Below are 144,179 nucleotides of genomic sequence, written 5' to 3'. Positions count from 1 at the left end.
TGCTTCCAACACCTGCAACCATAGGCAGAATGTTTGTAGGTTTTTTAAATTGGTGCCTAGAACAGTGCCAGGGACATAAGATGCACTCAATAAGCCTGTTTGATGAATGAATATGTGGATAAATTACAAATACATTCATCGTATAAAATCGGAAAATTCAGAAAATTTGTATTAGTGCAAAAATAATTGTGGTTTTTGCAATTATTTTTAACCTTTTAAACCACTGTTACTTTTTCAGCAACCTAATAGAAGAAGATTTAATTTATCTATAATCTCATGATCTGGAGATAACTGCTGTGTTTTTCTGTTTTTTCTTCCAGCCTTTTTTTGTGAAAATAGATAGTATTTAAAGGGAAGCAGTATGTATATAATTGAATTTATGATGTACATAGAGTGTTCTATACAGCTTCTTTCACTTAAAAATTTATCATGAGTATTTTTCTGTCATTTAAAATTCTTCAAAAGCACTGTTTTAATGATTACATGATATTTCACTGCATTGTTATATTACAGTTTATTTAACCATTGCACTATGGTTGGATATTTGAGTTGGTTCCAAATAACTGCAATAAACATTTTTGTGCATATAAACCTGTGTCCCAGTTTCTATTTCCTTGGCAGACATTTCTAGAAAAGGAATTACAGGTCAAGAATCAGGAACAGTTTTAAGTCTCTGGATACATAAAACAAAATTGTTTTCCAGAAAGGTAAAGCCAGTTTGCATTCCCAAAATAATGTGTAGCCAACTAATTTCATTCTCTTCCAAATTGAGAATTAATTTTTAAAAACATTTTTGCCAATTTGATAGGTAAAAATTAAGATCTTCTCATTTCTATATACATATTTAATATTCACAAATGAACCATGTTTTTGGGTTCATTCCTCATTTATAGTTCTTCCTCCAAGATGTGTTTCTGTCAGTTCATTTTCCTATTGTAGATTACTGTTTTCCTATTGACTTCTAAGTGCTTTTCATATATGAAAGTTATCCATCCTTTGTCAGAGACGTTTCACTGACATTTGCTTTTGATTGGCAGAATCTCCTGTCTTTACTTCTTAACTCTTTTCTCTGATTGTCCATGAGACAGTTGTCACTACACTTAAACCTTGTCACTTTACACATTCTGTCAGAGTATAAGCCATCAACAAGGACACCGTGTCAGGAGACAGCCTCATGCATCACTCATAACTTAGACAGTGGGGTGCCCCAATCATCATGCTGGACCCCGTTTCTACCACCATCATGGTGTCAGCTGCCTGCCTGCTCCCCTGCCCTGGGGCCAGGCCAAGCAGCCCATGTTGACTGCTCTGACAAGTGTGCACTTGAAGTGGCATTTTACCAATTGCCAGCCTCAGATCACAGAACTCTGGGCTCAGCTGCAGGTGTCAGCAGCCAAGATGAAACCATGACAATGATTAGTGACACAGAGGCACCAACAGATGTTTCTGTCCCTTGCAGTCACTGATCTAACAAGTCATCTCACAGCTGGTACAGCTCTCTTGGGCCCACGGTTGCAGAGCTGAGGGGAAGGAGCTAGGGAACCAAGCTTTTTGGTTTTCTGAGACCTCACAGTGAGGGTGAGGGTCCGGAAAGGATAACTTCAGAGGGCTTGCACCAAGAAAGTAAAGATTATCTCGAGCCTGTATGTGGCAGTGTACATGATTGGCTAAAAAGACAAATTTTCAGAGGCCCGTATGTCACACATTGATTCATTCCTTCATTTAGTCAAAACATATCTACCAGATTGAGAGGGGTCAAAAATAGCCTTCCCAAAGAACATTTCGCAGGAGCAGAATTGTAGAGCATAATTGGAAGCTTAGCGGGAAGGGCATTCCAGAGCCAGAGAACAACATGTAAAAGGCCCAGAGGACAAGATAGAACTGGAAGTTTTATTGTCTCAACAGGATAAATCTCTCTGATGCCGCTGAAGGCTTCCTGTAGACGAGCATGGAGCATTGCACCTCTCTAAGCGACGCACTCCTCACCTATCACCATGGACCTGAGAGCCAGCAAGAAACATGCTACAGCCGTCTGACAAAGTCCTCCCCTTTCCTTGAGATTCAGACCAGGGCCCCCTCTTTTGGCACGCCTGCCTTGTCCCCCCTACCTCTATCCTGGGGGCCTACATTCCCGCAGACTTCTCCCTTCTGGCCCTTCACGCTGTAAGTGCTGTAACTTTCTGTGCATTTGATTGACTGGGCTGCAAGCCTAGGAGTCCCTTGAGGAGAAGACCTATGTTTTGTTTATCATAAATCCACAGGGCTGACAGAGGCCTGGATTTTAAAAAAGGCCTTAGAAATCTTGCTGTTCCATCCCCTAGGTTTGCTAGTGGAGAAACCGAGGCTCCGTGAAGCTGTAGAATGTGCTCATGACAAGAGGCAGCGCTGGGATTCAAAGGCGTGTTGATAAGTCCACCACCTGGGAGGCCCGTCCTTATCTTCTGTAGGGAGGCGAGTGGGACAAAGTTAGTACCGAAACAGAATGGCCCCAAAAGCTGGGAGTTGGTGGACTTTGGGGTGAACACAGTCCTACACTGCTGGGGAGTGACACCTTCAGAACAGTCTGTACTGCTCTCCACAGGGTTCCCACAGCTCCATGGGTGAAGCAGCTGGGACAACAGCAGCTGCAGGCATCCATGTGCCGTCTCTGGGGGGGGGGGGGGCGGGGCATGCAGGCAGCTGCTGGGAATGTGTCCACTGTCACCAGGGAGAGCCCAGCTTGTCAGGGCAAGGCCGAGCCACCCCTTCTCATGCTGATGGGGCACTGCAAGGCACAGAGCCAGAGAGCCAATCATAAACCCTCCTCAGAGAAAAGATATTTTACCTCCAAACTTCGTCATGAGGAAGTGGTGACTATGTTTGCAGGTGAGGGCTGGGACAGTACTGGAGCCTCAAACGCCAGACTCTGATTTGCCTCATCTGGTGACACACTGAAGACACTGAACGACTTGTAGGGGCTCCTTGTAGCATCTTCACTCTGAGCAGGGTTTCAAAGAGAGTCCATTAAAAAGTATTTATAATTAGCCAGTTTTCTTTTCATTGAAAAATCTGTAGGTCACATCCTTTCTCATTCAGGAGGGCTGGAATCTCCAGGAGGCCACACCTTGACAAACAATCACAGGGTTTTTTGCCCCGTGACTGGCTGTCTGCGTCCTGTTTTTAATTTGTTCTCCTACACTGGAAAATTTTAGGATCCCATCTTGATGTTCAGTGTTGTGATAATTCATGTCTTGGTTTGAGTGTGTGTGTGATGTGGTATACGTGTGTGCATGATATCTGCTGTGTTCTGTGTGGTGTGTGCGCTGTGTGTGTGCTGTGTTTGTGAATGTGGTATGTGTGGTGTGTGGTGTTATGCAGTATGTTGTATTGAGTCTGGTGGGGGGGTCTGTATGTGTTGTGGGGTGTGTGTGTGTTTAGTATGTGTGTGTGGTATATATGTGTGGGGGGGTGTTTGTGTTATGTTTGTAAGTGTCTGGTATGGGGTATTTGTGTGTAGTGAGTGTGTGTGTGTGTGTGTGTGTGTGTGTGTGTGTGTGTGTAGTATGATGTGTGATGTAGGGTCTGCGTGTGTCTGTGCTGGGCACTCCATGGATGCTCACAGCCAGGAAACTCATCTCTTTCACCTCTAAGAAAACTGATTTTCTGAAAATTTCCCCCCTATCTTATATTTTCTCTGTTCCTTACTTTCGGAAGCATATTAATAAAATGTTGGACATCCTGATTGATCCTCTAATTTTCTTATAGTTTTTTTTCCTAATTTCCATCTCTTTGTGTTTTTCTTCTCCTCTCATAGCTAGTTCATCGATGTATATTTGAAACTTTCGATTAAACTTTTTAATATTATTCTCCTATTTTTAATTTCCAAGAGCTCCTTGTCATTCCCCGAATGTGCTTTTCTTACGAGTGTAGCCTCCTGTACTTGTTCCACGACTACAAACTATTTTATACTCTGCTTATATTAATTTGTTGTGGCTTTCCTCTGTTTCTGCGTCTCCTTTTGTCCAGCCTTCAGAATAGAAGCTTTCCTAAAACGTCTGGGGGTCCTTTCTGCTCATCATATGTATGTCACTGGTAATGGGAGCCAGTTGGAACATGGATGAGACATGTTGACAAAAGACCTTGCTATCGGTAAAGAAATGGCGGATCAGCTTTTATATTAGCATCCCCCAAATGTCATTCTCTTTAATTCTTTCTTTAACAGGTCAGTTTCCCTAGGTAGCAATCCCAAACTCCTGCTGAGGCAGCACAGAACCTGGGGGGTCCAAGTGGCAGCAGGGGAAGCGTGAGACTGGTGTCTCACTGCTCAGCATGTAGACTTGCCCTCCGTCCGGTGTTCTTAATAAGGACGCTGTGCTGGTGTCCTTGAGGTTAGAGGTTCTTTAAGTCTTTTTTCCAGAGCTGACCTCCATCAGACTGCTGCAGGAGGGCCCGGCCGTTGTCCGCTGCTTGGAACAGAAGAACAAATCTTGGGGTCTACCTGCTCTTTATAGACTTCTGAACTGTCTTGCCGCGCAAGGCTCCTAACCTTGACTGTCAGGGGTACTCAATGCCTCCAATTCCTGAGCATTTCTGGAGTCCTGCTGTGGGATAAGCTGCTCCTTGATGGCTTTTCCCCACTCTCCCCCCATCCTGGCAGGGTAGGTTTCAGCTTTCTCTGTTCTGCTAAGTAACTCCCATTTATCTGTCCACTTGCCATCTTCAAAAAATTTGTTGACATCTCTCAACTGCTGTCATTGCCTCTCTCTTTGTCCTTAGGAGTTTGCTGCTTTCTAAGTCCTTTATTGTACTTTTTTAGGGTGTTGGAAGGGAAAATATTTAAATAAGTAAATACTTAAATATATGTTAAATTATGCCTTAGTTACCTCTCAGTACTTGATTTAAGTCTTCAAATCCCTATGCTTCAGGTTACCACTCACACTATAAAAGCCAAAGAAGCCATGGAATTCAAAACTAATCCTCTGCCCAGAGATGAAGAACTTCTGGTCTCACACCATTATTAAACACTAATTGCACGCCAAGCACAGGGCTAGGTGCAGGATGCAGACATCCTTGCTCTCGGCCAGTTGATGGTTCAGTTGGGGAGGCAGACATGCAAAAGATCCACGTGATAATGGACGTGCACAGGGGATGGAAAGATGAAGTAACAGCAGAGAGAGTGAATAAATCTGTTGGGGGGCTGGGAGGCCAGTGGCATGGCGAGCCCTTCTTCCTACAAAGCTTCAAGATCTTACTCTGCTCTCCTCCCTGCTCACACATTGAAACATGAACAAATGCCAACACCAACAGACAGGCTCCTGCAAGAGGCGTGTAAGGTTCCTGGGTCCGAGTATGTGTTAAATAATTTCTATGGAATAAGTCAAAGTTCTGGATCTAACTGGCCCCTCCACAACACACTAGCTGTGTGAACACAGAGATGTATATTTCAAAAGGACAGTAGAGGGAGTGATTGATTCTACGTATCCTGGGTTAGGGGACTCAGGTGACAGAGGCTCCTTCTCTCTATAAGACGCTGAGATATTACTTATATGTATTCGCACACTTGTACATAAATTCTATCTATTTATCCTCCATCTGTTTTTATAGATATACACACATGCACACACAGACACACACACATCACACAGCTCCTGAGTCATGTGAATTTACAGTACAGAGGTGTGTTAGCTACATTGGGAGAAACCCCGCTCTCTGTCTGGAGTTGACAACAAAGGAGAAGTCAGTAGAAGGAAAGAGAATGCCAAGAAAGACAAGGTGTTTTTGGGCACACACCAGCCAGGGCCCAGCCCCAGCAGTAGAGAATGAAATTCCCACCTGGGGAATTCTTACCACACAGAAGCCTGCAAAGGAGAGGGGGAACCTGAGGGGTGGGGGAGGCGTTAGGGCATCAGAAGCAATGTTCTGCCGTCTTGGAAAAACCAACAGGTTGCTCCCAACAAAGCAAAAGGTGCCAGTGGGGAAATCGATTTGCAGGGGCACATGTGCTGGAAAGGGATAACTCAGAGCTTTTGAGCAGGAATTGGAGTGACAAAGAGAGATGAGTGTGGAGGCTTCTGATAGAGGAAGAGGCAACAGGGGACTCCCAGGCCACCAAGTGCCAAGAATGGAGAGTGCATTAAATCCTGCTGTGACAAAGGGGCAGCTTAATATCAAGCTGCTATCAATGGCAGCAGAGAGCACGTCCCCTGTGCCACCAGGACAGGAGTGAGGCCCAGGACAGCCAAGAAAAAAGCAAGGGGATTCAGTTTCTGTGGCCTGTTTCCTCCCTCTGCCCACCCTCAGCCTGTTATGATGACAGACTCGGTTAATCCAAAAAAAGGGGGGGAGGGAAAAAGGAGGTCTCGTGCCCGACACTGTTGCAGAGATGAGATCCAGAGAGGCTGAGCTCCCTGCCAAAGGTTGCACAGCAGATAGGCAGCAAAGTTAAGACCAGAATCCAGGTCTCTTGACTCTGAGTCCAGCATTTGTTCTGCTAGAATACCAGGTCCTCCTTTTGTCTAGCAATAGTGCCCAGCTTCAGTAGATCTTACAGTTCCTATAACACCAAGGTGCCCTGTCAAATCCCATACCCAGGTTGTAACTCAATACACATAATGCAGATGTAGCCCAGCCTTCAGAGTAGGCAGGGCACAGGTTTTAATGGTGGACTCATCTTTTGTCCACCTCTCCCACCCCCAATCACTCTTTTTTACGTCATTTCCAGTTATCACCCTCACAGGGCTTATCTAAATCAGGAAATACTCTGCTGATTTGTTGACATGTCTCTCTCCCACTTCTAAGGGCAAGGACTTTATCTGCCTTATTTACTGGTTATTCCCAGTGCTACATCAGTGCCTCAAACCTGCACACTAAGGACTCAGTAAATAGTGGTTGGATGAATGAATGAACAAAAACTTAGCTGGGAATGCCAGCCTCACCACTTATTAGCTGTGTGACCTTAGCTAAGTGACTTAACTTCTCTGAGTCTCAGTTTCCTTCGCTGTAAAATGGGACTAGTGAGAGTCACTCCTGCAGGTAAGTCAAATGAATTTGTTGTCATGGGCACAGAACATATGGCACACAATATGCATAAATACAGTACCTGGTAGCTATTATCATGGTTGGTATCTGCTCAGTTGCCCAACTTGGCCTTAAAAATGAAGGCCCTGTACTGTCAGGTATTAGAGAGATATCAGTGAGCTGGGATGTGGGCTTTCCTCCGCAGTCTGCTAGGATCCCACCTCAGAAACTGCTCTAAAACCATGCTCCCCGATCCCATGACATAAAGAACTGTCCCCTGCCAAGGGCACATGGTGCTCTCTACTGCCCCTGCCTCACGTGCAGCCTGCTCTATCTGTCCCTGCTCCCTCTGCCAGGTCAGAAGTGGTCTGATTCCCCGTTTCCCATTCCGAGGGAGGGCAGTGTGAGAGGCTGTGAAAAGGGCTCCCCCCTGGGTCACCAGAGAGGGCGATCCTGGGGTGGGGCCGCTGCAGCCTCCCACTGTAGCAGTGGGCCTCTGTTCCAGAACCACCAGGGCTGCAAAGAGAGACGATGGAGAGAAGGGACTGTCTCTCTAATATGATGTATTATAAATGGCCTGGGGGAATTCCTGTACCCCAAAATAAGACCCAGAAGGGAAGTGTTTTGTTAGGAAAGTTCGGTATTTAAATAATATCATTAATTTAAGACGGTCTCTATGAAATGCTACTAAGTTTAAAAACGCTTTCCATTCATTGATTCATTTATTCCCAAATATTTATTGAGTACCCCCTAAGTGCCAGGCACTCTTCCACCCTTAACTCAGTGAAGTGGGTATGTTGCCCTCTCATCAGTGAAAGGCCTTGTATGAGAAGCAAAGCAGGGAATAATCCAAAGGCATTTCCACCCTCCAGAAACTTATTCTGAGATTCACCTGGGAAAGCTCACAGGTTCGCTCATTTAAATTGAGATCCAGATAACCTAAAACTCAAATCATGTCTGTAGCCTGAAACTAAAGGACTGAAATCATGCCTACAATATACATGTTGGAAAGAACAAACTGTGAAATGAAAAGTAAATAATGCAGAGATAATATTTGGAACTTTCTAGATAATTTTTGGCAGATAGCGGCACTACTGTGGCAGCTTACCTCGGGGGCTTAGCTTAAAGAGAACTGAGTCCTCAGTATTGTTTTCCAAAAGTGACAAAATATTTTGGAGCCCAGATAGCCCTGGGTTTGAATCGCAGTCTTGGCATACTGCGTACCAAGTCCTGTGTGACCTTGCTTTAGCCACTTGACCTCTCTGAGCTTCAGCTTCCTCATATGTAAAATGAGGAGCATAAGTTCTCCCTTACAGTTTTGTTAATAGTATCAAATGAAATAATGTATATAAACTGCTTAATACAATGCCTGGCACATGGTAAGTGCAAAATAAATGTACTCTATTGTTTTGGTTACTATTGCTGAATAAAAAAATGACCCCTAAAATAGGTAGTCTAAAACAAGAACCATTGTCATTTGCTCATGATTTTATGAATCACAAACTCGGGAAAGGTGTGGCCTCTCGGCATTGCGGTCTCAGTTTCATCAGTCTTGCTGCATTGCTGTATGGTGTCTGGCTTCCCCCCTCTCACTCCCACATGCAAACGTCTCAAGAGGACAAGGGACTCTTGCAAGGCATTTTCTTACCGTCCCTGAAGTCAATCACATCACTTCTGCCCAACTGTATTGGTCAAAGCTGTCACAAACCAGCCCAGAATTGAGAGGACGCACATCGACTCTACTTTTCAATGAAGAGTGTCCAAGAATTTGGGGGCCACAATTCTGATTATTTTCATATGCAAGAGCCAATAAATGACACCCTCCCCGGGGTTATACCTGTAAGTAGATATGAGGCTCAACGGAGAACCTTGAGTGAACCATTTTTATTTGTTATGAAACCCTTGTTTCCCCCTTTTCCTGGAATGAAGGGGCTGTCCCCGTCAGTCTGGTACCTGGGTGTGGGGCGTGAGTGTTGGGGCACAGTGGCCAGAGCATGAGAGCCGATGAAGGATGTGGTTGGGAGGTGGTTGGGACCCTGGATGGGTGTGTTTGTATTTTAAAAGTGCGCCCCCATTATCTTTAGGAATTGGCTAACCCTGCAGAGGCTGTTCCTCCAACGTCAGCAAAGCCCCAGATGTCAAAGCAGCAGAATACAGAAGAGCCATGATTAATACACCCAGGAAGGTTCATACACCACCCTGGTCTGGAGAACACTGCTGAAGCCAGGAATGCCCCCCACCACACCCCTCTAGAGAGGCACTGCTCCCCACCGCTTCTCATATGTGGAGCCCCTGCCTGTCCCTGTCCAGCCCTGCTCAGACTGGCGCTTGAGTACCCACCACCAGAGCATTAAGTTTCCACGAACATAGCCTGTTAGGGCCCTGCCACCCCCCTGCTGCCACTGCAGTCATAACAAAGATAAGAATAGGAGGGAAGCCTTTCTCTTAAGCAGTTCAATGACATTTGACAAGAAGTTTTCTAAACATCATCTCATGTGGCCAACACTTCAAAACCCCTACCTCACCCAAATTGCTCTGGCCCTTGATCCAGTTTTAAATGAGCCTTTTGGTGCCAGGGGCTTATTAGACATCTGGTTCCACTTGACTTTGCAGGGGGCTTGTTATGGGTGGGAGTGCAGCTACCTCAACTCAAACCAACCCTCCAATTCAGAAATACACATTAAATCAGATACCAGGGAACTGCACTTCAAAACAGTAAGGAGAGACCAGGCCATGGAGATGGAGAGAGATAACCCCCAAGAGAAACCCACTTCCACATACCCTGGCCTGGCCCTCCAGCCTGGCAGTGGTGGGCTCTGCAGCTCTGTCCTCAAGCTTGGCCAAGCCACCCACTGTACCAAGAGGTGTCCAAGCAGAAACCATGGAGTCAGCCAGGGCCCCGCCCCCCTCTCATGCTCCTCCTCTTCCCCCAGCCAACAATCATCAAGTCCTCTCAGTTTTCCCAGCTGCAGGTCCATCCCACTGGCATTGTTGACACCACTTCCAGCCTGGTCCACGCTACTATCGTCTTTCCCAGACCTGCAGAGCCATCCTGACTGGCCTCCCTGCACCTACCATTGCCGCTTTTAATATGTTTCTGACACAACAGCTAGAGAAAACTTTTCTGAAAAATGGATATGGCCTGATATTTCTAAAAACAGAAACTTTTCTTCAAAACATGGACCTACTAAAGACTATCCAGTGGCCTTAAGATGAAGACGAAAATCTTCAACGGCATCTGCAGGACCCAGAGGTCCTGTCCCTGTCTGCCATTCCAGCTCCATCATGCATAACCCTCCCTCTTCAGCTCTGAGTGCCAACCACCAGGGCCATTGCGCATGCTGTGTTGTCCTCCGCCTGCCCTCACTCCTCGTTGTCATTCATCCTCCAGGTCTTGACTCAGTTCCTACAGCTTCATCCTTCTCAACTCAGCTCAAGCCTCATTCCTGGCATGGCATGCTCCCCCTCCTCACCCCACTCACCCACAAAACAGAGTCCTTTGTTCCAAGCTCTGGCCAAGCTGTGGCCCTTCCTCCTAGCACTTAACCACCATATGTTTTTATTCCCGGTGATAACATCTTAAATGCTCACTTTCCCTACCAGACTGAAGAGTAAAGGGTGTTTCTGTCTTTTTTACTCCCTAATATAGTTTCTGACACACAATAAGTTTTTAACTTGTTAAATAAAAATGCTAATGAAGAGTGAGTATTTCTTACAGGTGATCATAAGGGTGAACTGTGGCTGCCCACTGGCAACCACTGGGTCCCCATCAGTGAGAGATACTCATATATATAGTCACAGAATGTTCATTTTATCTAATAGGCAGCCTCTGGTGGACATTAATATGGCTCCTATGTCTTTGGTAGGGTCAGGATTCTGCCTTTTGTGTTTTCTGTGATATCCTCAGAGCTTTGGCCTGGGGGGAAAACACCATAATAATGTGAAAGTAAAGAGAGGAAAGAAAAAAATAAAGGAAGAAACGAAAAAGAAAGAAACTAAAAGCTACAATTACACAGTGTTTAGAAAATGATGAAAATGAAAGGATAATATATAATCAAACAGATGGGATGCAAACAAAGCTGTTCTCAAAGGTCAATGCATAGCATTTGAAAAACAAAGAACAGAGTGGTCACTTCAAGAAGTTGGAAAAAGAACAAAATGTAACCTTAAGGATAGCAAGAGGGAAGTAATACTATAAGAGGATAAGGGGGGATTTAATGGATTAAGAAACAGAAATCTGTCTGCCACCATGAACAACAGCCAGTAGTGAAAATCACTAGATAGTTAGGTGTCCTATTCCCCTCTTCCTCCATCTTCCTTCCACTTCCAGTTTTCCAGTGTTTTCTGGGTCTCCCATCTCTTCAGATCTTCTCCCAAGATAGGACCTAATAACCAATCATTGTAAAGGATAAGAACCTGGTGACATTCTACAATGTTACTTGGGAGAAAGGAACATTTTCATGGAAGGCAAACTAGAGATATATCTTAAGATAAAAAGATAAAATCTGGTGCTAAAATGTTGGACTGCAATCAGGAGACAGAGAGATCTTGTTTGGAAAGGACAGATAAGCCCAGATAAGTGAGATCACAAGCCGTATGTTGTAAGTTGTTGGACTTTCATCCCAATGAACAAAGGAAACAAAAATTGGATTAGCTGAGTTGGTTTTGTTAAGGAAAAAGGAAAAGGAAGCTAGTATTTATTAAGCTACTGTTATGTCAAGCACTGTGCTAGGAAAGTTATATATATTTAATCTGCAGACTAACCCCAGAAAGAAGGTACAATTATTACCATTTTGCAAATGAGGAAAATGAGCCTCAGCAAGGCCAGGCAATGTGTCTAAAGTCACATAGCTCTAAGTGGAGAAGCTGGGATTTGAGCCTTCGGGGAGAAATTGCAGACACCAAGGATCCAGCTGAAACCAGGAACTGGGGTTGAGTCACTTGGAAAAGAATTGCAAGACATCCTATGGAGACAGTCAAAGCAGGAAAAGACAGAAAGGGTGTCAGGGATTGGGCCCAGCACCCAGTGTTTCTGAGTAGATTTCATCCTTAGAATTGACTCCAAATTTAAACAAACAAACAAAAAAACAAAAAAACACACACACACATTTTGTTGATTCTATGACATATTTTTTCCACAGTGTAACATCTCTAAAATCGGAAGTCAGTGTCAACCAGGCAACTGTCATAGCACTGTTGTCACTGCCTGAATGTGCATGAACATGGTCATAGATGTTCAAGTTGCCTCACTTCAAGTTGTGTTGTGAGCACTATTGGTACTCTACACGTGGAGTTTAATTGTTGTTTATAATGTCCTCCTCAATTTCATGATGATTCAACATTGAAACAAAAAAATTATGGGCACACAGAAAGGCATGGAAACAATGCCAGGATAAAATTTTGATATTGGTGAAGTAAACATTAGTACTTGAGCAAAGACAACACTTCCACGTTCTCCTGCAAAACAAAGGAGCTTAGGTGCTTGGTAAACCAATTCAGGAGACCACCATGTCAGCCCTGGACTACCATCCATCCCCTGGGCATTTTGTATGTGAGAAATCAAACTCTAATTTGTTTAAGCCCTTGTAAATGGGTCCCTCTTGTTACCAACACCAAATGCTCTTGCTGGCTAATAAGCTACTCAGAATCACGCTGTAAAGCAGTTCGTGGCCTAAGGGCTGGGTGCAGCCCAGAATGCTGGAGGTGGCCTGGAATTTTGGACAGCAGAGTGTTGATGATGATGATGAAATCCATTGCCAATATTTTAAAATTGAGAGACTTGAAATAAAAATATGACTCTCCAGGAGTTTCTAGTCAAGATGGCAGATTAGGTAAACACTGTGCTTCCCTTCTCTCACAACCACATCAAAATTACAACTAAACTATGAAACAAAGAGAGGTCCCAATAACTTCTGGCTGTGAAAACTATCAGAGATTGTGGCTGAGATGGACGGCAGGTGGAATCCAAGGCATTCCTCTTAAATGGCCCACATATGGACTTACTCACTGAAGGATTCACTCACTCTGAGTTTCAGTAGTCGGACAGCAGTTCAAAAGGCGCCAGGGACATACAGTGAAGAACTGAATTATCTGGCTGCAGGGCAGAAGCTGGAGGGGCAGCTTTCTCTCAGATAGAAGTGCTAGAAGGAACCATTGTTCCTTTTTTGAGTCCTCCCCCATCCAGGGTGCAGATGCAGGCCACTCTATATCTGAGTCTCCATCAACCTGCCTAACACCATTCTCCCCACCCTGGTGATTCCCTGAGACCCTACCCCATCCAAATTGCAGGCCCACCCAAGGCACTTCCAGTGACTTTTTGGTACAAATAGCCTATCTTGGCTCATGCTACAGACTTTCCTAAAATCTCTCAAAGGTTTGCAAGCCCCAAGCAAGCAGCATCTGGCCTCAGCATGCCCCATACCTCTTGCTATGCTGCCCAGAGCCCGGCATTAACAGCAGCCAGCTTTGGCCTCTCCCAGGCACCTCCAAGCCCAACACATGTGGCAGCCATCTGCTGATCACTTTGTAGCTCATACCAAGTAGCCCCAGGTAAGGCACAGGCAGCAGCTGACTTTGGCCTGCAACAGAGCCACTCCCAAGAGGCCCCAGATCCAAGATACCCAGTCTCCAGCTTCAGACCACAAAGAGAACCACCCAACCACCTCCACAAAAGACACACCCAGTGGGCACACTGGGCAGTTACAAGAGCTCTGCTAAAGCAAATCATACCCCTGCACAACAGTACCTCCACTGTAGTTAGGGTCAGTCCTCACAACCAATCAGCCTAACGGTCACCCCTTCCCATGGATGTTCCAGGAGCAACCAAAGCTCAACTACAACAGGAAGGCAAACACAACCCACACACCTGGAGCACTCTGCTCAGGTGACCAGGGAGACTGCACCACTAAGACCTACAGCACACCTACCACATAAGGCCACTCTACTAAGACCAGGAGACATAGCAGTTCTACCTAATACATAGAAACAAACACAGGGAGGCAGCCAAAATGGGGAGACAAAGAAACATATCCCTAGTGAAACAGCAAAACAAAGCTCCAGGAAAAGAACTAAACAAAATGGAGACAAGCAGTCTACCAAATTCAGAGTTCATAGCTCAGTGATCTCAGCAAGAACTTCAATAAAGAAACAGGAAACATTAAAATGGAGATAGAAAACATAAAAATGACTACTTCATCTTGTAGTCAAAAATGAAGACTACAATAATTGAAATGAAGAATACATTGTAGGAAATCAACAGTAGATTAGATGAAGCAGAGGATCAAACCAGCAATTTGGAAGATAAGGTAGCAAAAAACATCCACCAGAACAGCAAAAAGAAAAGAGAACCCAAAAAAATGAGGATTGTTTACGCGGCCTCTGGGACATCAAATGTACCAACATTTGCATCATTGGGTTATCAGAAGGAGAAGAGAGAGAGAAAGGAATTGAAAACCTATTTGAAGAAATAATGACAGAAACTACCTAACCTGATGAAGGAAATAAATATATAAGCCCAGGGAGTTCAGAGAGTACCAAACAAGATGAGCCCAAAGAGGCCCACACTAAGACACATCATAATTAAAATGTCAAAGGTTAAAGACAAAGACAAAACCTTAAAAGCAGCAAGAGAAAAGCAGTTAAGGGAAGCATCCTTGTTATCTGCAGTTCCCCCAAAGGCACAAATCCCAACTTTGCCACAGAACTCCATATGTTCATTGCAGCATTATTTACAATAGCCAAGATATGGAGGCAACCAGGGTAACCATCAATGGATGGATAAAGAAAAGGTGGTACACACAAGATGGTCATGGGGGTTTGAAAATTAATTTGGGGAACGTACAGAGGGATAGTGGATGGGGGGAGGGGGGTTCACACAGTGTGAGGGATATAAATGATAAACGTCTAAGTTTTGCTTTGTCTTGTGCACCTGAAACTAATAAAAAAAAAAAGTGGTACAGTGGAATATATACAGTGGAATATTACTCGGCCATAAGAAGGAATGAAATTTTGCCAATTGTAACAACATAGATGGACCTAGAGAGTACTGTGCTCAGTGGAGTAAGTCAGGCAGAAAAAGACAAATGTCATGATTTCACTTATATGTGGAATCTAGAGAACAGGATAAACAAGCAAACAGAAACAAGCTCATAGTTACAGAGAGGATTTTGATGGTTGCTGAATTGGAAGGCAAGGTTGGGAGGATGGGTGAAAGGGGAAGGGGGTTAAGAGGTACAAATTGGTAGTTACAAAATAGTCATGGGGATATAGAGCATAGCACGGGGAATACAGTTATTAGTATTATAATAATTAAGTATGGTGTCAGATGGGTACTGGATTTATTGGGGTGATCACTTTACAAGTTATGTAAATGTCTAATCACTGTATTGTATATCTGAAACTAATATAATGTTGCATGTCAACTATAATTTAAAAATTTTTTTAATATGACTCTCCAGCTTCATTTGAAAAATCAGACCTGTCAATCCTGGGCTTTCGTTCTTACAGTCTGATGGAGTGAAGAGAAGGTGCGCTCCCCAGGCCGGGGGCGCTTTCCAGACGGCCACAGCTCAGATTAGGTTCCTCCCTCCTTTACTCCATCTGCCTAACGACTGTAGGCATTCAAGTTTGCAGCCTCCACCCTAGATAACCTTTGACATCCCTTCTAACTCCAAAAGTCTAGTAAGGGCTATGTAGAAAAGAGTCTTAAGCAAACTGCAAGCTCGTTAATGTGTCCATTTTAATGGAATAAGGTGCTTTTATTTTCTTCTTTGTGCTAAGATAGCTAATTTTCTATCTTCCCTCTGCATCAAGCCCTCAAGTCTTAAATCCCACATACGCCGAGTGACTCCAGGTTTTAGAATTTCTGATTTTCTTGCATTTACCCTGATCCTTCCTGTTCCATATCTGATGAATAAAGATCCTGTATCACAAACCATGGGTGGAGCTATTCGTGTTCATTCACTTTACCCGTCTCTCAAAGGCATTATTTCATTTCCTGTGGCTGCACTGGCCCTCGACCCCAAGCCCCTCCCCCATACCAACATCTCAGCTCCATTCCTTTATACCCTAGGCCAGGGTCTCTCAGCCTCAGCACTAGTGGCATTTTGAGCTGAATGATTTGTTGCTGGGTAAGGGCAGGTTGAAGCTGTCCTGTGTGTTGTAGGGTTTTTAGCAGCATTCCTTGCCTCTACCCACTAGAATGTCAATAGGACCTACATCCCAGTTGTGATAACCAAAAATGTCTCCTGACATTGCCCAATGTCCCCCAGGACCAAAACCAGCCTGGTTGAGAACCTCTGCCCTAGGCCAACTCCTCTCCTCTTCTCATGAGTGTACTCTCCTAAGAGGCAAACACTATTCTATGCCAAATCAATCATCCTAAGGAAAGGGTAGACAGAATTCTAGGACAGTCCCCCAGATTCCAGCCCACTAGTGCATATGCCTTGTAGAATGCCCTTCCCTTGCGTGGGACTTGTGAATATAATGAGATCTCACTCTTATGATTACGTTACATTGTATGGCCGAAGAGATTTTGCCAATATAAGTAAGTTCCTAGGAGCACACTGCTTTGTTGTGGAGGGGACCACATGGCAGGCGATGGCAGGCAGCCTCTAGGAGGTAACAACAGCCCCTGGTTGGCAGCCAGGAAGAAGCAGGGGTCTTGGTCCTACAACCACACGGAACACAATTACAAGTGGAAGAAAATGCCAAGCCTCAGATTAGACCACAGCTTCAAGTGACGTATCGAATTCAGCCCTAAGTAAGAACCCAGGAGAAACTGTGAGATAATAAATTTGTGTTGGTTTAAGCCACTGAGTTTGTGGTTATTTGTTACAGCAACAGGTAATTAATCCAGGAGGGAAAGTATCCAGGGTTTGGAGTGTTCAAGACATTTTTGGATGGAAGGAAGGAAGGGAGGGACTTTAAAGTGTCAGAACCCAGGTAGCCATTTCTCCAGCATGAAGATAACCCTGCTGGGCTACCCCCATTGGCTCTTCTGGGGGAGTTGGTTTTCCTGCAGTGGAGATGAGTTTGTGGGGGCATCCTTTTCAGCCCTGCTGGCAAGGAGCAAATAGATCACTAGCTGGTAACGCCTCCTGCTCAGACCCAAGCTCAGGAGTCATCTTCTAGGAAGACTTCACCTCCTTCAACCAACCATTTCTGTCCAGGAATGCCCTAAGGTTACGGCTTTCAGACTTAGCTGTCAGTCAAATCGGTATCTACTCTGTTCATTCACTGAACACATTTTTATAGAGCACAGTAGAGTGCCAAGCGAAGTGCACAATCCTGGATATACACTGGTGAACAGGAGAAACATCAGCATACCTGCCTTGATAGAGCTTACGTTCTAGTGGGGAAGATGAAGAGGAAAAATCAATAAACAGAATACATCTGAATTGTGTCAAATACTAAAAGGAAGTAAGCAGGTGGTTGTGTATGACCAGACTGTTAGAACTTCTCTGGTGCACACCCCATCACACAGCACGAGCCCCACCATAGGTTTGCTAAGGCCACTCTTCTCACCCACTCCCACCAAGAAAGATTAATTCAAGTGTCTCAGCTCCCAAGACCTGTCAAGGGGGACATCAAGGGAGGGCAGTCCAGTCTGAACTGACAGTGGTCTCCAAGCTTAGAGATATGGACTTATATTTCTTTCTTTATTTAAAATCTATACCCCCAGTTTATTCCACACATGATTGGAGGCAGCATAAGCAATGCATACAATACAGCAATGCAGAAAAAGATTTTAAATAATGGTTAAGGATGACATAAGTAGAATAGGAAGCCAAAGCCAGTGGTTAGGTAGAATATATACATATACATATAAAAGAATCTCTAGTGATGAATTTTGAACTATAACTTCAGCCCTGAGCTTCTAAGCAGCCAGAAAGAAATGAGAAATAAGATCATCTACAAAATTTTCATTATGTAAAGGAAAATAAATTCACTTTAAGAGAAACAAATATTTCAATGAGACTTAAATCACTGGCATGGTTTTTCATGTATGGGACACTGAGGGCACATGCACTTGTTATATTTTGTCCTCTCAGTGTGATTAAATCTTTGAAAATAGGGACCATGACTTATGAATAAGAAGAAAGAGAAGAGCAACAGTCCTACCTTCTTGCCTCAAGTGAAATTTATTTTTATTAGTTTCATGTGTACAAAGCAATGTAATAGCTAGACATTTCACCCCTCACAAAGTAATAACCCTCTCCCCCTATCTATCGCCCCTCTGACATCGTATATCTCTATTACAAGTCCATTGACTCTATTCCCTATACTGTACTCCATATCCCATGATTATATATACATATATAAAATTATAGTTGACATCCATTATTATTCAGCTTCAGCATCAGGTGTACAGCGCAGTGGTCAGGCACCTACACCGTCCATGACGTGGTCTCCCTAGTAAGACAAGTGTCCGTCTGCAAGTGAAATTTTGAAGCAGCTACTCCATCTCATGATCTCTATGTTCTGCTCATGAACATAAGGCTCAGGTCTTTGTTTAGGGTCTTTTTACTTATCACTCCCTTTCTCCTCTTAACATGCATCTTGTTGTATCCGTGTACTCAAAAACAGAAGCTCCATACTGTCAAAGTAAACTCAAAAAGAGTTGGGAGGCTTTGACTAGAAATAAATGGTAAAGATTTACTTAAGGGCTTTAGGGTTTGCAAACTGGAAACACTAACTAGGAAATACCCAGAGTGTTCTGAAGAAGAAAGGAAAGCTGAGGGTTCTTATGTAAAAAGCACGTTCTTGTGAAGCATCAGTCCCACATTCTTAGTCTCTGGATTGGTCTGAGATGGTAGCAGTCCTCTAGACGACTAGTGGTCTGGATAATGGATGTCAGGTGGTTTGAATACATGCACATTCTTTCCTTAGTTCTTCAGGGGGTAATAAGAGGTCTAATGTATATCCAGGCACTGATTCAGGACTGTAAAGTTCAAAAGTTTAAGTTCCCAGGCTACTTAAAACAAGAATAGAATTGTTTCTCATGTTTCAACCTACTTGATTTTAGTAACTTTACAGCTTGACTATAGTAACTCCATTTTATTTCTTCATTCTATTTATCAATGAGGATGAGGACTTTGTCTGTTTTTATTTACTGTTATTACCCCAGCTCTTGGGATAGCATGCAACAAATAGTAGGTGCTCAACAAATATTTGTTGAATGAATAAATGAATGAATGACTACATAAACCTGTCTACTGCTTATAGGATTTAAGGAGTAGTATCCCCATTAATGAGGACAGATTATGTCTCATTCATTTTTACTCACATACCTTTAGCGCTTTGCACATAGCAATTGTTCTGCAAATTTGAGATCCCTTCGACGATGGTACATATAGTCTAAACAGCCACACTTCTCATCGCACTTCCACATGCATTGTTTTGTTACACCTCTACATGATGTCAGAAAGTCCTGGACTATAATGCACATATTTTGGTGGCTAAATTGAATGATAGAGATGTTAAATGACTTCTTTAAAGTTGCCCTTACTAACAAGGCCATGCTTGGCCTCTAGGCCTTTGATATCTAGTCCAATGCTTTTCATTTTCTCCATAACTATGTTCCAATACCTCTTGAACGCTTCACATCGTATAAGCATATTTAAACACCTAGCACTAAAAATAAAACTTGAAACCACTTGAATTACTAGCCAATCTTAATGTTCTACTTACACCTCTATGTATGAGTCTTAATTCTTGACCAAGTCAAAATCCTTCTTACCCCTAATGGTCACTGAATGGAAAATGATCAATTTAGCAGAAAAGCTGGAACCTTGTGTCTCTCAGCTGTCAATGGTTAGATTACCTCTAGCTGACACAAGGTGTGAATGTCCACAACCTCTCTTCCTTTCATCTGTTCCTTTAGAAAACCCTATTAGATGAAGTAATTCTACAAAGAGCCATTCAGAAGAGTTTCATTGGATGACTCAACCCAACCATTCTTGGGCCGTAGCATGGTTCTCTGACCCCAGGACGATGTGAAAGATAGCAAAGAAAAGGGGAAGCAATAAGGAACCCTACCAGTGTCCAGCAGCCTCCAGAAAATATGCTGTTCCTACAATGCAACAAAATGATAACCAGAAAAGCAACAGCTTGGTTCCTCATCCATTCAACTAACAAATATTAACATCTAAGTGCCAGACTGTTCTAGGCACTGGGACAATTACAATATAATATGGTAAGTACAAACATAGACTTATTAACATGGCATTATTGGATAACTGAGGAAGGTAACCTCCACCAGCTTGATGTGGGCGTGAAGGGTCAGAAAAATCTTCCTGAGGAATTGATACTTTGCATATGGATTATGTAGTTCAAATGACGTCTGCTGATTCTCTTTTTCATTGCCTCTCTCCCCCTTCTCCTGAAGCTGTGCTCTCCAGCAAATGGGCTTCATTCTCAAACATGGTAGAAAAATATCATCATCAATCCAAACTTAAATGGCCCTTAGAAAATGAACTCTCTCCTTGTATCCATGTAAATTCCCAAAAAGGATTCTCTTAGCTAACCTGAGTTATTAGATAAGGTCATACCATAGAAAGCCTTCACCCAGGTCAGAGAGAAAATAGTTCCAAAGGCAAAAGAAGGATTCTGTTATTAGAAGAACAGGAAAGGGAAGAAGGCTAACTCACCCCCCACCAGCCCTGTTCTGGACCCCTTGGGACCCAGTCTAGAGTGTTGCCTGTCTAGTTTTAAAATAAACATCTCACACTGACCTATGATTCCTCTCCTTTTATTTGAGCCACTGTAGAGTCACCCTCCCCAGCCCCTCCGCCACCCACAGCTGTGGTATTCAGTTCTCCACTCTTGCCTATGCCCCTCTTGCTCTCCCCCATGAGGACTTTCTCTGGCACCATGGAGTTTGCTTAGCTGACTCAGGTACAACCCTCAAGAGTAGGGGGCTACTGTCCCCCAAGAATGGATGGGATAGAGTAGATAAACTCCCAGCATCTCCATGTCCCCTGGGTGAACTCTGAGACATGTTCCTCATGGTTCTGCAGAGGTTACCTCGTGCACGTGAGGCCCCCCTCACTAACACACACTTCACTGGAGTTTATCCCTTCCTTGCTCACTTCTCCTACTTCTTCATTTAAGCTTTCTAAATAACCACATGCAACCAAGACTTTACCCCCGGGTCTGCTTTCGGGGAATTCCAAACCAAGAAAGCTGGGTAGACTAAGAACCCCGACAAATATGAAAATGCAATAGGAATGTACTGCTCTGACCACATCTGTCTTGTAAGTGAAAGAGAGAATTCCTTGAGGCATCAACTATGTGTCCCATTTATCTTTGGTTGTCCTCGGTGCCTAGCAAAGTGAACATTCAGCAAATATGTATTAAAGGGAATCAAATTACCCAATGTGTATGTCCGGGAGATGTGGTCTTTTGTCTGTACAGCCATGCTTTAGCTGAGAGGTCGGTGCTCCCATCGGCAGGAAAAATAATACAGTATTTTTAACCAGGGATCTAAAAGCAGAGAGCAGAGCTACAGATGCTTCTCACAGCTAGAAGAAAGATAAAAAGAGTGTTGGTTAATAAGTGATTAAGAGAAAGTGGATGGTGGTGTGCCCCCACCTGCACCCCTCACCACTGTTACATTTTCCTGACAAAGTAGTATGGTTAATCAAAGTCACCCTCACCACCAGGGGGAAAGATCCCTATGTCTGGGAGCCTCAAAATTAAAGTGAGCACGGGTTTGCAAATCTCATCTTTCGTAACTCATCACTGATCCTGAGAGACATGGGTAGTCAATAGCATCATTGACAACTGTGAGACCATCACGTCCTTTCGGGTAAGACCTTGTGAAGCTTAAAGAATTATCCCAAGAAATCCCAGCCTTTTAAAACTGAAGTTTAGGTATCATCTTTTGACAGAGAAAAGTGGAATCATGTTGTCTCTATAAATTTCTCCATTTCCATCAAGTACAGACCCCCGAGTCCCAGCCAGCAGGACAGGAATGGCTGCCCCCAGACTCATCATAGAGCAGAATGGTTATTGGAGAGATTGGACTCTGGTGAATTCCAGACCCAGAACATTCATGAATCGCCACCCCCCTCTTGAAGGGGTTGTCTTTTCCTCTGAATTCAGAAGTAGACGACTCCTGTAAGATAAATAGATGTACGCCTCTGCACAATATTTTACACAGGTACATGATTTGGAAAATTAGGTCAGAGGAGGTAGGGAAATGGTGATTCATTACAAGGGCTTGAGAGAGGCGGGATTACCTCATCACAAATTCAAAGGTAATCAGTTTTTCCCAATTGTCATGATAATGAATCACCATTGTTAATAAATTGGGAAGTCAGTTACACCTTTGAGTAGCTGGATAAACCAGAGTTGCCTGGCATCTGTCTTCATTAGAAAAGAACCAATGAAATTGTAGGTAGAGAGGGGGCACTTCATGATCCCCACACCTTCGTCACCTGAGGACCAAGAAACTAGACTTTTTACTTAACATTCTCTTCATGGCCAAGTCACCCAAAGCCAAAGGATCCCAAATAAGTCTTTAAACCTGAAGTCACCCATCCAAGATCTGTCAAAGGCTCCTGATGAAAAATCAAAGACAGGAGCAATCTATTTGTTTAATGGAGGAACAGCAGCAGGATATCATTTCTGAACATCGCTCAGCACAGACAGAGGTCTTTATTAGAACAGCTTTTTTTCCCCATGCAAATGAAAACCAGGAATGGAAAATGAGTCCACCCTCCTCCCCGCCTCCCCCATCTCTCTGAATCTTGAGGGTTTAACCTCAGAGCTGGTCACTTCAGAAAATCCAAGCCCAGTGGTTCAAACAAAGTGGTCAGCATCAGAACTCCCTGTGGCATTTGATGGCTCAGTGAGGGATCAGGCCTCCAGCTCCAGCAGATAAATCAGCTCAAACTCCATCAGCCTTCAGGACAGACAAATCTTTGGTCGCGGAGTCGTCAATAATCCAAACAGAACTCGGAATGTGGTTATAACTCTTTATTGCTTTTAGGCCCACAAAAAACCTGAGACGAATTCTGAGCTATATGATTTGATAATGGCATTTGACAAGTTCCCATTTATTCGAGGGGTGGGGGATAAAAATCTTTTTTGTCTGATCATTCTGTCAAAATCCTGCAAGTCATTTTCATTTCTCTCTCGGGCAAGATTAAAAAGCAAAGCCCCATGCATTCTGTCATATGATCCTGATGCTGAGAGTTCGAAACATTTCAACAGTAATTTAATATAGGGGATTTGAGGAGAGAAAGAAAGAGAAAAGAGAGAGAGAAAAAAAGAGAGAAAGAGAGAGAGAGGGAGGACTTAGCCCCCAGAGGACAGGGAGGGCTACCTGATAGGAGACAAGATGAATATCAAACCTGTTACTGTATCTCGTTTCCCCACTGTGTTTGCTATCTTCCACAGCCCCACAGAGAAGCCCTGAAGGAATTGGAGCAGGCGGCCAGTTGCACTATCAGAACCAGGAAGAAGGGCCTGCGTTCCCCTTCCTGCCCCGGCTGTTTCTATCAAAGCAGGCTGCACTGATTGGCACTGATGATGCTCTTCTACAGTGAGAGGTTCAAGACAAATTCATCATTCCTTCAAGCACCAGCCCCCAATTGAAGATGAGGATGGGGATGAGCGACTTCAGGTCTTCATGGCAACTTTAACTCCACCCCTCTCCCTTAACCTTTCCCCCAGTACACATGCCCTCAATTCACCCTTGTTTTTGTCTCTTGTGAAAAAACCATGACTATGCATTATGCAAAAATAATTTACATAATGGGTGGCTCCTGTTGAGATATGGAATCAGAGCATAGGAAATATCAATCCCCACTCCTGGATATGGAGGCACAGGACAAGCTGAGCCACTCTGTCCTTTGGAGCCACTGTAAAAAAACCTCTGCTAGCTTCCTTGTGAAGGCCTCCATGTATATGAAAATGGTCATCTTCTCCTCCCTGGATGTTCCCTTCTGCAGGAGTGTCTCAGAGACACTCAACAATCCTTAACAAATATTTATTTGTTAGTTTAGGGCATTGTTTTTTACCTCCCAGGACCCACTCTTCCCCCACATACTTAGGATTTCTCCTTTTTTCAATGGCAGTTAGAGATGGGTGGACCCACCCATTTCTAGGAAAGGAACACATAGCCTGGACTTCAGCCCATGGACATATCCTACTCCCTGTGAGGGTGACTGATTCTGTGAAGAGGCTAGGGACAGCTGGGAGAATGGCACATGCCCTTGTGCTGGGCTAGAAGCTGAGATGATGTCAAGTCTGGAGCCCCTGCAATTGTCTCTGAGGCTAAGGGAGAGCCTTCCTCAGTAGACATGGAGCCAACATGGTGACTGACAGATAGAATGTGAAGGCCGTGTCCCAAGTATGTTATTGGGCCCCCAAAGGCATCAACTATAAGAGTTCTTGAACTTACCTTTTGTTTTACACCACTCTAAGTTAGCTTTTTTCTCCCTGCCACAAATCTCTCAACTCACCCACGGAACATACGTACAAACAAGTCACTACATGATAGATAGCACCATAGCAGAAACACAACTTCCTTTCAAAATTCCCATCTCCTCCAAGTATCTTTATGAGGACCCAAATAAAAATTGCAATGTTCTCGTGTTCCTGTTTTAATCTAGTACACTGCCCGACCCCACCTCTGCCATCAATCCCTCCAGGATATCAATTTCACTGCACCCGTGGGCCTCATGCTCTTGGTTGCTCTATAGAGGTTCCCTTAGCTGATCTGCTCAAGCGTTGCCACCTCGCCCAGGGCTCTCTGTTGATCTGGACTCCTGGACTCACTTCTGTCCCGAATGTAGACAAATTCCTCCCCTTCTTTGTGGCCCACATTTCTGGAACATTTCCTCAACAGAGTTGGGTGAGCCCCTAGTGCTCAGCACTTGTACCCATCACCTGTCCCTTCCTCCTGCAGCTTGGCACAATCTCCTGAATGGCTGGATCACATTAAAACTGTGGATTCAGGTCAGAGCTCCATCCTAGACCCACAGTGCATCCCAACTGTGGGGAGCTAGCAAAGGTCCCTGGAAGTCATAGGGTTCTTGGTGTGACCTTATGAAATGCTGGCACATAAACTGAAGATAAGTATAATTTGTAGTATTCTAGAAATGCCCATATGGTCAAAGAACCAACATTTTAATACAAAGTCATGGTAGGAAAATCAAAATGGTGGAAATTATTCTTATTTATTCAATTTTCTACAAATTAAACTGAGAATGGTTACTAGGTTTTAATAGTTCAGCACCTTAGTTGAACTTGGGGAAACCCACTGTTCTGCAGAAGCATGACTGGTAACTGCTGTTCTAGAACAAAGTAAAGGAGCTGCAGTCCACCAAAATATCAGCTATACACAGCAAGAAAAAGTAAGTGAAAGAAGCAAGTTGCAGAGTGATACAGAGTATAATCCTAGACTTTTTTTAAAAATCGTATTTGTGTGTGTATGCGTATGAGCATAGCGGAAAGACAGGAAAAGGGATATACCAATGGTAACATCATTTGCCTCAAGTTGATCAAATTTTGCTATTTTTTATTTACTGGTTTTTAAAAGGTACTCAACTTTGTTTTGTTTGACCTAATTCCAAAACAATGTATTAGTTTTTTAAATGTTTGAGAGGACCTCTTATTTGAGGTGACCAAGTTTAGAGATACCAGGGTGAAAAAGAGCCAAGTATCCACAATCCACAATCAAGCCAGGGTAAGCAAGTTTAGTGCGTAAGGTCAGAGGTCCAGGGTCAGGCACAGTTGGCATCAAACAGAAGCAGGGCCATCAAGATGGAAAGGGATGGAGCAGAGGGAGTGTCTGCACTTGCCTCTATTGGCCACCAGGCAAGTGGTGTGTCGGGGGTCTGAGTACCTTAAAGGTATAATGTCGGGGAAGCAGCAGTGAGAAAAATGCAAGGGAATGAGGACATGTGTTTCCCTTAGAGACAGGTGCAGGGACCCTCACACACATGGGACTTGCTTCCTTTTCACATGCCTCCAGGTATGTGGTTGAGCCTGGGACACACTCTCAGTGAGATAAGACAGGAGTCGGGGACGTGGGTTCAAATCCTGGTTTTGCTGTCTATTCGCAGTGCTACTTTAGGCAAGTCACAGCCTCTCTGAGCCTGTGTTACCATCTGTGAAAACGGATATAACAGCAACTGTGCAGAACTGCTGTAAAAATGAAATTAAGCACTGTACGGGGAACTGCCTAGCAGACTGTTCCGTCAGTAGGCAGTAGTTTCCCATCTCTCCCCCTGCCATTATCATGGTCTAACCAAGAGACCAGTTAGCCAGGGTCATCCTCTGGCTTCAGCCAGATCGCCAGGTTCTTCTCATAACCAAAATTTCATACTGGAAAACCCAGAAGCAGAGTCCTGCCATTATATCAGATTTTACCAGAACGAATCCCAGAGGCAGGATGGTAAGTCAAAACACAGGATGCGTCAGGCTCCAGGAACTAGGAGCCAGGCTGAGGAGGACCACCCTGACACCTGTCTCTTCATCAAGCCTTCCTGGACCAGCCCTGAGAGAAGGACTGAGTCCAGGCAGAAAGCCGTTGTATCAGCACCAGTGGCCCAGCCTTTCCAATGGCTCCTTTGGAGACCTCAGGCCCGGGAGAGCAGGAAACCCAGAGCAGAAACCTGGATTCAGCCCATCTCCCCAGGACCCCATGCACAAGCAGGCATCTCAGCCCCATCTGCAATGTGTTGCCCCATCAGTGCCTTGTTTCCCATGTGTAATCCCAAAAAGCTCTGAATGGCTTCCAGTGGCTGGACCAAACCAGCCCACACGTTCAATAAGTATCTAATAAAATTAATCATCTTCCCAAAATAACAAATTGGATTTTCATGGATGGAGACTCCACCCATGAACTTCTCTAGATCTTGCAACTATAAGTGAGCTTTCGTTTTCTTTTTTAGATTAGTCTGTGCTTTCCAAGTTGTTGTAGTATTTTTAATGGCAAATGCTTTTTTTCAGATCGGTGGAGGGTGGTAGTTAAAAAAAAAAAAATTAGAATTATCCTTGAAATTCTCTTGAATAGAAGTCTTCATTCTCAAGCTCACCTTCCTTTGCTTGAATATTTCTCAGAACTCTAGGTCCTTGAGGCTAGGAACTATGCCTTTCCATTCAAATACGTAAGAAGTATCAACCAGGTGCCAGAAGTGGCAAGTTCAGCTGAAAATGTGCAGTGGCACCAGGCATCCAAATAGCCCACGATGGCTCCCTATGACCAAGGCCTGTGAGCTCCTAGAGGGCATGGCCAGAATGTAAGTCATCTCGGAGCCCTCCATGCCAGGCACTCTGCGCCTGGCTCCGAGTTAACTATCCGTCAACATCACTGAATGAATGGGTGAGTGAGTGAATAAAGGACTAAATGACAAATGCACTAGAATCCCCATAATACTGAGGATACTTCTGTGGGGGAAAAATGAAACAAGAACTTAAATGTTTGTAGAAGCAGCATCATTTTTTTTTTTCTGGACAGCTTTTGGGAGGTGTTTGGCAACTCATACCTCTCCTTTCTTACTTTCACCTCCTTCCTGGTGAAATCAAATGATAGGTCTTGTTCCAGCCACCGGTAGCGCCAATTCTGAAAACGCCCTGGAATTCCAGGACAGCAGATGGGGTGAGTATCCTTACGGTACAAGGGCTGACAACGCTGTGCTAACACTGATTTCCTTTATGTGACAGTGGGGATGGTCCACATTGACTGCATGCAGGTTCTTGGGAAAGCTGGTGTTTTGCTTATGTTGGTGAGTATGTGAGGCCCTGAGGATTTTGCCTGTACAGTATGTGCAAGAGAATTGTCATATAACCTGGATCAACTGCTTGTTTTCACACTCCAACCTCTCTTCTGCCCCCACAGAGGTTTAAAAATATATATAGTTTGATTACTGAGATAGTGACAGGTGTCACTTCCATCTCCTGTAGGGCTGTGGATAAGGTCAGCAGGAGAAGCAAAAATGTCAATAATTACACATATCTTTTCTCTAGAAACCATGGAGAAAATAATGTTATCAACTGATACAACACAACAGCTGAACACCCAAATAATGGGGCATTACTATGTTTAACCTCCTGACAAAACTTCTAGGAAAATGCAGGAAGGATCTTTACGCTTGGTAGAGAGATCCCAGCTCTCAGGTGGTCTGTGGTGTCAGGTAAGGGGAATGCAATTTGGAAAGTAACAATATAGGACACAATAAAGGAAAAAAGAATTCCACATATCTTAGGAATCAAGACATCTGGATCTAGGTCTTGGCCCCGGCACAAGTTATGAGGTCTTAGGTAATTATGAAATCTCTCAGCGTCTCAGTGTTATCATCTATAAAATACAGTTGAAGTGGTCCACTCTTCCTCTGTCTCTTTCCCTTATATTTTCCCTTCTCTCCTTGAATAATTCACTCCCAAAATCATTAAGTGGGACTGAACAAGACCTGTGCTGGGCTGAGTAATAACCTTCCCCCAAAGAGGTCTACATCTTATTCTCGAAAACCTATGAATGTTATTTTACTACATAGTAAGAGGAACTTCGAAGCTGTGGTTAAGTTAAGGATCATGAAATGGGGAGATTATCATGGATTATCCAGGTGGGTCTGATGTAATCTTAAAGGTCCTTATAAGAGGAGACAGGTGATCAGATATACAAGATCAGACAAGTTCACAAACTCATCCTAGAAAAAGTGCTCCATACCTCATTGCTGAATATCACTGCAGTCACCTTTGAAGTACTCCCCTTGGGAAGCTATGCACCGGTGCCAGCGTCTAGTCCACCCTTCAAAGCAATTTTGGAACTTTTTTTCTGGAATGGCCGTCAGAGCTGTCATCACATTACCCTTGAGGTCCTGAATGTAATCAAAATGTCTTCCTTTCAATATGTCCTTTATCTTCGGGTAAAGAAAGAAGTCATTGGGGGCCAGCTCAGGTGAGTAGGGAGGGGTTTCCAATACAGTTATTTGTTTACTGGCTAAAAACTCCCTCACAGACAGTGCCGTGTGAGCTGGTGCATGTCATGATGCAAGAGCCGTGAATTGTTGGCGAAAAGTTCACGTCATGTAACTTTTTCACAGAGACTTTTCAGCCCTTCCAAATAGTAAACTTGGTTAATGGTTTGTCCAGTTGGCACAAATACATAGTGACTAATCCCTCTGATATCAATAAATGTTAGCAACATTGTTGTAACAAGTTCACAAACTTAATTGTCAGACCTCGTATAGAGAGAGGATGTGATGACAGAAGCAGAGGTCAAAGAGGAAAGAAAAAGCTGCCTTCAAAACTGGGGAAAGGGATCATAAACCCAGGAATGTGTGCAGCCTCTAGAAGCTGGAAAAGAAATTGATTCTCCCCTAGAACGCTCCAGAAGGAACTTTTCAAATTTCTGATATCCAGAACGCTAAGATAATAAATTTGTGTTGTTTTAAGTCACTAAGACAAAACTAATACAATGTCCATGAGGGAGGGGCTGAGCAGTATAAAAAGAACATTCTCATGGAGGACAGGTAGCTTTGGTGGCCCCACAACAGGTGCTGGAGCCTGAGAGGTTGAGATAGACATCTGTGCAGGAAGCTGCCCAGTGCAGGTGACCGAGCCCAAGTGGGAATATGAAAGTGTCAATGCCAGGGGGTGAGAGAAGCAGTAACAGGAGATTGGCTACATAGAGAGAGATTTGTCAAATACATAAATATTTTAAGAATAATGCAAGTGAGATTTGTCACTGTTAGAGAAGATTCTAGATTGAAATCAGAGGGGAACTCATCATTTGCAATATATATAGAAAGACACAAAAATAAATGTACATCTATTCTCAAGTTCTATTCACTGAGACTAGGAAAGCAGCAATAGCCCAATAAGAATGAGCACACATAGAGACCCAATCTTGGCTTCTAAATACCTTCTCAGTTAAAGGAAGCCATACTCCTTAAAGAAGTGGCTGATTTCCGGAATGGGGCAGGAAAGAATAAAATGAGCCTGGAAAGTTTTTTGTGCCAAAAAGTATAGAATTGCTCAAAGATTGATGGAGTTGTATCTAAATGACACAGAAGGCAGCTTGAAGGTGTGTGTTCCCAATGACCAAATTTAGGATAATTTGAGCATCAAGATAGATGATAGGTAATAGATAAATAGATAGATAGATAGATAGATAGATAGATAGATAGATAGATAGATAGATAGATAGATACTGTGTTTCCCCCAAAATAAGACCTACCCCAAAAATAAGCCCCAGTTAAGATCATCAGCCAGACGGACGCATTTAGTACGTTATGATGATGTTCCAGAAGAAGATGACATGACTGTATTTGAATAAATATAGATTGTTGTACATAAAAAAATAAGGCACTCCTTGAAAATATGCCCTAATGCATCTTTTGGAGCAAAAATCAATATAAGACCTGGTCTTATTTTCGGGGAAACATGATAGACAGACAGATAGATAGATAGATAGATAGATAGATAGATAGATAGATAGATAGATAGATGATAGATAGATACCTATATTATATTACATATTGAATGTATGCATATAATGGTAACATATTCAATAAAATAGGGATCTATGACTTTATACTTTATAACAATGAATAAATACATTAAACTTTTTATGAGAAATGAAATATTTATATACACTCAAAGTACCTGTCCACAAAATACTTGTTAACCACAAAAAGAAAAAAATGTAAATTACAGAAGTCTGGCAGACACTATCTGGATCAAGTGATCAAAGTTAACATCATCAGTGATAGAAAAAAATAAAATTGTGCATTCTCTGACAGGATGTAATGAAAATTACACAGCATCACCTCTGTGAGATTACTGCTAAAGTTGTATAATTTCAGAGACACAAGCAAACCCAAATTATAGGTCATTCCACAACACAAAATGGTCTGTACACTTCAAAAGTATCAAGACAAAGTCAAGAAGAGACTGAGGAACAGTTTAAAACTGAGGAAGTCTGAAAAGACAAGTAAATGCAACAGTGGTTCTGTGCTGAGTCGTTTCACCATAAAGGACAGTATTGAGACAATTGGCAAACTCGAGTGGGTCTAGAGATTAGACAGCAGTATGTAAAAATGTGAATTTCATCATTTGGATGGTTGTCTCACTGGAATGGAGCTCTTAGTGGCCATAAAATGCATAGTCATTGGCTGGGAGCAGCATGGTCTCTACACAAATGCAAAGGAAGAATCCAAAAGGCAGCATGTAGAGCCTGTCATCGATTATGCTCTTGGCAGCAGGAGATCTGAATGGTGCATTTTCATAGCCTTCACCTACCACCCCGAAAGAACTTCTCCTTCCTCCCCAAAAATTACTGGAAGTTTAAATGTTTATTTTAATCATTATAAAATTTATTTTAAAGTCCCAAGTCAAAACTACTTTTTAAGAAGTAATATATATATATATATATACTATATGCAAAAGTTCTACAGATGTCATCTGATTGACACAATAATGAATAAAAGAAACATTTCTCCCAGAATTTGAAGCCATGAATATTGCCTCTCATTGGGAAAAATCCGACCCAAATCTTAAATTAACTTAATCCTTTCTTGATCTCTTTTGCCTTTTCATCCTGCCTATTTGGGAACCTCCAGCTCTTACTGGTCCCACTGGAGACTTTTTATGTCCTTCCAAACTTGTCCATTGACTAATTTCTCCCTCCATCTCAAAGGGATCCACTCTGCAACCAAGACCATGCCTATTGCTGTGGCTTCTTTTCCCGGGAGGCCTCTGTATGTTCTGAGGTCTCTACCATCCCTCACTTTGTTGCATCAAACTTCTAATCAGGCTCCCTATTTCCAGTCTTACTTTCATTGGCCCAATCTGTTCTCCATTGTACAGGCAAAATGTTATCCTGAAATGCAAGTCTAATCATGTCACTCTCCTGCTTAACATTTGTCAGTGATTGTTGCCTAAGAAAGAGTTCTTAGACTGGGCTTCACAATAGAGGCAAGTCCCGCCAGATTGCAGTCACAACTTTGGGTACATGAGGAGAGGGCCCGTAGATTTCATCAGATTTCCAAAGGGTCCATTGAGAAATGGTTGCAAACCCTAGACTGGGATTCAATCCAAGCAGATAACAACCTTAGCCATCTGACTGTTGCCCTCCCACCACTTTTCAATTCGTATGTTTTTGCTCCAATAATTCCAAACTCTTAGAATTCTCCACTTCCAGCGTGCTCTTTCTACACCCCCATGGCTTCATTCCTGCTATGCTTTCTATCTGGATGCCCTCCCTCCTTTCTTCCCCTGGCTGCCCCTTGCTGGTCCCTAAAGGCTCAGTGCCAATAGCTCCTCCCTACTCAGAAAACCTTCCAGAACTCCCAGAGTGGACTCCCCTGTGTTCCTCTAGGATGCCCTTTGCACATCTTAATGACCATATGACCTTAATCTGTTCTTCTTATTAATTCATGTGCCTGTCTCCCCACTGGACTCTGGGAGCCAAGACCAGTTCTGCCCATGTCGGCATTTCCTGGATTTCACACAAGGCCAAGGACGGGGGTGAGTGCTCAAGATACAGTGATGGAGCTCAGCAGAACAGCACACAGACCGCTGCTGTGGTTGTTTTACTCTCTAGCATTTTATTTGCCTGGGCTGGCCATTTGGGGAGGGGCTAACCTCCACCTGGCAGAGGTGAAGGACCAGGGCTGGTTTCTCTGGGTCCAGGAGGGAGACAGCCTGGCTCCACTAGTGACCTTGGGCGAATCGCCTCACCTCTCCATTATCCTCTCTTTCTCCTGCATAAAAGAAAGCTAGTAGTCCTGGCCTGCCCTGCCCCACCCTGACATCACAGACAGAGGAGATGATGAGTCTGGGAAACTTTGGGGAAGGAGACCTATGCGTGTGTGAAATGTGCTCACCGCTCCACTGAGTGAGGAGAGGACAGAATGTGTCTCAGTCCAAGATGAGGCATCGCAGGGATGGTGGGTCTTGTGCTCGCTTCGGCAGCACATATACTAAAAAAGGGATGGTGGGTCTTGGTTCTGGTATTCACAGGGAACAAAGAAAGTCAGATAAAATCTGAAGCCCAAAGCCTCGGCCCTTTAGACCCCACCCTAACTTCCCCAGGTTCTCTTGACAAAGGCAGTGGAGGGTGCCTGGACCTTAATCTTGTCTCCTTGATCGGGTTTGGGGCAGAGGGCTGAGAAAGGAAGGCGGGGGCGAGCACGCTGATAATCAACCGGGAATAACTGAGAGTGAAGCTGAATGTGACTGACTTTCTGCTGGCAGATGGCAATAATACCATCCTTTGGAATGTCCTTGGAGCCTCCAATTGCTGTCTTTTGGTTTAGATTAAACCTTGAGATAGCTTGCCAAGTTTGAAACCCACCCAACCCTCACGCAGTGTATGTTTTGAGCTCAACTTGAACTTTATGAGGTGCAAGTTAATTTGCATTTGGCAAAATGCAATTTCCTGTTTCTAAGAAAAAGGGACTTTAAAGATTTATTTAAGAGACACAAATGGCTTCCTGGACATCAAATAGCTCTTACAAAGCAATATTTTAATAAGTTAAGTGTAAATGAATTGAAAACACATGAATCTGATTTCCCTTGAACTGCAGATGGGTTTAACAAATAGAGGGGGAAAATAGCTTGGCAGAGGGGCTTGGGGGTTTTCTCGATCCAAAAAGTTTAGGAAAGTAGATCAAGATGTGAGACAAACCCCTCCACACACCAGGGTTCCCTCACTCAGATTGTGTGTCTCCAGGATTCTTGCTCCATAAACAAAGGGAAGATTACAAATCGACTGTACTGGGCACATCCCTCTTACCCACTGCTTTCGGCCTCTTCCTTGCCAAGTCTTCTTCCCTTCTGCCTCCTTCTCCTCCCTCACTCAGAATTGCTGAGGTTGTGGTTTCCTCCCGCCCTCCCCAAAGCCTCCTGCGCAGGTTCCCTTGCTGAGACAATACAGGCACTTGTGCTGGTGCAGGCCCCATGGTACCTACTCCTTCTCTGCTCTAGGGAACCATGGAACTGCCCCCACTCACCTGCCCTGCGCATCACCTGACTCCTCTCCTCCAACTCCATCACTGTAAAAAGCCTGCCACTGGACTTAAGGCTGACTGCAAGGATACAACCTCTCCCTTTCTACTGGATGCCATCCTTATTGTGGGAAATGTGGGCTGTACGAGAACAAGGTTATGTTACGCAGGCTGGGAAGGCAGCTGCACACCAGTGTGTGGGAGGTGGAGCTATCCCACCGGGGGGTGAGGAAGCATTCCTGGGGTCACAGGAAAAGACTGTGGTCCTCAGACAGAAAATCAGCCGATAAGAACAGGCTCTAAGTCAGCAGGACTCGGGACTTAGGAGTCAGTCTCGCTTTCTTGTTCTGGATACCAAGGCATCACAGGTCCTTGTGGGACGGCAGGCAGAAATGTCTAGAATTGGTCACAAGTTGCAAAGGAGGAGCATATCCTGGGAACCAGATTAACTAGGCGGATGGTTCTGTCTGTGGTTATTTCCCTTTGCGATCCCCCATCACTTAGGGCAGAAAGAGCAAACCAAGAGCAAATCAGCCAGTCTTCCCTTCACATCCCCAAGCCTAGATGAGACAAGCTAGGACACACAAACAAGTCTGCTGTAAGTAATGTGGGATGGCAAAGAAAAACCTATCACAGACGGGCCCGTGCCCCTAGTAACAGCGCTCCCTGGGGCCTTCAGCTCCCAAAACAAAGGCAGAGCTTCCGGTTAGAGTTAGGGTGCCCACATTGAAAGTGGTCAGGTTTGTTTTTATTTAGGAAGGTGGTAATTCCTTATGTGGGAGAGTGAAAGGACAGTTCTTAAGTACTCTAGAAGGAGCCATAGCCCTTTTATTTCTTCAACAAAATTTCACTCTGTCAGTCAGCATATGCTCATGCTAGGCCCTGCTGGTGAGATGCTGGCTGCTATGGTTTCAAAAAGAGTAAGACTCAGCCTCTGCCTAGAGGAGCTTACAGGCGGCTCAGGCATGTGCAGAAACAGTGTGCTCACAGAGCAGGAGTGCGGACGCTTCAGCCATGTGGGTAGGATCCACAGCAAAGGAATAAATAGAGAGTCACAGGAGGCTGAGATCAGAGGGCCTGGTGCTCCCCAGAGGAGGAGGGACTCAATGTGGGCCTTGAGTGAGATTAGTGTTTAGACCCCTTATTTCTCCCTCCTTTCTTAACTTGCAGCCCTCCCCTCTGGCCTCATTGGGTTTATAAGTAAAGTCCATTACTCAAATTGTCATCGAGCAGTAAAGTTGTTCAAAATTGCTGATAGCTGTGTGGTACAGAAGAAAGGGGAGACTGCTGACACAGGAAGTCTGACAATTACATTTGTGAGCTTTGTTGCAACGATGTTGCTAACCTTTCTGGATATCAGAGGGATTATTCATTATGCATTTGTACCAACTGAACAAACAGTTAGCCAAGTTTACTGTTTGGAAGTGCTGAAAAGACTGCGTGAAAAAGTTAGACGACCTGAATTTTTTGCAAACAATTCATGGCTTTCGCATCACGACAATGCACCAGCTCACACGGCACTGTCTGTGAGGGAGTTTTTAGCCAGTAAACAAATAACTGTATTGGAACACCCTCCCTACTCACCTGATCTGGCCCCCAATAACTTCTTTCTTTACCGGAAGATAAAGGAAATATTGAAAGGAAGACATTTTGATGACATTCAGGACATGAAGGGTAATATGACGACAGCTCTGATGGCCATTCCAGAAAAAGAGTTCCAAAACTGCTTTGAAAGGTGGACTAGGCACTGTCATCAGTGCATAGCTTCCCAAGGGGAGTACTTTGAAGGTGACCACAGTGGTATTCAGCAGTGAGGCATGTAGCACTTTTTCTAGGATGAGTTTGTGAACTTAATTGTCAGACTTTTGTACACAGGTCTGGGTTCCAATAGTATCTGCCACACTTACTAGCTGTGTTACCATGCGAAAGTCATTTAACCTCTGTACACCTCAGTTTCCTCATCTGTAAAATTGAACTAATCATATACTTAACAGAGGCATTAAACAAGCAAATATATATAAAGAGTTTGGCAGAGAGATAACTGACCCATAAAACCATAGTAGACCACGTAAAATCTAAACCTCAAAGAACTAGCTCTCTCTCTCTCTCTCTCTCTCTCTCTCTCTCTCTCTCTCTCTCTCTCTCTCTCACACACACACACACACACACACACACAGCTTCACACCTTACAAATACAAATACATCCCTGTATGAGTTTTCCATTGTGCATAACAAGTTAACACAAATATGTTGACTTAAAACATCCCCTGTTTATTAGCTGGCGGTTCCGTGGGTCAGACAGCTAACACAACTTGGCCAGACTTTCTGCTGGGCTATCATAGGGTGAAATCAAAGTGTCAGTGGATTGAGTTCCCATCTGAGGATCTGCAAGCTCATTCAGGTCATTGGCAGAGTTCAGTTTCCTGCACTTGTGAGGCCACAGTCCACATTTCCTTGCTGGCTGTCACCTGGAGGTTGTTCTTAGCTCCAGAAGCCACATGTCCCCTTCACCTTCAAATCAGTAATGGAATATTTCTCTGTCAAATACTCTTTGTGCTCTGAAACTCAGACTCCCAACTTTCTGACATGTAGTCCCAGATTTAAAGGGTCATGTGATTGGGTCAGGTCCAACTGAATAATATCCCTATTTTAAGATCAATGGATCTGGAACCTTAATTACATTTGCAAAAAAATCTCTTTACAGCAGAATCTAGATGAGTGGTTGAATAACTAGGAATTAGGAATCTTGGGGCTAATCTAGAATTCTGCCTGTCATCATCCCCAAAAAAGAGTAGAAAAAAGAAGAGAAGAGCATGGAATGAAGGAAGGAAGTAAAGGGGGAAGGGGAGGGAGGAATAAAGGGGTGCACTTTACTAATTTGACTTAAGGACTTTAAAAATATTCACACCCTCTGACTCAGTAATTTCATGCTGTGGAAGCTAAACTAAGGAATTAATCTGAAACGAAGGTGAGAAAGTCTTTTAAATGAAGATGTTCATTGTAGAGTTATTTATAATAGTGAAAAAATAGAAATAACATAAATATCAAACAATAGATTATAGATAAAACATAATAAAATCATATGATGGAATGGAATGGAACAATTTTAAATGATGCTTTAAAATATTTTTCATTTAAGGGTAAATGTTTAATGTGATAACTTTTATTACATATGTAAAATCCTATGTTTAGTATGAATTTGACTGTCATATTTATATATATATATATATATATATATATATATATATATATATATATGCACATCTACATATATAAATAGCTGGTTGGATATGCACATAGATAGATACAGATAGGATGAGAAGAGACTATATCACAGTGTTAATAGAGATTACATTTGGGTATGAGGAAGACAGATTTTTATTGGCATTAATGCTTTTATTTGTGGTAAAATATACAAAACACAAAATTTACCATTTTAAGCTTTTTAAGTGTACAGTTCAGTGGCATTAAACACAATTCATATTATTGTGCAACAATTTCCTTCATCCACCTCCAGGATTTTTCATCTTCTCAAACTGAAACTCTGCACCCATTAAACACGAACTCTGCATTGCACCCTCTTCCAGCCCCTGGCAACCACCATTCCACTTTCTGTCTCTATGAATATGACTACCCTAGGAACCTCATATAAGTGGAATCATACAATATTTGTCCTTTTGTGTCTAGCTTATTTCACTCAGCATAATGTCTTCAAGGTCAATCCATGTTGTAATATGTGTCATTGTAAAGACTCTCTCCATAACCAAACTTCAGTCAGGCTCTTCTGATCTCACTTCTCAACTAAGCCTCAACATTGGGCCCCATACCTGCTGGGCTTGCATCACCCAGTTTTAGGTAGAATTCTGTTAAGTCAGTTTAGCAAGAAGCTCACTACCCTTAATGTCTTCTCTTAGTAATTTTCCATCCACTAGCCCCCAACTCTGTTTGTTGGCTGTAAATCCCCAGCTTTTTTTGTTGTTTTTGGAGTTGAGCCCACTTTCTCTTCCCTATTGCCATAGTCTTGACACCAATTGGAATAGTTCTTAAAAAGTCTTCCTTACCAAGGAGAAATCCAAGATGATGGGGTAGATAAACACTGTGCTTGCCTTTTTCCATGAACACATTAAAATTACAATTAAATTATACAATAATCAACCTGGAGAACCATCCGAATTCTAGCCAAACAGAAGTCCTATAACTAAAAATATAAAGAAGAAGCCATGTCGATAATGGTAGGAGGGGCAGAGATGTGGAATGGGCCCCACACCTGTGTGTGGAGTTTGAGAATCAGAAGGGATAGCTCAGCTACTTTGGTTCCCCCAGAGAAGCAAGGAACCCCAGCTCCCACTCCCGGCTCCCCAGCCCAGAGTACTGGTGTTTAGAAGAGGAGCCCCTACAACATCTAGCTGTGAAAAACAGTGGGGATTCTGACCATTCGGGTGGGGTTGAAGGTGGCGGGAAACCCAGACATCCTCTTAAATGGCTCTGTGCACAGACTCATTCACAGACTCACAGGCACTCACCTTCGGCTCCAGCAGAGGGACAGTGTCTTGGAGGCCCTTGGAGACATATAGGGGTGGAGAGCAGACTGAGGTGTGTGGCTTCAGGGGGAGGACTGGAGGACAGTTAAGATTTTCCCAGTGAGGGGGTCCATCTTCTGTGCAGCCATCAGGTGGGAGCCATCCCCCTGTGTTGAGCTCACCTCTTCTGGCCAAATCTGAATCTGATTGGCCTGGTGAGCTCCACTGTGCCACCCTGCTGACTCAGCTGGGACTCCACCCCACCCCACTAGAGCACCACCAGAGGCACTTTTTCTGCATGTAGCCAGCCCACCCACATTGCAGTATTCCTTGAAAAATTATCGGAGTCCAGCTGGCCCCAAGTAGGCAGCAACTGGCCTTCGTGTGCTCTGAGACTTTTGCTGAGTCACTCCAGGCTCATCACTATCACTAAACTAGAATTTACATTAACCCAGTGACAATTCTTCCCACTCAAGTGACTCCCTGAGACCCTGCCTCACCCAACTCATATACCTCACCAGGCATTATCAGTGTCTGAACCTTAAGAAAGACAGTAGGTGGCAACAAGTCTCAGGTGTTCTGGCATGTTGCAAAGCAACCCTAGACCCAGTACTAGTGGCAGCCATCCTCAGTTTGCAATGTGGCCTCTCTCATGTGCTTCCAGGTCCAGCACAGGCAGTGAACAAGTAAGGATTGCTTTGTAGCTCCTACCAGGTAGCCTCCAGCAGGTCACAGGCAATGAGTGACTTGGGCCTGCACTGGAACCCCTCACAAGAGGTTCTAGAACCTATTTGGAGGTTGGCTTCAGACCATAGCAGAGTACACTCAAATAGCTCCACAAATGGCACACATAAAGGGTGGTCTCAACAGGCACCAGAGCCTGCTGGAGCAAATCCCACTCAGTGCGGTAAGCCTCCTGCACAATATCTCATAAACTGTGGATATGGCCAAACCCCACAGTCAGTAAGCCTGAGGGTCAATCCTACCCAATGACATGCCAAGAACAATCAAGGGTCAACTATAACAGGAGGGCACACACAACCCACACAATGGACACTCCTGTAGCACCTGGAGCAGTTGATCAGGGAAAATATGCCACTAGGCCCCACAGGACAACTTCTACATGAGGCCACCCAGCCAAGACTGGGAGATGTAATAAATCTACCTAATACATAGAAACAAACACAGAGAGGCAGCCAAAATGAAGAAACAAAGAAATGTGTCCCAAAGGATAGAACGGGAGAAGACTCCAGAAAAGGAACTAAATGAAGTGGAAGAAAGCAACCTACCAGAGACAGAGTTCAAGACAATGGTTATAAGAATGCTTAAGGTACTTAGTGAGAACTTCAACAAAGAGATAGCAAGCATAAAAAGGGACATAGAAACCATGAAAAGAACCAGTCAAAAGTGAAAAATACAATAACCTAAGTGAAGAGTGCACTAGAAGGAATCACCAGCAGACCAGATGAAGCAGAGGATCGAATCAGCAATTTGGAAGACCAGGCAGCAGAAAACACCCAAGCAGAAGAGCAAAAAGAGAAAAGAATCCAAAAAATGAGGACAGTTTAAGAGACCTCTAGGACAACATCAAACATAACAACATTGCATCATAAGGGCACCAGAAGCAGAAAAGAGAAAACAAGGGATTGAGAATCTAGTTGAAGAAATAATGACCGAAAACTTTCCTAATCTGGCAAAGGAAATCAATATACAAGCCCAGGAAGTGCAGAGAGTCCCAAACAAGATGAACCCAAACAGGCCCAAGCCAAGACACATTACAATTAAAACGGCAAAGATTAGGGGTGGCTGGTTAGCTCATTTGGTTAAAGCATGGTGCTGGTAACACCAAGGTTGCCGGTTTGATCCACGCATGGGCCACTGTGAGCTGTGCCCTCCTTAAAATAAACAAACAAACAAACAAACAAACAAATAAATAATAAAATGGCAAAGAGAGAATCCTAAAAGCAGCAAGAGAAAAGCAGTCAGTTACCTACGAAGGAGCTCCCATGAGACTGTCAGCTGATTTCTCAACAGAAACTTTGCAGGCCAGAAGGGATTGGCATGAAATATTCAACATGACGAAAAGCAAGGACCTACAACCAAGATTATGCTAACCAGCAAAGCGATCATTTAAAATCAAAGGACAGATAAAGCGTTTACCAGACAAGAAAAAGCTAAAGGAGTTCATCACCACCAAACCAGTATTACAAGGAACCCTTAGATGGACTTCTTTATGATGGAAAAAAAATCAAACTTATGAATAATAAAATGTCAATAGCTACATGTTTATCAATAATTACTTTCAACATAAATGGATTAAATGCCCCAATCAAAAGACATAGGAGGGCTGAATGGATAAAAACTAAAACCCTTACATTTGCTGCCTATAAGAGACTCACTTGAGATAGAAAGACACACAGACAGAAAGTAAAGGGATAGAAAAAGATATTTCATGAAAATGGAAATCAAAAGTAAAGCTGGGATAGCAAAGCTTATACCAAACAAAACAGACTTTAAAATGAAGGCTATAAGAAGAGACAAAGAAGGATCCAGTAATTCCACTTCTGGTTACTTATCTGAAGAAACCGAAAGCACTACTTCAAGGGGACATGTACATCCATATGTTCATTGCAGCATTGTTTACAATGGTCAAGATGTGGAGGCAGCCAGAGAGTCTGTCAATGGATGAATGGATAAAGAGGAGGTGGTACATATATGTGATGGAATATTGCTTGACCATGGAAGAGAATGGGTTCTTGCCATCTGCAGCTACAAGGATTCACATGAAGGGTGCTGTGCTGAGTAGAGAGTATGTCAGACAAAGAAAGACAAATGCAATGTGATTTCAACAAATAGAAACAAACTCATAGATACAAAAAACATTGTGGTGGTTGCCAGATGGGAGGGGTTTGAGGGTGTGGGTGAAAAAAGGGGAAGGGATTAAGAGGTACAAATTGGTTGTTGCATAATATTTATGGGGATTATAGCATAAGGAATATAGTCAATAATGTTGTAATAAGTATATATGGTGTCAGGCGTGTGCTAGATTTGTTGGGGTGATAGATGGGAAGGGGTCCTCAGGCCGGGTGAAAAAGGTGAAGGGATTAAAAAGTACAAGTTGGTAGTTACAAAATAGTCATTGTAATGTAAAGTAAAGCATAGGGAATATAGTCAGTGATATGGGAATAGCACTATGTGTAGTGCCAGGTGAGTACTAGACTAGTCAGGGGGATCACTTCTTAAATTATATAAATGTCTGACCACTATGCTGCACACCTGAAATTAATATAAAATGATATTGAATGTCAACTGTAATTGATAAATGTAAAAGGGGGGAAAGGTGAAGGAAAATAAGATATCCAAATTTCCAAGTATAAAACAAGTCATGGGGATGTAATGTACAGCATTGCGAATACAGTCAATAATACTGAGAATGCATAGTACACAGTATTATTGATGGTTGCTGGACTCATCATGGTGATCACTTCTTTAGGCATATAAATGTTGAATAACTATGGTGTATACCTGAAACTAATATAATATTGTATGTTATCTATATTTTTAATAAAAATATTTTTTAAAGTCTTCCTTACCATTTTAACAATAAGGGATTGATATCCAGAATATATCAGAGAACTCCTACAACTCAGCAACAACCACAATCAAAAACAAACAACCCAATTTAAAAAATGAGCAAAGGACTTGAATAAACATTTCTTCAATGGATGAATGGATAACAGAATAATTTTTTTAAACAGTCAAAACTTTATTCCCTTTTAAGACTGAAAAATATTCCATTGTATGTATATACCATATTTTGTTTATCCATTCATCCATTGATAGAAATCTGGGTTCCTTCCACCTTTTGGCTATTGTAAATAACGCTGCTATGAGCATAAGTGTACATATATCTATTCAAGTCCCTGCTTTCAATTCTTTTGGGTATATACCCAGAAATGGAATTGCTGTATCATACGATAATTCTATGTTTAATTTTTTGAGACATCGTCATACTGTTTTCCACAGCAACTACAATATTACATTCCAACCAGCAATATACAAGGGTTCCAATCTGTCCACATCCTCTCCAGCACATTATTTTCTCCTTTTTTTTTTTTTTATAATAGCCATCTTAATGGCTGTGAAGTGGTATCTCATTGTAGTTTTGATTTGCATTTTCCTAATAATTAGTGTGATTAGATTCCAGGGCTAAGGTCATCCACAACCTCGTGTTCCCAATTACTATGTACAGATGTGAAAGTTGGACAGTGAAGAAGGCTGATAGGAAAAACATTGATTCGTTTGAAATACCGTGCTCTGTGGATAACCTGGGCAACCAGAAAGATGGACAAGTGGGTCCTGGAGCAAAATAAGCTTGAAACATCACTGGAGGCAAAAATGACCCAACAGAAGCTGTCTTACTTCAGGCACCTCATGAAAAGGCGGGTTCTTTGCAAAAGACAATAATGTTGTGGGGAAAAAGCAGGCAGCAGGAAAAGAGGAAGACCACATATGAGATGGATTGACTCCATAAAAGAAGACAGAGGCATGAGTACAGGAGCTGAGCAGGACTGTTGAAGACAGGACAGTGTGGACGTCACTCATTCACAGAGTCGCCAGGAGTCGGCATCAACTCAACTGCACCTCACACACACACACACACACACACACACACACACACATACACACACACACACACACACACTAGTGCTGTTCAGCATCTTTTCATGTACTTACTGGCCATCTGTATATCTTCTTTGAAGAAATGTTTATTCAAGTCCTTTGCTCATTTTTTAAATTGGGTTGTTTGTTTTTGATTGTGGTTGTTGCTGAGTTGTAGGAGTTCTCTGATATATTCTGGATATCAATCCCTTATCAGATAGATGATTTGCAAATACTGACGGTTGCCTTTTCATTCTATTAATTGTGTCCTTTGGCACTCCAAATAAAATTTTTTGTGGGTATTCCAAAGTTTCCACAATAAGCATGTAGTATTTTCAAAATAGAGGGGAAAGCTTTAAAAATTCTATATGATGTTTATGAAGTTTTTTAATGATATGAAGAAATAAATATGTAATATAGTATTGCTAATTAAAACACAAGAAACTCAGTTATAAATATAATCAGATCTCAATAACGAAAACAATATACGCCCAGTACAAAAAGATGAGAAAACAACGAAATTGTTGTTTTTCTCTCAATGGTGAAATTATGGGTGAAATGTTTACTCTTTCTACTTTTCTGTGTTTTCTAACGTCTGATAATAAACACGCATCACTTTCAAACATAGAAGAAAACACGTCACTTAAGTGCAGGGAGGGGTAAAGAAGGGGGCGTGACCTCTGGGCTCTCAAGTATCAATAAACTTTCAAAAGCGCAAAGAGAAGTGAAAATGCTTTTTGGCCTTCCCGTGTCCTTAGGTTCTCTCGGTATTTTTTTTTTTTTTTTTTTTTTTTTTTTTTAAGCATCTGCGTTCCCTTACTCAGGCACTGGGAGGGGCGGGCGGCTGGGGAATGTCTAAATGCCCTTTTTCCTCTTAGCCACGTCTTCGTTGCAAATTTCCAGCTCACGTGCTAGCAAGGCAGAAAAAGGAGCAAATTCTTGCGAGAAACAACGTTTCCATTTCACTGAGTTTTGCGTTAGTTCACCTCCAGGTATGAAACTCAGCAAACACTTTCATATGCTAATCTGCAGAAGAAAAGAGCACGAATAAACCTCATCTTAAGAAAAGAACTGTAAATGAGCAGGGTCTTCATGATTTCATTTCCTCTCCTTCCTCTGCTTTGGGCAGTAGCCAAGCCTGTGTTATCTGCCCATCTAAGGTGTGTGTACACGTGCACTTTGAGGCAGGATTCATCGCGTGCTCTTTCTGGAGTAATAGCCAATTCAGGGCTGTATTTGACGACTGAACTACAGGCTTCCTTGAAGGCAGGGGCAATACTTTAAAACTAGGTGGTACAAGTTACAATCTTGAGACCAGAGCAGTGCCCCAGCTCAGCAAGCGTCCGGTTGTGTGATCCTGGGCAAATCATTTTTCTGGTGGTTCAGTCTCCAGAGGTAAATGCAGCAACACTGTTCCTCCCCCAGGGACGTGCCCAGCTGATTTTCTCACTCTGTTCATGTCTCTCTGCTCAAAGCCACCTCCTGTCTGCCAATACTGTGCATCCACCATGTCCAGCCCGACTGTAGCGTTCTTCATAGTGCCATCAACTCCTGACATTGTAATACATGCTTATGTGCTTACTTATTTATGTTCCATCTCTCCTGTAGAAGGCAAGTTCATGTCAGCAGGTCTTTACTTTGGTTACTATCCACTCCCAGCATTTAGCACAGTGCCTGGCACATGGTAGTGCTCAGTAAAGATTTACTGCATGATTTAATGAACCAATTAGTCATTCAACAAACCAATCATTAAAATAAGTTCACTTCTATCCCTCCTCATATTCTGAAAATAACATGAGATTTTTTTTTTGTGAACCATAAAATTCTATACATTTTCAGATGTTGTTCAACTTTGTATACCCTCAGCACCCAACTTAGTACCTTGCCTATAGTTAGTGATTAATTAATCTGCTGGATGGATAAATAAAATAATACTTAATGTATTATATAGTCACTCAACTTCCAATCATCTGCATTAATAAATGGGAAGAGGGCAATGGATAATGTGAAACAGAAGCTAATCTGAAAATAGCTTCTATTGGCTGGAACGCACCATACTAATCATAGCTCGATCCCCCAACAGAGCCCATCAGGCTGTGAGCCAGGCTGCTCACTAGCTCAGTGCACCTGATGACTCACCCTTCAAACATTTCAAGTCCCCTTTGCCATGTGTTCCAACAAATGTATTCATTTCCTGCTGCCTTTTGAATCCTGGCCTGGCCTGAGTTTCTCCATCCCATCCCTTCAGATCTGATTTACAGGACCTTTTCTCAAAGCCAGAGGTGTCTGCAGGCGGCCAGAGCTGGGGTTGGCTCTGAGCACAAAGTTCTCCTGGAGCACAAGGCTGTCAGGGCACATGGGGGAGAGGCTGGGAGGCTCATTCCAGCACAGTATGTCCCCTTTGTCCCCTTTGGCAAGACTGTGGCTCTTCCCCAAGACCTCAAAGGTCTCCTGAAGAGCAGAAAACTTCCTGGAACCCTTTGCCTTCTTCTTCTTTGATTTACTGCAAGGGCAGCCAGCAGCTATCATTTATTTCTTAAGGCTTATTTTGTACTGTTCACGAATTATCTCATTTAAAGCTCAGTGGAACCCTTTGAGATCAGTAGAGATATTCTCTCTCTTATAGATGAGGAAGTGAGGTACAGAAAGGTGAGCTTCCCACCCAGTGTTACAGAGCTAGACAGTGACCCAGGATTGGCCCACTTATCCCTCCTGCCCCTCATACATCATCTCAATAATCACATTACCTTGAAATAGGTGTTTCCCCCAAATTCACTGTATTCATAAAGGAGATTTTTATTACCACTTAGGAGCACACTCCCAGTGCAGTCGAAAAGAACAAGGAGAAAATGGGATTCAATATGCAAAAATTTGGTAGGAAGTTAAAAGACAGATTAAAAGTTAATCTGGAAGTTAAAAGACCACTCTGATCATTTTTGCTCAGCCAGTATTCATTTTAGTTTGTACATCCAATCAATAAATATGTATTTATTGAGTGCCTGCTCTGTACCCAGCACTGGTTTAGGCACTGAAGATACAAGCAAAGAACAAAGCCAAGAAATCTCTACCTACATGAATCTTATGCTCTAGTCAGGGACCCACACAGTAGAGGCAATAGTTAAGGAAAATACAGAGTAAGTGAGCTGGCGATACAAAAAAATAAAGCATGGGAGGTGGGTGAGGAGCACAGGGTTGGTGGGGGGTATTCAAAGGATGAAAGTGGTGTTTGAGAAAAGATCTAAAGAAGTGAGGGAGTGGACCATATAGATGTGGGCAAGAAGAGCGGTGCAGATAGACAAGAGCAGGTTCCAAAATTCTGGAGCAGAAATGTGTCCGCAGTGTTGGAGAGACAGCAACAAGGCCAGTGTGGCTAGAGAAGAGTGAGGGGGGTGAGTAGGTGAGGGGTACGGCCTGAGAGCTTAAAAGCAGAGGATGACATCATACTGGGCCAGGTCCCTGGAGAGAATTCCATGTGTCCATGAACTGGTCTGGGAAAAGAGTCATAGCTGCATTTTCACATCCAACATTACGTGCGTTTGTCTTGCCAAGGACCACCCCACGGTTGAGGTTCTTATTCAAGTTAAGCCACTATAACCTTCACCCTAATATGTCCTTCAAAAATCAATTTAAGCTTGCTAATATTTTTAAAGTATTTTTATTATGTACTCCATTAATTAAAAAGTACATATATTAGTATGTCCTAATTTTGCTTTTATTTAGTTTGATAACTACGTTCCAATATAATTGGTGTTATGGACTGAAGGTTTGTGTTCCCCTAAAATTCCTGTGGTTAAGCCGTAAGCCCCCATGTGATGGTATGTGGAGATGGGGCTTTTAGGGGGAAGTTCGGTCATAATAGTGGGGGTCCTTCATGATGGAATTTGTGCCTTTATATGAAGAGAAAGAGATCTCTCTCTCTCTCTCTCTCTCTCTCTCTCTCTCTCTCTCTCCACCCCCCCTCTTTCTCACCATGGCCATGCACAAAGGGAAGGCTGTGCGAGGACGCAGAGAGAGAAGGCACCCTGTGACACCAAGGAGAAGAAACCAGCATGCCAACATGCTGGCACCCTGATCTGAGACGCCCAGCATCAGACCTATGAGAAAATAAATGCCTGTTGTTTAAGCCTCCCAGTCTATTGTATTCTGTTATAGCAGCCCAAGCAAAATAAGACAATTGGTTTCCTTTGAAATCCCATGCCTTTTATTTTGTACATTTAAAGACATCCTGGGATGGGATCCACAGGCCTCACTGGACTTCCGGAGGGCTCCAGGGCACAACAATGTTTAAGAACCCCTCCTGTGGGTTCTTTACAAGAACATGGACTTTCAATCCAAGTGGGAAAGGAGGTCATTGGTGGGGTGAACGTGGCATTACTTGAGCTGATGTGTGTTTGTTAATAGGATCAGAGTGACTCCTGAGTTGAGAGTATATTTTGGGTAAAAGCGAGAAGACCAGACCAGTTAGCAAGCTACTGCAATAATCCAAGCAAGAGACGCTGATGTCTCAGACGGGGGTGGTTATTTTTATATTTTCCCAGATCAAACAGTAACTACTGAATGAGAGGCTGACAAGGCCAAGGGTGAGAAGTCACTGAAACATTAAAGCCAACAGTGACCATTGAGAGGTGACTACAGTGTAGCCAGGAAGGAGACAGCAATTACACCAGAGCAGCTGGGTACTAATTTCTATAAATGGCAATCCTTTCATCAGTAAAACATTATAAAAAGCCATTTATGGGGCAGCCCAACGCAGACAAATGAGACAGTAGGATTAGCAGTAATTAACCCCAATTAAATCCAGTCTCAGTGCCTGGGCACACCCCTTTCCCAACTCCCCATCCCTCTCCTCTTCCCCCATGAACCCTACCCATCAGATGAGGACAACACGTCCCGATAAGATAGAGCTCTTTCAAAGCAATTCAGCAGGTACATCACTGCAAAGTACTCAGTAGGCACCGCTGGAGAGTCAAAGGCGGGAGTCCTGCTCCAAAAGGTGGGAAATGAGGCATACAGTCACGACCGGCTATGCAGCTCAAGCAAGGACATATTGGGAATAAAAGCCAAGCAAATAGGAAGCACTCCAAGGCTACGGAGGAGGGGGAAAGAATGATTGGGCATCAGGACCTGGGATGTCTGACTGTCAGGAGGGGTTTTGCCAGGTGCTGGAGGGAAGAACCATTTGGGAAATTCCTTCCAATGAGGAAGCTGTCTTAATCGTCTTTGTAAGTCCCATGCCTGCTTGCACCTGCTGTCCGGTGGATGGAGGACATAGAAAAGAGCAGACCCTCCAGGTCAGAATAACTGTGAGCAGAGACAATGAAGAAAGGACACAGGGACATTTGGAAGATAGGCCACTACATGGTTATGTCAGGGTCGGCAAACTATAACCTGTGGACCAAATCCAGCCTGCTGCGGGTTGTACAGTCCAGAAACTAAGGATGGGCTTTACATCTTTTAATGGTTAAAAAAAAATCAAAAGAAGATTCATCTTAACTATTTGAATTTTATGTTGTAATTCAAATTCAGTGTCCATAAATTGTATTAAAACAGTCTTGCCCATTCGTTCATATATTGTCTGTGGTTGTTCTGGTGTTACAATGGCAGAATTAAGTAGTAGTGACAGAGACCATCTGGCCCACAAAGCCTAAAATATTTACAATCTGTCCCTTTACAGAAAGTTTGCAAACCCTGGGGTGCATGCATGGCTCTCCCTAGAATTATGCAGGGCACAACCTCTATCACCAATTATGGCAGCGTTGGCCCAAGATCTTAGTCCTGGTTCCTGGTTGGTTTCCACATTGTGCACCTTTTACTCAGGCCAACACCTTCCCACTCTGCTCCAGCCCTCTGCCTTCTTTCACATCAGGGATTATGCACACACTGCTCAGACAGCCAGAAACCCTCCTACCAGGTCATCACACACAGGGACTCCCGCTTATCATGCAGGTCTCAGCTTAGATGCTCTGTTCTCAAAGCAGCTTTCTCTCACCCTTCACTCAGTGTCCTGACTTAGCGTCTTCCCACCAGGCATTGTTATCTGAAATGACCTCATGTGTGCATTTGTAAACTTCCCTATGTCCCTCTTCCCCACTACAATGTAAACTCGAGCAGAGGAAGCACTGGGTTTTGTCACTGCTGTATCTCCAGCACCTAGAACAGTCCCTGTCACACAGCAAAAGCTCAACCAATATTTCTCAAAAAAATTTAATAGAAAATTTTTAAATACCCATGAACAAAAGAATTTATGATGTTATCCTATTTTTATATATGTTTGAAATGTTTCTTAATAAAAGTTTTTTAAAAAATCTGCACACAGCCAACCTACCATTCAGGTGTAAAAGTAAAATAAAAACATTTCAGATAAAAGCAAAGAAAAGCCATGAGTAGACACCAGGGCAAATTATAGACTCAGGCAACACCTGCTCCCCTGTGTCTTTTGCCAAAACTTGGGGCTAGGTATAAGAAATGACCGTATCACAGAAAAAGTCTGGAAGTATAATAGGCAGGACTCTTTCAGTTGCAAGTGTCAAAAATTAAATGCAGACTCATTTAAGAAAAACAAAATGTATGTATGGTTTACAAAGCTGAAAAGTCCCAGGAGCACACTCCCTTCAGGCTCAGTCTAGGGATTGAATCTCTGTCCCCACATCGAGGCCTCTCTCAGAGATGCTTGGCTCACCTTGCTTTAGAAAGGCTCTCTGCACTACTTCAGGTTCTCATGGTCCTAGAGACCACATCATTCCTGCTAAGACTGTCAGAAAGCCCTGGTGAATCTGATTGGCCCAGCTTGGGTCACGTGTCCCTCATGAACTAATCACTGGAACTAAGAAGGTGGTATCGTCTGGCCAGGCTGAGCTGCTGGGGTTGAGTGGAAGCCATAGTCTTCTCAACCCAAAACCCATCAACTGAGCAGAAATACTGTGGAATAGTAGAAGGAGGGTTCCCTCAAAGGAAGAGATGCTGAGCTACACACAGGACACGTGGAATGGGGCATGGTGTTAGGACCTGGCTTCTGACCATAGGGACAGAGATCAGGAAACTGGCCCTGAGAGTGGAGCCTGGCAGGTAGGGTCCCAGCAAGCGGAAGGGTACTGACTCAGGAGCTGACCTCAGGCCAATCCTAGATTGTTAGGTAACTCAGAACAAGGAAAAAGGCCACTGTACCACTCAGAACCAGGAAAAAATTCAGTTCTGGAGGTGAAGACAGAGCCTGTGGGGGAGGCAAGCGCTTCCACTCAGGGTCAGCCCCAGCAGCCAGGGACCGTGTCCTGTGTCTCCAAATCCAGGGCTGTACCAACACCAAAGGAATGAACCAACAGAACGGGTGACGGATGTGAGTTCCCTCTTGCCTGCCTCAGTTCAGGACCTAGAAGCCAGCCACCACGGGACTCCATACATTCTGCAATGTATCCCTGAGGACCACAGAGGCTGGAAAATGGGGAGCTTCAGACAGATCTGCCCAATCAGAATGGACATGGCCCAGGGCCTTAGACGACAAAGGAGAAAGAGAGAGAAACAGTAAAAAGGGCTCAAAATTACCCCATGTCCTGCTTCTCCTCTCAGGACTAACTTTCCCCTCAGGGGAGAAAGAAATGTTTTCTATACAAAGAAGCCAGCAGTTTTCTGATCTGCAGAAAAGAGAGAGTAACAGCATGTGCTTCATGGAGTGGGGGGGGGGGGGGGGGTGAGGGTGGTGGGGGGGGGTCCTATGGAGGGAAGGAGAAAGTCCATGGAACACAGTTAGCACAATGCCTGGCACAGAGTAAGTACCAATATGTTTATTTATCGGTAGTTATTATAGTAGCAATACCAAGTATGTACTGGGAGTGAATGAATGAAGGAGAGAGAAATTCATTCACAGGTAGCTATGCGGCACGCTTCAAAATGACATATCCTTCTTACTTACACAAAGACGAGTTCCTCTTATTATTTTTCTAGTTAACAAAAAAAAAAATCCAATTTGAGCAAACTCTCCATCAGGCTCTTGTTGCATCCTGTGCAAACGGCTTCCTTAATTAAAAGATCTTAATCACAGTACAGCTTTTCCCATAGAGCCTTCCAAGAGGAGGCAGGATCTGCCAGGGCGGGTCCTGTGAAGCGACTGAGAGAAGGAGTCACTTCCCTCTACAGGCACCTTGGAAAATCCACAGCACGAGGCTCCCTTTTCCCAGTCTCATTTCCTCCCTTCCCTCCTAGCATCACCTCTCTCCTCCCTCTTCCTAACAATCCTCCTTCTCTGTGAGACTCACAGTCTCTCTTTCATCGCCTCCTCAGCCTGTCTTGTTCTCTAGGTCATCCCAACCTGTGTTCCCTCACTCTCTTCCTCTTCCAGTAGGTTCTACATGCTTAGCCTGGTGGCCAGTATTGCTTCCACAGCCTTCGGACTTGTTACTATGGAAACTCCTTTAACAACTAATGTTGCTTGGTTGTGTGTGGGGACAGAGTCCCAGAAAGCAGTTTCCAGGCTCTCGGCCTCACATGGAAAGGGGCTGGCTCGCTTATTAGATGGCCATCAGCTATAATCAGATGGCCATCAGCTGTTACTGGTTAGCCATTAGCCACTACTATAACTGCTGTGGCTCCGCTAGGGGTTGGTTGGTTGGCAGAGACAAGTGGACCGCGGATTGCGGACCATGTGGCTCCTGCTTCCTGTGTCTCCAACCCAGCCACCAGTGAGAAATAGTGGTATGACTCCTCTACACATGGCTCCGTGGGTGTTCCTTTTTGGCCTCACCGTATCCTGCCTTCTTGTGTGCGGAGCAGGACCAGAGACCCTGCATGACATTGTGTCTTGGATTACGCTGGGCTTCCATCTTGGTGCCTTTCCTCCAATCCCTCCTCACACCTTGCTCATACCCAAGACTTGTCTGTTGCCTCCTTCAAGATACGTACAAACAGCCCCAAATTTCCCTCCTTTAGGAAACTGTGGTGATGATGAGGGTAATGATGATGATCGCTAAATCCTTCCACAGCGTATAGAACTCCCTCTAACCTTCTGCCTCTGAGGGCCTCATTGGCACGGTACTCAGAGCCCCAGCCAGCCCATGACTGTGCAGCAGTTCTTGGAGGGCCCCCATCACCATGAATCTGCCCAGATCTGCCGCCTTCTCCCTAGGAGCGTTTAGGTAACCATTGCATGACCAAAGTGAGGTTGGCTTTCCATTGGGCTACATTTGGACAGAGTATTACAGATTCGTTCCACATGCTGCACGCCAAAAGAGAGACCTGACCATAGATTATAAAAAGGGACAGCTCGGTCCCGAAGTCCAAGTGAACAACTAATTTGGGAAACCGAGGCAAGGGTCACAGCTGAAGTCAGGGAGCCAGTTGCTGAGCTCCAAAGACTGGGCAGAAAGGGAGGACCTTCAGCCGTTTCCGGCAAGGCCAGCTGAGATCCTCTTCCGGACTAATATGAATGGTGGTTAGGCCAGCAGGGAGTGTGAGTCAGGGGACTGGTGAAGGAGAAGACATGTTCAACTAAAGAGGACCACAGAGCGATCCTATTCCAGGATTTTTTCATATAGTTTTTGAGTCTCAGAACCTTCTTCAAACAAAATATGTTGCAAAAGGTATTCTTTGACTTATTTCATCATCTAGTTCAGAGAGGCCTCGCCTAGCTCATACAAATCGTCCGTTTTGTAGGTCAAAGATGGTAGAATATTGACGATTTCATGTAGTTCAACCTAATAGAAATGTTTCAGGCTACATTTCTGTGAATTCCTTCCAGCACTGGCAGCCTCCCCACTCCCTTTTACTTTAACTCTAAGGAACCACAAAGTTTGCACTGCATTCACTGTCCTTTTCTTCCAGTGAACATCAAAGAAATGTCCACCCTTCATTTGAATGGTGTTTTCCTTGTCACTACTAGAATAAGCTAGAAGAGGTGAACACAGACTGCATTGATGGGCCATGAACAGGTGCTCTGAGAATCTCCATTGTCCCAGAGACAAGCAGAGAAAATGTGTGTATTCATGCTGCTGTTACTTCTTCCCCATGTGGAACTATTTTCATAGGTGAAATTTGTACAATAAGTTTCATAACCCAGGAGTGCTCTCGCCACAGTATAGCAGGCAGACAGAGTGACTATACTCATATGTTACCTGTCTTTATTACTAAACTTATGCTACTTATTATAAAAGTAATAAAAACCCATTACGTAATACAACATAGGAAATACAGATGAGAAAAAGATGTGTTTTGATCACCAACAATCCTATCCCTCAGAGATAGTGATTGTTAACAATTTAATACATTTCCTTCTGGTGTTTTTTCCCAAGAAGTAGAAACACACTGTAAGTGTATGTAACCATTTAGTGAGATGTTTTTAATGAAAGTAGAGTTACATGTATGTATTGATTATAACCCTTTTCTCACTCAATAACATATTTTCATCATGTGTTCATATCAGTAATTATGCCTCTAAATTCAACACTCTCGCTCACTCTGTGGTGATGTAGCGTGTGGGATGAACGATCAACTATTTACCCACATTCTAATTGTTGAATATTAAGGGCTTTTTTTCCCTTTTTTATTATAAGCATCATACTAATAAAGGTCCTTGTATATCTATATCTCTCATTTGCCCATTTATTTCCTTATGAGAGGAGAATTGTTGGACCAAAACAATATATACTAGTGTGGACACTAATGATTGGATGACCAAACCCCCATCCATACCCCAATTTCTAGTCACAGTGTGTATTAACCATGGCTTTAATTTTCTGTATTCTGATAACATCTGGGGCCTTGCTGACTTCAGAGATACTGCCCCTCTTAGGGTTAATCAATTCCTAGCAATAGTAAAAGACTCACCTGAGAACCAACCAACCCACAGCCCACACCCCACCACCCCTTTTGTCAGGCTCTCACACTCTGGGCCACTAGCCACCTACCCTGATACCCCAGGACCAGGTACCAGACAACTAGGGACAGCCTCTGTTCCCCAGATGCTACTGAGATTATTCAAATGAGCCAATCCTGAGTTTTCTGACCCTGTCTTGCCTGTTCCTTCCCATGAAAATCACAATAAGACTCTTGTTTACATTTTCCTCCTTGGTCTCTCTGCCTCCTGACCCTATGTGGCCTCCTGTGATGTGATATGCGCCCTCCTCTTGGAAACTATAAGTAAAAGACAGTATTTTTCATGGCAATCATCTCCTGTTCCTGTTGGCCTTACTGTACCTTGAATTTTCTATCAATATATTATATTTAAACATACGTTCAGGGAAGGGGGGCAGGCACAGGTCTTTCCACCTGTTTCTTTTGTGACTGGTACATTGTCTGTAGACAGAAAGCCCTTTGGAATACTGCATGTTTCAGGGTGACTCTCCTGTGGTAACAGGAGGAGGGTTTGGGCCCAGAACTGACACTAACAGAACAGGCTCATCAATAGCCCCATGCCCGCCACCTTCTCCAACTGCATCTCCACCGAGCCGCCCTCAAAGGGAAGCTGTATGACATCTGCCACTTCTTGCCTGCTGGCCTCCCGTAAACAGGTATGAACTCCAAGTGGGTCAGCTTCTTAAACCTATACTTTGATGCAGTTCCAAAAGCGTGGTTTGGATGCATGAGCACAAGCAGAAGTCAGAATGTGAAGGGAGCAAAAAGAACGCATTAGCCCAAACAAGTTGGTGCTGATGGAAGCTGTGCCGAAATTTTTTGAAATCACAGCTGTTGGAGCTAGACAACCTAAATTTGAATCTAATTCTGTTATTTGTTTCGTGAGCTTTGGAAAATTCTTTAGACTCATTGAGTGTCAATTCCTTCACCTCAAATAGAAAAATCCTATCTTAAAAGGCTATTATCAGAGTGCCTCCGATAAGAGGCTAATATCCAAAATATACAAGGAACTCATGCAACTGAACAAAAAAACTCAATTGAAAAATGGGCAGAAGACCTGAAGAGACATTTCTCCAAAGAGGACATACAAATGGCAAATAGACATATGAAAAAATGCTCAACATCACTAATCATCAGAGAAATGCAAATAAAAGCCACAATGAGATATCACCTCACCCCAGTCAGAATGGCTATCATCAACAAGACAAATAGTAACAAGTGTTGGAGAGGCTGTGGAGAAAAAGGAACCCTCATACACTGTTGGTGGGTATGCAGATTGGTGCAGCCACTATGGAAGGCAGTGTGGAGGTTCCTCAAAAAATTAAGAATAGAATTGCCATATGACCCAGCAATCCCTCTCCTGGGTATCTACCCAAAAAATCTGAAAACATTTAGAGATAAAGACACGTGTGCTCCAATGTTCATTGCAGCTTTACTTACGGTGGCCAAGACATGGAAACAACCAAAATGTCCTTTGATAGATGAATGGATAAAGAAGTTATGGTATATATACACAATGGAATACTATTCGGCGGTAAGAAAAGACGAAATAGGACCATTTGTGACAACATGGATGGATCTTGAGATTATAATGCTAAGCGAAGTAAGTCAGACAGAAAAGGCAGAGAACCATATGATTTCACTGATATGTGGTATATAAACCAAAAACAACAAAGAACAAGACAATCAAATGAGAAACAAAAACTCATAGACACAGAGAATAGTTTAGTGGTTACCAGAGGGTAAGGGGGGCGGGAGGTAGTAGATGAGGGTAAAGGGGATCAAATATATGGTGATGGAAGGAGAACTGACTCTGGATGGTGAACACACAATGGGATTTATAGATGATGTAATACAGAATTGTACACCTGAAATCTATGTCACTTTACTAACAATTGTCACCCCAATAAACTTTAATTTAAAAAACAACTCATAAAACTCAACACCAAAAAAAACAATCTAATTAAAAAATGGGCAGAGGATATGAACAGACATTTCTCCAAAGAAGACATATGAAAAAATATTTAACATCACTAACCATCAGAGAAATGTAAATTAAAACCACAATGAGGATTACCTCACACTTGTCAGAATGTCTATCATCAATAAACCAACAGACAGCAAGTGCTGGTGAGGATGTGGAGAAAAGGGAACCCTCATGCAATGTTGGTAGGATTGCAAATTGGTGCAGCCACTATGAAAAACAGTATGGAGGGTCCTCAAACAATTAAAAATAAAACTACCTTACAACAGAGCAATTCCACTACTGGGTATTTATTCAAAGAAATCCAAAACACTAATTTGAAAAAATACATGTACTGCAGCACTATTCACAATAGCCTAGATATGGAAACAACTTAAATGCCCATCAAAAGACAATTGGATAAAGAAATTGTGGTACCTTTATACAATAGAGTATTACTCTGCCATAAAAAAGAATGAAATCTTACCATTTGCGACAATATGGATGGACCTGGAGGATATTATGCTAAGTGAAATAAGTCAGACTGAGAAAGACAAATACCACATAGTCTCACTTATATGTGGGATCTAAAGAACAAAATAAAAGCAAACAAAACAGAAATGGACTCACAGATACAGAGAACAAACTGATAGTTGCTAGATGGGGGGGGCTGGGGGACTGGGTGAGAAAGGTGAAGGGATTAGGACGTACAGATTGGTAGTCACAAAATAGTCATGGGGATGTGAAATACAGTGTGGGAATATAGTCAATAATGTTGTAAAGACTATGTAGGGTGTCAGTTGGGTGTTGGATAAAAAAGAAGTAGACCTACATATATGTGATCAAGTGATATTTTATAAAGGTGCTAAAGTAATTCACTGGCAAAAGAAAGGTTTGTTTTTTAATAAATGTTGCTGGGGGGAAAAAGGCTGTTATCAGAATTCAGTGAAATCATGCATGTAAGTCACTCTATTAGTTAACATTCTGTCAGTTGCAAATGACAGAAACTGAGCCCCCAAAGTAAATGTATTAGGTTACATGACCTGGAAGTCCAGAGTGGTTAGCTTCAGGCAGTACTGGATTCAGGGGCTCTAAGGACATGACCAGACCTCAGCCTTTTTCTCTACCACTCAGCTTTGCTGACCTTGCTGTTCTTTTCAGAGGGGTTTCCTGCATGTAGTGCCTAACTGGCTGCTGGAGACCCCAAGCCCACATCTTCCCTATGTCTTGGGATCATTGTAAAGCAAGGGTGATTGATGTAGTAATGGTTCCAATAGGAATCCTGGGGAGGTCTCTGATTGGTCCAGCTTGTCTCACATATTCAGCCCTAAGTCAATCATCATCTGTAGTCAAGACGAGTCACTTTGGTGATAAAAGGAGGGAGGAACACCAAGGAGTAGATAGAGTGCCCTGATGTCCTAAAGATAGGGATGCCGAGGTCCAAACCATTCGTCCACTACAAGTTTCAGCAGAAACTGAAACTGAGCTTACAAACTGGCACCCCTACGAGAAACTCTAGTCTGCAGACACATTCTATATGGCTCCAACAGTGTGGTCTAAAATGGACATTAAGTGGTCACATCAAGTGTTGCTGCAAGAACAATAAATTGTCACAATTTTCATGAAGGGCAATGTGGCGATAAATATCTAAATTAGAAATGTACATGCTCTTGACCCAGCAATTCTACTTCTAGGAAGTTATCCTACAAATATACTCACACACATTTGGTTCTGGGAAATAGCCACATGGAAGGTTATTTACTGCAGTACAATTTGTAAGAACAAAAGGCTGGAAACCACCTAAACGCCCATCAACAGAGGATGAGTTAGAGGAAGTACGATACACTGATTCAAAGAAATCCTAGAAACAATAAGAAAAAAATGGGGGGAAAAAATGTGTTTATGGACTGATATTGACCAACCTGTATTTTGTTAAATAAAGAAAGCAAAGTTCAGCGTAGTACACATAGCACGGCTCCTTTTGTTTAAAAACTGGGGCGATCTCTATATGCTGTGTGTTTTGGCCTTTGTGTGCCTAGAAGGATTCAAAAGACACTGGTAACATGAATTATCTGTGGGAGAGAAAACTGGAGGGGTAGGTCTGGGGATGTAGGGGAAGGCCAACTTTCCACTGAACATTATTACATTCGATTAGCTTATATTTACATTATCTTTGTGAACCATGTTCATATGTTACCAGTTTTAAATTAAAATGAAAACATTATTACCAAAAAAACTGTTAAGTAACAGTTAGTTGAGCTGAGGTTTATATTTGAAGTTTGTACACAGCCTGGAACCTGAAAGGAAAAATGCCTCCATACTTTTATTTCTTCAGCTCTTCCTCCACATGGCTCATTTCCCAGGTGTTTAAGAAAGGCATACGAACGATTTTCCTGGGGTGAAGTGCATCAGGGAAGGCTTCCTGATAGAAAATTCCAACTGATTCTTGAAAGATGACTAAGAGCTCAGCGTGTGCAGGAGGAGGCGCTTCCAGACAAAAGGAACAGCCTGTGCCTAAAGCCTCGGCATTATCAGAAAACATTATGAAAGGACCCGCCTAAATTCCAAGAAGCTGAGGGAGCGTGTGTGTTTGGAGTGGGGACAAGCCTGGAGAGGTCATCTAGTGTCAGGCGACCTCAAAGAGCTCAGGCTCTATCTCATAGGTGACAGGAGCTACAGGTGGGTTTGGTGCAGGGCAGTGTCTTGTGCTATGTTCAGCTGGGCGTAAGGAAGCCGGGCTGGCCAAACCACAGCCCGGGGAGCTAATGAAAGGCCCAACACCCAGGAACCAAAAACGTCCTCTCTTTGGTGGCTTTATCTTCACAGGCCTGTGTTTGCGGCCTTCCCGTTATAGCATTCTGCCTTAAAAAGGAAATACTCCTGAGAAAGAAGCCAATTACCCGGGGCCCTTGGAGACAGCTGTATTTATCCCTCCTCCTCCCAGCACCGGTCTGCATGTTCCAGTGGGAGGAGCCTGGTTCCTCCCAGGGCTCGACCCACGCCCAGAAGCCAGCCCCAAGTGCAACACCAGCCGCCCCTTTCCCTTTGCGACCCCATGGAGGCTTCTGTTACAGGAAGGCACTAAGTTGTGTGGCAAAACTGGAAAGAAGCCACGCTGCCCCCCAGCCCCACCTCTGAGGCTCCAAGGCTCTCCTCCTTCCCTTCACCTCCTCCTGGACCTCGGTTCTCACTTTTCTGGTCTTCCCACCTTATCTTGTCCCAAACCTGAATTACCTGTGACCGCAAGGGCGACATGGGCAGCTGGATGACCTGTCCACCCTGTGTCCTACCAAGGGCCAGTAACTGAAAACATCAGTAACAGGAGTTTGTCTCCCACGCAGAGAGCCTGCCTGTCGGCTGGGAAAGGTACGCTAGGTGGGGCATCAAGGAGCAGGAAGTGGGAATTCAGACAGAGTCTGAGGACCCTGAAATCCCACTGTCCATGCCCGCTCCTGCCCAGCCCCGAGCAAGCCCAGCCTCCCAATGAGGCCCTTGGAGTTCTACAGGTTCAATTTAGAAGAAAGACTTTACAAAAGAATGTTTTCCCACTTATTAAAAATTATATATGTAGACCACATTGGTTCTTTGTAAAACTCAGAATGTAGAAATAAACAAAAAGAGAACATATAAAATAACCTATAATCCAACTCTTCTGAAGTAACTGATGTTTATTACTTTCGTATACATCCCTAAATCCTTTTTTTTTCCAAAAAAGAATTATATGGCATATTTTGTTTTATAGCCTGATTTTCCACCTACCAAATCATAACCACCGTCTACTACATTACTGTTCTACAACCTCATCTTTAATTGGCTGCAAAGGACCCCATCGTTTAGATGCACCATCGTATATAATCAGCACCTTTGTTATTTCACTCCCATTGTTTGCTCTTGCAAACAGTGCTGCAGTGAACTTTCGTACACCTATACCTTTTATGCTTGCTCAGTGATTTCCTTCACGTATTATAAACTTCTGGAAGGAAAAGGTTTGGCCAAAGGGCATGTACTGTTTTAGGCATTTGAGCTCTTCAGCCAAATGATAGAAAATAAATTTTCTCCATAGAATGAGATCCCATCCCAGCAAAGTGTCAAAGGTGCAGGTCCCCTGCACTTGACACACACCCCCTGGGGATGGGGGACCATGACCAGCAGAGCAGCCTCAAGAAGGGACAGAGAGCATAGGAAATACAATGTGAATTCAGCCATGTTAGGGACCCAACCCATTAGGTCAACAGTGGTGGCTTCATTCCATATGGTGATGCTTATGTGTTAAAACACTGTCTCCCTCAGTCCTCACAATAAGTCCCCAGTGAGGTGGCATCACTGTTTCCAGCTGAGGATACTGAGGCTCAGAGGGGTCAGGATGCTGGCTCAATATCACATAGTTGGTAAGAGCAGAGCCAGAGTCAAAAGAAACATCCGGACTCTGAGGAAGGGGCACCTGCCACAGCCTGAGACCTTGGGTCTGCTGCAGGGGGACTGGGACCACCCTCCCCTTGTTCCTTACCTAATGTTCCCTGGTCACTGGCACAAACACAGGCCACTCAGAGCCAAAGGCAAGTTCCCAGGTGACCTTCCTTAGAACAGCTCTCCCAGAAAAGCTGGCTTGAAAGATTAGAATTCCAATTCAAATCACTTCCATGTGCAGTTGGTGGTGGGAGAGAGTGCTGACATTTGGGTCATTCCGCTCACGGAGATCTGTGGTGTGCCCAGAATGCGCCTCGATTCCTGCTAGAATCTATAGGGGAGACTCAGAGGAGCTTTAATGCTGAGGCTTCCAACAGAGGCTGGAAGGAATGACTAAAGCCATGAACAGTGGATTGCTCATCTCACCGCCAGCACACAAGTCAGTGTCGTGTGTGATAGTATGATTGGAACCAAATAAATAAAAATCAGTGTCTGCAGAGCCAACGTTAACTTTTCCCCACCCTTCTCATGCTCTGGAGTACCTTAAAGAATCTGATCCCCATGTAGAAACATGTGTTCTATTGTTGAACGGTTGTTCCACCTGAGATGTAGCTTCCAGTTACAAGCCAGCTCAGGCAGAAATCCATGTGCATACTTTGCCTAGGAGAAATATTCTTGTCACATAAGAATCCCCCTATTAATCAAAAATCACATTATGGCTCCTGGAATTAAGTTTCTTTTACTACTCTTTATAATAAGCCCGAGATAAGATAAAATTGGTAATTGCACGTTCTCTTCTGATGGGAGATAATACCAAAGTGGTATAGAAATTTGACTTAAAAGAGTATATTCACTTGGCTAATAGGCTTCCATTATGCGGTCTTTACTTATTCGTTCATTACAATTTTTGCCACATATGGAAAACTTTAATTGGAAGTTACTTATTACATTGTTCCTGGGTGTCAGCAGCAGAGGAAAGTTTCAGGTACTCAAAGAAGGATGAACGCAATAGAAGCCCAGGTTTTTATAGCTGGTGAAACCTGCTGAGTAGAAACCTGTTGAGGAGGGCTTTCTCCTCAACACATGACCTTCAGATCAGATTAAGAACCCATTTCATATTGACAAAGCAGTTTTTTTCAGTGGATGAAAGTGCAATAAATAGATTCTAAGTAATGTATTAATACGTGTATTTTATTTTATATATATCACCCATATTGCAGAAGGTAGCTGACCCTACAATGGAGCTACAATCCACAGACAAGGGAGAACGATCAGAAACAAGGCCACCCTTCCTTTTATAGGCTAAACAACAAGCTAGTTTTATGATATTTTTGCAGCTAACGGTTTATGCCTTAATTACCTAATGCCTGTTAATCAATTAAATCATATTTACATTGCCAACATCAGCAAGCCAAACTCAAGTACTTTCACAGGACATATTCCTGATCAAGATACAAAGGCCAACAAACATCTGACTCAACTCATGCAGTTAGAGTAGAAACTGCAGCATGCCAGGGGTTCACACCTCAAAGGTATGGACAGAGCACAGCAGGTGGGGAGGTTGGGGTGCGTGGCGGAGGGGGTGAGGGGGTCTGTGATCCAGAAATAACAATAAGCAGCTTTGTGAATTGTTTTCACTTATATTGCAAAACAGAAGCATTTGGAGCAGAATTGTTTATCCAAGTTGGTTCTTCAGCTTTGGTTTTAACCACTAAAATGAGAACGTGTGCATTTATAGTTGAGAAGAAGTGTGCCTCGTTCAGTCCAGGTAGCAGCTCTACAGGGAAGGCTGGCAGGGACTCCTCAGCATCATCATCGCCACTGTAGACACCAAAGCCAGAAGGATTATGCGCCAGCCCAGCTGGTAAGTGATGCAGCGTGTCAGGAGCCCAGCCTCCCACTCCTGCCCTGTACCAGAGGTGCCAACTGCTCAAAGGGACCCAGGCAGAAAGTTCTCTCTAAATAAGCCAATGACCTGCTTTGGGCTGAACAAAAAGTTGTGAATCAACGCTTCTCTTTGGATTTGACCAGTCCCATATTTATAGAACATGGATCCTTCTCCAGAGTAGTCTTGTGGAAAATCTCTAGCTAAGCTTGCATCTGAACTCTCCCTGCCCTTACAGGTCTCTTTAATGAAACCTTGGGAGACTGATAAAATGAGATGGCAGCCATCCCTGTATAAATTATGGTGGCTCCTTCATCTCTCCCTTCCAAAATCACCACCATTAATTAAGAGCACACCACAGGGGGAGGGGCATGAGGTGTTGGCAGTGACTAGTGAAAAACTGCACCAAAATAGAGAAGCAGCTCACTGAGTGTCCACAAATCATGATTTCAGGAGCTCGTGTGGGGAAATCCAGCACGAAGCAAACTTAAGATGCTGAGAAAGGCCCACCAGCCACCATCAAAAGTAATGGAGCTCCTGGGACACTCCGGCCTCTATCATTTATTCATTCAACAAAAAATGCTGTGTTTGCTGTTAGAACTGACCACACCACCTACCTGCTGCTGCACAGAATGAGTTGAGTTGGTAGTTCTGTTTCTCGTTCTTTCTTTCTCCTTCATGTGCTTCCACTTTACCAATCAACGGTAGTGGGTCTTTGGAGGTAAGAAAATTAACTTTATTACAGGGATAAATGTTAATGCCCACTTGCCATTACCTCTCTACTACCACCCACTAGATCCTGCCACTAACTGAAAATCAGCCCTAAAAAATAAAAAGAAATAAAAAAATAAAAAATCAGCCCTGAGAGTCCCGCCCCCAGGGAAACCCTCCATCCCGGGCACACCAGAACCGCTGGGTAGCCTTGCCTGGGTACCAAGCAGGTCTTATGAATCTCGACTCCACTGCGTAATGAGACCTCGGGCAAGTTACTTATGACTCTCATCCTCCATTTCTCATCCGGAAAATAGTGATAATAATACTCATCACACTGTTGTGTATGCTTGTCACAACAGTGCATGACAATAAATAAATACATGACAGCTGCTTTCTACTTTTAGTATCACTGTTCTCCCCCTTTCTGACTCTGCGTGGGTGTCCCACTGACCTGGGCTCTCACCATCCCCAAGAAGAACCCATGCGGTATCTAACTCCTAAGTATTTGCTGACTCCACTCTCCCTGAGAGGAATACTAGCCTTCTATTCTATATCTCTATCAAATGACTGTGGTTCTCCTCCAAAACCCTGGAGAAGAGACGCCCTCCTGCAGAAGTCTTCCTAGGTGGACTTTACCTGTGTCCAGTCGCACTCTTTTTCAGTCTCCCAGCAAGAAAGAGAAAACACACTCAGACGAGATTCCAAACAGATTTTAATAAAGGGGCCACTTACAGAAATATGATAGTGCTTTGAAAACCACCATAGGAAACCAAAGCCCCAGAGATTAGCAATAGCAGGAAACTATATCCATCCCTTGGCCTAAAGAGGATGGTTTCCTTGGAGCCTGGTGAGAGGTGGAGGCAGGCTGGAGCTGGCCAAACCCAGATAGAAGCCAGAAGCAGGAGCCTAGGAGATATGCGTGCAAGTCAGCCATGTTGGACCCAGAGCACAGGACAGGGGAGGGAAGGGAATGCATCTGAGATGCGGGTAGGGGCATGAGTGGGGAATAAAGCATACCCCTGTTATTCCAGCTCCTCCGTTAGGCTCTGCAAACAGGATAACTGGAGAGGAATCTGCTATTTGGGACACCTACATTTTCCATTTGAGGATCTGTTGTTGCTATGGTATTGTTAACACCCCAATATAGTTATATGTTCCCCATAAGCCTTAATCCATGTCTTCTACTTCCTCTGGATTTCCTTCTAGATGGCAGAGCATGTACCATTTATTGTGTACCTACTAGGTGCTCAGCATGGAGCCACATTTGATCCTCACAATAATCCTGTAAGGGCTCAGGGTTTGAAGACGAAGACACGGAAGCTCAGAGAAGATAATTCTTGCCCAAGATCACTCAGTCAGATCTGAATCTAGCCCTCGCTGTGAAGCCTGCAATTCTGCCATAAGACTCCGTGGTTTTCGTGAAAGAGTGCCAGCCCTGCCTGTCCACCGTGGTCAGCTACCTCGCAGCCTCTCTTCTGGCCTTTATTATTTGTTCCATTAACAGGATCCACTCAGCACTCAAACCTGAACCTAACCTGTCCTGTCTATTATCACCTCCCTGAGTCGTGTCGGATGGCCCAAACTGCATTCGTGTCCTTCTCCTGCCACTTCCCTTCTGTGGGCAAGACAAGATTCGTCTCCAGCACAAGGATTCATAGTCCAGCCTGCAAAGGGAGGAGAGAAGGCGAGGAACTGACTTTCCAGCCTCAGAAATCAGAGGAAGTTTCTGACTCCCACTCTGATTCAAAGGGTCAGGAAGTCCTACACAAAAAAGGAATTTAAGAGGCAGGGCAGTCAAAAAAAAAAAAAAGAAAGAAAAAGACAAATGTCCACTATGAGGTAATTTAAAATCTTTTAAAAATAAGCAAGATTCTCATCTCTGTGCAAGCTTTGGGGCATAGTTCCACCAGAAGTGACAAAGGAGAGCGGCTGGGCCAAGGGTCCTCTCCGGCCTTCACTGTGCGAGTTCTGTGTGTTGGCATGCTCACCAGCTAACTCAGTGGCAGGGTGAAGAGGCAGTGGCTTGCTATTTTCAACATGAATACAGATCTTTAAAAAGCTATGTTGTCCATGTTCCTGCCTCTGAACGCCACCACATCAGCTTTCCTGGTTCCCATGCTGAGGTCCTTGCCTGTCTCACCGTGCTTCCTTCCATCTAGCTTCCATCCCTCATGCTGCAGCACAGGCAGCCCATTTCCTCACTTCACAACCTTGTAGAGATGGGGAACAGCTGGTGCTTGATCCTCTGGAGAATAACTTTTCAGAGGTTTGTTTTAGTGGAAACACCAGGATCCTGAGGAATTTTCCTCTTTGTTTGAAAATGAATGACTTCCTCTTGAGGCTGCTCTGAGGGGCTTCCACCTGAGTTGTGGTAACTTCAAAGGCTCCCCACATTTCTGTGCCAGAGGCCAGAGGCCAGCTGGGGCCTCCTCCCGCAGCTTCTGCCCGGGACTCTGCAGCCTTGGCCTCAAACCCACCACTTAGAAGCTGGAAAAGGGTCCTGTGCACATGTGTGATGGGCACAGGCGTCTGCGTTTGCACGGACGCATACGTCGGCTTGTGTTTGGGAGTGGGTGTGTGTAGCCAAAATACATTTCCCTCCTTCCATGGTTAAGAATCAGCCCTGGAAAGCAAAGAGACGAGGGGAGACAGCATTCGGCTAAGATCTTGCATCTTCAGTTTAAGTTTGTAATAAATATTTATGACCAAGTTACAACAAGTCCTGAAAAAGAGGCTTTGACTAGAAACACAGATACTTACCATTGTGCTAATTACAGGCTTCTGCTGGCCATCCCCATATATACTTTATGTTCATTTTTAATGCTCTGCAGTGGTTCTTTTCTTCCTTTTTTAAAAACCGTGCCTAGCGAGCAGCTGTTTCCTATATGCAGCTGGGTTCTGTAACAGACAACTGTTTCTCTTTTAGTAACTTTGTCAAGCTTAATTTGAGATTAATCTGACTGCAGGTGTCAGGTAAGAACAGGACTTTGTTCCTGATGACCAAGAACTCTGCGGGGGGCGGGGGAGGGAGGGAGGCCCAAGAGCAAGAGGGCGGGCGTGCTGGTCAGGAGGCCAGAAGACCAGGAACTTGGCTGGGCCTGGGAGAGCTGCATCCATCCTCACCTGGCTGTGAGCTGGCACCACGTTTCCATCATGGACTCCACGCCTGGGTCCACAGAGAAAGAGGCTCTATAGGCAGAGTAGCAGAGCATTTTAATTGCCATGTTGCCAGTGACATAGAACCTCACAAACAACCCCCATAAATCACACCCTGACAGCTCCCGGGCTTGTCCAACGCTAAACACAAGTGGACGCCTCTTTCACGTCGACTCCTCTTAAGTTGTAGGCAGCACCATCACCCTTCAGCAAACATCTGTAGTTCATCTTATCGTTTGAAGAAATATATGAGTTTCACTGTCTTTTTTTTTTTCTTTAAGTTTTTTGCAGCTTCTGCTCCTTGATTTGTTTGAAGGCCATCTGCTACATATAAAATTGGGGGTGAGGGGCAGACTGTGGAAAAGAAACATTTGGGAGACGTACAGGCTGGGAGAAAATGCAAACCCTGCAAATGCTTTTGTCAGCTTCGAGGGGCAGACCACTTTCCTTTCTGAACCCCCAGCCCCTCACTGAGTGTTGGACTTGGGACATCACTGTGGGTTCTGGCTGGTGCTTGTTCTGGTTCTGTCTCCTGGCTGGTACTCTACCACTCAGAACAAGAATCCCAGCACTGGTGATTCTGAGGTCTCTCAAACTTTGAAAACGCATGCTGGAGCTGACCTCCCAAGCTCCCTAAAGATGTCCCATGAACTGCAGGACTAACAGGGGCACCCAGGAACCTTGGACGATGTTTCTCACGAGAATTCAATGAAGCCCCAGTCTCAGGAGTGTCTGTCATGGCATGAAGTTACCACAGGGTGGTAGAAGTTGTGCAGTTGCCTGTTCTCACTCAGTCAAGCGTTCTTCCATAAGAAGCAAAAGAGAAAAGAAACCAAGTGCCTGTATGCAAATAACGGTAGGCAGGGGCTTCCTGCACCTCCTGCCCAAAGGGAGGTGTCTGAGCTGAAGCTGGCTTCAGGAAGGAACCAGATATTTAAACATTTGACCCCTGAAATCCTCACCACCCCTAACTATGCCCAGTCGGGTTTCCTCGGCCCTAACATGGGCCAGGCAGCCTGCGTTGCTCAAGTTCCAGGGACTACCACTCTGCTTGCCAGGAAACAAACTCAAAGGATGTGTCTGATGACTAGGGTAATGGCCGGTTTGCCACTGAAGCAGAGCTAAACAGTGATGACGATGGTGGAGATTTCATCATAACACCAGCTTTCCCTTCGCCCTGGAAGATTCTGTCCTTATTGTGTCAACCAAAGAGGTTCTTACAAATCCCAAAGCTTCCAACAGCCAGTTTCATTTTCCCATCCTTCTCACAAGGTCCAGAATGCTTTGGTAAAACTGAGTAAGCGTTTGTTGTTATCATCATTAGTATCCGCAGTATTTGTTTGGTCACTCTAACTTACACACAAGCGGTGTGAAGTTCCCGATCAGTCCTTTGTAGGGTTCTCCTGCCTTCATTTCCCCTGCAGTGCTCTGGCATGCAGCCACAAGTAATGCATCGAGCCACAGGTTTTTAAGCCACATTTGAGCCTCTGCTATTGAATAAATTAAAGTATTATCAGCTTTGTTGTGTTCAATGAAAGGCCCTTCTCCGGCGAAGTGCTCAGAGTCCATCCAGCTGGGCACCCCAGAAAGGTCTTACTTGGCCATGTGACTTTGCCAGTGGTGAGAAGGCAGTGTGGGGCCACAGTGGCTTCCTTCACGTACCAAGGGGCTGTCACTGTCCCCACCCCACCCCGCCCCCCTAACAAGGCCGGTAGAAAACCCAAAGCAAGTAATCATGGAAATTCCTTGAGCAACAGCACAGATTTACCGAACTCTGTCAAGCCCACAGATTTATGGGACAGAGAACATTTTACCTGAAGGAAAAAAAAAAAGAAAAAAATGACTTTCTTGTCAATCACCTCCTACAAGCCTAGAAAAGAAACTTGCTTGCAGTTATTAGCCGCTTGGTGGAGAATTGCAGAAAAGTTGCTTAAAAGAGTTGATTCATTGGTAAAAGTGGAGGGGGTAGGGACTCCAGGAAGGTCTCCTCCCTGCCAGAGCCGCGTTTTCTCCATAGCTGCCTGTGAAACACTTGTGCTGTCCTGCGATTATGGTATGATTTGTTGGTGCACTTTCATGTAGAAACGCCTGCATCACTGAGGTCGGCAGCGCTACCTTCTTGACAGTTCCAGATGTTGTGAAGATGAAATGCCTCCTGCTTGAGGAACGGTGCAACTCGGAGCCCCGAAAGGTGTTCTGAATACTGTTTAAAAAGGCATCTGTCTTAAAATAATTTCAACATCTCACTCGTCTATTTATAAGCCCTGTCAGGTGGGTTTCTTGGGCCTTCTCAGACTATTTTAAAGGGCTCGCTTTTACATCAAGATACTTTAACCAATGATGACTCAAACCTTTGCCCTGTTTCTTTCTCTGCCTGGGCCCACCTATTTGACCTGCCTTCCAACACTGTTGATATCTCTTTATATCAGTCTTGCTGCAGAGGGGACTTCATGTCTTTCTGTCGGGTCCATCACCTCCAACAGGGCCTGGCATCAGAGGCGGGAGTGACAAGCTGCCTATCACTGGCCTGGATTGACTCAACATTCATGGGTAAAGAGGCAACAAAAGACCCTGGGCCCGGCCCCACTTCTCCCTCAGACCCCATAACTCACCACACTGTCGACCTCTTCAAACAGGAATAAGCACTGACCCTTACCAGGGTTTTGGAGTGACGTCTGAGCTTGCGTCTCCACGGGTGAACACGTATGCCCGAGACCACCCTTTCGAAGACCATGCTAGCTCGTCCCGGTGCACAGTAATGTTATTCTTGGGTCATTTAACTTCACTCTCAGAGAAGAGTCGAGAATGGTGCTAAGTTGTAAATCACTCTCCTCTGGAATGGATTTGTGCCAGAACCGATCGGCCTGAGCATTCCTGCCTTGCTTGACATGGTAAAGAGATTATGGTATGTAAAATTCGGCTAAACATAGCTTGTTTCGATTTCCTACTTTCCTGGTTGTCTGTCTTGCTATGAAAGGTTAAGACCTAGGAGGGAAATGGCATCCATGCTGTGGAATCACTCTCAATCCAGGGCAACACTTCCCACTTAGATGGGGTCCATACATGGCTATCATGCAAGGCTCAGGCCCATCAGATAGATATTTGTAAACTTGGCCTTTGGGTGATTTTAATTGGTCCTTCTTCCAAAGTTACAAAAACAGACAGCAGGAAACACGGAAGCTGGTCTGTGGTGGTCTCAGCTTGTAAATCCCTGTTCACATGTTCACCATTTCACACAGTTGATATTAGCCTTCACTTTTCCCTGGTGTCATTAGCTGAGTCCTAAAACTGCAGTGACCTCAATTTTAGCTGACATGGTTGCCATATTGGGGACTCTTCCTGAAATTCTTCAACCCATGTGGAGAACGGTTTCTCAAATTGCAGTCTCTCGAGATTTCATTTTGTGGTCTAAATATCCAATTTAAAAATAATAATAATAATAATAAGGTTTTCTCACTTCTTGCTGTGCATTGAACCACATATGTCCCCCAGCCTAGAGATGAGAACAGTGACGCACATCAACAACGTCACTGTCTTCAAATCCCCGGAGCGCTTTGGCTTTCTGGAATGTAAATTTCCAGCAGGTGAAAGACCCAGAGTGCTTACCTGAATACACATGGCGATGGTACCCAGGTTGTGGAATCAGGTCAGCAGGCGAGAAGGCGAAGGTGCCCGGTGACAGAGAGGCCCACACTCTACCCCTGCGCGCACAGAAAGGAGGGGGGCTGCCAACGTGGTCAGATACACGTGAGCAAAGACATCTGCAAATTAACAAATCCCAGCCTCTGGGGCCGTGTCATGCATTCGTCCTGCTGAATAAGGTAGAACCAGAAAGTAATTTTGATGAGCATTCGTCCAAGCTATTTATCAAAAGAAATTACACAACCGCGTTGGAGGCTGGGATTTTTACCCAGGTATTCTTGGGTTCATTGTTGTGATTTCACAGAGGGAGGCAGACTTGTCAGGCGGCAACGTCCTCTTAGCTTGTTTTCTGCGCGGTGGTAGTCAATATAAAAGGAACCCTGAAAGAAGACATTTTAACATTGTAAGCTCAAGAAAACAAACCAGAGGAGAGAAAGTCCTTCTTTCATTTTTTCCCACTACAGGAGTAAGCAGCAAAATGTCCCCCTTTTGCAGGGAACCAATACATCAGCAGTCCTAACTGAGAGAGAAATTTCCTCTCATGCAAGATATGAAAGAAATACTTGAATCCAAAGGCTTACTAAGGGTGATGGAATCTTTATTAATTATTATTTAAAATTATTTTCCATAAAAGGAAATAGCTCTGGATTAAGATGAATATTCTGAAAATGGCATTTATAGAACTTATAAATCTGTGCATAAATGTCTTTGTACACGTCTATGCATTTTTTTTTTTTGCAAAAAATTTATTTTCTGTTTCTATTTGTGCTGCCACTGATACACTACTTCCCAAGTGATCTGAAGCAATAATATTTGCAACTTTATGCATTTTCTGGGCTCTGTAGAGAGGATAGGAAATGTTCTTTGAAGCGTGGAATGCATTTTTCAAATAGGTAAAGTCAGACCAACAAATCACTGGCAACTTCACCTCTGATTTGCCGGCCTTTGTTACAACTCACAGGATCTAGCACTTATACTTGAAACACTTCAAGAGAGTGTCTTTTTTTTCCCTCTTCAGACGCTTCTCTTGACTTCTTGCCTCCATGCAGTGGGAGGGTCTGCAGCACAATGGGAGATAGCCAGGCCGGGCCTCAGCCCAGAACTGGAGGAAGTGGTCAGTGTCCTCATCCTCCGCAGAGCTGGGCTCCCAGCACACAGTGAGGCCAGATGCCTCAATGCGGCTAAGGAAGGCCGAAATACCTGCAGTGAAGCAAAGTTTAAAAAAACAAAAACAAAAAAAACAGGATCTTTTTCTTCATTTCAGCAGTCTCGACTGGCTGCCTAAAGAGAAGCTGTCATTCCAGGTTTGCAGAATGGCTGTGCAGACAGGACTAAACCAGAGGTCTCCAAACTCTGCCACCTGGCTTAAGCCCCAAAAATTCAGTCAGCAAGGTATGACTTCCCAATACTCCCAAGTAACTCTTCTTCTATTTGAAAATACCTGCATTTCTCACCCCTGGCATAGAGATGTTTCATGTCATTCAGATAAAAGCCCAGTTTGACTGCACGTGGATATTTATTGGACATGTTAGAAACAAACCTCTGAAGGACAAAGAAGTCTCCTTTCTCCACAGGAAACCCGAATATCTTTATGGCCACAACAACCTGGGGTCTTTGGAAACATCTGGAAGCCTACAGTCGACGCTACCTCTCCCCCACATTTGTTGTAGAAGCAGCATCCAGCCACTGGTGCCGAAGGAAGCAGCCTCAGACCTGATCCCCCCTCCGTTAGTGTGACAAGGGCCGAGGGCCCGCGGTGCCTCGCCCAGCCCTGGCCCACTGTGGGCACTCCGCCAGTTCTTAGCAATGCAGCGTGTGTGGAAAACAGGGCTTTGCGTACAGACAGCCGCTTCCCAGGGACCGTGCTTGGGGCTTGATGTGCCCTGTTTCGTGGGAGCTGAGCAGCTGCCTCCCTGAGCCTGGGGATTTCTCAGTCGGTGGAGGAAATCCTCTAAGTATTTACAACCATTTAACAACTGCCTATATCCTGACAGTTTTACCTCCCAAATTTCTCTTGATACATGCCTCGCAGCCTCCACACCACCCACACCTCTGACCCCTGCCTGCGCTGATCTCCCTGCTTCTGCCTTTCTCCAAGGGGCAGCCAAAACAATCTCTTTACAATGCAGATCTGCTTAAAAACCTGCAGTGACTTCTCAATGTGTTCAGGATCAAGATCAAAAAGCTTACAGGAACCTTCTAGGCCCTGATGGCAGAGCCCTTGCCTCATCCCAGTCACTCTCTCTGGGCCCCACCTGTACTGGCTTTCCTGCATTTGCTCAGGGCCTTTGCAAATCCTGTTTCCTCTTCTTAGGGCATGCCTCCCCCCCCCCCCCCCCCCCGCCCCCAACTGGCCTTTATGAGCTCATGCTGGCCTTTCAGCTCTCAGCTCAAATGCCATGGCCTCAGGAAGGACCATCTTGACAGGTCAAATTGCTACCCTCCCCACATACATACACATATGTCTCTGCAGCAGCCCCATGGTGCCCTGCTAAGCATGGCCCCAATTATGAGATCATTTGATTAGTAGGGGTTTTCCTCCTAGACTCTAAGTTCTTTGAGGGAGGAGCAAAGCCAGTTTTGTTCAATCTTTTATCCCCAATGCCTAGCACAGTGCCTGAAGAACGTGGCATATAGTAGGTGCTCAATAAAAATGAATCGAATGAAAGAATAACTGGCAGACTGACAGGCAGGGGAAGGAAGGAGGGAAGGAAGGAAGAATGAGAGGGAGGGAGGGAGAGAGGCTGGCTAGCTGGAGAAACAATAACAACCAACTCCAACACTACCTGAATTCCTCTCCATTTCTAAATCCCCAAATCCCTGAATCCCATATATATCACTTCTCTTATCTCCACATACTTTTCAGTGAATCAAGAAAGCAATGTTGCAAAGTCTAAGAGGAAATGAGAGGGATGGTAGGTTCTTCCATGATTACTGGTTCATTCATTCATTCCTTCATTCATTCCATAAACACCGTGTGCCAGGCCCTGTGTTCATTGCTGGGAAGAAACATGTGGCACAGGGGGCAGGAGCTGGTATATCTTGCTGACCCGACTTCACCTTAGCCAAGTCACCCACCACCCTGAGCCACAGGTTCTCCGTCTGTAAAATGAGGAGGTTGGATGGCCCCTAAGGACCCTTCCAATGCTAATATTCTATTGCCCCAAAGCGGATGGCGCTTCTGCTGCTGCTGCTACTGATGATGATACTATTACTGATAATAAACATTGTTAATTGAGCACTTAGCCCAGACAAGGCACTATATCATCTCATTTGATTCTCAGCTACCCTGTGAGAGAGCTGCAATTCTCCATGGCAATTTTATAAATAAGGGAAACTGAGGCAAAAGTAGTTAGCTGAGTTGACAATGGTCAACAGCTAAGAAATGACAGCGTTGAGATGTAAACAAACATCCCCCTGACTCTACTTCGCTACACCACCTCAAATTGCATGATGCCTTCTAACAACCTAGGATGTGGGTCAGGTACTGGCCCCAAAACCCACCCCCACCTCTTCCCCAGCTACTCAGCTTCTCCTGCACACAACAGCAGATTCATAAGCAGCCACACTCTGCAGAGGTCAGAATGAAGGGGCTCAGGGTTCCCGGGACGAAGGCACAACTACCCTTCACACGATGAGTGTTTCCCCTGTATTCGGTGTCAGGTCAGCTTTCTGTCCCCACGCTGAACCATCCCCGCTCTATTGCAATGGGAGGGAGTTGGGTTAGATGTGGCGGGAAATGTTCTGTCACCCGATGCGGTCATGAGCTCTGAGAGGCACCCAGGCACTCTTGGGGGGTGTTGGAGATGGTCTAACAGAAAGGGTGATGTGTGTCATAGAGAAGAATTAGAACACTGATCAGGAACACAGAACCTCAGTTGCAATAGTGGAATTACATTATTGCAATACCACATCTCCCGATGGAGATAGAGCTCAATTCTGTCAATCAACCCAATAACTATTTATAAGAGAAAATGCTATGTGCCAGGCACTGTTTCTAGGTGTGAGACAACAGAAAAAAATCCATGCTGCCATGAGGCTTATAACCTAGTGCAGAGAGACAGAGAGGAAAACAAGAACAAAAGGGCAGGAAATGTTTATGTACACAGGCGCCTGTGGGTTTTCAGGTGAGGAAGAGTTGTAATGACCTGAGCAGCTTACATCATATGGTGGGAGACAGGGGAACTCAGCTCTCTGCTGAGCAGGTAGCACATGTGTCATGCGGGGTGGCATGTGGGGTCTCTGGTCTCGCTCCCCACATAAGAATGCAGCTATGGTGAGGCCAAAAAGGAACACCCACGGAGCCCTAGATAGGGGAGTCATACCACTATACTCTGTACCTCTGCAATCCGCGCTTGCTAGCTCAGCCACCATCTTCTTGCTAGCCCCTATTTCCTGCTAGCGTAGCCACGGTAGTTATATTAGTGGCCAATGGCTCACTGGTTACAGCTGATGGCCAACTAGCCACAGCTGATGGCCATCCAATAACAGTTGATGGCCATTTACTACCTGAGCCAGTACCTTTCCATGTGAGGCTGAAAGCCTGGAAACTGCACTCCTGGCTCTGTCCCCACAACAATGTTAACTCAGTTGGTCCTCACCTCCATCCTAGGAGGTAAGGTGGTACCTCAGGACAGCCATGAAGGGAGCTCCAGGGACCTGGCCTTCTGGTGCAGCCCTTCACTGTGCCCTTCAGTGTGGGCTGTACCTGGTGCCTGGCTTCTAACAAACCACACATGGCACAAGTGATAAGATGTCACATAGAAAATTAAGTAACAAAAAGACTGACCTCTGACTCTCTTCCTCTCTCTCTCTCTCTCTCTCTCTCTCTCCCCGTGTGTGTGTGTCCCACTCAGGGAGAAGCAAAGCTGTCATTGCGAGAAGCCCAATAAACCCATGTGGCAAGGACCGAGTCTCTGGCCAATAGCCAGCGAAGACCAGAGGCCACCAACAACCTTGTGAGTGAGTTTGGAAGCAGACCCTCTCCTGGTGGAGCCCTGAGAAGACTGCAGTCCAGACCAGGCCTTGATGACACTCTCAGGAAAGATTGGGCCTCAGAGGCACCAATGAGCAATGCCCACACTCCTGACCTACAGAAACTGTGACACTAGAAATGTTCGTTATTTTAAGCCACCGAGTTTTGAGTAGTTCTTTGCACAAAAGGCAATACATTATCTATGCAGGTACCGTTTTTAAGGGTGATAACACTGACGCACAGAGAGGTAAATTAACTTGCCCCAGGACATAGAGCAAGTAAGTGTCAGAGCCAGGATTTGAACTCTGGCAGTCTGGCTCCCAGAGCCCACATGATTAAGCATCACGGGATGCTTCCATAAGATGGCATTTGATTAAAGTATCTATTTGTACATCTGTTTCTCTCATCAGACTGTGCTGTCTGTTTCAGGTCTGTGTGCCTGGCACGTGGTCAGCACCCAGCTCACAGGAAGTGCTCTGCAACAGTCAGATGAGTGCAGCCAGGAGGGTGGAAGTGAGCAGAGCAGGTTGTCCCCGTGACTGTGGCCTCACACCAGAGAAGCACAACACAGTAAAGGTGGGGAGAAATGCCCCCCAGGTCCCTATCAGCCCCAAGTTTCCTGCATGGAGTTTTGTGGGGTTTTTCTGAAACCCATTTTTTTGCTGAGACATATACAACTCCAACAAAAGCATGTTAGATTTGGCCCAAGTTTAATATCCTTGATATGATCTCTAATCTTTTTCAGGTGCATCTCACATTCAGGAATCTTTATTTGGCTTCCAAACAGCAAGTTGTCTCTTATACCAAAAAATATGTGAGTTGTATCTGTTTATCTTAAGTAACCACTGAAAGATATGTTTATAACTTTATGGGAATGTCCTACAAGCCTGTTAAACATCTGTTATTGTTGAGTGTACACTTTCAGATGGGTATTTTGGATCTTCTTTTTTTTTAACAAACATCTAGGGAGATTTTATTTTATTTTATTTTTTCTGGTGCTAAGTAACTGTGAACTCACCTCTTGCAAGCTTGAGGCTTTGTGCAGGAGGGTGGGAAAGCCTAGGGAGCTGACACCCAGCAGAGGCAGAGCCAGGTGGAGGCGGAGCTGACCAGGGGGCGGGGCTTCCACAACCGTAGGGCTGGAAGTGTGTGGAGTGGGGAGGGGCGCAGGAGAGGGGCGGCTCGACCTCTCCACCCGGCGGAGCAGATCCGTGCAATATGAGGGCGCATCGTCAGCATCAAGCTGAATCCTACGTCTGCAACCTAGTGCTGTGGGACTTTGTCTCCGAGCCTCAGTTTACTGGTCTACAAAATGGAAGTCATGATAAACACCTAGACAACGTAAGAAGAGGTTTGCTTTGAGTACTTCCTGTAAAAGTAGCACCTTTTCGACACTTTTAAGGTAGCATGTTGACTTGACAGCGACTAAGCCCGAGATGAAAAGCTGTTACAGGAAACTGCCTGAGAGCACACCTGTGCAGGGCTCTGGGAAGGGGCTTAAAGGGGCGCCTGTTTTCTATGCTAGCACCTCGGGTGGAATATGGCTCCCTAACTGGAGGTAAATCAGGAAGGCTCTCTGGAAGCCTGCAGGGTCCTTGGCTTTATGGGAGGGGCGCAAGAAAGAGAAGCCTTTGGCACTGCCTGGAGTTCATGCCCGAGTGCCTTGCAATTCCAGGAGCACCTATACATGCATCCTTTGCTTTTTTAACTAATGGACCTTACGTTGAGCAGTTTTAGGTTTACAGAATAAAATAAATGAAAAGTATGAGCTCCCTTATATCCTGTCACAAGCCCTAATTTCCCCTATTTTTAACATCTTGCACCAGTGCAGTACATTTGTTACAATTGATGAGTGAATATTGATACATTATTAGTAATTAAAATCCATGGTTTACATTAGGGTTCACTTTGTGTTGAACATTCTATGGGTTTTGACAAATGTGTAATAACATAGGAGTGTATCCACGATTATAGTACCACGCAGAAAAATAGCTTCACTGCCCTAAAAATCACCTGTGTTCCATCTGTTAATCCCTTCCGTCCTCTTCCCACCCGCCCCCACCCCCAGCCCCTGGCAATCATTAATCTTTTTACCATCTCCATAGTTTTGCCTTTTCCAGAATGTTATATAGCTGGAATCATATAGTATGTAGCCTTTCAGATTGGTTTCTTTCACTTACCTGTATTCATTTAGGGTTCTTCCATGACTTTTTGTGGCTTGAAAGCGCGTTTCTTTTTAGTGCCGAATAACATTGCATTGTAGGTATGGACTGCAGTTTGTTTATCGATTCATCTATTAGAGGACGTCTTGGTTGCTTCCAAGTTTTAGCAATTATGAATAAAGCTACTATAAACATTTGTGTGCAGGTTTTTTGATGGATATAAATTTTCAACTTATTTGGGTAAGCACCAAGGAGTACAGTTGCTGGATAATATGGTGAGAGTATGTTTAGTTGGATAAGAAACTGCCAGGCTGTCTTCCAAAGTAACTGTGCTCTGTTGTACTTCCAGCAGCAATGAATAAGAATTCCTATGGTTCCACATCCTCACCAGCGTTTAGTGTTGTCAATGTTTTGGGTTTTGGATTTTGTTGGTGTAGTAATGACATTGCCACTACACACCATTTTAATAGTGTGTGTAGTGGTATCTCCTCGTTGTTTTAACTTGCAATTCCCTAACAATATATGATAATTAGCATCATATGCATCATTTAAAATAATGAACTCAAAGGAAATAAGTGAAAATGGAATTTGCCAGCTCTCTAAGGTGTGCTATACAGTCATTGCTGTATTTAGTATATGAATTTCACTGAAGATCACAGGGGAGAAGGTTCAGGCCTCCTTGCCAGGAAACCTGGGCTTCTCTTAAGGAGCAACTTGTTCATATTCATAATCAATCATTTGCTTTGTTTACTTTTTGCTTTAGCTACCAGGAAGCTCAAGGTGATCTCTAAAAACGACACAAGATTTATGGTAGGTATTTCTACACACCAACCTTACACGTCATTTTACCTTACAATCCTACCCTTATTTTTCCCTTCTCTCTAATTTCCTCAGTTATTTGGAGCTGAGAAATGGGTCAGGGACTAAAGTGATAAATAGGTACACACAGGCTTCTGTTGTGTTGGACCCCATCTCCATTGAACTGGTTTGAGCTACCAGCTCCCTCCCTACACCCAACCCAGAAGGCAGGAGGAGGCTGACAACCCCAGCATCCATCACAGATACTGTGGAAATTCCATGGGGAAACAGAAAGTAGTTGGGTCTCATTCCAAGGAAAAAATAAGCTTTAGTGGCAGAAGTCCCTGGGGCCACTGATGGGTGATAAGGAATGAGAACTAATCACAAAATAAAATGAGAGGAAAACTACATGCAAAAATTACATTTGCCATGGCTTTCCATGAACTGCTCGACCCAATTTTGTACATCTGAGTGCCAGATAACAAAACAAAACAAAACAAAATACCAAAAAAAGATGCAATTGTGCAAAACAACCAGTTTTTAATTAAACTTTCTCCTCTCTGACACCTACAGCCCTACTCATACTACCACCATTCATTCATTCATTCTCCCATCTGTCGACAAATACTGTGTGTTTATTGTTCACGGCATTGTGGGAAATGCTAAAATGGCCATTGAGACAGACCTGCCCTCTAGGAGATCGCAGCCAGTGAGAAGACATCAGACATGTTTTAGATAGATAGATAGATAGATAGATAGATAGATAGATAGATAGATAGATAGATAGATAGATAAAAGATTAGATAGATGGAAGGAAGGAAGGAAGGAAGGAAGGAAGGAAGGAAGGAAGGAAGGAAGGAAGGAAGGAAGGGAAAAGAAAGACAAGAAAAAAAGATAGATAGATAGATAGATAGATAGATAGATAGATAGATAGATAGATAGATAGATAGATAGATAGATAGATATGCCAGGTAAGAGTAATCATATTTGAGCAGAGGTTGGTCAAAGAAGAGAAAAGTTGCCTTCAACTGGGGTAATGAGATGGAGAAAACATTATCAAATAGAGACCCTGGTTTTTAACACATCTCCTACTACACACCTTGTGATGCATTTTCATGCCTTAGTGATCCGATGGCCCACAACTCACTGGAGGGAGAGTCAGCCCTCATCTTTGGGGCCCCTCACACCCCCTCCCCACTTTCTGTGCTTAGTACAGAAAAGTGACCTGAATAGATGTTTTAGAATGAGGTTCTTGCTTGAGAGCAATTGCTCTTGCAGAGCATAGCTGAGTCACAGGAGGAAATGTGTTTGAATGACTCTCCCTTTTAGAAGGTGAGTGAATTGAGGAGCAGTGCCAGCTCAACACAGGTCCTCATTTTCCCGCTGAGTTAGTTGGAGGGTTTTTGCTCCAATTCTGTTCCCAGAGTGGGAGGCTGAATCTAAAGGTCTAACATTTGATTCCTTCAAGTGTTGTTTTCTAATTTGCAATAAAAATACTGACATTCTCACTCTTAACTTGGCTCGGGGTACATGCATGGATGGATATGGACCCAGCTACGTAGAGTTTTAAGAAAACAGACTTTGATCTACAATGACTTGCCTGTTACCTTCTTGTCAATGGCAAATCATTTTGCAAAATCTGGCCCATGCCCTTGTTAAACCACTCCTTGCCCAAAATTCACCTGGGCTAATGGCCCATCACGAAGACAGGGGTTATCTATTAAATAACATACCATTGTAATATAAACAAGACTTCTCAATCTAAGAATGTCTATCGATTTTCTTGACTTTAAAAATATTAACCTTCACAAACCCAGCAAAGACTCTGAATGAAAGTCATAGACTAGGAGCCAAGAAACCTGGTCCAGGTCTAGGCCCAACTCAAGTCCTACCTCTTCCAGAACATTCTTCTGACTTTTCTATCCTTCCCCACACTATCTTTCCTTGGCATTTTTATTTCACTGATGACCTGTTCCAAATGATTTACATAATGAGTTTAGCACATGTTTGCTACACATTTGGCCCCAGCAAATATTCAGTTTTATCATTGTTACAAAACAGTCTACCCCTAAGTATATTCTATCTTAAATTATGCTCTCAAAATGTCATATGTAAGTATCTTCTATTATCAAAAAATCCTAATCTTTGAAAATAAAAGTTAGATCTGTACCTCTTGGGTATAAACCAAATGCTTAATATTATTTTTTCATTTTTGTTTGTCAATTTTGAAACCACAACAGCTTACGCATTCAAGCTATCTATAAGTATAAGAAGAAAATATGGGAAAATCCTCTCTAACATCTAACATCAGTGGGCCATATTGTAAGTATGGTTGTAATCTTCAAGGTTAGATTCCAAAAGGAAATGTGTTAAACAGGATTGTTTAAAAAAAAAAGAAAAAGATCCAGAGTCAGGATAAAGAAATAATAGGTAGAACAAATATACAATAAAGGCACACACAAAACAAACAAACAAACAAAAAAAAACCTAGATAACCACAGTGGACCACAAGTATAATATGAGTCATTTAGGTAGGGCTGTGGTTGTTAATTTGTGTGACTGCTTTTAATGGAAGGGATTGTGTGGGAGTGGAGAGAAAGGTCCATAATGTACATGGTCTGGAATAAAACAGGCCCACTTAATCAGGACTGCTTTGAACTATCCCAATTCAACAATGATGTGGGAAATATGGAAAAGATTTAGAATAAGTTTACAAACAGGTCCTATGAAGAAAGGTAAAACCCTCGACTAAATTGCTCCACTTAAACCTGAAGAAAAGGATAAAGGGTGACATTGTGGCAATTTTCATCTGAGCAGGTAGAGCAGAGAAAGAATGGTGAGCAGCTGTTCTCTCACTCCACTGAGTCCCAGGATGGAGGAGGAAATCGTCAACAAGGAGAATTTAGGTTAAATGTCAGGATTCATTTCCTGACCATGAGGGCTATTAAATGCTGAAATGGTTGACCCACACATGTTAGGGACTCTCCTTCGTTGACACACTTTAAAAAGGAAAATGAATGAAAAAGACAGTTCTGTCTTGCACAAGTTAGGGAAAGACTACCTTGAAGCAGAGGGATACAACAGATTACCTTTGAAAGCTCATGTCTTTATTCGTATGTGTTATTTGCTACACATCTGCGAGGACTATTCAAGAAATACCTACCACACACAGAAAATTATACCGTGCCTCAGTGTATGCTTCTCCCTGTGGTGACGCTGGAGGGTAAAATTGCATCTAGTATCACCAATAACCACTATTACCAAAACAAGCATCTTTAAGAACAAACTGCAGATTAACCAAGCTCTACATGCGCTTCAGTGATGATCTATAGCCATCCAACAAGACAGTTGCCTTCCACTAATTTAGCAGGTAGGGCAGGAGCTGCCCAATGTAAGCTGAGTCTGCCTGTGTCTGGTGAGATGGACAGTGTTAGGTGTTGGGGCATGCTGTGCTCACAGGCAGGGGACTCAGAGCCTACTCTTCTGTCTGACCCCAACATGCTCTGTGGCACCAGGTAGACATTATAACTTATCTGATGCAGTCAGTGTTCCCATCTATGAAATGGGCTGCCAACAAGGACTAGTGTGAGTTACTGTCAGATATGGCTACGGAAAATAACAGAGCTTTAAGGCAATGTGTGGAGTCATTAAAGCTACAGTGAGTTTCTCAAATGAACACCCTGCTAGATAAGAGGCTGCTGGTTTTAGCTGATCTGGACTGAACTAGGGTTTCTGAACGCAGCATTCAGACCTGGCTACAGGAAAGGCCAGGGTGAGTCCTTGGTTTTCCAAATGCAATTAGCTCCCTGGGATCAGCCAGTTGTAGGGGAACTGGGAGTCACAGCACCTCTTTTCAGCTTCCCACATATTTTAGACAAAAGGTCCATTTAAAAATCCTGCCCTGACTCAAGAATAGTTCAGCATACGCACATCAATCAATGTGACATACCACATTAACAAGATAAAGGATAAAATTATATGATCACATCAATAGATGCAGAAAAACTATTTGACAAGATACAACATCCATTTATGATTAAAACACTCAATAAAATGGGTATAGGAGGAAAATACCTCATGAAGGCCATGCATGATAAACCCGCAGGTAAGATCATACTAAATGGTGAGAAACTGAAAGCTTTTCCTCTACGATCCCAAACAAGCTAAGGATGCCCATTCTCACCACTGTTATTCAACATAGTACTGGAAGTCTTAGCCACAGTAATCAGGCAAGAGAAAGAAATAAAAGGCATCCAAATTGGGAATGAAAAAGTCAAATTGTCACTTTTTGCAGATGACATGATTCTATAATTAGAAAACCCTAAAGACTCTACCAAATGATTATTAGAAACAATAAACAAACACAGTAAAGTTGCAGGATACAAAAATCAATGTACAAAAATCCATTATGTCCCTATATTCTAACAATTAAATATCAGAAAAAGAAATGAAGAAAAGAATTCCATTTGCAGTTGCAACAAAAAAGATAAAATACCTAGGGATAAACTTAACAAAGGAAATAAATGACCTATACACTGAAAACCATAAGACATTGTTGAAAGAAATTGAAGAAGACAAAAAGAAATGGAAAGATATTCCATGTTCATGGACTAGAAGAATCAACATAGTTAAAATAGCCATATGACTTATAGCAATATACAGATTTAATGCAATTCCCACCAAAATCCCAATGGCATTATTCAAGTAGGACCCCCAAAAAACAAATTTGTAAGGAACCACAAAGATCCCGAATAAGCCAAAGCAATCCTGGGGAAAAAGAATAACTATAGGTATCACACTCCCTGACTTTAAATTATACTATAAAACTACAATAATCAAAACAGTATGGTATTGGCAGAAAAATAGACACACAGATCAAAGGAACAGAATTGAGAGCCCAGAAATAAACCCACATGTATATGGGCAACTAATTTTTGACAAAGGAGCCAAAAACATAAAATGGAGAAAGGAGAGCCTCTTCAATAAATGGTGTTGGGAAAATTGGAAACAACATGCAAAAGAAATAAACTAGACTGCTATTTGACACCATAAACAAAAATTAACTCAAAATGAATTAAAGACTTAAATATAAGATCTGAAACAATAAAATACATAGAAGAAAACATAGGTATTAAACTTATGGACCTTGGTCTCAGAGAGGTGTTTGTGAACTTGACCACAAAGGTCAGGGAAGTAAAAGCAAAACTAAGTGATGGGACTACATCAAACTTAAAAGCTTCTGCACAGCAAAAGAAACCATCAACAAAACAAAAAGGCAAGCAACCAAATGGGAGAAGATATTTGTAAACAATACTTCCGATCAGGGACTAATATCCAAAATATATGAAGAACTCATACAACTAAAAAAAAAAAATCCAATCAAAAAAATGAATGAGAACCTGAACAGTTTTCCCAAAAAAACATACAAACGGCCAACAGATAGATATATGCAAATATGTCAACTTCACTAGCTATAAGGGAAATACAAATCAAAACTACAATGAGATACCACCTCACACCTGTTAGAATGACTGTTAATCAACAAGACAACAAATAACAAGTGTTGGACAGAATGTGGAGAAAAGAAACCCTCATACACTGTTGATGGAGATGTAAACTGGTACAGACATTATGGAAAACAGCATAGATGTTCCTCAAAAAGTTAAGAATACAGTTACCATATGACCCAGCAATCCCTTTTCTGAGTATCTACTCGAAAATTTTTGAAAATATTTATTTGTAAAGATATATGTACCCCTATGGTCATTGCAGCATTGTTAATGGTAGCCAAGACATGAAAAAAAATAAGTGTCCTTTGATGGTTGATTGGATAAAGATGTGGTACATATGTACGGTGGAATACTACTCAGCCATACAAAAGGATGAAATACTGCCATTTGACACAACATGGATGAATCTTGAGAGTATCATGCTAAGCACAATAAGTCAGATGGAAAAGGACAAGAACTGTATGATTTCACTCATATGTGGGATATAAAACAGAAAGCAACAAACAAACAGACTCAAACAGACAACAATAGGCCGGTTACCGGAGAGGAAGGGGGATGGAGGAAGGATGAAGAGAGTAAAGGGGGTCAAATATATGGTGAAGGAGGGAGACTAGACTTTGGGTGGTGAACACACAGTGCAATATATAGATGATGTATTATACAATTTTACACTTGAAACTTTTATTATGTTATTAACCAATGTCACCCCAATAAATTTAATTTAAAAATAAAGATCCTGATCTGTTTAGCAATCAGCTGATCACTTTTCAAAGAAAATGATTTCTGGATGGAACCTGGTCAGAGGTAACAAGCAGAAGCATTAATGACCCAATTTTCCAGTGAATCAAAAAAGTCACTTCCTCATGAGCATGTGTGATTCTTTTTTATTGTTATTATGATTGTTTATTAATATGCTCCCTCAGGTCATTTCCAGCTTTATTTTTTGTTTGTTTCAGGTGTACAAAACAAGATAATGATTAGACATTTACACCCTTCACAAAGTGATAACCCCAATAAGTCTACTACCCCTCTGACATTGTACACAGCTATTACAATACCATTGACTATACTCCCTATGCTGCACTTTACACCCTATGACCATATAGTTGACATTCAATATTATTTTATATTAGTATCAGGTGTACAACACCATGGTTAGGCATTTACATAATTTATGAAGTGATCCTCCCAATAAGTCCAGTACCCATCTGACACCACACATAGTTATTACAGCATATTGACTATACTGCCCACACTGCATTTCACATCCCTGTGACTATTTTGTAACTACCAATTTGTACTTCCTAATCCCTTCATCTTTCTCACCCATCCCCCCAGTTCCCCTCCCCATCAAGCAATCATCAGTTTGTTCTCTGTATCTATGTGTCTATTTCTGTTTTGTTTATTCATTTATTCTGTTCTTTATATCCCACATGTAAGTGAGATCATATGGTATTTGTCATTCTCAGTATGACTTATTTCACTTAGCATTGTATCCTCTTGGTCCATCCATGTTGTTACAAATGGTAAGATTTCATTCTTTTTTGTGGCAGAGTAATACTACATTGTATAAATGTACCACAATTTCTTTATCCAATTGTCTATTGATGGGCATTTTGGTCGTTTCCATATCTTGGCTATTGTGAATAGCACTGCAATAAATATATGGGTGCATAGATCTTTTCGAATTAGTGTTTTAAATTTCTTTGGATAAATATCCAGAAATGGAACTGGTGGATCATAAGGTAGTTCTATTTTCAATTTTTTGAGGACCCTCCATACTGTTTTCCACAGTGGCTGCACCAATTTGCAGTCCAACCAACAGTGCACAAGGGTTCCCTTTTCTCCACATTCTCGCCAACAATTGTTGCTTGTTGATTTATGTTGGTAGCTGTTCTAACAGGAGTCAGGTGGTATCTCAGTGTAGTTTTCATTTGCATTTCTCTAATGATTAGTTGCGCATCTTTTCGTATGTCTATTGGCCATCTGTATGTCCTCTTTGGAGAAATGTCTATTCAGGTCCTCTGCCCATTTTTAATTGGATTTGTTTGTTTGTTTGTTTGTTTGTTTGTTTTGGTGTTGAGTTGTATGAGTTTTTCTAATAAATTTTGGATATTAACCCCTTTTCAGATGTATCATTGGCAAATATCTTCTCCCATTCAGTAGGATGTATTTTCATTTTGTTGATGGTTTCCTTTGCTGTGAAAAAACTTTTTAGTTTGATGTGGTCCCATTTGTTTATTTTTTTCTTTCATTTCCCTTGCCCAAGGAGATATATCAGTAAAAATATTACTCAGAGTAATATCTGACAGTTTACTGCCTATATTTTCTTCTTGGAATTTAATAGTTTTGGGTCTTACATTTAAGTCTTTAATTCATTTGAGTTTATTCTTGTATATGTCATAAGAAAGTGGTCTAATTTCACATTTTTGCATGTATCTGTCCAGTTTTCCCAGCAGCATGTATTAAATAGACTGTCTTTACCCCAGTGTAAATTCTTGTTTCCTTTGTCGTAGATTAAATGATAATATATGGATGGGTTTATTTCTGGGCTCTCTATTCCGTAATATTGATCTATGCATCTGTTTTTATGCCAATACCAAGCTGTTTTGAAAACAATAGATCTGTAGTATAATTTGATATCAAGTATGGTGATACCTCAAGCTTTGTTCTTCTTTCTCAGGGTTGCCATGGCTGTTCAGGGTCTTTTATGACTCCATATAAATTTTAGTATTATTTGTTCTAGTTCTGTAAAAAAATGCTGTTGGTATTTTGATAGGGATTGCATTGAATCTATAGATTGCTTTGGGTAGTATGGACATTTTAACTATGTTAATTCTTCCTATCCATGAGCATGGTATGTGTTTCCTTTTATTTGTAGATTCTTCAATTTTTCTCTTCAATGTCTTATAATTTTCTGAATACAGGTCTTTTACTTCCTTGGTTAAATTTATTCCTAAGTATTTTATTTTTTATGCCATTGTTATTGGGATTGTTTACTTAATTTCTCTTTCTGATAGTTTGTTACTGGTGTATAAAAATGCAACTGATTTCTAAACATTAATTTTGTATTCTACTACTTTACTAAATTGATTTACTAGTTCTAGTACATTTTTGGTGAAATCTTTTGGATTCTCTGTATGTAGTATCATGTCATCTACAAATAATGACAGTTTTATTTCTTCCTTTCCCATTTGGATGCCTTTAGTTCTTTTCTTGTCTGATTGCTGTAGCTAGGACTTCCAGAACTATGTTGAATAAAAGTGGTGAAAGTGGGCAGCCTTGTCTTGTTCCTGATCTTAAGGAGAATGGTTTTAGCTTTTCCCCATTGAGTATGATGTTAGCTGTGGGTTTATCATATATGGCCTTTATTATGTTGAGATATGTTCCCTCTATTCCCACTTTACTGAGAGTTTTTATTATAAATGGATGCTGAATTTTGTCAAATGATTTTTCTGCATCTATTGATATGACTGGATGATTTTTATTTTTCATTTTTTCATTTTGTTTATGTGGTGTATCATGTTAATTGATTTACAGATATTAAACCAATCTTGCATACCAGGAAGAAATCCCACTTGATCATGGTGTATTGCTGAATTTTTCATGTATGGCTGAATTCTGCTTGCTCATATTTTGTTGAGGATTTTTGCATCTCCATTCATTGGAAATATTGGCCTATAGTTTCTTGGATCTTGGTTTTTTGTTTGTTTGTATGTTTGTTTGTTTTTGTAACATCTTTGTCTGGTTTGGGGATCAAGGTAATGGTAGCCTTGTAACATGAGCTTGGGAGCCTTCCCTCCTCTTGCACTTTCTGGGATAGTTGGAGAAGAATAGTTGTTAATTCTTTTCTGAACGTTTGGTAAAATTCACCTGTGAAGCCATCTGGTCCAGGACTTTTGTTTGTTGGGAGCTTGTTGATTACTGATTCGATTTCATTAGTTGTAATCAGTCTGTTCATATTTTCTGTTTCTTCTTGATTCAGCCTTGGAAGACTGTATTCTTCTAGGAATTTATCCATTTTTTTCAGATTGTTCAATTTGTTGGTGTATAGTTGTTCATTGAATTTTCTTAAATTTTTTTGTGTATCTGTGGTGTCCTTTGTCACTTCTCCTCTTTCATTTCTGATTTTATTTATTTAGGTTTTCTCTCTTTTTTTCTGAGTGAGTCTGGTTACAGGTTTGTCAATTTTGTTAAACTTTTCAAAATAACAACTCTTGGTTTCATTGATATTTTGTATTGTTTGTTTAGCCTCTATTTCATTTGTTTCCACTCTGATCTTTATTATTTCCTTCTTGTTTTCTCTTTGGGCTTTGTTTGCTGTTCTTTTTCCAGATCTCTTATGTTTAAAGTTAGACTGTTTATTTGAGATTTCTTGTTTCTTTAGGTAGTCCTGCATTGCTGTGAATTTCTCTCTTAGGATTGCTTTTGCTGTGTCCAATAGATTTTGGGTCATTGTGTTTTCATTTTCATTTGTTTCAAGGTATCTTTTGATTTCTTCCTTGATCTCATTGTTGACCCATTCATTATTTAGTAGCGTGTTATTTAGCCTCCATGTGTTTGTATGTCTTTCAGTTTTTTCCTTGTTGTTGATTTCTAGTTTCATACTATTGTGATCAGAGACGACATTTGATATGATTTCAATCTTCTTAAATTTACTGAGACTTATCTTGTGGCCTAATATGTGATCTATCTTAAAAAAATGTTTCACATGCACTTGAAAAGAATGTATATTCTGCTGCTTTGGGGTGAAATGCTCTAAAAATATCAATTAAATCCATCTGGTCTAGTGTGTAATCTAAGGCTGCTGTTTCCGTTTTGATTTTCTGTCTAGAAGATCTGTCCATTGGTGTCAATGGGATATTAAAGTTCCCTACTATGATTATGTTACTGTTGATCTCTGCTTTTATGTCAGTTAATATTTGTTTTATATATTTAGGTGCTGCTATGTTGTGTGTATAAATGTTTACTAGGGTAATATCCTCTTGTTGAATTGATCCCTTTATTATTATGTAATGTCCTTCTTTGTCTCATATTATAGTCTTCACTTTAAAGTCTATTTCGTCCAATATAAGTCTTGCTACCCAGCTCTTTTCTCATTTCCATTGTGTGAAATATCTTTTTCCATCCTTTTACTTTCAATCTATATGTATTTTTCCACCTGAGGTTGGTCTCTTATAGACAGCATATGCATGGGTCTTGTTTTCTTATCCACTCAGCTACCCTATGTCTTTTATTTAGAGCATTTAATCCATTTACACTTAAAGTGATTATTGATAGGTACACAGTCATTGCCATTTTATTATTCATATTTTTAGTCTTCATTTTTTGTTTTCTCCTTTCTTCTGCTTAGAGGAGTCCTTTTCACATTTCTTATAATACTGGCTTGGTGGTAATGAATTCCTTTAGCTTTTTCTTGTCTGAGAAGCTCTTTATCTCTCCTTCAGTTTTAAGTGATAGCCTTGCTGGTAGAGTACTCATGGTGGTAGGCCCTTGTTTTTCATCACTTTAAATTTTTCCTGCCGCTCCCTTCTGGCCTACAAAGTTTCTGTTAAGAAATCAGCTGAGAGGCGGCCAGATGGCTCAGTTGGTTAGAGCACGAGCTTTTAACAACAGGGTTGCCAGTTCGATTCCCACATGGACCAGTGAGCTGTGCCCTCCACATCTAGATTGAAGACAACGAGCTGCCACTGAGCTGCTGGAGGGGCAGCCGGATGGCTCCATTGGTTAGAGTGCAGGCTCTTAAGCAACAGGGTTGCCGGTTCAATTCCCACATGAGATGGTGGGCTGTGCCCCCTGTAACTAAGATTGAAAACGGCAACTGGACTTGGAGCTGAGCTGCGCCCTCCACAACCAGATTGAAGGACAATGACCTAGAGTTGATGGGCCCTGGAAAGACACACTGTTCTCCAATATTCCCCAATAAAAAAAAAATTTTTTTTTAAACAAATCAGCTTACAGTCTTACTGGAGTTCCCTTGTAAGTAACTAGTAGTCTTTCTCTTGCTGCTTTTAGGATTCTCTCTTTGTCTTTAACCTTTGTCACTTTAATTATGATGTGTCTTGATGTAGGCCTGTTTGGGTTCATCTTGTTTGGGACTCTCTGCACTTCCTGGGCCTGTATGTCTATTTCCTTTGCCAGGTTAGGGAAGTTTTCAGTCATTATTTCTTCAAATAGGTTCTCAATCCCGTACTCCCTCTCTTCTCCTTCTTGTACCCCTATAATGCAAATGTTGTTGTGCTTGATGTTGTCCCAGAGGTCTCTTAAACTATCTTTGTTTTCTTTTATTCTTTTTTCTTTTTGCTGTTCTGATAGTATGTTTTATGTTACCTTGTCTTCTAAATTGCTGATTCAATTCTCTGCTTCATCTAATCTACAGTTGATTCCTTCTAACATATTCTTCATTTCAGTTATTGTATTTTTTTCTGAGTGGTTCATTTTTTTATAATTTTTATGACCTACTTTATGCTTGCTATCTCTTTGCTAAAATCTTCAGTAAGTTCCTTAAGCATTCTTATAATCAGTGTTTTAAACTCTGTCTCTGAAGGGGGAGGTATCACGATACCTAACATCAAATCACACTACAAGGCCATAGTAATCAAAACAACATGGTACTGTCATAAAAACAGACACATAGATCAATGGAAGAGAATAGAGAGCCCAGAAATAAATCCATGCCTATATGGTCATTCAATCTATGACAATGGAAGCAAGAATTTACATTGGGGTAAAGACAGTCTATTGAATAAGTGGTGCTGGGAAAACTGGACAGACACAGGCAAAAGAAAAATGAAGATGGACCACCTCTTTATACCACATACAAGAATAAATTCAAAATGGATTAAAGACTTAAATGTAAGTTCTGAAACCATAAATCTCCTAGAAGTAAATATAGGAGGAAAATTTGCAAACATTACCCTTAGTAATATTTTTACTGATATATCCCCTCAGGCAAGGGAAGTAAGAGAATAAATAAACATATCAGATTACATCAAACTAAAAAGTTTTTTCACAGCAAAGGAAACCATCAATAAAACAAAAAGGCATCCTACTGAATGGGAGAAGATATTTGTCAATGATATATCTGATAAGGGGTTAATAACCAAAATTTATTTAAAAACGCATTCAACTCAACACCAAATAAACAAACAACCCAATTAAAAAACGGGCAGAGGACATGAAGAGACATTTTTCTAAAAAGGACATACAGATGGCAAACAGACATACGAAAAAATGCTCAACCTCACTTACCATTAGAGAAATTCAAATAAAAACCACAATGAGATACCACCTCACCCCGCTCAGAATGGTTATCATCAATAAATCAATAAACAATAAGTGCTGGTGAGGATGGAGAAAAGGGATCCCTCGTGCACTGTTGGTGGGATTGCAGGTTGGTGCAGCCACGGTGGAAATCAGAATGGAGGTATCTCAAAAAACTGGAAATTGGAGCTACCTTATGACCCAGCAATTCCACTCCTAGGTATCTATCCAGAGAAATCCAAAACAATAATTCGAAAAAAATGTATGCATCCCAATGTTCATTGCAGCACTATTCACAATAGCCAAGATATGGAAACAACCAAAATGCCCATCAGTAGATGACTGGATTAAGAAACTGTGGTACATTTATACAATGGAGTATTACGCAGCCATAAAGAAGAATGAAATCTTAACCATTTGCAACAATATGGATGGACATAGAGAACATTATGGTAAGTGAAATAAGTCAGACAGAGAAAGACAAATATCATATGATCTCACTTATACGTGGAATCTAAAGAATAGAATAAAAGAACAGGTTAATCAGAAACAGTCTCAGAGAAAACACTGAGGGTTGCTAGATGGGAGGAGGGTGGGAATGAGGCAGAAGGTGAGGAGATTAGAAAGCACAATCAGTAACCACAAAATTGCCACGGGGATATGAAAGACAGTTTGGGCAATATAATCAGTAATGTTGTAAAGGTGTTGTAGAGTTTCTCATGGACACTTGTCTTAATAAGGAGACCACTTCATGGGTGGTGTAGGTGCCTGACCGCTGCGGTGTACACCTGAAGCTGAAGCTGAATAGTGATGAGGGTCGACTACGGTTTTATATATATATATATATTTCATAGGCTGTGGAGTGCAGCACAAGGAATGGGGTCAGTGGAACTGTGGCAGCTCAGTGCCATGTCGGAGGGGTGGTAGATTGGGGGAGAGGGGTTGTCATTTTGTGAGGGGTGTAAATGTCTATTACATTACTTTGCACACCTGAAACTACTACTACTACTACTACTAATAATAATAATAATAATAAAAACAACTCTGTCTCTGGTAGTTTGGTTGCTTCCATTTCGTTTAGATCTATTTCTGAAGGTTTCTCCTGTGCTTTTACTTGGGATATGTTTCTTTGTTTCCTCATTCTGGCTGCCTCTCTTTGTTTGCTTCTATGTATTAGGTAGATCTCCTATGTCTCTCAGTCTTTACTGGGTGGCCTTATGTGTAGTATGTGTCATGTGTGGTCCAATGACATAAGCTCCCTGATCTCCTGTGCATGTGCTCCAGGAGTGTCCCTTGTGTGTGTGTTGTGTATTCTCCTGTTATAGTTAAGCCAAGATTGCTTTTGGCACATCATTGGATGGGATTGACTCCCAGGCTGGCTGACTGTGAGGATGGGCTATGCCCACAGTGTATGAGCTGCTGTATTGGGACTGACTCCTCTGAGTGGGGTTCACCCCCATGGTTTCTTGTGCCCGTTGAGTCTACCCTTTGGGTGTGCCACTTGTGGGGCTAACCAAGTAATGCTCTAGTGTGGTTGGAAGCCAGCCTCTGGGTGTGTTGTCTCTGGTGTCTCTTTGAAGGTGGTCCCATGCAGGCCAATTTCAGCCTTGCCTATGACCGGCCCAGGACAACCTGGTAGGAGCTCTGCAGTTATATATGGTTGGTTGCTACCTGTGCTTGACCTAGAGGCTTGTGGGTTAGCCTCACTGTGAACTGAGGCCAATTGCCACCAGTACTAAGCCTGGGGCAGCTTAGCAAAATGCCCAGGGCTACTTGTCTATTGCCACCTGCCACCTGCCAGCTGCCTGTAAGGCTCAGCTGTTGAAAGAACCTCCTTAAGTGCATGGGTCAGGCTGGTTGACCCAGTGTTGACAATGCCCTCAGCAATGCAGCCCTAGGGGGCAAGGCTGGGTTCCAGGGAGTTCTGGGTGTGGGCAGTGGATTTTACAAAGTTAATGCAGTTTGGGTTCTTGCACCAGTGCCAGGCCTACAACCACTTTGCAAAAATGCCATGAGAACACTGTGGCCAGCCACTGCTCACCTTAAGCCCACAGGTCCCTGAGAGCTGCCCAAGAGAGACTGTGGTGCAGGGTGTAGCTCACTGCTCACCACCAAAAGCTGCCTGGGCTGCCATGAGCCATCCACTGCTGTAAAAGGCTTCTTCAGCTCGTGGGGCAGGACTGGCCACTCTATAGCCAAGAGTACCCCCAGTGATGCAGAACTAGCTGTGAGGGGCGGGGACCCAGGGCATCACCAAGGTGGCACACATGAGCAAAGGCTATCAGACCAATGTGCTCTCAGATTTGGCCCTTTGGGGGAGGGTTCAACATAGAAAATGTGTCACTCTCCTCTAGGCTACATGTGAGGCAGGCTCCACACAGGGACATTTTCTGGTCCCTCTAGCCCTTGCTCCAAAGCCACACAACTCAGTCTTTCCCTGTAAGTCTCCGGCACCTCTTGAGTTGGTGCCGCCCCTCCACCAGAGACCAGGTGAATGTTTGCAAGTGAGTGAGCCTGCGTGCAGTCCCTTTAAGAAGGCATCTAGGTTTCTATTTCCCTTCTGTCTCAGTGCGATGGACAGACAGAGTTCTTGCTGATTTTCACTACCAGGTGTTGTGAGAATTCTTCCTGGCACAGGACCCCTCGGCTAGGAAACCCAACACGGGGGCTGGAACCTCTCCCTCTTTGGGGGGAAGCCCTGCCAAGGAGGTGTCCCTCTTGCTGTTCAACCACTATCTGTAGGTTTGGGGTCAGCACTTTTTATGTCTCCGCCCCTCCTACCAGTCTCGATGTGGCCTCTTCTTTAGATCCTTAGTTGTAGGGTCTCTGTTCAGCTGGTCTTCAGATGATTCTTGAGATTAATTGTTCCATAATGTATTTGTAATTTTGGTGTGATCCTGGGAGGCAGTAGGTATAGCATTTACCTAACCTGCCATATTGGCCCTTCTCACATTTCCAGTGTTAGATCTCCAATCTGTGGGAGCAGAACTAAAAAAATTCCCTTCCCTTCTCCTGCCATCTTCCTTAGGAACACCCTTCAGCCTGCCTGGTCCCCCAGACTTTATAGCAAGATCATGGGAGTGAAAGTGAATTCACCAAAGTTGGACTTAAAGGAACTTGCAAGGCTATCAGTGAAAACAGCTGTCCATTAAGGCAGAACAAGAACCATCGACAAGAGCAAGAATACAAAGGCTGGTGCTTACTGCCAGGTGATAGCTGGCAGATGATGAGCAATGATTGCATCTTTTTGCACTTCTTTTTTCAGAGTGATGTACCTAAAGCAGGATTGTTTGGTCCATATTGTGGGACTGCCATGGACACACTTAGAGGTCTCAGCAAGTTTTCTCTGGGCTTCAGTTTCTCCAACTACAGGTAAGAGAGATTGGAGGGCACATCAGCGAGGGTACACCCCCTCTAGTTGACTGACAAGAGCTGCTGGGACACTACATTGAAAGAGATTCTGAGGATGCATCCTGGCCCACTAGAAAAGAGTACTCTGGTCAATTAATGATACCTGTAAACAGCAGTTACGGAGTGTGTGCCATGGATTTGCCATCCTTGAGGTGAATGAGCAGGACTTCCCAGGGTTGTATTCCACAGTTGTGGGATTCTATGAAACCTTTATAGAGTTCATCAGAGCCCAGAGAGAAATCATCCTCCCCTTTTTGACTGACGTGAAGATTCTTCCAGCCTTAACTACCCACCTCACCATCTCCAAACTGCTTGTTCTGAAATGCCTTCCTCGGTCCCGTCCTGCTTGTCCCACCTGCCCCAGCATGCACCTCACTAGGTCATAACCTCCTCCTGTCAGTCAACTTGTCAGGGGTGTGAGATACCCACCGAAGAGGTGAACAGGAGATAAACATTTTTTCATAAAATCCTGAGTGACAAAACCATATCACATGAATAAAGGGAGCTAATGTGTCATACAGAAAACTGAGCCATTGAATCCAGAGTCCTGGATTATAGCACAGGACTTTCCATCGACCCAAAACTTCACATGCACCCGGCTCTTCTGAAGGGCCCAAGCCTCACTTTTCCACCCCTGGTGGGTGATAGCCTCACCTGTCCCCTCTTCATTTGTCACAGCTCTGAGATTGTGACTGCTCCCCGAACTTTTTTCCTGGAACTAATTACCCCTTGAACCCGGAACTTCAGAGCTGGGATGGAGTTCAACCTCTTCATCTGAATGAGAAAACCAAGGCCCCAGAAGAATGAGATTTCTTTCAGGGACTTGAGACTACACCAGGACATCCCAGCCCCTTACTCTCTCCTTGGATAAGGGTTGCTCTTCCCACCCTGAAGGGAGGCTCCCACAGGCAGGGGCATTGGGCAAACAGCAGTAAGATGTCATGGAATGCGTAGACAGTGGTTCCCTCCCAGCCCTGCCAACACCCAGATGGGCCCAACACACCTCCCACCCTCTTTGTCAAGCTATCTCCAAACCCTTGTCCACAAGACAGAATTACACACTTCCCTCCTACACCTTATTCATGTTTCCTTGCTCATGAATTACCAGGCGTACATTAACTTATGACTTGCCTATCTCCCTACTGGCATTTCCCGGAGAGTTTCTTATTTGTGTTTACTGTCCCCTAACCCCCAGAGCCAACTGGAGCAAGGTCACATCTTCAAATCTCAGTTTCCTCATCCTAATTAAAAATAAACACTAAAACTGAACTGAAACGAAAACAGCAACATGTATTGAGTGCTGGGCACTCGATCTCATTTGATTGCTACATCACTATTTCCATTTTACCAGTGGATGAAGTAAGGCTTCGTGAGGTTCAGCGACTTGCCTAAAGTCTCCCCAAAATAGGAGATGAACCTGGGAGCCGACTCCCAGAAATTGGAGGCCAGGGCCCTTTCTCTACTGCTATGCTGGCTACCTCTACGGAAACCCCTCACTGTGCCCACCTGGACCGATGGTTGTGGGGAGCATACCCCCAAGCCAACGTCCTCCGTGTCAGGCATGCCCTGCTGGAACTGATCTGGGCCCTTCTCTAGACTGCCCTTGGCCCATCGCAGCCCACACTCAAAAGCATCAGAGAGATGGAGGAGGCAAATGTTCCGGGACTGGAATCTTCCAGTACTTCAGGTCCCCTTTCCACACTGCCATCTCTCCACACAGAAGGGAGGTCCTGAAGGGCATGCACAAGCATGTGTCAGGGCAACAGGGACAGCACGATTCCCAGGGAAGCAGAGGCTTGAATTAGAAGATGTTCTGAAAAGGGTTTGGAGAAGCTCAGGCCAGCTGGGCTTCAGTCAGAGATCAAGGCTGCCAGAGCCTCGTCCAGCCTACAGCTTTCCATTCACCATGGTCCCCCTGCCCAGAGCACTTCTGTCATCCTTATGGGAGAGGCAGAGGCAGGCAGGAGTGACAGGCGGGTGCCTGCTACATGCCAGGGGCTGGGCCGGAGTTCATGTAGCCATAAGACGGGTGCTGTCAGCCCATTTCACAGATGAGGACACTGGGGCTCAGAAGCGAAGTGCTGTCCCTATGGACTCCCCCAGAGCACAAAGTGGTCCTGGAGTAATATACTCTGTTCACCTGTTTCCAAGGACGGAGACAGCTTGGGGTGGAGTGGGGAGATGATGGAGCAGTCTGGTGTGAAAGGAATATGCCCATCCTAACTGGGTACAAATGACCCTCCCTCCGGTTTATCACCTTTTCCCTCCCCCACCCCCTCTTCTCCACAGTATACCCGTGGCACAGGCAAGTGAGAAGCTTGTCTTAGCAAAGGGTGCCCGGAATGAGGCTCTGACCCCCAGGGCCTCAAAGCAAGAGGAACGAGTGGCTGAAACGGTGTCCACGTTCCAGGAGGGGCAGCCAATGGCCAGTCAGGACCCAGAAGGAGGTGAACGTGGAGTCAGCGCTCTGGCCAGGAGCTGCTGGAGCTGCCGCAGACTAATTGCCAGGAGCCTGAGTGAAGTTAATAAAGTTGCATCCTAATAGTCTCCAAGGTCTCCTGGGCTTCGGCTCCCGAAGGGCGCAGGCATCAGGATGTGCTTTGTTCATTTATTTTGGCAAGTTTAGCTCTGCGTGCTTCTCGCCGCACTTCCTCGTCTGTTTTGCAAGCTTAATAAAGTCTTCGTAATGAGGCTCCTCTTCAGTGAGGCTGTGCAGAAGCCACTGAGAAATGGGGCAAAAGTGACAGGTTTGTGTTTTTTTCTTTTTTCTTTTTTTAAAGAATGATTATGCTTGCAAGAGAGAGAAGTAAGAACTAATGAGCGTCTACTCCATTTAGAGCCTATTTTCCCCATTTCTATAATGCATCTCTCCGGGGGCACCCCATTTCTACTTGATTATTTCCAGGTTACGTTTTTATATGGTCACTCAGGAATTGGGGTTCGGGAGGTAAAGACACTACATTCCTGATGCTGGGCAGAGTCTCCCCAACATCCACTCAAAGGTGGCACTTCCAAGTGGTTCCTTCTGTGTGGCTCCCCATGTGCTCAAAGCTGACGGAAGCCACGAAAGAAAGAGTTAGCGGAGGGTGAGATGGAGGCCGCACCGTGGCCCTCCCAGCATGGCAGGTGATGGGTGAGATCTATGGACCTGAGGGAAGAGCACACACAGTGTACACTCAAGCCTGGCCTGACGGTACAGTCAGTAAGCCCAACTGCAACTCACTGCAAGGAAACGGCTTTGGAGCTCATAATTCCCAGAGAAAGCTTCTTGGAAGAGGATCTTGACATGGGTCTGGAAGGAAAGGGAAAAGGAATGCTGACCATCATGTGAGGCATACTACCTCATCCACCACCCCCAAAAGGCGAGTGTTGTTATTATCCCTATTTTTACAGAGGAGGAAAATAAAGCCCAGAGAGATTAAACAACTTGCCCAAGGTCCCACAGCAGAGTCAGAACTTAAACCCACAGCTGTCTGACTCCAAAGCCCATGCTTTTCCACACTTCTTCATGGTCCCTGGAAACTGCAGGGCTTAGCTTAGCAAGAGAAATTTAGGGAGAAGTTCAGAGAGGGAAAAAGATTTTTTTTTTTAAAGGATGAAGAAAAAGATGAACGCTCAATCTCTAAAGGTTAGGGTGCCAGCAAACCAACTGTAAATTCTAGAAGAAGAACCCAACTAAAGCTTAAAAATAAATTTCTTCCATCGAGGAGAGCTCTCCTTTACCTGTTGTATTAATTTCCTCAGGCTACCATAACAAATTACCACAACTGGCAGTTAAAACAACAGAAGCTTCTTTTCTCACCATGCTGGAGGCCAGAGTCTGAATCAAGGTGCTGGCAGAGTCATGCTCCCTCCAAAGGATCTAGGGGAAAATGCTTCCCTGCCTGTTCCAGCTTCTGGTGTCTCCAGGTGTTCCTTGGCTTGTGGTAGCATCACTCCGACCTCTGCTTCCATCTTCACATAGCTGCCTTCATGTGTCTCTCCGTGTCTCCTCATTTTCTGTCTCTTGTCAAGATACTAGTCATTGGATTTAGGGCCTATTCTATTCCAGGATGATCTCATGTCAAGATCATACCTTAATTACATCTGCAAAGACCCTATTTCCAAACATAGTCACATTCACGGTACCAGGGGTTAGGACTTGCACATATCTTTTTGAAGGAAAACAGGTCAACCCACTACACCTGCCATGTTAAAAAGTTAATTGAATCTATTTTACCAAAGTGACTGCACGCTAACCATACCTACGCCGCAGTTTAAGAGGGATTAATGACCTCCCAGTAGAGGGCAGGGAGCACCTCCTCCCCAGTGGGAAGCGGGATGGGAAGGACAACTCCTGTGGCCTCCTCCTCCAACCCTTGGAACTTCGGTCAAGGGGTGTTGTGACAGGTCTCATCCACGGTTGCTGGCCATTCTTTTCCTTCCATCCTTTGTAATGTCTTTCAGGTGTATGTTTTGGAGGTAACATGGTAGAACAGAAAATGATGAGCTTTAGAGACAGATGAGCTGAGTTCAAATCCCAAGTCTGCCACTTACTAGCTCCTTGACCTTGAGTCAGTCATTCACCTGTTCTAGCCTCAATTTCTCCATCTGCAACATGGGGAAATGGCAGTACCTCTCTCATCAGGGTGTTATAAGGATTCACAAGGTAACCCATACCAACTCTCATCATAGGACCCTCTCACATGGGTTAATATGTTTATTGGACCTTTCTTTTAAACATCCCTGCAGCTCCAGCACCTAGCACTGAGCTCTCCCTGTCAGGAGCATCAGGAGATGATTGCTAAAAGATCTACACATAAGCTGAGTCAGCTGGAGCTCTAGAATCCTGGAAGGTGGTGGATGCTATGAAGTCATTTCTCAGCCTCCTTTGCTCCTTTCTTCTTGAGTAAATTCCCATACTGCAGAGGATGGAAAGCTAAAAAATATACTTCCCAGCATCCTTTACAACTGATGTATAAAAAGCAATATGGGTTCCGTCAAGATTTGGAAGGTAGAAATGAAATGATGGCTCCTTTGGGTGTTTTTTCTATCTTCCCCCTCCTTGTCTCCCCTGCCAACAAGGAAAATTATGGAGAGCAAGGAATTTCTATAGCAGCATTCCAGAGTCCCTTTTTCAACTTCCTGAGTATCAAGAGATACTTGGGGTGATGGAGGCAGCTTCATGATTCCAGCTGATACTTGGGTCGCAGCGATTCCATGGTGGCCTCAGAGGCGGTCACTCCCCTGGGGGTGGGTTTTACAATGCGGTGTTCCAAGACACATTCCTGAGGCCCAGCCTAGACCCTACTTCTCCTGCCCTTCCAATTCTAGTGTAAGCACCTAATTCCCTCTATGAGCTTTCTTCCTGCTCAAATCATTGATACGTCTATCCCCTCACTCGTATCACACTGCCTCACTTACTGTAGCTTTACAGTAAATCTTGAAATCAGGTTCCGTGAGTCCTCTAACTTCATTCTTCCTTTTAAAAATTGGCTAGTGTAAGCGCTTGGTTAGTTCACATAAATTTTAGAATTAGCTGGTCAATTTCTAACAAAGAAAGCCTGCTGGCATTTTCATTGGAATTTTGTTGACTCTTATTTAAAGTATCCAGTTGACTTTATTTCCTGCTCCTTGTCCAGACTGACAAAGTCTCCTCCCTGCCCCTCACTTCTGGGCCACCCCTCCACTCAGTTCACCTGTGGGTCCCCAGTCTAACTGATAAGAAGGACAAGAACTCTTTTAGCCTCTTCCCAAGCCCTGAGCCATTGGCTGCAGTGGGCAGCTGCTGAAATATATTCTTGGTGATTCAAGCCTCATTCCCCATTCCCCTCTCCCATTGCCTGACACTCTATTTTTCTTCCCTCCCCTGGCATCCCCTCCTCCCCCAAGCTCCCTTTGGCCACCCACCACCTCGGCTGAAAGTTAAAGAACTTTTAAATCGACATGCAGATTTACTTTTGCGCAAGAAAGTACAGCTCTATCCATTTCCCTCACTTCCCTCTCCCTCCACCCCACCCACTGCACCACCAGCCCAGGCTCCCTACCCCAATACACAAAGCCACAAACACTCCCGCCAGCCCTAGAGAAAGAGATGGCCAAATCCTTCCTATTCCTGGCCTCCAAATTGCAGGCTTCTGCAGATGGAGAAATATAAGGTGTGAAGCCCCAGAAAGTTCATAAACTTTTATGCAGATTGGTTTTAGTCTGGTTTAAATTAGGCAACAAAATAGAATTTCCAGATGTTCTATTTGGAATTAACTTGGCTACAGAGAAAAGGCTACTAGGAGGAGGAATTGGTAATAGGGTTATTTTTACATTCCAGAAAGAGTCACAAAAAGCATATGGACTTAATTAGAGGAGAAGAACCTGCTGGTTGGCACATTAAGAAGACTGTTCTCATTTATTCTGGTTGAGGACATGCAAAGGTGCGATGAAACATTCTCAAGCCACTGGGAAGATAAAGGGCCAGTGCAGTGGTGTTTTATCTCAGCCGTCAGCTAAAAGCAGCGAAGATTTTGGCCAGACAAAAGGAACTCTTTGAATATTAGGCCAGCGTTTCTCAAACTTTCATGCATGTATGAATCGCCAGAGGATCTTGTTAAATGCCGATTCTGACGGGTAGATGACCCCAATGCTGCCTGTCCACAGGGTGTGTGCAATGGAACAAGGCATTGGGGTGCTAACATGGAGCTAGGAAGGAAGATCCACTTACACCAAGTGCTTCTTAAGGACTTAACCATGGGTGAGACACATGCCCAAGGCCGACGAGTGGGAGAGGCAAAGAGGGAACGTGTGAAAGTTAGGCATCGTCATAATCTCCAGTGACAGCAAAGTATGGACGAATAACTGAACCAAATTCAGTCAGCACGGTCAGAAGTATAGGACTCAGAGTTCTAGCAGGACCCTGAGGACGGAGTGGCCAATCCCATGGCAACTGGAGGACGTAACAAACAACACAGGTTGTGGGGATAATGCGTCAGGGAAGAGAAGGAAGGGCATTCCTTGTGAAAGGAACAGTATGTGCAAAGTCCAGGAGGTATGAAAAAGCTACAACACGTTTAGGAAACGGTAAACTGTGGGTGGAGCACATGGTAGGTGACAGAAGGGTTAGAAAGCTATATGGAGGTCAGACTGGAGTGTCCAGTGAGCCTTGCTAAGGAGTCTGGAGTTAGAACAAAAAGAATCACTGGGCACATGAAGTAAGAGTGAGAGTGGCTTGGATTTACGTCAAGGGTGATTGTTGCAGAGGAGGGAATGAGATACCTCCCTCCTTGTTTGAGATGAGATTAGAGGAGTACCTGCGTGGGTGGCTTGGACATTAGTCGACAGGGAGGCAAAAGTTAGACTTGGTACACCACGCCTGCCTCCCTCTTTCCTACTCAGTTCAAGGCTAATCAGCCTGGTGCATTCATCGGTAGAATCAAGGCTCCCAAAAAAGAGCAGAAAGGCAGGTGCCCGGGACTCAGGAAAACAAGCAGAGAAGGAAGAAAACAAGAAATCTCAGGATCATGAAAGTGCTGGGCGCTTGCATTCACTCAACAGAACCCGTGCTGTGTGCCTGGCAGCGTACTCCGTGTCCTCTGGGAGACGGTCCATGTAAAGATGAGTAGAGTGGAGCAAAAGTCATGCCTCGGTAGAGATAGTTGAGGAGTTGGGTAGCTGCAAGGTTGTGCCTCTGCCAACCTGGGGTGTGCAGGAATAGAATGGAGTCAGGAGAGAGGCCTAATAGAGTTGTCCCTTGGCTGAAATTTGAAGGGCAGGTAGTACTGAGCCAGGCAAAGAGGAGGAAGAAGAACTCACGTAGCTGAAAGCACACAGCATAGGGTCCTGCATGGAAGGGGCAACAGGGCTGGGTATGAGTTGGGGCCCGGCGCCAGGTGAGTGTTGGGTAGAGGCTAGATCTTCAAGGGTCTGGGGTCAGAACATTCACACTGGAAAAGACTAGCCTAGGGTCCCAGCAAGCAGGAATGAGATATAACAACAGTGGTTCCAACAAGAGGGCCTAGAAGCTGCCTAGGCCAGGACCACATCGGCCAATCTGAACAGCTCAGGCCAGGCTGTGGTGGCCTCATGAGGCTGGGCCAGGATCCTGCCAAACACCTTTCCGTGAATATGTCGGGTGCACAGATGAGGTCAAGGCCTGCTTGTAGGTTCATGGTGTCATGCTTCCTCTCAAAGCCGCCTTGAGAAGAAGGTGGCTTGTCCCTATTCCTGTCCCCACTGGATTCCCAGACCAGCTAAGGAGTATGAGCAGAGGAGGTAGGCTCCAGGGAGAAGCCCCAGGTCTATACCTCATTCAGTCAGAGAGACGCCGCCATTGTCATCGGTTACCGAAGAGGTTTCTAAGATTTCTGAAACTTCCGCTTGGTTTGAGCATCGAAAGCTAGATGGACCATCCCAGTGCATCACCAGTCTGAGGGGACCAGGAAGAGACAGTGACTGGGCATAACCACAGCAAAATGGAGACTGGAGGGGCCGGACATGAGGGTCCCACAAGGCACAGGTGGTGAGACAGAACTCAGGCAGTGTCGATGGGAGGTGTCAGGATGTGTAAGATTGCTGAGCCCTTCCTTGTGGCGAGGACAGTGAGGACAGGGGGAAAAGGGGAGCAGTGACACTCAGTGGTACAGAGAGAAGCCGCTGATGTCCAGAATCCCAGCTGCTCTGAAAGGAAACCCAGGTTGGGGGCTGGAGGAAAGAACCTGAGATTTATGCCTTGTTCCTGTGCAATTGCAGGGAAGCTCCTCAAGGTGAGATGGCTCCTCACCCCTGCGGTGGTTAAAGACAAATTATTCTGATGCTTTTACAAATGATGAGGAAGGCTTTGTCCCAGACTATTGCAGTAGGTGTCAGGACTCTTGCACAGGGGAGAGAGACTGAGCCCAGCCCTGAATACAACAAAGTCAGCTGTGGGTTTACAGCCAAAAAGCAGAGTGAGGGGTCGGGGATGGAGAATAACTAAGAGGAGACTTCAAGGGTAGGGGCTTCTTGCTAAACCAACTTAATAGGATTCTTGTTGAAGACAAGTCAGAATGATCAGATATCAAGGGTAGAGGATTTTCTCTACACTGACTTAGAAGAATGTTTGCTACAACTGGACTTAGCAGGCCAAAGACAGGGCCCAAGCGCAAGGCCTAGTCAAAAAGAGGGCTCTGAGGAGACTTACTAAAGTTGGGTCAATACAAGAGTCTTTGTCACCACATCTGAATAGAATATGCGTCTGGCCCAGAGGCCCCTGGATTCAGGAGTCCCTTGGAGTGAGGTACTGGCTACTGGAACACGAAGTTCCCTCACTCTAAAAGGGAACACGACCAGTGGGACCAACATTGCAAGGGGGCCTGGATCATTCAGTTACTTGGGACGTGCTTATTGAGTATCCTTCCCTCTGCCAAGCACCATGCTCCATTCTGCGTGGATACCAACGCCACCAGCAGTCCCATCCTGCCTCAGACAATCCAGCCCGGTCACCACATCCTTTTCTCAAACCTCCTAAATGCCTCAGCAAAGCTTAGCTCCACAGGGAGGCAGTTCCAGCAGCCCAACCTCTCCCTTTAGTCTGTCACTACTGCCCATGACATGTCTGATCAGTGGAGACAGGGGTCAAACATTGGCCAAGTAAAGGATCTGGGCCCTGGTGGTCTGATACGGAAACACATCCAAAGAGCCTTGGGAATAATGTAATGCAATCCCCTCATTTTAAGATGAGGCACTTGAGGCCCAGAGCAGAACAATGGCTTGTCTAGCCAGTGAGAGATGGAGACAGGCTAGGTTAGGGCGTGCTGTTGAACCCAGGATTGTTGAAAACTCCCAGTTACTAAGCACCTGCTCCATGCCAGGCCACTCCGCTAAGCACTTTAACGTAAATAACACAGTAGCAGCCACAACCGATTGACAACTATGTGCCCAACATTTGACAGACATAATCACATTGATCTTTATAACCACCTATGAGAAGAGAAAGTGATTATTACCATTGCTTAAGGAAACTGGGGTGTAAGGATGCGAAGCCATGTGACCAAGTCACCGGGCTGAGTTCACACCCAGGTCGGTCTAACTCTAAACTCTCAGTCTCTTTTACAAATGTCATGATTCACAACTCTACAAATTGGCATTACTATTCTTTTGATTTATGACAATACTGAGGCTCACTGAGGTAAAAAAAAAAAAAAAACAGCCCAAGTTCTCAGAGCTAACATGATAGAATGAGCCCACACTCTTCCTCCTGATCAGTGTGTCCTGTACCCTGAGCCCTCTGCCTCCTAGGACCAGGGAGGAAGGGACATTCGGAAATGGACATTCCAGGATGCCTGCCAGGGCTCTACGTCATTGCATGCCATCTTGGTGGTCCAAGACACCAGCAGGCCAGCATGGCGCCACCTTCTGGAGTCCCAAGGCTATGACCCAGAAGGAATCCTCACTAAAGACCAGAGGTGCACAATCTGAGTGTGACATTTGTGTGGAGGTGACTGAAGCCACCAAAGTGTGCCTGAGTGTGATACGTATGTCAGGGCCATTACAGGAGATCAGAATGGCATTGAGACCAGCCAAACAGAATGTCCCTTAGCACACTGTAGAATGCTGGAGCACAGATGGGGATTTGTAAACCAAACGGCATTACTGAACAGTTTCCCTGCCAGAGATCCATCTCACTGGTTGTACTGCCTGAGTCACTGCCCAGAACTTTTCTGCCTCCCCACTGCCTGCAAACAACATGAAAATGCTTTGCCATGACATTCAAGACTTCCTCCCACCAACACACAGACATACACACACACACACACACACACACACACACACACACACACACACACAGAGGCACCTACACATTTAATACTCCTGCATACAATTGGTTATTAGTTCCTAAATACACCTCATGCTTTTCTGCTTTTTTCCTCTGGGCCTTGGTTTGTGCTGCTTCCCAGGCAGGAATTCTCTTCCCTCTTCCTCTTACTGTGGACAACCTACTCATTCTTCAAGGCCCATCCTGGATACCTCACTATCGGGAACATTGCTACATCCCCTCATTTGAAATGAATCATTCTTCTCTCAGACCTTCCCGAGAACACTGCTCACACTTCACTTCTGAATTTACCATGGGGGCCTAGTACTTTATTTCCTGGTGAATAGGTTCATCTCTCCCAGTTTAGAGTGTAAAGATGGGGCAAAGTTCATCTCAGTGGCCCCCCTGCGCCAAGCACTGTCCCTGGCAGATAGTCGCAGCTTATTAATGTTTGTTGAATTTCAACCACGGTGTATTTAAAATGTATACTCACTGCCTGGCCAGATGCATCCCAGGCTGGTGGCAGCTCAAGGACTAATTCATTGCCAAGGAAGGCTGTCTGGCCGGCAGATCCCCAGCCACAACATGGCACGCCCAGGAGTGAGTTCTTAGCAACTTGCTAGTAAAACAGGGGTTACTTGTAAGCACTAGTATCCTAGTAAATATTTAACAACTCACTTTCCAGGGAAAAGAAATCCCTGATTTGCAGCATTTGCTAATTTCTACGGTGTACATATAGTCACCTTAGCCGATTTCAAGATACCAGATGATGTGGGGCAGCCGGATGGCTCAGTTGGTTGGAATGCAAGCTTTCAGCAGCAAGATTGCTGGTTCGATTCCTGCATGGGATGGTGGGCTGCGCCCCCTGCGACTAAGATTGGGGACGGCAACTGGACTTGGAGCTGAGCTGCGTCCTCCACAACTAGATTGAAGGACAATGACTTGGAGCTGACAGGCCCTGGAAAAACACACTGTTCCCCAACATTCCCTAATAAAATCTTAAAAGATATAGATATATATATATATATAGACATAGATATAGATATAGATAGAGATAGAGATAGAGATACCAAATGACGTCACTGAACTGAGCTGGAGAGAAATGCTAAGAATAGGCTCTTGTGAGCAGGTAAGAGCCCCTACCCTACGTAAGGCTCCCAGGCCTCGTTACTGTCCATGCTAGAGAAATTCTGATAATGATATTGGCTTCCTGGGTTGTATTGTCAAATGTCTCTTTCTCCCATATTATTCATCTTATTCTAAAATCCTCCACTATCTTATTCTAAGTCACCATTATCAATAGCTTTCAACAGCCTCCTGTCTGCTCTTACACTTTCTTCTCTTGTTCCCTTCAATCCACCCAGCCAGGATGACCTTCTTAACACACAATCTGATCATGTCACTCCTGGGTCTGAAACATTTTGTAGCTTTGCATTTCTACTAGCATGAAGTCCAAATTCATTACCACTGCCCACAGGCCAGTTGAGGTTTAACGTCTGCCCACCTCTCCAGCTTCATCAGGACCCACTTCCAGCTCAATCACACTAACCAGCTTTTGGGTCTTTGCCAGAGTCAAGTTTCCCTTCGACTCCAGGGTCGTGTGCATGCTTTTCCTCTGCTTACAACACTCTTTCTCCAACATTGTCTCCTTAGATAACTCCTACTCGTCCTTCAGGCCTCAGCTCAAAGTTTCCTCCCTCAGAGATACCTTCAGTGCCCACCCCATCACCACGATTATTGTCTACCACGGAACCCAGATTTTTCATTGGTAGCACTGGTCCTATTTGTAATCAACACTAATTGGTGTGCTCACCTGCTGAACATGAGCTTCCCCCACTGGACTGTAAGCTCCTGCAGAAGAGACTATGATAGTCTCACTCACCATTGGCTATTCAGCATTTAGCACAGAGCCAGGCACTTGATGGAAAATAAATATTTGTTAATTGATTAATTAGTTAATGCTCTACAAATGCAAGGAGCTAAATAAGATCTTCATGGATGGCAATTCTCAGCATTGCTCTTTCAGGAAAGAGGAAGAAACCCAGAGAGAAAACTAGAAAAGCAGATGTGGGGATAGCCAGAGAGGCTACCTGTCTGACTCTATCTACATCTAGGGCTTCACTCTCTTGAACTTGGACTTTGAAGAACCAAGGTGTCTAAACCTGTCCTGAGTGTTGAGTGCTAAGAAGGTATGCACTTATGAAGATGGTACTACCTATAACCCAGGTCTCCTAGAGACCCTGGTTTATTCCCCAGACTTGGAAAGAATGGATGGATTTAAGTTGGCTAAGTGGAAATTAGAGAGCCTTGAACCCTGAACTTTCTAGTTTTGTGATGCAGTCTGGAGAGGAAGATATATTCTGTCTAAGTTTGGGCCAGAGAGGAAAAAAAATAAGCAGCAATATCTCCTAAGGACAAAGTGGTGCTGGTGGGAATTAGCTGGAGAGCTTAGGAGGATGCTGGATCCTGGGGTCTGAAATAAGAGATAGAGTTCTTGGTCCCACTACACCTACTCCATGCAGAGACTCGCTCCATGGCCAACCTTGGAGGATCTAGCCTTGGTTGTTATGAAGCATGGCAGGAAATGTCTTCATGGTCCAGTGGCCTACATTACCTGAATTTCTACCGTAAGGGCCATAGATTCATGAGAGCTGCTACATTCAGGGTTGGCCAACATTAAGGTACCAACTATAGATAAAAGTGCTTCAGGACAATGACACCCTAAAGGAACTACGCATTAGCCTGGTCAGGGTGGCTGAATTTTTCCTAGGAAAGCAGGGAGCTAGGATACTACCATGTTTCCCCGCAAATAAGACCTAACCAGAAAATAAGCCCCCGCATGATTTTTCAGGACATCCCCTAAACATAAGCCCTAAAGTGTCTTTTGGAGCAAAACTTAATATAAGACCGGTCTTATTTTGGGGGAAACATGGTATGAAAGAAACCAGCACAAAGTGATGGCAAGGCAAAGATGGACACAGATGGGATGGAAATGGGGATAGGGAGTGGCAGGCAGACAGCCCAGACCCTGTGGCTCTGCCAGGCTTGAGAGAAGCACCAACCCCTCACCCTACCCCCAATGATGTGCTACTCCAACTCCCTGGCTTCTGGTCAGCTGTCAATCTTTGCAGGGAGGAGAGGCAAAGGGGAACCCATGCCTTCCCAGAGGCTGCCCAGGGATCCTGCTGTGTGGAACCTGGTCAGCTGCTCTCTCACTTCCGAGTCACTTCACTCATTCAATGTCAGCGCATGCCCACCACCTCAATGAAGCCTTCTGACCGTCCAGCCCACATTCCTTAAAGTCTACACCACATAATTCTGCATATTATTCTGGACCTTTCTCCAATTCAATCACCTCCAGCGTAGGCTGTGCGGAAAAAAAATACAAAATTCTGCTTGAGTTTACTATCTGTCTAAAGAGTAACACAAACTTTACAAATATTTAATTCAAGATCTAGCATCATTGCTCTCACTGGGTCATTATATCAGACCTTCATATGTCACATGGTATGTGGTGAATTCAGAAGGGACAGTGTCCTGTCCACAACATGGTAAGAATAATAGTGGCTCCTTTAGTCCTCTGATTGTTTCAGCATCTCGTGACATGTGCAGTTTATGTATGATTCATATATTACATCATTTTAAGTAGTAGAATGTTTACAGCACTTCGCAATGAGATGTAGAGTGACAGCGACAATCCTTTGTACAATGACAGGACTGTAGGTTATCTCGTGGCAAAGTATTTTTAAAAAGGTAATTGATTTCAAGGCAAGTTATATATTTTTCTTTTACAAAAATATGTATTCTAAATTTGTTGGGCTTTTGTGTGATGAAACTAGCTATCATAGTATAACAGCTGGAATGTTCTTAATTAAAAAAAAATCTATCCTTTCCAGGTAAAAGTAGCATGTTAAGAAGGAGTGATAAGTCACTGTTTGCCAAAGTAATGTGTGTTATAGTAAAAGTACTCTGAGCCCAGATTTTTGGAAATGCTTCCATCATTGTGTGGTTTTGTTCTCCGAGATAATATATGTGATGCCTTTTCTTTAAAAACGCTTTAATATTTGCATATTTTTAAAACTTGGAAACTATTTAAAACTCTTCCAAAAGAAGAGCTTCAGTGGATCTTGAACCCATTTGTTAAAAATATAACTTTTGATTAGTTTACAAGAATTGACATTAAGGAAGATGGAAACTGACTAGCTGACTGAATGAATTTCAATAAAAACCTTTGCATAATTGCTGGATGGGATTTTTTTTTTTTTAAATGAGCATCTTGATTTAGTAAGCACAGCCAGCATTGCGTTTCTTCCATTCTATGTCTTTGTAAAGATTCTCTTTTCAGTTCTGACAACCATTACAACTAAGTACTAAAAAAAAAAAAAAAGCTGAACTTAGAACCAAAACTTCGAATACAACTGTCTATTACAAAGAGTTAAACAAACATTAAAACATATTCAAATACATTTCTCTAAAACTAAAAATAATTTTGAGTGAGAACAAATTGTCTTTTTGCCATTAACAGAATTAAAATAATTTTTTAACTTAAAAATCATTATTATTTAATGCATCTTTATCACATCCACTTTTGTTTCTATAGTATTTAGTTTCCTTTGCATTTCATTACTTCTTAAATTTAGTTTCTTTTGTCCTGTTGATAAATAAAATCTTTCAAAATTTAAAAGTACAACTTTACTTTGAGCTTACTCTCATTAGTTTGTAAATTTTGGGTGTTTTATCCTGAATATAGCACTAGCGCCAAAAAAGATGCATACGAGTACGATTCACAACAAGGGATCATAATGGGGGAACTGACCTGGTTGGCTGTATGATCAAGAGGGTATGGTGATCTCTCCTGATTCACATGAGTGGCTCGTGTCACCAATAGAATAAGGCTCCTTGGCAACAGGGAGGATGACATAATTCTTCCACAGCTTCTCTATGCCACCCAACCCTTGGCCATTGCTGCCCAGGAAACCTTTGCTGAGTGGAGAGATGACAGGGCAATGGCAGAAGAAAAAAGATGAATGCCGTTGTTGGTAGATGCTGGGAAGATGCTGTCCTCCGCTTGCAATTCCACTGCGCTCACGTGAGAGTTTTGCCACCAATTTGTTTAGTGACTTTGGTAAGGCTATTACTAGATCTTTTTTCCTTAGCTACAAAATTACGTTTCCCAAACTTCAGGCGTTTATATGCCAACAGGATTTTTTTTTTTTTTTTTTTTTTTTGAGATTAAACAGGAAAATTTTATTATCAACTATAACAATTCTACAAAAACTTAGTAGTATTGTCATAAGTACTACTGCCTATCATAAAGTCTTTCAGAGCTTTGGGCGGGTAGCATCTTAAGGCATCAAGCACATATAAAGAACTTTTTTCTGATCTTAAGTGCCAGTTAGCACCAATTTTCGCACAAAATGGTTGTTTTTATTTATTTATTTCCTACAGCAGTCAAACGGCTATTTATTGCTGGTCAGCCGAGGAGGGGATGTTTGGCTCTCTATTCGAGGTGTTAATCTAAATAATGTAAAATAAATAAAAATGGCAGCCACATAAATCTGCATGGCATTGCAGCCAAGAAAAAGCCATTTTCTCATAATCCTTATCCTCTAATTAACCCAGTACTTCTTTTTTAAATAACTCACTGATTTATAAGCCTTATCCTAGACAATAGCCTGAAATTATGGGATTAATGAAATAGTCATTTTTATCTACTACACATTTAAATAAATGTGCAACTGTGAAAATGTAAAATGTTATTAGCAGGAGTATAAGCACCCTTCTTTGGGAAGCACAGGGCCTGATGGTACTTCCAAGATCCATTCAGCTCTGAAACCTATGACTCCATAATTCAGTGAATGGGGGGTGGAGGGGGGGGGGAGTCCCGCTGATTTCCTTGGAGCTCTCCAAGTCTGGGCACTAGGTTAGGACTGAGGATTTCACCTTATTTTCTCAACTCAGGAAACACTTCCTGCTTCCCACCTGGAGCGTGAACTCAGACAAAGTTTTGGGGATAAAAGTGGGATCTTTTTTATTTTAATACGACAAGCCCTGTCTTGGTGTCAACCGCTCCAAACCACAGCAATATGACACTCTATCCGTGAATCTGACAAATTTTTTTTAATTGCAAGCCTTTAGCTCAATACTTCCTTTCCACCCACGAGCACCAAAGCAACAGTCAGAATTGTATTGCCAAGACTGTGGAATTTATGTATGAAGTGATCAAGGACTAAGTCCCATGCTTAGAATCAGGGGACCGGTTTCTGGGTCTTGTCTACCAGTAACTTTTTAGCAGCGTCATTGTGAGCAAGTTATTTGGAGCACCTCAGACATAAATGGAGCTGTGACTGGTCCCATCTCATGCATGAAGAATGGAGACAAATATGACTATCTGCACATTGCTAGTATTATTCATACAACAAACACTACAGGTGCCCCTCTGCTCCAGGCCCTGTGCTGAAAATGGCGGGGCATAGTGGGATGGGAGGGAAGGCACAGGGGGGAAGAGATACAGCAGCAACCAAAACAAAGAGCTCTGCCCACGTGGAACTTACATTCGACTGGGAGGAGACAGACAGGGAAGACAATACATCATCAAAGAGTGAGGGATATTAAGAGGTGGAAACAAAATAAAACAGGCTCAGGGAAACAGGGACTTTCCAAGAGTCAGGACTGCAATTCCCTCCACACCCTTCCTGTTAGTTCCCCTTCCTTCTCCCTCCACCCTCAGACCAATTTCTAATCCCCACTATGTGTCAGGCCCCACTACTCACATCACAACTAGTAACCTGAACCACCTACCAGTCCCTGGATTCAAACAGTGTGATATTTCCCATCTGGTCCTTGTCAAACAAGCGCTTAGCCTAGCCTTGGCCTGAGCAAAGACAGAGCTGGAACCACAAACCCATCTACAACTAAACAGAAGTCCAAGGAGCCCACTGGTAAGACCTTGGGTCAGTCACTCAACTTCTCTGGAAAGTCAGGTCTCTTTTTCTTTGAAATATCGAGGTGGGACTAACTTATTTCCAAAGGCCCTTTTAGTACTACAATTCCTCAAGTGTAATTATATCAACAACAAAGAATAATGAAAGAAATACTGAGAGAAGTGGATTGTACACAAAACTATAATGATGTCCCTAAGATCATATAAGTGACATTAACCCTGATATGGGAATTGAGGTGGCCCCCAAAAGCTACAGCTAATCTAAGTCATCTTCAGAAAATATTCACTATAAGACATCTAACACAATAACATTGAATTCCTGTTATCTGCCAGGCACTGTGCTAAATATTCATTTAATTGTCCCCACTGTCCTACGAGAGCTGGCATAGACCTTCACAGCAATTTACACAAGACGGAGGGCCTACTAGCATCTGCCAGGCTCCTGCCTTTCTTGGCTCCTCCCTGCCTCATGCTTATCCAGAAGAAGGCAGAGTTCCTGAGCCCGAGGTCACACATGGAGACCTGCATCTTGCCCATAGACATGCTTGGTGTGGCCCACGCAGAGCTGGCCTGTACCGTATTTTCAGAAGATATTAAGCAGTTACCAGCTAATTTTCACACTGTAAAACAAAAAATTGGCTTCTTTTGAAAAATCTAACATTTTGACCCACATTTATACCTGGCATTGGCAGGAGCTGAGCCAAATTGCCCCTATAAATCAAGGCATGGGCACACCTGTTTGCCACAGACCCCACTACTCTCTATTGCCTCCTATCAGGTACCTTTACTCATTGAAACTACTTACTTGGCCTTGTGCCAGACCCCCTGGTGCCTATTCTAGACTTTTGTCACAGTACTACAGGATCCAGTGGGTAATGGTACACTGAAATGTACTAGGCCATGTGAGCTATAGAGAATGTACATGAGATTTAGGTGGGAGTCAGAAATGCAAATAATAACAGCTACACTTGATGGAGTACCCACTCCATCCCACAAAATGTGCAAAGTATTCTGCATGGGTTATTTCATTTTGTCCTTATGGCAATCACTACTAATCTTTATTTCCAAAAAAGGCCACAAAAATTCAAGAGAGGTGAAGTGACTTTTCCAAAGTCATACCTTTGGTATTTCAAGCCCAGACCAGCCCTTCTCTTTCCTAAGCCAGACTTCCTCTCATCTCCCACTTTACATTTGTATAGCAGTTTTGACTTTTCCAAGATTTAAATTCTCACCTTATTAAAATCAAGATTTTATTCTACATTAAAAGATGTTTAAGGGATCAACCAGATATATTTACTCTCCTCTGTTGGTGGCGAGGGACGGCAGGGGGCTGGGCAATGAGGCTGAGGCAGTGCTAGAAGCAGACAGACACGGCCTTGCAACTGTTGAGCCATATCAAATTTGGGACTGTATGCGAGACCCACCAATAAACACGTCTGTGTCTTTTGCAAGACTTCAGACATTCCAGGCCACCAAGCCGATCAAACCAATTTAACGGGGCTAGGGGTGAGGGTGAGCTCAGATTTGCTCAACGTTAGGCTGTGTCTGGGCATGCGACGTAGTGCCTTTCTCACTGACTGGCCAATACCACTGCGAGAAGAGAATTACAAAGAAAAATGCACAATGAAAACTGCACTTGGTGGTGGTGATACATTATCCTACTATTTGCTGGTCTGTTCTTGTAATAGATGATCCTCTAGAATCTGCTCTCCCAGTCCCAGTCAGACTGGGAGAATCACTGCTTGATTCAACATGTCCTTACAGAAGGTCACTTTGTGCCAGGTGTGTGCAGCATATGAATCGAACATGATCCTGGCCCTAAGAGACATTTACAGGCCACTGGACAGACAGACATAGAAATAGAGTGTGCTGGGTACCCCTCTAAAGCTCTGAATGAGGGAGTTGGTCACTCAGCCACTAGCTGTATAACTTTGGCAGGTTAAAAACCACTCTGGGACTCACTTTTTCTCTCTCCAAAATGGTGACAATGTAATACATACCTCACAGGTTCATTGTGAAAACGACTTCACTGGGAACCAACAAATTTTCATTCTTATCTTTCCAATCAAAAGTAAAGTCACTGAGGGCAGATACTTCCTTTGTCCCCCACTTCACCCCAAAGAAGCCTAATGCCCTGGTAGACCCCCCACCCCAGGGGAACTTAGAGAATACTCAAGCACTGAGATGTGAGGAAGGATTCTGATACCCAAGATGTGAGCATCTTGAAGGAAGGACTCCAGAGTATGCAGAACAAAAGAGAAAGGCCCTAAAAATCACTAAGAAAAAAAAAGAGGTGAGGGGTTCAGTGGCCTTTTGCAAAGAACATCCAGAAGGGAAGCTATGGATTTTAAATCAGTTACACATATAGTTTTTGAGTGTCTCCTAAGCAGTACGTGTGGGAGTAACAAAGATGAATCCTATCCTGCTGCCTATCTCAGAGTGTTTACATCGGTGAGATGATCATCTCAGGACTAGCCCCAAGTCAGCCTACCTTGTGCTTTGCTTCTCATGGAGACGCTCAATAAGGATTTGGTGACAATGTGACTAGCCTCCTGCGTGCTCTAACATAGAGCATTCTCTATGTTCTTCAAAGCCTCCCCACTATTCTATCCCTGCTCCATTATCACACAAGCACCTTCCCCCGCCTGGATAAAGCCACCCCTGGGCTCTCCAAACTCCTCACACCTCCTAGGATCACGCTCACTACCAGAGACGCCTTGAGACCAAATTGCATTCTGCCTATATTGTGCACTGTTCAATTTGCTCCGCAGAGTAGGAGGAGCACAACAAAAATTAATGAATTAAAGTTCCTTGCAGGCAAGGGTCTTTTTCTACATGCCAGGGCTATGTTCCATGTTTATAAATTCCTGTAGCTGAGTTGTGTCCTTGCCACTAACTAAAAACATGTGGGCAGCCTGGGAAAAGGAGACTTAGTATCAGTGAGCGGGCCCCCAAGTCCAGAAGTGGCACTGGCCATCTGTCCCAGGGTGGACCCAGGTACACACCCACAGTGGCTAAACAGCCTGAGTGCCTGTGAAAAAGCCTAGCCCTCCGGTCCTTCCGTAGCGCAAAACCCTGGGCTGCGCCTGCGCCATGTGCTCGGCCACTGCGCACAAAAATGAGTGCAGAACAAACGAACGTTCTCCGCGTGACCGACACTGCAACCTGAGGCGGCTATGTGTGAAAAGCCCCAAAGTGGGGGAAATGGGTGTTTGCCAAGTGATGCTTTTCAAACCCCTCTTTTAAAAAGTTTAGAAGAGATGGGTCCACAACCCATAGCCTTTCCCTTCTCTGGATCAGGGTGATAAGCGATTCAAGGATAGCATTAGTATTTTTCCCAAATTAAGTGGCATTAACCTGTTTAATTAATTAGACAAACCAAGTTAGCATCTTCCTGGTTTGCATCTTTAAAGAAGAAAAGTGAGATAATCTAAATTTCCTGGAGCTTGGCACTGATTATTTTTCAGTGAAATGATAAGATTTATAGCTGCAAAACCAAATCCAAGCAATTTAAGAAATTGCATGTCAAGCCCCTCGGGGCCTGGCTTGGTCTTAGACGATTTTTCTGCTCACACTTGGGTGAGGGGAAACGGCACACAAAAAACAAGAGGCCACTGGCTTGTGAAGGCTGGACGTTCCTCCTACCCGGAAATTCTCTTCAGAGCTGTAAGTAGCCGAAAACCAACCTACATTCTTAAATTCCACTGAAAAAATATCTCACCCTAATTGCAATGAATTTGATACTTCTGTGCTCTGTACAATACGTGTGATATATAATCCACATCAGGATTTCTAATCCTAAATGTAATATGCATCCTGGAATGAGAGTAATTCTTTGCTAATCTTTTTTGAGTTTACTGCAGTTGCTGTCTGGAAGTACTCAATTCTAACAAATCCACTTCTGGTCTTAAAAATCACTCATGTACATTGTTTGTCTATCTCGTAATGTTATCAATGGAGTTCAGTTATTTATTTGATAAAGAACAAGGATTGTCCTACGAGACTCTTTCTCTGATGCTTTAACAATTGCAATAACTGAGTCATTATTCAGGAAACTAAACTCCCATTCAAAATGAATTTTAGATTTTGTTCCTATGCTTTCTGAACATTGAATTGAAAGTTCATGAGTTTTATGACCCATTTGTGAGTGTGTAGATGAGTGCTGGGGAGGGTGGGGAAATTTGAAATCTATTGGATTGTCGTACAGAGAAATAACTGTATGAAATTTTAATTATCTATCTTGAAGTAATAATAAATGTTTGATGAGATAATAATGAGACATGCAGGGAAATGTTAATGAATGTGTGCAACATAAAGAGTTTAAATAAAGGAAGAAGAGAACTTGCTCACTAATCAGCTGTTGCAGTCAGAGATTTGCGACAGTGTTCTGGAGGATGCTGCTTCCTGGGTCATACTGTAGTCAGGAGAATACTGTGTTTGTTTATGGTGGAAACAAAGATCTTTGCATATTTTTCCCCTGGCAAAACTGTTACCAAAAGGACTCCGGGATTTCAGCTCGGATCTGGAGCCCTGTCCTGAAGTTTCCTTGAATGTTTTTGCATATCACCTCTGGGTTAGTTCCTACTCCTCGCTGCTACCGTCCAGGGAGGACGTGTACGAGAAAAACGACAGGGTCAGAAGCCCCAGATCCCTTACGTCATCAGCAGTCATGGCGCTGAGACTGTTCCCAACTTAATCCAACAAAAATTAGAGGTTGGTTTCTCTTTCGGTAGTACTGTTTACTTGGAAAAACACCATATAATTAAAACCATTTTATGAGTTGTCGCAAGAACAGCAATGATGACTCAGGCTTTAGGATTCATGGTTGGGGTGGGGGGTTGCTACTCAAGCGAGAAATAGAAAGTATTAGCCAGATGGGACATTTGCAAATAGTTTTTATTTTCCACTTACGCGTATCAAGGCCTTACTCCGGGACTCTAGGAAGGTATTTGAGAGGAAAGGCAGAACCAGAGATGAGTAGAATGTTCAAGTGAATGAGATGCACCTCCAGACCGTGGACCTCGGCATCAACACTGAACCTAGCTTTGAGCAACACCAGTGCCCTGCCACATGACAGGAGAAAACGGTGGGGGGAGATGACCACTCAGAACTGGCTCCAGGCAGATTTGGCATTTGACTCTTAACGAAATATTAAAAGGACCAAAAAGGACTTTTCATCTGATAATGTAGGAGTAGCAGCGTGCTGAGTAAGTCTTGTAGTCATAGGAGGTCGCTTTCGGTAAGTACTTACCATGTTCTGAGGGCCATATCAAGCATGTCACTGCTATTAGCTCCTCTGATCCTCAAAACCCCAAGAAATAACTACTTCTACCCCCATTTTTTGCAGATTAAATAACTCAAGTGTGGAGAAGTTAAGAATTTGCTCCGAATCACAATGCCAGTAAGTGGTAGAGCCAGTATCAAATCCTAGTCTCTCTTAAGTTGAAGCCTGTGGGCTCTCTTGCACTAGGTGACACAACCCCTCAAGGCCCTTCCTCTGTACTATTGGAGTGACATAGTCCATGGGTCAACACTGCACACACATCCAGCGCCGCCTGGACTGTCAGAGGCCTAGAAGGAAGCTTAGGGACCCCTCGGAGAGCTCCTTCACTCTGCAGACCAGGGAATGGAGACTTGGCTTGAGGGGTAGAAAAGATCTCTTTGCTCAACGGCAGATTTTCAGGACCTATTTGTTCATACACTTTCTGGCCAACTTCATAAAACCAGCATGACCAAAACACGCTATTTCCGAAGGGTTCTGCTGCTTAGAGCGTCCAGGTAGGGCTGGTGGAGTGCAGGGAGAAAGGAAGAGAGTAAGAGGAACAAGGAGTGAAGAAGAGGAGAAAAAAAGTAGGAAAGAGAAAGCTGTGCCTGAATTCAAACCAAACATATCCTATCAGTATTGAATTCCTTTTTGTTTCCATGTGTCTCAGACTCCACATTTGGGAGGGTGCACCAATGTTCTCACGAAATTAAGTCAGACTCAGAATACACCATTACAACTTAATATATCCAGTATGTAATTTGTACTTAACGCAGAGATATTTGGGGCCATTTGCTTCCTCCCCCACTCCACCCTTCAGACTTCCAGCCACATGGTGGGAGGTAGGCCTCAATACGACCTTTGTTTCTAATCTTCCGATACCAGTGGCAGTTGGCTGGCTCTAAAATTACATCAGTCTCCGAAGTCCTTAGGGCCCTGACACTGGCTCTCCTGAAGGGAGAACAGACCCAGGAACTGCTTCCCTTGCATTCTGAAATGAGCCCCCAAGGCCCAGGACCCAGAGAAAGTTGGGGAGCAGAGGATCCCAAGCTCTTATTTCAGCAAGAGTTACCAAATCAAACTCCATGCTCTCTCTCCTCTCTAAAGTCAGAGGTTAGCCTGGTGGAAGCCAGAAGGTGGGCAAAGAGGCTGGTTTCCTTTCCAAGGCGTGCTCAGTTTTGCTCAAAATATCTGTCTGTCCACATAGCTTCTCACCAGGCTAGACCAGCCGGGGGCCTTGTACAGACCTCCCCACCCCCACCCCACACCAGGATCGGCAGCGCAAGCTGGGTGGTGGTGAGGACATAATTTAAAACTGTTGCCTAGTGTTCTCCTAAACCATGCCCTACTTTGGGGGGGGGGGGAAAACCCTCATCCTTCAGGCAACAGCTGGAAGGCTAGGCTGAATGGTGTGGCTTCAATGTGGAGGGTCACAGGGTACTGATCTAAGGGCTGTGAAGTCTTGCTCACCCAACTGTTGACACTCAGTAAACGGGACAGGCGGGGCTGGTGTGAGCAACTGAGGAAGAAGCCCCCCACCCCACCCCCAGTCAGAGAAAGAATAGGAAGCGACTTCTATTCAAGGTTCACAGGGGTCCCCAGCCCCCCTCCGCCCCCTGCCAAAGCCACCAGGCCCTTTCCCTGCCTCCAAGTTACCTTGTATTATAACAGGATTAAAGTATATTTAGCTCCTCCATTAGCATACGTTAGCTCCATTTTGGCCTACTTAAGGCTTCCGGCTGGCTTTGATCAGTTTTGCGTTCTACTGGCCAACAGGAGGGCCCGGCAGGCCAAAAAGAAAAAACAGTGGGAGGAAGGGGAGTCAGACTGTGAAATTATCCTGATGCTCCCTCTCTTATTCCCAATATTCGGTGGCTTTTCTTAAACGGCCCAGTGTATACACCCAGACTGGGCAGGAGGAAAGGGGGAAGGTAGCAGGAACCAATAATAATTAGGTCTTAGCTGGAAGAGGAGAGAAAGGGTTTGCGCATCTCCTAAGAAAAGGAGGGGGGAAACCCTATAATTTCTACAGTGTCTGCCTTTTTATTGCTTGCATTTGCATATAAATTAAATCCATATTGTAGCTTTAAGGCAAGCCCCAGTTTAGAATTCCACACAGCTCGGGGTCCCATTGTCTTACATCCAGTTCTAGGCGGCGGCGAAATGAAAAGGGAAGGGAGAGCAGAGGAAGGAGAAAGTCAGCTTTGTAGCATTTTTTTTAATTGCCTGTTGTCTTTTCCGCCAATTACAGGCAAATTAATATTTAAACTGTGGGAGGCTGTGAGGAAATGCTTACAAAATAGGTTTCAAATTCCAGGGTGTGCAGCCTTGTGATTTTGACCATCCCAGGGTTGAAATTTAATGGGGGTGAAATAAAAAAAATAAAAAAAACTAATAATCACAATTAAGTAACGGCTTGGACCTAGATCCTGTTTCCAATTTCTTTTCTCATTGTACCAAGAGCCCTGAGATTCCACTGTGCTTCTGGAATGATCTGGGGTGGGTGTCACCACAGCTGTCCTCAGTTTTCCTGTTGACCAGAAGTCTAGCCCAGCTTCCATTCTGGGGAAAGTGGCCTCGGATTAAATTACAGTTCAGTAGAGTGTAGCCAGGGATTCTGGGTTAAGCCAATTTCAGAAACTCACACGCTATCCTAGCAAACACATCATGATGGAAGTGACTGCATAAGAGAGGTCTGCGAGGAACATGGCGGGAAAGGGCCCTCCGTGCTTCTGTCTTACATCGTCCAGAAGCAGAGAGAAGGAGCAGGTTTCTCCCCGGAGTTTTAGCCTGGACCAGCCATAGAATGGAAACACACTTTGGGAAACCTCTGAATCAAAACGTAACTAATCACACAAAGTTCTAATAAAATGTCAGGGAGGCTGTAGGCCCTAGCTAGGGCCAGGTATCCTTTGGGTGGGATGTGTTATTTTCATTTATTATTTAAATTAATGTGTGTGCCCTGCAGTGATTCGTCTCCCATCCCACTCCCCTCATCATCCAAAACATTTCTTCTCCTCATTATTCGTGTTGTGGAGGTGTGTCACCTAATTTGGGGGTGGGGCAGAGGAGTTATTGTTGTCATGCAAGTCTCCTAATCAACTGCGATTCTGACCTTACTTTAGTCATCAGTCCTGGGCACCCCTTCGGAACTATGCCTCTGTTAAACCCCTTCAAAGCCATTTCTCCAACCTCTGCAATTGTCTATACTTTTCGAGTTGTTCTGTCTGGAGGTTTTCTGCCCCCACCCTCTGTTTTTCTTCCTATTTCCATGTTTCTGTCCTGGAAAAAGAGCCAAAACTGCAGCAACTTCCCAAGCATGGCCTCTCCCTTCCTTTGTACTCGGATTCTCAGGAAAAATCCATGGCACGGACAGTACTTCTCCCTTCCACTGACGTTTTCTGAATTTCATTTTCATTTTCTCCGTGGTCATCACAGAGCTGCACAGTATTTTTCATTTCTTTGAAATAAGCCCTTCGTGACTCCTCCCTGACCTGGTCCCACATGGGCACTGCCAGATGGGATGCAGTTTCCCAGGAAACAATGCCGAGTCTAATTGGGTGCCTTTTGACCATTTGCCTGATCTGTATCTCTGGAAAACATAAGCTGCCCAAACTAGAGAGCCCCATTCCAGAACCGCCCACAGAGTGTCCAAAAAAAGAAAAAGTTCAGCCTGATAACCAAACATTTTTAAGATCAATAATTGACTGACTAAATATTATCAAGTTGTTTCAAAATAATAAGAATGACAAGAATGATTGCTGATATTCTTGGCTGTTTACTCCAAGTCAGGCTCAACGCTAAGTGCTTTACAGCATAATATAGATCTCATTTTTATCCTCACACCAACCCTAAATGAGCTATTATTAACCCAATTGTACAGATTATGTAACACAGAGAGGATAAGTAACGTTCCCTAAACCCCACAGCCTATAATTTGCACAGCCAAGATTCAAACCTAGGCCACCTGCATAGAGTTTATTAATTGATGCAACCATCTGTCATAATCCAACAATGTTACCTTGGCGACACCAGACAACATGGGCACCTAGGAGGGGCTGAGAACTCTGCACACTCTATCCTCACATCAGGCCGAATGACCGCCCTGCAGGGTGGATAGGATGCTCCCCATTTTGCTGATGAGAAACTGCAACTGAGAAAGGTGAAGGATCTTGCTCCTACTTATGTTAAAAGATAAACTGAGGCATACTAAAATTTTTAAGAACTTATTTGAGCAAACATCAATTCTGTTGGATCAGCACAAAACCAGCGCTCCTCTGACAGGAGCCAAGGGAGTTCATAGAGAGAAGGTGCCGAAGCAAAGAAAGGAAACTATTTGATTGGCTATGGCGTAGTTGGCTATTTGTGGTTGGTTGTCCTGAGGTTTCAATTCCGTAACCTTGAGGCATTTACAGGCTTAGATTTTGGTTTGCTTATGTAGGCCACCACACTATTAGAACCACCTCAGTCTAACAGACTCCTTGCTGAATTAAGTTAACACTGTACTCCTCATACATCTAGAGCCCAGGTCAGCGTGTCTTCAAATGCCTTGCTCTTTCTGCTATAGCACCTGCTCCGTTTAACCCTCACCTCGGAGAAAACAGCAATGGCGGTAATACCCGCCGTCATACCCAGCAGCCAGCTGACCTCATCGCCACCCTCCGAAGTGTCCGCAGACATGTGCTCAGCACTCCTCAGCAGGCCACACAAGTCACCACAGACTCTACAAAAGCCTCCACTCCTGCCCCTGTCCTCACACATCTCCCCCTCCTGGGGTCGGGGGCAGAAGTCAGACTGACACTTGGAAATGGGCCTGTGATTTGACCCAACTCGTCATTTGTTTTCAAGATCACTGGTGATTCAAAAGCTCTGTTTTGTTTCCAGTGTCTTTGAGGATTCCCAGACCTCTGAGCCAGCTGACTTCTCCCGACCCCCAGGCCTGCTCTAGCCCTCAGCTGAGCGGGTCCCAGGCAGCCTCATTCTGGGGCCCATGCTATGCCACGTCAAGGCCAGTGTCATCTGGGGTGTGATTGTCACTCAGAGCTGAGATTGGCCTGGAGAGCCTCTTCTCTGAATCTCAGGTAGATGAATTAAATGATTATTTGTTCTTTTTTAAAAAAAAACCAGGAAAATACGCATGATACAAAATTCAAAAGGGACAAGAGCAAACAGTGACAAGTCTTCTTCCCCACTCCGTCCCTCAGCCACGCAGTTCTCCTTCCCAGAAGTAACCACTGTTACAATTTTGTGTGGGTGTATAGTTCCAAACATAATCTGTGCACATATAAGCTACTTCATATGTAAATGTCCCTGTACAGAGGTGTGTATATATATATATATATTTATTTGTTGCTGTTTATACAAATGGTAGCATTTATTCTACAATTACCTTTTTCATTTAACAATGTACATATATTAGGGATTATTTCATATCCATACATACAGCTGTCTCATTCTTTTTAATGGCTATGTGGTGTTTTATTATATGGCTATACCATTATTCATCTAATAAGTCCTCTAAGTAATTTCTTAATTACTTGGCTCTTAACTCTGTTGCTGTTTCCAATGTTTTAGCGAGAATCCTTTACATGGTCACTTGGTAGGTATGCTAACGTGTAATATTTTTGTAGGAAAAATATCTGGAGGTAAAAGGGAATGTGCCCTTTTTTTCATTTTGATAGTTATTACCAATTTGTACTTCTACCAACATTGTATAACACTGTCTGTTTCCCCACAGCCTGGGCAGCACAAGGTGATGTGAAACTTTTTGATCTTTTGATCTGCCAATCAAATAGGAGATAAACATTTCAAATTTATATTTCTGCTGTAGTGAATGAAGGCAAGAAACTCTACAAATGTTTAAGAACCATTTAAATTTCCTATCCTTTGAATGATGTATATCCTTTGTCAAATATTCTGTTGCATTGTTGGTTCTTATTAATTTATACTGAATGCCTCTTTATATATTAAAGAAATTCGCTCTTTCCTGGGATGATGAGCTAGAAACATTTTCCCCAGTGTTTCATTTCATTTTGTTTATGGTGTTAGTTTTGGGTTTTTGCTTTTTTTCTAAACTGACTTATTTTTTTAATAGCCTGGATTATAGTTTCAACCCTGTCCCAAACTGTGAGTTACTTAATAAACATGCTGGTGTTTGGGATGACAATAATAGTCAAGGGAATCAGAGATGCTTAATGTGACAGCTGAAATTAAAATTGCCAGTGATTCCATAGCTCCAGACCTCGGTTTCCAGGCCTGTGAGACGAGGTGCTTAGACTAGATGCCGCATGAGCTCCTGGTGGGCTCTAGAGTCCCCTGCTTCTCTGAATCATTCCTGCAGCTCCGGGGATCCTGTGGGCAAGGGTCTTGCTGCCCATTCTACTATTGGGCAGTGCTGCTGGCTGCAGATGTGAGAGGTGTCCCCTTGGCACAACGATCTTGACTGCCCTGAACCCCAGATTCTTGTCCCCCGCCTTTTGCAAGCCTGCCACCACCTCCACCGGGCAGGTGTACTGAGTTCAGACCCAGCACTCTCTGGCCTTCACAGTACAAAGCAGACAGGAATCTGGGTCACGAATACAGTGTTTAACTTCAGCCCTCCCTGCCAAAACCTCAGAAACCGGGATTTACACATGGATGGTCGCTGAAGCCCGCTGGTTCTGCCTTTGGCATCGAGGTTTAGATCTGCACTACAATACCTGTGATCATGTAGGAAGACACCCACGTTTGTTTTCAGTTACCCGGATAATGTATGCAGTATAGACTAGGGGGCGTGGGATCAGGTAACGGGATGCAAAGGACCTAGACAGCAGCGAGACTGCTGGCTTCTGTGCTGCCATCATGGTTCGGGACAAATGCTGATTTCCTTCAGCTGGTCTGTGTCTTCCCCTGGGAAATTTCTATTTCTTCCTGGCATCCATCCTACATCTTCTCTGGCTACCACGGAGACAAAGAACTCCTTCCCTGGCTTGGAGAATGGCTTGCTTTAGTCAAAGAATTCCTCTCCAACCTCTCAAACAAGGCCCAGCTCTGGGTACAAGCCCCTTTCTCCCTCCTGCCTTAATGCACAGCCTCCACGGACACATTCCGAAGACAAAAAACCGTCTCCCCAACAAAACAGCAAAACCTCGCTCTGGCCTCATGGCAAAGGACTGTCACTTAGACACTTAAATAATTTAAAGGGAGTTGGGAGTCTTGGCAAAAGGGAACTTTCTTTACAACCCCTGAGCTGGCTAAGCATTTCTACCTTCAGATCACTCCTTTGGGTGAGAAATTGGTAAGACTATTACATCCAAATGCCCCCTTAAGACTGACTATTTTAAATCCCCCGGGCTGGGGCTGCATGCTGGGGGCAGAGGGGGGACGGAGTCAGAGTGCCCCAGGGGCCCAGTGCAAGCAGCCAAAGGATCTCCGCCCTGTTCCAGAAGCCAGTGCTTGCCGGCCTCGCCTGGGAGAAGAGCACCGCGTAACACACTTACAGATGTCACCTTGGAAGGCCCAAAGAATAACTGACCTTGAGAAGATGAGCTGTGGGGCAGGGGAATTTCGTGGCAATACAGCTCTGTTTGTGGCATCAAAAGGAGCAGAGAAGAGGGACAGCTGAAAGGAAGGAGGTGCCCAGAACACCTTGGCTTACTTCCCAATTTCTCCAGAAGTAAAGTCTGGGTCCAGCCTTGAAGCAACACGCCTGCCAGAGCCAGTCCCAAATACCCCTCGCACAGCCGTGCTACAAACTGTGCCGTGTTGCCTGTGTGCCATGTGCCAGGGACTAGGCTACGGGCTGTGCGTGCATTATCGTACTTAAACCCGCACCCCTAAGAGGGAGGAGTGGAATGATTTACCTGAGGTCGCCCAGCTAGGAACTGGAAAAGATGAGATTAAAACACAGGTGTGTCCACCCAAAACTGACATATTCAACCAACTGCACTTGCTGCTGGGGATGAAGGCCAGAGGGACACAGAAGCCTCTTCTTCTTTCACGCTGCCTTTAACCTCCCCTGTCACCCAAAACAGACTGGAAGCCACTGTGGGGCTGGACCCCAAAGACATGGCCCTGCCATGTGTTCAAGCTTCTCTACAGAGCAAGTACTCCTCTGATAAACACCAGATCACACGGTGTTAGGGCTAAATGGGACGTCAAAAAGCATCGTGTTTCCGGAGGTCCAAATGTGCTCCCAGGAACCCAAGGGGCCCTGAGGCATGGCCAGCACAGCATCCAGGCAAGGCCGGCCACCAGGCCACAGGGGTCTTTCCATCCGCAGTCAGCACAGCACAACGTTGCTGTACTGAGCTTTTGAATAAGACGCCATTTAAACAAAGAGATCCCTGGACCCAAAGGTTTAAAAGCCACTGAGGAATTTGGAGTCCCTCATCAGGCCCAGTGAGAGGGTGTCAGAAAGTCGAGTTGCTTCAGGACTGAGGTCTGTGCTGTGCTGAGCGAAGCCCTGAGGTCTAGCTCCATCCTCGGCTTGGGAGCATTAGTGAGAAAGCCGAATAGCCATGGAAACCTGCTCCTGGAAGGCTGAGCATGCTGCAAGATGCTAGCTTAGGGGGTTCAGAGGAGTCCAGGGGTTCTGAGGGCCCCCTGCAGAACATGTCTGTGCTTCAGGTCAAAAGGCTTAGGTTCGGGCAACAGCTCGCACACAGCATGAATGCCGTCAAGGGCCTACACATTACACACCAAGGCCCATCCATAATCCATGTCTGGTCAGCAAAGCGTAGATTTCTGCCTGTTTCTGAGTGATTCTGGTCCCCTTGGCCTTTCTGAGTTTCATTTTCCTCAGCTGCAAATGGGGCTCATCATACCTTCCCCACGGGATTTGCACTCACTGTGGGATCTTACAAGCATTATGTGATCACCTCGTGCCTCCATTTCCTTGTTAATAAAAGGGGGTTAGTAATTCCATCTACTTCACCTTCTCCAAGGAGTGAAATGACTTAATGTATAGCAAGCACCTAGAAGAGTGTCTTGCACATTCTGAACGTCCACAAGTATTAGCTGCTGCCATTGTCGTTACTGATCATGTTACATCCTCGCGGCTGCTTGTTTGTGTGTGTGCTGTTCTCTGGCAGGTGACGCCCTCATCTGCTCTGTTGCTTGATGTCCTCCATGGTATCTGGAATGCTCTTCAGCTCACAGTGGAGGCTCCACGACTCCAACCCCTGTTTCATCAATGTGTTTTCTCTGAGCCCTGCCTATGTGTCAGTAGGTACTAAAGATACTCAGGAGGATCTGGCAGAAAACTATTACTATTTTGAACTGGCTGATTGAAAAATAATAACTGTGGCCACACAGCTGGGATGGTTTGGGCCAAATTTAGAAGCCCTTCGATTGTCACAGTGAGTTCAAATGACCACCCTGACTGTCTCCCAGGAGGCTGTCTTCTTCTGCTTCTCCCATGGCATGCAGGAAGCTCTGTTAAAGGAGCCTGTAAGCCAGCTGGCCATCCCGGCCTGCCCTGGGCTCACAGCCTGTCCCACCTCCAGCAGGCACAGAGGTGCAGGGTCTCCAAGGCAGCACCCCAATCCTGGTCTCGGAACCTTGCCCATCTGTGCTGGCATTGTTCCTTCCAGCCCTTTGTCTCCTGGCTTTCATCCCCCCACAGTTTCACACAGCTTCCAGAAGGGGCCCTTCCAAGAACGGGTTGCCATCATGTTGGGCGCGCGTGCACACACCACACACACACACACACACACACACACCACACACACATACACACCACCCGCCACTGTCAGGCTCATTTTCACAGAAACTCTCCCCATCCCCCACTTCCCGGGCTGCAGTCCCGCCTGGCAGGACTCCACCTGCCCCCAGCCATGCCCTGGCAGCCTCTGACAACCCCTGCTCCCCGCCATGGTGCCCGCCCCTGCACACAGGCCCTTTAGAAATCCTGTCAAAGGGGCTTTACAGCCGAGGACTTGTGGAAAATTTGCCACATCTGGAGTTTATCTCATTCTCCTGTCTGCCTCTGGGGCAGGTAGACCAGCACCCTCTCCACAACAGGCCAGTTTGCTTTGCCATCATCGTTCTCCCCAGAGCCATCTTCCTGACTGGGGCTGACTAACACCATCCCAGATGAGACTGGGAGGCTGCTGGCCCTGCACCAACCTCGGCCAAGTGGAGCAAACTGGTGCACAGGAAGGCTAAAGGGACAGTCCCCTGACTCCCGGGAGGGGGACAAGGGATCCCAAGGACATCAGCAGTGCTTTCATGGCTGAGACTCAAAATCCATTCCAGACGTTTGGTGCTGGATTGTCCGTCTTGGCACCGTCAAATCTGAGTCCCTTGTCCCTGTTGCCTGAGTGTGACAGCGCTGGGAGCCGGGGCTCAGGAGTAAGCATGACTGCCACCATGCTCACCACCTTTCACCACGCATTGCTCATTCAGTCCTCACCACAGCCCTGCCAGGAAGGCTCTGGTAGCCTGGCCTCTTTAAAGAGGAGCAAAATGAGGCACAGGGAGCCTAAGGCACTTGCCCAAGATCCCTCAGAAATATGGATCAGTGATTCAAGCCCAGGCAGTCTGGTTCCCACACTCTGAGCCACAGCTTTGTGTGCCTGGGAAAGCTTAAACCCAAGTCCTAGCTCTGCCACTCACTTGCTGTGTGACCTTAGGCAAGTCACTCCATCTCTCTGAGTTGCTGAGTAAGATGGAGAAAATAATACCTACTTTGAGATAGCAACAGTGCAGGTCCAGGCTTACCCATCATGAGGGCTCGATAAATGTACCCATTCGTTCTTACCTGATCTTTGTGAAATCTGAGAAAAGCCCACTCTCATTCTGACATGATTTCATGTGGTTGCCTCCCTTGTTTGCATTATTCCATTAATAACCTGAACTGGTTTCCCAGCTAACCCATCCAGCCTCATGATGGAAACCAGTCAGAGTTCTTGAGAAAAGAGAGTAGGATTTTCTCAGGGTCACAGGTAGATTTGCCTATAAGATGCACCTCCCACCTCAACTGTGCACTTTATGTGCAGACACTTTTAAGGCAGCACGTGACCATCCATTTAAAGTCTCCATGCCTTTGCACACACTGTTCCCTCTTCTTGCATCCTTCAAAACTCAATGTCGACAGCATCTCCTTCAGGAAGTCTTCCTGACTGCATCCACGTCCACACATTCCAGGCCTTAGGTCTCCTGCTCTGGGTTTCCTCAGCCATCTTGTCCCAGCACTTATGACCCCACTTTCTCCTAGCACTTACCGCTCCACCTTAGCAGCTGCTTCTTCCTGTCCTACCATTCAGTGGTCCCCACCTTTCAGAGTGCAACAAAAACCCCTAGGGAGTTTGTAAACAGACATACACTGTGGCTCCCTCCTTGGAGCTTTCAGGTAGGTAGGTCTAGCATGGGAGCCATGGAATCTGGATTTGAAATTCTGCAGGAGCAGGGAACCCTCAGAGCCAGTCCTGCAGCCTGGTCTCCATGGTAACTCCAGCATCTAACAGAGGACCTGCACCCATTCGGTACCCAACAATTGCTCACTAGATTCATGAGTTTCTGCCTCTCTGTTCCTCCTATCCCCCAATTTTTACCAACCCCTATGCACAATTTTTAGAATACAGTTGGTGAAGAAGTTGGGAGATAGAAGGAAAGGAGAAAGTACTTCTGGAAAGGAAATGGGGAATCTCAGCAATTATCTGGCTAATTCAGGCCCCTGAGGGCCTTTCTGAATCTAATTATTAACAAATATCATCTTAATACCCTTGCTTTGGTGGTTCTTGATGGTTCTCAAAAAGGTTCCTCCGATGAAGGAAGTAGGGCAAACTCCATTTCACAGATTGGAAAATTTCACAGATTGGAGAATTTCAAAGAATTTAGAGAAAGTAGAGGTTCAAGTGATTATTCCAGTGATATCCCATTCATTTTCAGGTCAGGAAATGAGGTCCATGGGGAGTGAAGGGAACTCCTGATGCGCAGAATTAGAACTCATGTCTCCAGAAGTCCCTCGGCTGCCGTAGGGAGGTGTGTCACTCAACAGCCGAGGGGAAAGGAGGCCAGTGGGGAGGGGATTCAGCTGCCAGTTCGACAGTGCAGCTCCACCTCCAAACAGACCCCGTCTCGCCCGGCTGTCACATCATCTCTTCCTTCCTGGATCCTAATGGTTTCAGACATGCTGAGGAAAAGTTCTCAGAGGTCCCTGAGGCTCTTTGATCCACTGAGCCAGTAGTGTGAAGTTCCACCCACAGCAGCTCTTCTGTTGTTTCAGTTCTTCTCCCCAGTTGATCTTCACTCAATGCCACATGTGACACACCAGGGGACCTGTCCCCTGGCTTCCATAACACCCTCTCTACCTGAGGCTACATACTCTTCCCCACCCCCATCACAGCTTCCCTGCCCCTGGCTCTCCCTTGCTTTCCCCCGGGCCTCTTCTCCTTTACCCCCCCCCCCACATCCTCCATGAGTCTATGCTTGCTCCTGCCCACACACAGACCCCAAATCTGCACCTTTGGCCCACACTCTCCCCACCCCTCAGACTCTACCCAGGACCACTATGGCCATGCCCAACTAAAAGTCTCACTGCCCATCCGCAAACTCAGTATGTTTGTAACAAATCTCACTATCAACCTTCAGAAGAGACAAGTCTATCCTTCTTCCTGTGTTCTCAGCTTCAGTCACCCAAACCCCAAACCTGGAAGGAGGCTGAGCTTCTGCTGTCACAACCCCCTCCACTGGTCCCATCATTCTAGTTTATAAGCATCTCTTGACTTCCTCAGCCAGGCCACCAGACAAAGCCTCACCTGCCAGCTTCACCCGTCCACCCGCCCTGGGTCTGGCCCTGACACTCTGCTCTGCCCAGATCCAGGCTCCCCTCCAGCGGGTGCTTCTGGAGGGCAGGGAAAGGGTGAGGTCTTCTTGTATTGCCTGCCATGGTGCTAGACTAAGAAATAAGGTTTAGTGGTGCTTTCCAAGCAATTTTTTTTTTACGACAAATCATAGTAAAAAAAAAAAAATTACATTGCAATCCAGTATACCCACATGTATATATTTGAAAAAAAAAGTTCACAGGATTATACTTATCCTTACCACATAAGACAGACAGACTCATATTTCCTATCCTATTCTATTCACGTTTATTGTACTGTTTTTGAAAGTTGGTTACAACCCACTGAATTGATTTCATGACCCACTAATGGTTAATGAGTCAGTTTCCAAATCTCCGGTCTATTGGAGTAGAATTTAATTATGGAATTTGCATTTTGAGACTGGTGGACAGTGCATTGTACCCAGACCTGGTCTCCGGAGGGAGGGTCCAGGAGACCAAGGCTCTTCTGCATGTGCAGCCCTGTGTATCAGGAGTTTGGATGTGAATTGAACAGATGCAGGGAGTTTCCTTTGCAATCACCAAATGTGTGCAGACACCTGAGAGTTGCCAGGGTGTGGTGTGGTCGGGTCCAGGTATATGTCAATACACATAAGAGGGTCTGTAAGCGGATGTGACCAGAAATGTCCGAGTGCATGCACACATGCGGGTTGATGGATAAGCACTCCATCTAAGAGAATCACGAAAGAATCACGAAGGATCATCACAACTTCCCACTGCATTTCTCAGGGTTCCCTGTAGCCCTGACCTGACTTGCCCCGCCCTTTCTGGACAATCCACCCTTGTTGGCAGCAACAGAACTGGGGAGAACCCTTGAGAGAAGCAACAGGGGCTAGTCCTTGGAACCTAAGCAAGCTCAGGACCGCCTTGGGAGAAGGTATGCACCCTGAGGATTGGGGAGTCCACAAACACCTAGGTCATTGCCTGGGGCAGCCACATCAGGGAGAAGATGAAGAGAGAAGTGTTCTTTGCCCAGCAGCCCCCAGCCCCAAGTCCCAGCCTTCCTCTTCCCTACATCTCAGTCACTGTCCCCTGCCCCCAGCATCTCCCAGACTCTCCCCACATCTCCCCTTTCCCTCGTGGTCAGAAAACATCCCAACTGTGGCATCTCTTCTTCTGAATCACGTCTCCAAGCCTCGCGTGGAGGTCTACTTCTATCAGATCACTTCCTATTTCTTCCAACAAGACACAACACATGAAACATTCCCAGATATGCTGGACCACACCAGGGGCTGCGGTTCCCACTTGCCACTTCACCTAAAATATTCTAAAACGTATAAATGCTTAAACCCTCAATCAGATCAAGGCGCCCCAGCCCTGCTCAAAGCCCTCCAGTGGCTCCCCACACTGGCAATTCAGTCCTAACAACCTGTGCCCTGGCCCACAGGCCCTGCCCGCTGCCTCCCTGCACCCATCCCAATGTCCTGCCCCACTACCCCTCACAGGTCCCACAGGCTGGCCCTTGGCTACAAACTTCTTCCCCCAGAACTTTGCGTGTCTGATTCCTTCTCGTCTTGCAGAACTTGGCTCAAACATTAATTATCCTCTGCACAGTGTTGGCACTAAAGGATGGGCTTTGGGGAAAGCACACATTAGCTTCATCCCCCCAGAAAGTCTTAAATAGCTCACTCCCAAAGACACCTCCAAATAAACTTCCAACTTAAGAAAAAAACAATTTGAGTTAAACCTTCTGGCCCCACTTTCCAACCAAATGCCCCTCCAGACACTTTCATATAAAATTCAGCTGCCACCACTGACTTTCCAATTTCAATAGCATCTGTGATCCTCCCATAGCGGTTATCACTATGGAAAAAGCTTATCTTTGTGTTCACCTGTTTATGGGTTATCTCCAGACTAGGCTGTGGGCTCCATGATGGCAGGGGTCCTGCATATCTCATTCAAGTCCGTGTTCTGGAACATAGTCGCTGCTCCATACACATCTGTTGACTACATGGGTTGACCACCATCTAGCCAGGCCCATAGCCAAGGCCTCCTTATATAGAGATGGCTGCCTTCGTCATCATCCTCCCCAAATTGCTCAAGATGTTCTGAAAAGAGAAGGAAGGAGAGGGCAGTAAGGGGACGAATGTTTATTGAATGCCAGACACTTTGCAAACATGATCTCATTTAATCCTCATAGTAGTTTCAAGAAATAAAAATCAACAACTCTAACGGTACCACCCAACCCTCCACATCTTCACTGACTCCCACCAGCCCCCTCTACCCCAGAGACACACTGTCAGTCCGCTGATCGCCTGCCCTCTCCCATACCCAGGCAGCCCAAACCCCTCAGCATTCTGCGCCCAGAGTCCCCAGGCCCTGCCCACCTCATGTGTCCTTCAGTGACAACATTAGCTACAATGGAGCCCCCAAAAATAAGCAACTAGAAATGCAGCCGTGGTAGGAAGCTTCTGTCCATCAGAGCACCCCCAGCTCAGTGGGATGCAGGCAACCATTTACGACTCTGTGATCACAAAGGCCACACAGAAAGATGTTCTGACATCAAAGTCTGAAAAAATAAAAAGACCTAAGGTTGTAACTACCGATGTTTACAACTGTGTCAACATGATGTGAACAAATGGACAGAAGCTGGAAGGGGTTGTAGAAAAGCAAAAAACGATGGTTTAATGGTAGAGTAGTAGAACTATATATACTATAAGTGATTTTTTAAATTAAATTTTATCACTGCTTAAATGCTGGTTTAAAAAAGCAAATATTAGGAGAGAGAGAGAAAAAGGAAAGAAGGAAGGATGGGAGAAAGGAAGGAAGGGAGGGAGGGAGGGAGGGAGGGAGGGGGGGGGAGGGAGGGAGGGAGGGAGGGAGGGAGGGAGGGAGGGAGGGAGGGAAGGAAGGAAGGAAAGGAAAGAGGGAAGGAAGGAAGAAGGGAAGGAAGGAAGGAGGGAGGGAGGGAGGGAGGGAGGGAGGGAGGGAGGGAGGAGGGAGGGAGGAGGGAGGGAGGGAGGGAGGGAGGGAGGGAGGGGGGAGGGAGGGAGGGAGGAGGGAGGGAGGGAGGGGGGAGGGAGGGAGGGAGGGAGGGAGGGAGGGAAGGAAGGAAAGGAAAGAGGGAAGGAAGGAAGGAGGGAAGGAAGGAAGGAGGGAGGGAGGGAAGGAAGGAGTGAAGGAAGGAAGGAAGGAGGAATGGAAGAGAGGGAGGGAGGGAAGGAGGAAGGGAGAAAGGGAGGGAGGAAGAAAAGCAGATCCTTTGCAAGTTTTTCCTGGAATCTGGCCATTATCTACAGAGTAGGAGTTCTGGAGCAGCCCCTGCTACCAGTGGGCAGAGAGATTTCTGGTAGCTAGAGGCCTGGGAAAGAGAAAGTTGTCCAATACCTGTCACTTGTTCCCAAAGCAGTGACCATGATGGCGTCACTTCCAGCCTAACCCTAAGAGCTCAGCCTTTGCCATCACCCCAGAACCCGTCCACAAATCACATCTCTATCCTTTGCACACATCACCCCCAGCTCAGTCCACCACAGTCTACCCACCTATCTCGTTCCCCGTCTCCTTTCTCTTTAAAGAGACAACTAAAAACTTTCCACTTCCTGGAAGTATTTCTGGATTACCTTTCACTCTATGAATCTTCCAAAGCTTGCTGAAGTTTGCTTCCTGAAGGACAGTTCATCATATAGAAGCAAATCTTTAGTATTTGGAAAGAGGATGGGCTTTAAATTCCAGCTCTGCCACTTTCTAGCTGTGTAATCTTTGGCAAGCTATTTAACCTCTCTGAGTATCAGTGTCCAAAATTATCAAATAGAAATACTGATACATCCTAAAGGGCTATTATAAGGAGTCAATGAGTTAATATATATGTAAACAGCCCAGAAAAGCATTAGGCAAACAGGAAGCAGTCAATAAATGATAGTTCTTATTATGATGGATGGCATAAAATTCTATGAAAGCGATCGTGCAATTGTATCCTGAATTGCATCACCTCTACATGAACTAGAGGTGAAACTCACTGAAGAAGGAAACTGTCCCTTCAAAGTCTTATGTCTCTTCCTAATCACAGCCCTAGTCCCTTCAGAGCATGCAACCCACAGTCAGCCAACAGGCAAGCAGCCGGACTCCTAGGCTTTTCAGGTGTAGATAGTCCCAGGACTCTGCCTGCCAGAGCTGGGCTGCTGGTCCATCTGGCAGCCGGTACCCTCAGGACTGAGAAGGAGCTAAGAAGGAGAGGGGTGGGCTCTAGGTGGAATGGGAACTGGAGATTCTGCTTCCTGAATTGAAGTTCAATGCCCAGGAGTTACCCAGAACCACCACGCCAACCTTGCCTGCCTGCACTAGGAGCCCACCACCAGAAGAAACTAAGACCATAGAATTTGCTGGAAGGCCTGGGAAACCAGCACCACTGGGGTTCCCAACCATCTCCTCATGAAAGATCACATGGTTCTGCTATGGTCCACATGTTGAAAGATTTTGCCAACCAGATAAGCTACGATAATATTAATAATAATAATGACCACCATTTACTAAAGGGCCAACAATAACATGCCAGGGAAATTATAAGTGTTATTAACTTTTAAATATTTATTAAATAATTATAAATTTATTTTCCCATTTTTATTAATGAAAGACCCATGGAACTGCCAGTCGTCTTCCTGTCAGCAGGAAACAGCATCTGTGAGCACAAGGGGCTGCTCCGCCTCCATCCAAAGCAAGAAAATGTCAGTTGTGGTTGGCCAGGGCTGCCTGAGCAGGCGGAGGGAGCATAGATGTACTTCCAGCAATCCTCTGAAAACAGTGAGATTTACTACCGACACCTCCTTCCCCCAGACACCCCTCAAGGACCTTGAGTAGGGGACTGCTGAGCTAATCTAATCCCCTCATCTTGCGAGTGATAGGCTCACACCCAGAGATGACAAGAGTCCTACCCAAGGCCACACAGCTGGTGACAGGAGCAGCCTCCTGACCCCAGGGTAGTGTCCTATGCTGAAAAGAGCAGCCTGTGTTCCTAGAGGTCATGGTCAGAACGGCCAGAGAAGTGGCCCCACACTACTCCTCTGAGGGGAGTCCCTGCAGCCTCCCCTCAGCCGGCTCATTCCATGCACCCTGCCCAACTCTGCTCGCCCCACCCCCCTCAGCTCCCTGTGACTCCGGGCTCCTCCCCCCAGGTGCACTGGGCATGAAGGAATTCTCCCTCCATTTTCATAAAGAGAACCCACCTCCAGCAGGGCCTGGGCAAGCTCTGGCGAGGTGAGAGTGCCCACAAATGTAATTCCAAATCAAACAGTTCTAACAAGAAATTTAGATACAAGGAAATCCAAGAGAACTCTGGTCTTAGTCATGATGACTGTGTTAATGCTGTCTTTCAAATGTCAAATATCAAATTATCTCCCCAAAAATTGCTTTGGGAGCCCTTGCTTTACTGATGTCACATGCTCAGACCTCTCAGGGTTTACTCTACTCTCTCCCAATCAGCCCTCTTCAAGGTCCTTGTTTCTGGAAAAAGGGTAGGTCATCCTAGGGCTCTTTAAAATATATGCATATAATATACACATTATACATATTTATTACAATTAATACCATATATATGGTGCCAAAAAAATGTATACACATTTTAAGAAAGTAAAAACTGTATTAATTGTAATACTCAATATATACCGATAACACAAGATGAATACACGTCACATTTGACTTCTGCAATTACAAGAGGTGCTCAAAGCGGTTATCATCAGCGTCAAGACACTTCTGGTTATGGCGAACTACTGCTTGAGCAACGTTGACCAAAGTGCCCATTTGTATACATTTTTTTGGCACCCCCGGTATCTATACCCTGTTTCCCCAAAAATAAGACCTAGCCGGACAATCAGCTCTAATGCGTCTTTTGGAACAAAAATTAATAAAAGACTGGGTATTTATATTATATTATATTATATTATATTATATTATATTATATTATATTATATTATATAAGACCCGGTCTTATATTACAGTAAAATAAGACCAGGTCTTATATTAATTTTTGCTCCAAAAGATGCATTAGAGCTGATTGCCCGGCTAGGTCTTATTTTCGGGGAAACACGGTATGCCCGCTGGATCAAACTTCAGGCTGGCTGCGGGGGGGCGGTGGTGGGCTTACAGCAGGTCTGCTGGCTATAATGTTTCAAGACTGGAACTTTTATCAACCCAGAACTTTCACATCCAATGTATTTTGCCCCCTTCCAAAGAGACACGCTGGGAGCTCATATGTTTATTCCAATTACATTGCAATACTTAAATCCCCTAAGAATTCCTCTTCTAAAAGTGCCTCAGAGCCTGTGGCACATTCTTGAAAACCCCTCAGTGCTGCAGAAGTGTCCTCCTTGAGAGAGGATCTGAGTCTGGGAAAGGGTTGGAAGTCATTTCTGAACCAAGTCTGATGGACCAGGTGAGTGATGAGACTGGGAAATGCTATTTGGAGCAAAAGTGAAGTTCAGATATAAAATAAGATTCCTTTTATGTGTTATGACAGGCCTGTGTATGAATACGTGATATGTAAATGAACTCATAAAGGTAATTCTGAAAGAGAGGCTCTTAAAAGATTTTGAGCAGTTGCAGTACTGTTGGAATAAGGGCCTATCTGTTCAAAGCCATTGCTTCAAAGAGGTCAACTGTTATTTGTTACACAAACTCAGGTGTGAGTCATTACTTCCGATCCCCACTTGGTGAAAGAAAGCAGCAAGGTCCCACCAGAGCCTGGAGGGGAATCCACTCTGTGGCCAGGCCTTGGGCTGCACACATGTTGAAGGAGTCCCCTCAGTGAAAAGGTGGGGAGGGGGCTGGGCCTCCCCTCCTCCCAGGCCTGCTGGCTTGTAGGCTCTGTTCTGAATGACACAGCTAATTAAGGTAAGTACTATTGCAGCTCTGGGCTGGAGCTGCCGAAACAGGCTAGCCTTCCTTGTGTCACAGCTTCCAGATGAATCCATATTTCAGGGGTTAACAGCTCATCTGTAAATAAAATAAAATGTCCTCTGGGCTGCAGCCAGGTAGCCCAGTCCTGCCTTTGGCCTGAATGTGATTAGCACGTTGGGGTGGAGGCAGGGAGAGAGTGAGAGGGGACCGCAGAGGAGGGAATCGATTCAAACATGTTAAGACCTCGGAGAAGTGATTTTACTGATTGATTTCCAAGAGGGGTTTCCCCTTGCACACTCAACCCCCAGGCCCCAACGTTTGAAATTTAGCCCATTTTAAGACAATACCTAAAATAGTAAATTAGCTACTTACTCCTCAAGACCTCAAAACAGAATGAGTAAAGGCAGGGGCACCAGACAGTTCTTAGAAGTATAAAAATCTTCCTTAAACTTGGAGGGGACGGGGGAGGACCCAGCCTTCAGGTTTTGCCCAGTTTTTGTCAGAATCTCAAAGGTGACACCGAGAAAGACACATAATTCGTACACAAGATAATTCCTACTGCGTCTATAGAAGCACACAGGCCAGGGGAAAGACAAGGTGAGGAAACCACTAGGGCACCTATTTGAAAACACCCCATGCAAAGCTGGTTCTTTGATTAAACCTAGCTATTAAAAACAAACAAACGAAAAAAAAAAAAAACCCTGCTGTTTAAATACATTAAACTGTTATTTTATTTTCTAAACTGATTTTATGTGTGAACTCCTGCCTCTTCTTCAAGGGAGACAGGAGCCCTGATAAAGCTACACAAACTGCATTGTATTTAACCTCAGAAGGAAGCCTTCTGCCTCTTGAGAATGTGTTCAGTAAGAGGTCAACTTGTAAATTATACCGGCAATGGTAATAATACATGTAAGGCCACAATCTTCACAACTTTTCTGTAAATCTAAAACTCTTCAAAGGTAAAAAAAAAAAATTTGATTAAAAAAAAACAACAAAGTGACATCACTTAGGTATAACACACATCTACATAGCAAGGAACCATCACTCATACAGGGTTATTTTGTTTAATTTTCCAAAATCCCCTACGTATGGGACCAGGTGATATTTTTATGTCTATTTTATCTGTCTATCTATTTAGTCTATTTAATAAGCTCAGAATGATGATGCACATGGGTTACATTAAGGGCTTGAAAAGTTTTCTCACATGCAGCAACACGAGAAATTACTCCCAGTATATCTAACTTGTCTACTTGTCTGCTCCCTTGTTAACGGTCCAGCAACCTTTCCTTTCTTCACCCCAATTCCAGCATGTGGTGAAGGCATTAGCGAGGGTTGTAACACATTATTTCCCGGTTCCAGTTAGGAGAGGTGAAACAGTCGACTGTACTTTTAAAAATGCAGTCATCTTTGGAAAGTATGGTTTTGTTTTGATTTTTTACAAACAGCCCAGCTGTAAGAAGCCTGTCGTTTCTTAGCCTGTTGCAGTACTCTTTAACAATTGTTTTCTTACACATTAGCAAAAACAGAAAACCACACACCCAAATACACACACAACCCAGCTTTAATATTGCTTATATCATCCTTCAAAATACTTTAACAAATTATTCCTACATTGGAAGTTCCAAAGGAAAAGTTTCCCAGAGTAAGGCTTTTTCTAAAATCTAAATCTGCACGGGAGTTTTCTGTTTGCATGAAAAGGTTTCTAAGATGTGCCCAGAAAATGAACTTCCAAGTATAAATGAACTTCCACAGTATTAATGTGTATCTTCTGTTGGGAGAAAATCTGTAACCTCATCAAGGAATAGAATTCAAATAAATTTTCATTGTCCCACTGCACAAAGCTAAGCTTAGGCGAATCCTAATTTGTTATTCATTCTTCTTGTTTAATTCATAATTTGATGCTAAACGTGGTGACACAGCAGTGCCCCACAAATTCGATTGCATCTGTCCTCACATACATTTCTTGCAGCTCCACAGTCTTATGTTTTATACTGAAAATGTTTTTAAGCTTAGAGATGTGCAACATAAATAGAGAGTGAGTCAACATTAATCTCTCTCCAAATTCAGGGTCTCTTTTTGACTTGTTTTTGCTCTTTTTCACTTTTTTTTTCCATTCCGACTAACTGTGCTTCTCAGTTTTCCCCGAACTCTTACTTGAAGTAAAAATTCCTCCTGACAAATGCTTTTGGTTTAAAACTAATATTTGCCCCAACTGGGTAAGTGCCATAGAAGTAAAAAGGCTTTCGCAAAATAATCCACAACCTGATTTTTAATTTACTGCATCATCAGCTACTTTTATGATAATATTTAATCGACTGAAACAAAACCAGACTTGGGGGTTGGGGGGACAACAACAAAGAGAAAGAGAGTTTGTTTTTAGCAGATCCACTACACGGAAGGTGGCTAGTGAAAACCGAAAGCCTCACCTAAGGACATGAGTGTCTCCCTTTTTTTCTTTCTCTGTCTGTCTTCCTTCTTTCTACTTCTTTTTTTCCTCTTTTTCCCCCAGTGGCTGAGCTAATCAAATTAAAGGTTATATTGCACTAAGTACAGTTAACAAGTCTCAATAAGCTGAAGGTTCCAAGAACGAAACTATTCCCCTACAAAAAAATGCATAGAGTGATGATAAGTGTAAATAGTCAACCGTGGCCCAGATGTACGAAACCCTGAAATAAAAAGAAGTGTAGTAACTGTGCCACTTCATGAGGTCAAGTTTGGAAAATGTGGCTCAGATGCCCCAAGTGTCAGGCCGCAATGCTTATAATGTCATTATTTGTAAATCAGAAAAGAAGAAACGAGAGATAATAAAATGCCTCAATATTCAGTGGGCTCCTTCAACTTAGACACTTCAAACTTTTTACTCTACTCCAGAGCTCACTATTTTACAGCCAACTCAGACAGAAGAAGTGGCAAAGCAAACTACCTATTCTGGGGCCTTTTTTTTTTTTTTTTTTGGTCTCTATGTCTGTTAAAACAGATTTCCTGGGAACTAAGTACTCTAGTGAGAAACTGTTAAGGCTCGCACTGTGTAGACAAAAACACTCCTGAAAAACTATGTCCTAAAGATGTAAACCATAATGGAACCTGAGCCAGGTCAATAGACCCCTCCTTAAAGGAACTGCTTCCAATCAAAAGGTAAGCCCCTCCACATGCCTCCACATTTTTAAGAACTGGCCTGGATTAGGCAGCTCCAAACCACTGTAAGGGACCTTTCCTGAGTGGGAAGAGATCGTTGGTAGTTTTGCCTGTGTCTTTGGTAGAAAACGGTCCTTCCCGGGAGCACTGTGCTGGTGGCTCCTTGTTCAGCAAAGTAGAAAATGTCACTCGAGCATGAGCCGTGACAACAGCGTGTACATGCCCGCACATAACCTTTTCTCTGCAGAGCAGCTGCTGCAGCTGCAAACTGCAAGGCTCCAGAGAGGATGAAAGGAGCCAACAAACCAAAATCTACAGTAGCTACACTTATGGCTGCTCCGAGAGAAAGTTCAGGTTATGTTAGGATGTTTCCCCTGGAAAGAAGGGGAAGTTTCCTTTAAGCTCTGTAATTAGCTTGTTTAAAAGCTCTCCCCACCCTAATTCTTACTATCATGAATTTTGCATTATTCTATGCACAATAATGCACATAAAATTAAATAAACAATTTAATTAATTTAATTAAAATTAAATATTAAACATATTGTGTATAAGGAACCTGCGCCTTTGATTTAATTGGGCAGGAGTACCCAAAGCAGTTTGGGTAACAGCAGAAAATAATTAAAAACAACAAGTACGTTAGCCTCTGGGTACGAGAAATAGTTCGGAGCCTCCTCTTGAGAAAGGTTTATTTAATTAAAATTAAACTAATCTTTGGAAAACATTTGATAAGCATTTCATAACACAAATCATAATCCAAAAAATGAGGCTCAGCCTGCCTCTCCACAATACAGGAAAATCATGTTAAATAATTTATCTCTGGCTGTAGCTACTTTCTCCTTTACACACACACACAAACACACCCACAATAATTCAATAGACAACATGGTTGCTCAGTTTGAATTCTGGGTAAGATGTGATTCATCTAGAATCTAGATAAACATTAGCAAAATGCATTAAGCATAATATGTCCACCATGAGAATTGAGGAGACTTAGTGCTTGATCTTGAACTGGGTACGGATTTTCAGAGCCAACAAGCCCCCATCAAAAAAAATCCTCATGAACCTATTTAAAAGGAACCTGTAAGTGTTTTGGCAAGTCAATATCCTGGTCAGCGCTAATATAGCCCCAAAATACAGAAAGAGTGGGGTCTCCCAGTCATCTTCAGATACATTTAATTCACAAGGCATCACGGTTGGGGCTTCATACCAGGAAAGGAAGACTATTTATATTCCCACTTGTTTCCTCTGGTTAATGTGGCTGGATCTGTTATTCAGTTGCAGAGCGTTAGATAAGATTAGACACAGACCACAAAACAAAACAGTAGCCAGGCCCATGCACTCACTTCCCTGGTAGCTGTTCCCAGGGCCTGACCTGCCATAGTCTTTACCAAACTAAAGCCCATTTTGACACCTATGGCCTGAGCAGGAATATCACCAGAATCAGCTTTGCAGTCCAATTCCAAAGTGACTGAATGCATGTATCTCAGCTGAGAAGTACCTACAGGCACAACTCTGAGTCTAAGTTATGTAAATTCCAATTCTCCACCTCTTAAATATTTCACACCCCTAAAGGAAGATCAAAGATAGACCATCCATTGGCTCTTCACTTCTATTTCAGTATATAGAATAACTTAGTCTATCAGAGGAGTTAAAATATTTTATATTCTAGTGATTCATAACAGTTAAAGCAAATATATTCACCTCCAAAGACTCACTGGGTGCTTCTAACAATGCATTTTGTATCGTCTTTACAGCAAAGGAGACTATATATATATATATATATATATATATATATATATATATATATATATTCTGACACCAAATCATATTCCTCAGTAGTCATATGTACCCTAAAAGTCATTGTTGTGGGCTATACATACCCACAGGTGTCACACAAATAGAAAAATCTGAATCAAATCTTAGTCCTGTCTATACCAAGATAATTTTGTAGTGCCTTTGCCCTGTAAAATAAAAAAAAAGCCATAACAGTATACAACATGCTATTTTGTAAGCAGTAACTCATAACAGCAAGTAATAATTATTCCTGCACTATCAAGCATTCCTCAAAAAGTCAGATAAGCTTTTACCCTTTTCTCTGTTTGGTTCAACTTTTCTTTGATCAGAAAAACAAAGTACCTTTGGAGACTTCCAGTTGGGCCGAGAGACACTCCAATCCAAAGGGTGGCCTCCCTACTGCCAGATTTAAATTAAAAAAAAAAAAAAAATCTGGATATTTGGCACAGCTAAGAAGGATGCAAGCAAAAGATCCTAAAGCTATCTCCAGTTCAATTAACTCTTTCACATAATTATTGTAAAAGGGTGTTTAACCCTCTAGAAAACACCCAGCGAAGAGCCTGGTGCGGCCCTGGCTTCCTCCGGCCAGGACCACAGCTGCAGAAGGGTTTCTCCTCTGCCATCCAGGGCTTGTCAGTGGTGCCCTTCATTTGCATGTCAATCCTTTTACATGATTAATATGTATTTATTGACCAGGAGGCCTTCCCAACCTAGGACAAAGGGAGACAGGCAGTCCCCTTTTATAAGGCAGCCATAACTTTCTGGCAGGACTGACAATTGTGCACAGAAATAATTCTCTTCCAGATAGAAAGTTCCCGCCATTCAGACCCAGGAAGTGAAGGAAAGAAAACAGTCTAAACTGAACACCAAAAGCTCAAGTGCACCCCTTCACTCCTTTCCCCATACAGCCATTCGTCTCCATTTCTTACCACCTCAACTGGGGAGTGAGGGCAGGCACTTCGAAGACCAAAACAAAATGACCCACAGCCTGGGAGTCTGGCCGTCTCCTCCTGCTCATGAAGGGCTCTGAGCTGTGGCCTGACACAAGGAGAGGCTTAGCCAGAACCCTGGGTTACCTGAGGGAAGACAGCTGCCTCTCCCCAACCTAAATCTAGAAACAGAAAAAAGCTGCACCCAACACATCCCGTGATTTGATGCCTTATAAATCTTTTATCCACTCAAATAAACGTCATATTTCCCAGACTGACATGTGCACTTTTATTTATTAAACAGCACACTCCATTTTTTAAAAAAAGATCAGCCTTATGTCTACCATTCAAGATTCCCAGAAATTCTGTCCCCTTCCATCCCTTCACTCCTCCCACATAGGAAAATAAATAAATAACAGCCTGTATGGTCAAAAATGGCCACAAACTTCCATTTTCACTCTGGCATCTGCCTCCCTCGGAATATCAGAGACGAGATTTTAGAGAAGTTTAGAAAAAAATGTGCGAGGGATTATGGTGACTTGTTTGTTCTGATGCCAAGGAAACTGAGTCAGATCATCCAAGAGGGTTTTTTTTCTTCTTTTGTCTTTATCCTGGGTAGTTCTGGGACTTACTCAGTTGGCTTTCCACTACTATGCATATAAAATTCTTGGCCCCACAAAGAGGCTGACAGCTCACTGTCTAGAGTTTCCAAGGAAAAGTACATGGAGCCATCTTTTCTATAAGGTCCTCAACGGTAGAAATTAAAGGAAGGAAGGAAGGAAGGAAGGAAGGAAGGAAGGAAGGAAGGAAGGAGGGAGGGAGGGAGGGAGGGAGGGAGGGAGGGAGGGAGGGAGGGAGGGAGAGAGAGAGAGAGAGAGAGAGAGAGAGAGAGAGAGAGAAAGAGAGAGAGAGAGAAAGAAAGAAAGAAAGAAAGAAAGAAAGAAAGAAAGAAAGAAAGAAAGAAAGAAAGAGAAAAAAAAGGGGGGACTTTGCCTTACGTTGAAGTAGTTCAAGTGCAGCCTCTATAGGTAAGTATCAGAACCTCTTGAAAGAAACACACACACTCATCAAGGGCCAGGGCTCAAGTTCCTAAACTGAACACCAATAAGGAATGACTCATCTTTCAGCTCAAAGCCCAGCTCTGAATTCCTCCCCCGGGATTCAGCATCCTTGGGTTTTATGAAAGGTATTCATTAAGGGCAAACTTACTGGATTTAAAAGGGATTCTGGGGTATGAGTCCTCCCAGCCTGTCCTTTACCTACACCCTATCAAACTCCAAGAAGTCAGTCACACATGATACGCTTTTTAGGAGGACCAGCTATAGGCCTCCTCTGCACCCACAGTCTGGTCTGTGCAAGGTAAGGAAAGCAGTTTAAATAATCACATTGCTGTTTGTTTGACTTCAACCAATGCCTATTCCACGGTGTCCTTTTTACTCAAAATGGTTTGCATGTATAGACGGTGCCTACAAGAATCACAGAAAGAGTCCTAGAATTCCAAGAATGTAAACGTCAAGGGTTAAGCCCGCCATGGTGAACCTACCGCAACCAATTAAACATAAAATGGCCCCCGTAGCATGTTTCAAATTTCTGCCCAAGTTTTGCCCATACAGAAATGTGATGTGTATGATGAAGGAGGTATTTTCCTTAGTAATAACTCTGAAGAAGATAACTCAAAAACAGACCGCGAGTCATTTCAGGGATTCTCCTCCAGTTTCACCCACTTTATATGACACCCAGAATGCAAGGAGTCACCCTGCATCCCAGCTTTAAATGTCCAATTCCAAACTAAGACCATGCTCTTGAAAGCTATTTGACACTATTCTCTACGGC

At 44.0% G+C, this 144,179-nt stretch overlaps 1 long non-coding RNA gene across 3 annotated transcripts; it reads right to left on the bottom strand.

The window, feature by feature from the left end:
* Positions 1 to 61,567: 61,567 nt before the first annotated feature.
* LOC141567238 (uncharacterized) lies at positions 61,568 to 142,660 on the bottom strand. Of its 3 annotated transcripts, none has more exons than XR_016019663.1 (8): positions 142,347 to 142,660; positions 131,493 to 131,708; positions 70,019 to 70,130; positions 69,715 to 69,920; positions 66,076 to 66,141; positions 65,713 to 65,850; positions 62,856 to 65,575; positions 61,568 to 62,174 (listed from the first exon to the last, which is right to left on the bottom strand). It is a non-coding gene; the product is annotated as an uncharacterized LOC141567238 (long non-coding RNA). The 3 variants fall into 3 exon arrangements; XR_016019664.1 differs by having other exon boundaries at positions 62,856 to 64,616; XR_012489734.2 differs by having other exon boundaries at positions 62,856 to 65,850.
* Between the last annotated feature and the right edge of the window lie 1,519 nt (positions 142,661 to 144,179).

The sequence above is a fragment of the Rhinolophus sinicus genome, chromosome 17 (genome assembly GCF_057876585.1).
Source record: "Rhinolophus sinicus isolate RSI-liver-muscle chromosome 17, RSI-T2T, whole genome shotgun sequence".
NCBI classification, from domain to species: domain Eukaryota; kingdom Metazoa; phylum Chordata; class Mammalia; order Chiroptera; family Rhinolophidae; genus Rhinolophus; species Rhinolophus sinicus.
The sequence above is the reverse complement of the archived record's forward strand: the minus strand, read 5'-3'. Positions and strand labels throughout refer to the sequence as shown.